The sequence below is a fragment of the Chelon labrosus genome (assembly GCF_963514085.1).
Source record: "Chelon labrosus genome assembly, chromosome: 5".
NCBI classification, from domain to species: Eukaryota; Metazoa; Chordata; class Actinopteri; order Mugiliformes; family Mugilidae; genus Chelon; species Chelon labrosus.
In genome coordinates this window covers 3655300-3798587 of record NC_140341.1, presented here as the reverse complement: position 1 = coordinate 3798587, position 143288 = coordinate 3655300, and the positions used below count along the sequence as shown (strand labels likewise).

Here is a 143288-nt window from a genome sequence, read left to right as displayed (position 1 = left end):
ACCCTTTTCCTGTTTCTGTCAGACTGTTCCAACATAGATCATCCTGCAGCAGGCCCGTCCCGTGACTGTGTGTTTCTACGTTTTATATATTTCATATTTTATATATTGCCCAGAGGAAGTCGGCTACAGAGGCTTCGTGGGCAAGTCTTCCATCAGGCTTCTTAAAGAATTCGAGGCCAAGCCCAACGCCAGACCATCAAAGGCCTCTCAGGTGCAGCAGCAGAAGAAGAAGAAGAAGCAAGTTGTGGTGGCTCTGGGTGAAGAGGAGAGACCTCTGCTGGGCCCCAGAGTAACACCAGTGGCATAGAAAGGTTGAAAGCAGAGGGGGGGCACACCTGGGACGACATGCTTTGACTACTCCAGCACTTGTACAACAACAACAACAACATATACAGCTCATAGTATATGGAAGATTTCAAACATTTCTTTTGGTTTTGGATCTTTCTTTATTGTTTCAGTTTCTGTCTTTGCTCAGATAAAGATGCACTAAAAACCTAATGTCTGTGTCGTCTAATGTTAGTGGATTTTCTTCTCTGAATTGGTAAACACACCGATCAGCCACAACATTAGGACCACTGACAGGAGAAGTGAATAACATTTAAACCATCTTGTGACAGTTCAATGTTCTGCTGGGAAACTTCTGGACCTGGCATTCATTGGTGTGGATGTTACTTAGACATGTAGCACCCACCTAGACCAGACCAGGCACCCCCACCCCATAGCAATGACACTCCTTGATGGCAGCAAGGACCTGGCCTCCAAATTCACTAGATCCCAAACTGATCAAGTATCTGTGGGATACCCCCACTAACAACACTGTTACCAGACACCACAGGACACCCTCAGAAGGCCCATGTCCATTCTTTGATGAGTCACCACAAGGGAGACCTGCACAATATTAGGAAGGTGGTCATAATGTTATGCCTGATCGGTGTAATCTATCTATTTAAAATAAGGCTGGGCAGAAACATAAATGTACAGAGAAAAGAGGTCAAAAGAGAGAAACTGCAGAGAAATAACTAACAAACACGTCTTCCCCGTGGCTCGTGAGCTCAGTTAAGGGTCCGTCGATGGCTCTGTGCAGTCAAGTCTGTGTTTAAATACAGAAATACATACCTTAACCTCACAATAATTTAACCTACAATATCTTTTGGAAAGTGGAAACAGACAGAATGATACACCAGAGCAGTTTAAGACGAGTAAAAGATTTATTTCACATTGTTTTCTTTTAAATATCACCAGCTTTGTTTGAGGAATCAGAGACATCAACGATCACAGGAATAGTTAAGGAGGCTCGTATGCACAGAGGGACAGGAGAGACAGGAGGGACAGGAGGGACGGGAGGGAGGGTCTCCAGAAAAACTTAAAATAATGAACCAGCTGCTCGTCTAGTCTGCTGATGTTAGAGCTGCAGTGTTTGGACGGGATGGACGGACGGGAAGGAGGGAGCCGTAAACGAGAACAGTTCTTAGAGGCGGGGGTGAAACTTGGGAGACATCGCTGTCCAAATCCTTTCTTCTAGAGACGGGCTAGAAGAGACCCGGAGCTGGAGCTGGAGCCGGGACGGAGGGGTCAAATGTCACAGAGCAGACAGGGCGGAGTCAAGCAGACACGAGGACACCACAACACCAGGGAGACGGATAGTGAAGCACCGCAATCACAACACAAAGCACACACAGACTCGGCTTCACTGGAGATAAGCAGTTTGATCACCCCAACAGTCTGAGCACTATTATTTATTATTATTATTAGAATAAACCCGGCTTTACCTGAGCGTACAGCGACGATCTAACTCAGGTAACACTGGGGGAGGGGGGATTTAAAAACCTTTTAGACACATTTAAAGGGACAAGCTGCTGGATGCTATGGTTACCGATGACGCCTTAAACCAACGACCTCTCACCTCCAGTGCAGGCGGGACGGAGGGAGGTAAAGAAGGAGGGAGGGAGGGAGGGAAAGCAAAGGGCAGAGAGTGTCAGAGTCACACAGGCACTTGAGAGAAAAGACAAATAAAACACCACGACTTCCATTAAGGCACGACAGATAAACTACACTCACAAAAACCGGTCTTCGGGACGGGAACGCCACGCCATTCATTCCCACTCGGCGCAGCGTTCGCCCCCCCCTCAAAGCAGATGCATGAACAGAAGTTCTCTTCCCGTGGATCAAAAAGTCTCGGACAAACGAGAGGTACCGCCAAGGGCAACATGGCCTGGCCGCGAGGAGCCTGCATGACTGAACCCTAAATGTGTCTAGAGCTTCATGATTTTAAGAGGATGGCGTTTTCAATTTGAAGTCTAGCTACAGCCGCCTACGTAGAGCATCTGATAGGTGCTTTAGAATTTAACTCTCTGGCCTCGTCTGGATCACAAAGTGGCTTCCGTTTTTAAAAATCTGAATCACGGCCGAGGGAAGGTAGAAATACGTTAATACGGCAACAAATCGCGTGTTAGTCTCGTCTGAAGAAAAATACATTCGAACGCTTCCTTTACTTTAACCAGAGCAGCTTAAATTACCCCTCTATGTCACCTCTAGATAACAGGATTCAGTTTAAAGGTTGAGGCTGGAGTTCTCCTTCTCAATCTATTCATGCATTTTTATTTTTTATTTTTATTTTGCAGCACATCCCACGGAAAAAAACAACAGTGAACTGATCTTTTTTTAGCAAACTTTTCTCAAACAGATGAAAGTAATGCATTTATATTGTCAGGTGAGGATTGAAATAAAACAGACTCTGATTCTTGAATGTTTGGTGGCGGGTTTGGATCCAAATCAGGATCAAATGAAGCTCAAAACTGCAAATAACCGCACAAATACAGCAGCTCTGCACATGCACACACACGGGGCTAGCCAGCTATAGCTAGCATATATGTTTGCACATGAACAATGCATCGTGCTTTGTTCCCCGTTAACCAAACACTAAGCCGGTTTCGTTCAAATGCAGCTCTCTAAATTAAACTATACATGTAATTTATAGACGCCACTGTTTCGTAATTTGTGTTTTTATTATAACCAAGCTGACAGAAATGCCCAAAATAAAAACTAACTTGCACGAATAAAACCTTGCATCAACCCGATTTGAGTTCAACTCAGAGGAATAACTAATATTTGCCGCTGACAAACATCGTCCACGTCATCCAGGGTAAAGATATCATTTACTGATGCCGTTTTGAGCGACGGCGGCGCTCTAAAGAAAGAAACTACGTCAGGGTTTGGGTACACAGACGACGCCTGATGAAAAGATTCATTCACTGCGGTTTTGATCTTTCCGTGGGACGTGTTGACACTGAGCAAACGCCGGACTAAGCCCGTCCTCATCCCTGAACCTTCCTCTGTGATTTTTATGTTTGATTTTGTTTATTTTTTTTTCAGCAGTCGACGGCTCTGAGTCTCCTCTGACGTTACTGGGTCTCATCAAACAGCTACAGCTGCTCGGCCAGAATAGATCAGCACCTAAAATCAGCGGAGGTAATTAGACAGACTTCACACACACACACACACACACACACAATCATGCACACAGACAAAGCTCTCACACACACACACACACACAGTGAGCATGATGAGTCAGAAACCCACATGTAATCAAGAACGTGAATGTCATTGGCAATGTATGGATTAGTGATGTTTACATTAGGGCTGTCAACGTTAACGCTTTAATTAACGCAAATTCATTTTAATGCTGTTTTTTTTAAACGCACACAATTTTTGTTATTATAACCTCGTTATTACAAACCGGGAAACCAGGAAGTGATTAAAGCTACAGTACCGTTGTGGAAAGCAAGCAGAATCTGAAGTGCTTTAAGTGGTTGTAGTTAATTATGTCACCCTGCAGAGGGCGGTGTTACGCCCTGTATTGTTATAACTGCCTAACATCCAAAAATAAACCAAAGAGGAAAGCAAACGGAAACAAACAAACCAAAGATCAACACAGAAACTGAACTTTTAAATGTGAAATTTCATCTTCATAATCCTGACAGACGCTTCCATCGACACGTTATCTGCATTTACTGTCGATGTGATGTTTCTGAGCAGCTGAAATGTTTGACTAGAGTGAAAAATATCCCTTCAAGGTACATTTAAAACAGATATTTAAAAAAGATTAGGTGCGATTAATTTGCGTCAACTACAGAAATCAGGCGATTAATCGCGATTTTAATCGATTGACAGCCCTAATCTATCTTTATAAATGTATTTATTTTTTTCTTCTCTAAAAGAATTTGATTCAGTTTTTTCTTTCCTTCATTGGTTTCACAATCTGAGTCTCAAATTTACTGTCGGGTTAAACCGTTAAGTCTCCTTCACTCCTCTCTAACTGTCAAAGCATCTCTTTTATTAACTCTTTGTCTCGCTTTCTCTTGCGCACAAAAGTGACAGTGTGTTAGTGTTTTTGCATGAGCTGAAGAGTCGTCCTTACAGCACGGTGTTTCTCAGAAAAAAAAACAAAAGTAAAACATCCTATACCCTCGGCAGTTCACTACTTTGCAGCTTGGGACCATAAAGTAGTGCACTAGAGGTACAGTGTCTGTTGAGCTGTGTGCGTCCGCCCGTTGAGATGCAGAGGAGTGAGGCGACGGCGGTTTAACTCCGGGGCAGGAGGCCCTTCTTGTAGGCCACGAGGCCGGCGACGGTGGCGACGGACAGGAAGGTGGAGTAGCCCATGAACTTGAGGAGGCCGCCGACCGAAGGCAGGTTTCTCTCCCAGAAGGTGGTGACGAACGGAAGCGCTGGGACTTCCTGTAGAAGAAGAAGAGTTTGAGTTATGGAGGATTTAGACTGTGCAGAACTTTTGGCCTCCATCTTTTTGTTTTATGTGTTTTTCTTTTCCTATACTTGTTCGGAAACATAACTACAACATGCTCACTAGTCGTTCTTAGTCTTCGTCATTTCACATCGTATTCTGACGCCGTAGCCTGACGTGTAGAAATGTAACTACGCATCACGGCGACGCAGACCTCAAGAGCTGTGATTGGTCCGCTTGGAAGCAGCGTATTTCTGCTTTAGTATTTCTGGCTGCTTCTCCATCTCTGCAATGTTTGAATTGATTGTTTTGGATCAACAAAGATGGAACACATGGAGGAAAGGCTAACTGACGAGGTTCAGAGATACAAACATTCGTCTTCGGAGAAAGTTTCAGTTGCCAAAGTGAAGCAGGAAGTAGAAACAAAAATGAACCTGACTGGCTAAAAAGACACAGCGTGGACTAGCATTTGGGTGGAGTTTTTACAGACTGACAGGTGCACAAGTAAAGCCCCAGACAGTCCTTTGGTTGCCCAGTGTTTCACAGTTACTACAATTACATGGACACTAATATTCCACAAATAATGTTAGAGTAAAAACACCTCATGCAACAACACACTGATCTGATCAGAAGGAGTTTTCAATCAGATGTAGAGGTGCTGGTTTCTCCACCACCCTGACATCTGACTGAAAACTCTTGATGTTGCTGGTTTCTCTCTGGTTACTGGAATGAATCCATTCTCTCTGATCATGTCTGCTCCACATGGGGTAAACATCAGGTGAGGGACAGAAACATGGAGGTAGAAAAACAAGATGAACCAAGATGGAATCCATGTGGACAGAGAAACCCTAACCCTAACTCCTTGCTGCAGATGTGACGCCCCACTGCTGCAGGACCACTGCTGCATCAGTTAAGTTCTCTCTGATGCAATATGTAAATATTTTTTGTACATAACATGTTTGCCTGCCGTACTCTATTCTTATTATATTCTATTTTTTTATTTTTTTGTATCTTCTGCATCTTGCACTGTTGTTTCCTGCCGCTGTAACGCCCTAATTACCCCACGGGGATGAATAAAGTCTTATCTTATCTTATCTTATCTTATCTTATCTTATCTTCTACAGTGACTGACGTGCTGGAGGATGTGTTTAGCGTGCATGTGTCTGCAACATAAAGATTTTTACTGCATTCGTCTCCCAATTGTCAAAATGAATGAATACCTGCAGGATAAAAGAGCGTATTTAATCATGAAGTTCCTTCTTACCTGACTCTCAGGCTCCGTCTGAATGATCTGACTGTGGTGGATTTTACCCATGGCACACATGATCTGCAAAGAACACAGAGTTAACGTCAGCTGTACGCGCATTTATTTCAACATCAGTCTGATTAAGTGCTGAACAAATGAACTAAACTCCCCAGCTGAACCTGAGGGGAGGGGAGGGGGCGTAGAGGTGCATGATCACAGACAGAATAAAGCTGGAGGAGTCTGTCCGTGGTGGAGGCAGATACTCTGCACTCAGCGGGTGGTGCAGCAGCGTTTAGGGAGAGTTTAAGCGTTTAAGTCGGTAGACTGAACAAGATCTGCCTCCGTCAGCAGCTCGACAAGTTGGAGGTGAGCCCCCCACCCCCCCAAACCCACTTCCTCTGCTGCAGAGCAAGATGCACACAGCATTTAAAGAATCTGCTCTGCTGCTTTAAAGGCAATCACGTTTAAAAGATTCACTCCAACAGGATGACGCGCACAGAATGAATCCTTTAACGTGTGCAAATTAATTTGTCAGACGTTATGTTCAGTGGTTCAGATGTATGTGCTTTCAAATGAGGAGGGGGTGACAGAACTAAATACTCAGATAAATACTGAGATTGTTTCCTTAAAGTGCAAATACTCAATTACATGTTTAAGTTCTGCATTTAATGTCTAAACCACAGGTGTCAAACATACGGCCCGGGGTTGCAAAAGCGGGCCGGCCAGGGTCCAATCTGGGCCGCGGGATGAATTTGCAAAGTGAAAAAATTACATTGAAGACATTAACTGTTATTTTTCTGATGATAGTTACTGCTACTCCTAGGGTTGAGGCCACAGAACAAAACAGAGACACAGATCTAAAAAGAAATTGCACTTTTATAACATACTTGAACTTTTTTGCACTAAAATAAAGGGAAACATTTGGAGTTGTCATTATTTATAGGTTAATATGCTATTGTGTTACTAATCTAAGCTCTTCAAAGCTTAATTTGTACAAAAACTAGCAACCAAAGCTTTCAGATGAAGGTCGTGAAGTCATAAAGCAGTAGAGTGGTTGGTTATGTAGCGTGAGCCGTGCCCCATGATAAACATGTCCTCTCGTTCTAACTCCCAGCTGATGTTGGTGTGGGTGTGTGGGTGTGAATCATTGTTCTGAGGCTGAACGTGCTCTCACCTCTCTGGCCGCTCTCTCTCCGGCTTGCACCGCCCCCTCCATGTAGCCGCTCCATTCTGTGGCCGTCTCTGTGCCGGCGAAGAACAACCTCCCGACGGGTTCCCTCAGCACCCTGAGATGGGACACAGGAGATGTTACAGAGCGGATCTATGAAGGTTTAATATATCGTGCAGGTCTCCCTTGTGGTGACTCATCAGAGATGGGCCTTCTGAGGGTCTCCTGTGGTGTTAGTGGGGGAGCCTTTGAGGGGAGGTTCCTCTGTGGATCATCCCACAGATACTTGATCAGTTTGGGATCTAGTGAATTTGGAGGCCAGGTCAACACCTTGTGCTGTTCTTCATGTTTTGTTTTTGTTGTTCCTAAAGTGTTTTTGTGGCTGCATCCTGCTGGGGATGGCTGCTGCCATCAAGGAGTGTCATTGCTATGGGGTGGGGGTGCCTGGTCTGGTCTAGGTGGGTGCTACATGTCTAAGTAACATCCACATGAATGCCAGGTCTATTATTGTAAAAATGCTTGGGTTCTTTTTGCTCTTTGCACTCCTGGTTCGAAGCCAAGCTGCATCATTAAAGTCGAATCTAATCTTTACTTTACCTCCAGACTGAAATGTGGTACTATTAAAAGCAGGAAATGTAAAATATTTAGAGTTTTGTCATTTCTAATCAATATGCTAGAAGTTATCGAGGCTGTTTATTGTGATTTCTTGTCAAAAACGAGCAAACAAGAATAAAAATCTGACTTTGAACAAACGTGAAGACACTGAAGTTTATGTGTCATGAGCGACTTCACGCAAACAACCAAACCAGTTCTTTTAAAACATTAAATTCCTGACAACCAGCCACGGAGCACGGAGCACGGAGCAGGACAGCGAGCGTTGAGACTTACTTGCCGTACTGGGTGAGGATTCCTGGAGGGAAATAGGCCGTGTAGCAGCCCCCAGAGTACTCCTCCTCGCACCAGTTCTTCTCCTCGTAGTGCACCGGCTGCAAAAGCAACACTTTTAACGTCAAGCGGCTCTGCTGCGGTTGTGCGACTCTGTGTGTGTTTGTTTGTGTGTGTCGCTGAACTCACATGCAGCGCCTCCTCCGAGCCCAGCACTCTGGAGTAAATCTCACAGATCCTCTTCAACCTAAACGAGAAAAACCGAGAAGTGTTTGGATTAAAGCGATCCTGCAGCCTGTGAAACGGGTTTTTAAATAATCCGCCGCGACGTAGCTCCTACCTCTCCTCTTTGGACAGGCCGCAGAGCTTCCTGCACTTGCGGGCCAGGATGAAGCTGTAGGGGGGAGGAGGAAAAGAAATGCAGCACCATGAGCAGCATGACAACATATTAGCATGCTTCCCACTGGGTGGAACTAATGTGAAGGAGGCGTTCATGCAACTAGTCCTCAAAGTCATCAATGCACACTGCAGCTGAGGCAGTTGATACTTCTACAGTATTTTTACATGCTGCTGTTTATATTTAAACTTTTATACTAGGATAATCTGAAAGAGACAGACTCATTGCTGCTTTTGGTCTCAGGAACCATTGCCAATTACAAAAATATAGACTAATGCATCATTCGCATGTTTTCTGTTTATTTTTTAGAATGATTCGATCACATAGTTGCAGGTCCTAAGCAGAGGTCCTGCAGAGAACTGTCCGGAGTTCCATATTCACCCCATAATAGCAGGTACAGTCCCGTCAGGCTTCGTGTCATCCAGCGTCAGGCCGATGGGAGCGCCCTCCTCCTCGATCACCATGCTGCCGCAGTAACCTGGAGACGAGACGCCAGACGTTTAAAAAAAAAACCCATCGCATCCTGCAGCCTTCCTTCTCTCCCATGTCTCTAGTTCTGTCTAACTCCCCCCTAACCCCCACCCTGACCCTCCTACCCTTTTTCCTCCAGAAGTTCTCCTTGTAGTAGACCATGCACTTGATGACGGAGCCCATGGGGACGCGGTGGATCAGCTGGTTCCTCAGCGGCGGCAGCTCGGGGTTAAAGTGCATCTTCAGGTTCAGACCGGGCGGAGTGGCCACGATCACGTACTTGGCCTGGGATAAATAAATAAATAAATAAAAGAGGTTAGACAGTAGAGCTGCATCCCGTTGCCATGGCGGTAGGTTGCCGAGCAACCAGTAGATGGCGGCAAAGAACTGACTGGTGGTTCAGAGCTTCCATGTTTTTTCCTCTGGTCTTTAAAGAAACCTGACATCCAGAGCACGAATGTTGTTTTCCTAATATGCAAAGAAGAGATTTAATAAGATAAACAATGATAAGGAATAATAAAGTATGACAGTTGAAGAATAGACACTAATTTACATGTAAGAGGTGGAAAATCCTCCCTGTGTTTCTTAGCGGAGGTCGGTGTGAAGCCCCCGAGGGTGACAAACTTTAAACTACAGCAGAGGCAACGTGCCAAGATTATAATAATAGTAAGAGACCCCCCCAACCCCCCACCCTCCCCCTAGAGGGCTTCCTTCCACCTGACGCAGTGCTGCACACTCCATCCTGTTACATGTCGTCTGCATGACGCCTTAAAGTGGTTCAATAAGACAGCGGTGCCCAATTCAAGTTGAAAAGACGTTATCATCCACTAGCATCACATTATTTCTTTATTATTTCTTTGTCTTTATTTTATGGCAGAATTAACCGATGCATCCAGGATTACGAGGTAGCAATTCAGTTTTGATTATTTTATATATACTTGGTGCAATCGAGTCTTTTCAAAGGGACAAATTTGAATCACCGTGAAATGATTAACAGAAAAGAAGAAACAAACGTTTGCTTCTCCATTTTTGGCTGGTCTTAACTTTTGACCTCTGCAGAGCAATGTTCCCCTAATCGGCCACGCCTGAGGCTGGACGTGGCTGCAGGAGACGCCGCTCTTCAGCTGCAGGAATATAACATAACTCTCTGCTCTGTTGCTTAGTTCTGCTTTATTTTATTTCGTAAATCTGTGACGATCTCTTGTACTTGGTTTCATACTTTTTCTTCACAGACGAATAAAAACCTTGAAACCCTTTGACCTCTGACGTCTCGTCTCCACTTCACGTTGCCGTCCTCAAAATAGACAAATTCTATTTGTGTTTATACTGTCATCATGTGTATATATATATACGTACCATGTAGGTCTGTTTGTCGACTGTCTCCACCACCACCATGTCTCCAGTCTGGTCGATCCTGTAAACCGGAGACTGCAGCTTGACTTGGTCGCCCAGCTCTCTGGCCATGAACTCGCTGATCTGACTGGAGCCGCCGACGAACTTCCTCTCCTTCAGGGGTGGATGGAGAGAGGAGGCGTCAGTCACCAGCACCCAAACTGTGCAGATCTCATCCAGCTTGTGCAAGTTTATGTTTAGATTGATTTTATCCTGGAGCTTCGCACCACTTATCCCCAAACCCGCCCTCGTTTATTCACTACAAAATAAAAGCGTCTTAAATCAAAGGAGAAGTGTGTTTGTGAAGCGGAGGCCAGGGATTGATCATCCTTTTTCCATAAGGTTGCATTCAACACCCTGATCAGAAACAGATTGCGTGAATTCCACGGTGGCGTTTGGATAAGTTCTCCTGCCAGTCGCTGCAAAGATTTAACCAAAACTGGGCTTTGGTTACGGCGCCGAATGCCAAATGTGCAGCGTGTACTGTAAATCTGAATGAGTGCAGTAAACAGGAAATGGCCACAGAGCCGGCTGCAATGTTGTCATCTGGTTACCGAAACACAACCCCGGCCCGCAGTGGCTATGGCAACAAGGGCCACTCGGCTGCACAAAGTATGGCAGCAGAATGCGCCGCTCCCCCAGCTCCCCCAGCTCCCCCAGCTCTCCCCCTCTCTCTCTCCAAGAAAACATCTTTTGTCGGGCTCGTAATTAAGCTGCAGCAGGGTAAGGTATAAATACGCCGGGCTGATTCGGGGAGCTCTCACTGGCGCTCCTGCATGAATGCGTCTCTGCGGGACACGGCCAGCTTAACTTCCTGGCATGCCTACGTCCCTCTGTTTACTTTTCTGCAGAAGAGAGGTTTTCTCAGGAAGCCATCCTCCTGTTTGCACTCGCAGGTTTGGTGGGCGTTTAAGAAGTTTACACTGACATGGATTATTCTTCCTTTGCCACTTTTTAAAACAGAACGCTGCAAAGGCAAACAGCCTGGGTGCAGCAGACCCACCTGTCCTCCGTTGGTGGTGGAGAAGATCCTATTGGTTCCTCCGCACTGCTTCACGTACCAGAGGAACCACAGGGCCGACACCTCGTGGGGTTCGGAGGTCACGTTCACGTTGACAAACAGCGTGGCGAAGCGACGGACAGTGCTGAGAGAGAGAGAGAGAGAGAGAGAGGTTAAAGGTGAATCACTGGCAGCTGCTGAGTGTTTATTTCTCTTTGATGACTAACCTTGTCCAGCAGATCTTTTCAAACAGTTCCAGCATGGTCATCTTGTCCCACTCCTCAGCATGGGGAGCTCTCCAAGGAGCCTCTCTGGGAATCTGAAAAACAGGACGAGGTTTCAACACGGGACAGCACATCCAGAGAGAGAAGGGAGGGTAAAGGCGAAGGAGTCTTGTTTTACCTCCTTGCCCATCTCGTCCATTGTCCTCCAGAGGTTGTTGAAGTCCAACAAGACGATGGGGTTCCACATGGGAGGGAAGGAGCCTTTGAACGGGTGAGACTTTCCCTGTAGGACATCACCATCATCAGAAATATTACTGTAAGTTCATTTTACACCAGGGCAATATATTTTGCTTGTTTCTTTTTGTCTATATATGTTTGTGCACACCACCCAAATCATCCATTACCTACATGTATACATATATTTGCACAATCATCATATTTATTGGACGTTTATGTTTATATATGCCATATATTATAATATTACTACTATACTGTTACCACCATATCATAACAAATTATCAGTGTTCTTTATTTCTTTTCGTCTCTTTCTTTTTTCCCTCCTTGACAAACATGCCTCTTTCCAGACTCAATGAGCTCTTCCTATTTTTTTAAAGATGAATAAAATAAAATAAAATAAAAAATAAAGTTAAGATGTCTCACGCACATAAAATAAAATAAAATAAAATAAAAAGTTAAGATGTCTCACACAAATAAAATAAAATAAAATAAAATAAAATAAAATAAAAAGTTAAGACGTCTCACACAAATAAAATAAAATAAAATAAAATAAAATAAAAAGTTAAGATGTCTCGCGCACATAAAATTAAATTAAATAAAATTAAAAAAATAAAGTTAAGACATCTCACACAAATAAAATAAAATAAAATAGTAATAATAAAATAATAAGAATAAGACTAAATATAAAATAAAATTGTAAAAAAAGATGTCACAAACAATAAATGAATAAATAAAATAAAACTAACCAAACTGTTTTTTATTTGATTTTGGATTTAAGACAGCCAGTTGCTGGTTTAAAAATTAGACGCACATCCGACAGGTCAGTTAAAACACATATCATATCAATTAAATGTTTTTTAGGGCAGCAGTTGAGTCAAAGCTCAAGGTTTTCACGTTTAAAATCACTGTGTCATCATTCATGAGATCAGCAGCTAACCCTGAAGCTGACCTGATTTTAGAAAGTGTTTTAACAGCGCCATATTTAAAACGAAATGTCAGCATTTGCTTTCTGAGATCTGCTTAGTCAGGATGACTGTGGACAGTATCCAGAGCGCAGACGGCACGTAAAGAGCTTGTGCAAGATTTTATGACTGATTCAGAGATTCAGTCAAACAAGTTTGATAAGAGCGTCCACAGTCCACGGTCTTTCTCAACCGCTCAACTGATTTACGAGCGCAGAAGTGAAAGTTGCGAGAGGTGGCTTCAAGGTGGTTCACACCAGTTCTCGTGAACCTGCAGAGTGCGCGTTAAACTCTGACATTTCTGCTGCTTTCTAGCATCTCATTCGTGCGCGTACACTGACGCATCCTCAGATTATTTCTCCAGCATAACATCATTTAGCTCGAGTACATCTGAACGTTATGTTCCCTGCTGATGGATCGGGGTGGTCCTGTAGCTGCAGGCCTTCTCGGTTCACTCTCACGCTGCTGTACTGACCTGCTCTAAAGTAGCATCAGACCATGAACGACCTCTCATTAAATACAATAGAATTATAGAACATTTTACTGGAGCTTCTTCCTTGACCACGCTCACTCACTTCCCGCTTTTACCCTGACCCCATATGTCGTTTTTCAATGTAATGATTAAACTGATTCAGCTACAAACTCAAGAGGTAACTTCCAAGGTTGTCCAATATGTTGCCTTGAATTCTCAGGAAATGTCCATGTAAACATAACTAAACAAAAAAAAGAATATTTCCATTTTAAGATCCAGCTTAGTCGTAGCCTGCACACTAGTCGGAAATTTGAATGTTTTGAGAAGATTTGCAATTTGTCATCGGCATAAAAACGTTCATATGGGGTCTGCCTCACCCGGCGACCTGTCCAGGGTGTACCCCACCTCTCGCCCAATGACATCTGGTTACAGAAAATGAATGAATGAATATGGTGGAAGATTTGACCTTGAGGCAGCGTATAAAAAGAGATTAGTAAGAGGCCGAGTACTGAGCCTTGAGGGACTCCATAAGTAAACCAGGAGCAATCACAGTTACACATGTCCACCCAGATTACCTCCTAAAGATGTTAAGATGCTAAGTGACAGCGACTTGGTCATACACGTCATTTGGGCCGCCACTGAGTTGAATTTCTTTTCAACAAAAATGTCTCTGATTGGTTGAAGGGCTACGCAGAAGATCGTATTATCAGACGAGCAAAGTTCCTTTTAATTTCAGCAAACCCAGACTCCCTGGACGCTTCGTCTATTAGTTTTATTCCCATTAAAAGTCAAGACACTTCATCTTCATGTATTAATCCGCTGTGCTGCTGCACGGCGCCGCGTTTGCTCGGAACTGACCGTTGCCGTGGAGCAACAGGTCTGTCACCGTGGCGACGGTGGCCAAGGGGAAAACAGAAGGAGTAGAGCAGAGGAGGGGAGGAGGCACGGCGCGGCATCTGTTTCAACGTCAACCAGGAAGAGACGAGACGAGATAAACAGTCTGTAAGATAAACAGCTGACGATTCAACGTCTGTAACTGTACACTTCCTGTCCCGTACCAGTCACCAGTCAGGTGTTTAACCTCAGGAGAGAGCTACAACAAACAGTAATATTGTACATTTGGCAAAAACTAAAAGAGAGAATAACTGTGAGAGCTGCTAGAAATCTGAATTAGAAGTAGTTACTCCAACTTTAATAGGTCATCACGTCACGTCACATGTTTCCTGCAGTTAAACAAATAGTCCTCTGGCTATTTTTTATTTTCCTTTCTATATAACATTCCCAGATTCAGTGACAGCTAACTCAACAGCCACGGATCAGATGACACTGCAGGCATCGGCATGCAGAGATCTCAAAAAACCTTTTACTTGCATAGATTAGACCGTCCGTAACGCTGATGTTACTAAAAACCTGCCGTAAATGCTGTCATCCGCAACTCTAAATCGAAATCTGATGCAGCTGAAACAAAGCGAATCCGTTTTTATCCACGCTGTCTGCAGCCTTCTGAAATAGGCCACAAAAAAACAAAAAACAGATGCAGCCTGGTTTGTAGAGGAAGCTACGAGAGTGGAAAGGGTTACTACTGTGAGCAAATATACAAATATATATAATAAACTGAACCTTTCTACTTTAAATTACCAATAATCCAAAAATAATTGCAGGGATACGAGTGCACTCAAGTTGAGCCGGATCAAACCACTCTACGGCTCCATGTTCCATACACCACTGCACATTCTCTCCTTATCAGAGAACATCAATGAAACGTGTTAATAATTCTAGTAGCCGACATACTTCAGCCACAATGTGCAAGCGGTCGGAGCTGCAGGAGCGAAAGGACAACCCCGCTCTCTTTCTCAATCTCTGATAAGCGGGCGCAGCATTTCACCAAAGCCTGTTTCCCCCCTATCTCTGATAGCGATACCTCGTTAATAAACCCAGTGCTGAGAGCTGCAGCTGCCCCGTTAGCCAGCAGTCTGCTGATAAGGGAAACCAGCGCTGGCCTTTTGGATTACAACCTGCCTTGGCAAAGCTGATTAGCTACGCGGCTTGCTTTAAAGCTAGTCCTAATTACACAACGGCTTGGACGCACGCTGGTTTACTACGACTCCTCCGGCTCCTGTCCTGTGAGGAAATGTGGACGCCGGCATAGGTTAGATCAGTGTAAATGTCTTCCCCCGGGTGCTTTTGCACTCTTGCGAAGTTCAGAACCGTCGATAGGTAACTTCTTCACGCCGCGTGTGTTCAGAGTAATTGCTCCTTCGCTAATCCAAAGCTACTTACAGTCAAAACAGAGCAGTAATACTCACAACAGCAACGTTTGAAATACCACGCTGTGAAATATAGGTTAATATATTCTGAAACGCTGGAGGAGGAAGAGTGCACGAATCAGAAGGGATGCAACCGATGCAGAAAAGTCAGATAACATCCATGAATGAATCAGTGTATTGAATCCAGAACAGTTGAGAGAATGGACATGGGCCTTCTGAGGGTGTCCTGTGGTGTCTGGTAACAGGATGTTGTTAGTGGGGGGGGCCTTTGAGGGGAGGGGCCTCTGTGGATCATCCCACAGATACTTGATCAGTTTGGGATCTAGTGAATTTGGAGGCCAGGTCAACGGTACAACTACTACCTACTTAACAGTATCAGACTGTCGTAATGGAGAGGGAAACCTTTGGATCTACCAGTTGATCCATGTTCTAACGCCCACCTATGTTCTTTAACTTTCTTTGGGGAGTGACTTGTATCAAACGTCTGAAGTGAGGTTTCTTAGCTTTGGAGATAAGGTGAGGAGCTCACCTTTGCACCAAAATGGGCCAGTTGATGCGGTTCGGCCCTCTGCTGAGGATGCTTCCTACCTTTTGGAGATTTACCAGGTACAGGCAGCTGGGGAAAAGACCCTGGGGTAGGCCCAGCATTTCCTGGAAGGATTATAGACCTCATCTGGCTTGGGAGCCCCTAAGGGATCCCCCAAGGAGAGCTGGGACATCTGTAATTCCTTGCTCAGCCTGTTGCTACCACGACCCCACCTCAGATAAGCGAAGGAAAATGGATGGGTGGGTGGATGGACTAATGGATTTAATGACGACAGTATTATAAGGACTGATTAGCACGTTCAGATAAGAAAGTCAAACGTGTACTCGTCCCAGATCCTCAATATGAGGGCTGCATGCATGCAAAGGGAAAATCTTTGGGATGCTTTTGAAATTTGAAGACATTACGTTGGGCTCTTGGACATCTCTGAAACCAACCAATGCATGGAGAACGGACGTAAAAAGTATATTTATCGGTTGAATATTCATTTATTCACCTAGATTATCCTTTTAGTGAACTCTACTTCGGTGGATGTTGTTTCACATATGTGGTTTTTGCAGAGTCAGCTGTGGAGCAGAGCTGCCTCCTCACACCGTCTGACACTGATGGAGGAGAGCAGCTTTTGACGAGGCACCGCTGCCATGGAAACCAGCCAGGAAGCCCCACCGGCTGGTGCACGAGTGTCGGCCTTCGTCTGGATCCCCGCAGAGATAGTAGCTACGGAGACACGGGAGCTCCCGCGGATCCACCCAGAGCTTGCATAACATTTCACAGCAGTGAGTCATTCGGTCGTTTACTAAACCACTGACTGTCTATAGCTCGACGTCATGCCGGTGACATTTCACAGCACTGCTGAAGTAGGTCAAGTCAATAGAGCATCGCTGCTGAGGACACGGTGGTGAGAAAGACAAATAAGAAAACACGAAGCCCAAGGTACACTGCAGATTAGCTGTTAAATAAATGGACCAAAATCAGGCAGAGAGAGGATACGATGTTACCGAGCAACAAGGCTTCCATAAACTGATCAGAGCACAGAGGTCTGTTTGTTCTAACATCCAGTACGGCTGATTCTTCCGATGAATCCCACAGGAGGACGGTATCAGCTGAGTGTTTGAGGATGAGGTTAAATTAAATGGATTTCACATTAACAAAGTGTTTCCTATTGGACATTACGGGCAGGACAATGCAATTAAAAAAAAACCTGCCTGTCCAGAGTTCACAACATCATCCAAGTGCAATAAGGATATATTTTTATTCACAGATATGAGTAAATAATTATTTTATAAGATTACTGTGGGTTTCTTTTTAGCTCCTGTTGTGAGTCAGAGTAATCAAATTTCATTCTAATGTGCACTGATGGTGTAAAGCTTGGATGACAATGAAAAGGTCTAAGTACGAGGCTTATTTCTGGTCTGTGCTGGTCGTTCAATGTATTTATCTTCAGTGATTACTTTCGTGTACAAGAGCCAAAGACCAAAATGATGTTTCGTGTCATCTCACCATAACTGAATTTATACTTTTAAGATATTGCGCGAAACCCCTGCTTGCACAGGTCACCGATGACTATCTACGAATATCGTAGCCGTGTTAAGCTATTGCAATGATGCCAGCGTTTCCTACCGACGCTGCTCAACTTTAAAAGAGTTCAGCTGATTAAACATGGGATGGCTTTTACTTTAAAGTAGCTGTAAGTTTTTTATTTTCGTCAAGCAGCAACCCTCCAGGGCTGAAAAATTAAGTCAGTCAGGAAACGATTCAGCGGTCCACCTACACCTGAAGGACAAAGGACACTCCTTTGAAGATAACAGCGTCCAAATCTTAGCCAGAGAAGACCCAATGGTTTGAAAGAGGAGTAAAGGAAGCCATCTACTGGAAAAATCTTCTCCAAACAGAGGAGGTGGACTGAGATTTAATCTGGCATCTATTTACAAAACAGTTTTAACTTCTGTCCCCAAGAAGTTTCAACCTCATTCACACCTTGACACTGGAGACTCTGACGGACAAGAGTCATTAGAGCACCATTCATACCCAACCGTTAATGGAAATTAGCTGCACCGGTTTCTGGTTGTTTCCCACCAGTCCTCCAGAACTGAAGAAGCTACTCGGATGAAACGTCTTCTCAAAAAAACTCTACAAGTCCAGTTGCCTTTTTGAATCTTTTTTTGGATATACCATGACCTGGATGACTGAGAACCTTCACAGACACAAAGCAGGAAGCGCCACAACTTGCAGTTCCTCTAATGACCACTAGCGGCTGGTTCCGAAAGCAAGTCAATCTCCATAGACGCCCACGTACAAAAAAATGTCCAACTACAGCAGAAATAAACATGATTACAGCCTTTGGTTCCTGACAACTGCACAATTGAGATTTTTTTTATATAACTCAACTGTTTAAATTATATCATTGGATAAAGTTGTGTAAAAATTTAAGAGCGGGGCTGCTTTGAGTGACAAGCTCCACCTCTTTGACCATTACTTGGAGTCAGGCACTGCCAAGATGGCGGCTGCCGGTGCCACCACATTGAGCTTCAAAACTGCTCTTCAGCAAACTTACTACGAGTCAGGTTAATCTGAAGAGCTGCAGGCAATAACTCAGTCTGAGCATGCTCACTTCTGCTAGGGTAAATATTTACTGTGTTCCCATAATAATCAGTTTGTGGCCTCTGATTTTAGATAAATATCCGTCTGTAGTCCTGAATATGTTCCCCTTCATCTCAGTGTTTGGCATGTAGTAGAACAAGACTTTATTATCACATTCGTAATATTTTGTCCCACTCGTGTAAGAGTATAGATGGTGGACATGAGAAACAACTTTCCATTTAACGCAGTGAAAGTGTGTTTGCATCCGTGCGGAAGCTCAAAGTCCATACGAAGTTATGATTCAATGACCGGACCGCGGCCCACGTCGAGATAAGCGCTCTGCATCCACACTACGCACACAGACAACAGCTGCCAGCCCCACTGGGCAGGCCACTGATTTACAATAGGGGCAGTTTCACCATTGTCAAATTAAATCAGGTAGAGGAACACAACTGCGTTAAGGACAGTGGTGCGGCCACGCTAATGAGATATGGAGCAAAGAATAACAAGAACAAAGAAAGATAACCTCAGTGCCTCCTCCTTCCCGCTTTGTTTGCCTTTTAACCAATCCGAGAAACAAGAAACTGCATTACTTAAACCCCTCAGGCGAAGATTAGCATCTCCAGTCACTAATGCTGGGCAGGAGAAGGGGTGGCTGGCTGCTCAGCAGACATGCAGGAAGTCACGGGAAAGGACGGGAATTACCCTGGCCTTCTCTGAGCAAAGACACACTGCACTGCATCTATAGCACGAGTTCAGATCAAAAGTTGTAAAAGAACTCTCTAACGAGCAATGTTTTTGGTGTTAGACCTTCATCAGCGAAATGGTGGGTGACAAATAGATGCCAATTTAAACAGGGAGTGATTACATCTTAAATTACACACATACCCCAAACAGGAAGGTGTGAAGGCTTTGTCAGAAATGAGGGGTTCCTCTGAGTTGTCTTTAGTGGACTGTTTCTCTGCCCTCCTGTCAGGTGGTTGGTTGCTAGGCGGAGCTAAGCTCTTACTAGAGATGCACCACACCTGGGCAGGTTTGAGAGGATCTACACTGATCAGCCACAACATTATGACCACTGACAGGAGAAATGAATACCATTTAAACCATCTTGTGACAATTCAATGTTCTGCTGGGAAACTTCTGGACCTGGCATTCATTGGTGTGGATGTTACTTAGACATGTAGCACCCACCTAGACCAGACCAGGCACCCCCACCCCATAGCAATGACACTCCTTGATGGCAGCAGACATCCCCAGCAGGATGCAGCCACAAGAACGGTTTAGGAACAACTCAAAAAAAGCATGAAGAACAGCACAAGGTGTTGACCTGGCCTCCAAATTCACTAGATCCCAAACTGATCAAGTATCTGTGGGATGATCCACAGAGGCCCCTCCCCTTAAACCCCCCCCCCCACTAACAGCATTATGTTACCAGACGCCACAGGACACCCTCAGAAGGCCCATGTCCATTCTCTGATGAGTCACCACAACGGAGGGACCTACACAATATTAGGAAGGTGGTCATAATGTTATGCCTGATCTGGTTTAGTAACCTTAATCTGTGGGATAATCCACAGAGTCCCCTCCCCTCAACCCATAGGACCCAAAGGCCCCCTCCCACTAACAACATTGTGTTGTTGCCAGACACCACAGGACACCCTTCAGTGGCGAGTTTTGTTGGGTCTTCATCCGAGGAGCGTTGCGAGCTAACATGAAGCCGTTGATACGGGTGGAAACGGCAATCAAAAAAAAAGATATAAAGGCATTGTGACCACTGACAGGAGAAGGCATAGAGGCATTGAGGACTGCTTTGATGCATTTACCTGATATGTAAGTTCTAGAAATAAATCGCACCAATTTAAAAGGTAAACAGTGTGCTTTTTGTTTGGAGCGACGTTAATGTAGTGCTTCTTCAGAAGATGTGTGTGATGTAACTTCCAAAGCAAAGTGTCGACAGCTCATCTGTCTTCTGTAATTAAACTCAAGCTGATATTTGTAATTACTATCAATCAGTTTCAGTGGCAGCTTTGAGACTAAAAGATCAAATAGGCAAAATCCCTTTCAGGTAGAGTCTAAAGGAAAAGCCTTAAACTGGATTCAAGTCTCAGCATAACTGCAGAGGCTACACCCTAAGGCCGTACCTACTACAAGTCAGGTCTATTTGCAACAAATATCAGGAGGGGTGCAGGATGAAGTTTGTTGAGATCGAAGACAGCAAAGCAACTAGAGATCTACAGCAGGCTCTTCCCAATAAGTAAACAGCACAAGGGTTCACTGAGGGTGAAAAACCAGATGTTGTAAGTCATGAACTCTCTCATGGCAGATTAAGTGCTGTTGATAAATGTACACATCAGTGGTTTCTTGCCCTTCTGAAAGACGCCAGAACATTAAAACAGACATGGATTTCCTGTCCCCTGGATAATGGGTCGAGATGTTTGAGTTATCTTCTGGAAATTGTCAACATTTTACTGCAAGACTTCAAATGAAGGACACGTCTGAAACACGAGTGTAGGGCCTGCACAGAAGAGAGACGCTTAAAGAGGCGGTGATACTCACATTGACGTAATGCACCAGACTCTCCTGCTCGTTGACTTTGTAGGTCTTCACACCGTACTCTTTGGCCAGTCGGAGGATGCGGTTCTGAGTCGGCCCGATGTAGGCCCCGCCCAAATCCACCCATTTTGTCTCCTTGTTCTGGAAACAAAAACACATCAGTGAATATAACAAAAAATCAGAGGACACTCGTAATGATGAATCGGAGACACAAATCCTGCAACGATCCATTTAAAGATGTGGCATACCACAAGGCTCTGCCCTGGCTCCACTACTTTTCAGTATTTACATGTCAACTCTTGGGGTCTCATCCTTTATGACAGCACAGATTTTCACCACTACGCAGACGACACTCAACTACACATAACTCTGAGGTCCTGATTGGTGACCCAAAATAATAACAACTCCAGTTTACTACACTATTCAAGTAAATGAAAGCAAAGAAACAAAATTTGGACGCGTTCACTGACTCTGTTTCAATGCTCTATTTAACAAACATAAATGGAGCATTGAAAGAGAGTCAGTGAACACTGGTTCCCGGTACATTTTAGGATTTATTTTTAGATTCGGCTGTTTGCAAACAAATCGTCTGGCTCCGACATTTCTCTCTGATCTCCCACAACCACTCATCCCATTTAGGTCACTCAGGTTCGCCGACCACTCGCCCAAGGGAGATTGAGCTTTTGGAGCTGCAGCCGTTAAACTCTGCAGCTGTTGGACTGTGCAATTATTGCTGGCTAAGACACTGCCAGTTTATAAATCCCATCTTTGTTCTAATTTCTTCCTCTTCCTTGTCTTGTATGCTATTTTTGTAGGTTTTTGCAACTTTGACTGTCTTTTATAAGTAAAAACTGGCACTGACGACTATATTGTTTGCTCTTTTTTTTATTATTTGTAAAGTTGAGCTGCGTTTTAGTAGCCTGGAAGCTGGACAAATATCCCCACCCACTATTTTTATGTGGCGGAAAGCTGGACTGGAGTCTCTCTGTTGGGGACGTGTCATCTGGGTGCTGTGTAAATTTATTTGTTTACAACAGAATGGCTTTGATCGGTGGGTGGAATCTCCAGTTGCATGCAGGAGTATTTTTCCCTCTGTAGTGCTAGTGCAGGCTAGTATTTTGGGTCTGACATCACTCTTACATGCTATTTTTTCAAATTTAACTGTGACGATAAATGTAACTTAAAATTTAAAAGGTTTAATAATGCTGCCATCACTACAAGTGAAGTGAAAAAAACATCTTGGAGAGAACAAATACATTATCAGTCTAGATTTTAGTTTATTAACTGATATTTTTATGATCTGAGCTGCATTGCCTTTATCTTCAGTGCAAATATGGTTGCAAATAAGCAGTACTTGCAATGAGACGCGGTCGTAAAGATATAAAATTATTAACAAATTACTACTGCATATGAGTTGGTGCTCCTGGTCTTACCTGGACAGTGAAGGTGCGACCGCCAACTCGATCCCTGGCCTCCAAGACTACAGGGTTCAGCCCGCTGGCCTTCAACAGCTTCGCTGCACTCAAACCTGCAGACGTACACAGACACAGACATGTAAGTAAAGACGCATGAAAGGAGGAGGAGGTTTATGAAACTTTGAAGGATTTAATCATGTCTGTGAAGCGTCCTTTTTAGGGAACTCGGAAAAGCTGACAACAAAGATGAAGCTTTATTTTCACAGTTCTGCCTATTTTAATTGGTTTCGGTTGTTTTATGGTTATATACAGTAGAGTTTGGGTTGTTTTAAATGACATCTGCTTCTCACAAGACCAGAACAAGCTGCGGTAAAGATGAAAAGAGCAGGGGGAGCTGGAAATCTTTGCAGGCAGAGAGAAACTTTTCCACAACAAACCAGGAACCAGCTGACCTGCTGATCATGTGAGGACAGAAACGACAGACCCTTTAACCAAGCCGACCTCGGCCAATCTGTGACATAACCTTAATGCAATGAGACATAAATGAGCTCTGCCACACACATATGCAGAGGATTAGCATGCAGCGCTGGGAAAATATCAGCAGAGGGTCGCACACACACACAGAAGATACACAAGGGAGCATTATTTATATAGAGAACTAACTGCTGACGTGATGAACTACATGAGCTACATGCCCAAAAGAATGTGAACACTTAAACTTCTCATCCATAACAGATGTTAACAAGCACCTAGCAGATTACAATCTAAAGTCTACAGGAATTTGTTCCAGTTCAACCACAAGAGCTGATTTAGGAACTGATGTCAGATGATAAATCATCACGGATTTAAGAGGCAGAAGCTGCAGGGAGCAAAGATATGTCGGGGATTAAGGGATATTTCAGTAATCTTACATGTTAATTTAATGGAAACCATATTGAATACACTGATTAGCCATAACATTATGACCACTGACAGGAGAAGTGAATAACATTGACCGTCTTGTGACAGTTCAATGTTCTGCTGGGAAACTTCTGGACCTGTCATTCATTGATGTGGATGTTACTTAGACATGTAGCACCCACCTAGACCAGACCAGGCACCCCCACCCCATAGCAATGACACTCCTTGATGGCAGCAGCCATCCCCAGCAGGATGCAGCCACAAAAACGCTTTAGGAACAACTCAAAAAAACATGAAGAACATCTCAAGGTGTTGACCTGGCCTCCAAATTCACTAGATCCCAAACTGATCAAGTATCTGCGGGATGATCCACAGAGGCCCCTCCCCTCAAAGACCCCCCGACTAACAGCATTGTGTTGCCAGACACCACAGGACACCCTCAGAAGGCCCATGTCCATTCTCTGATGAGTCACAACTGTTTTGGAGGCACAGTTGAGACCAAAGCTCTTCAAACTCAGCAAGCAACTGAAGCAGTCAGTCTTTTTCTCTGTTCTTTCTGCCTCACCACTATGTTTACGAGATTCCAAACAATATTTCTAAAGTTTCAAACACTCTCGTCATTAAATCACAATCAGAAAAGTCTGTATTTGCACTGACAAGAATTAGTTCCCGTGAGGAAAGGGTTAGGGTTAAGCTTAGAATAAAAACGACATTCAGGTAACTGGAGACCGTTGCAGCATTCTAACTTTGTTTTCTGACAAATGACATTTTGCCTGTCACTTAGGAATTATTGGGAGTGGCTCTAAGAGCTTTAACACCCATGAACCTCAGCGGCCGTTGCCGTGGAGACGAAGCCAAGCTGACACCCCGAACCTGGACCAAATTCAGACCTTATAAAAGTGGTGCCAGTGGAAATCGCTCCTAGCTCCGTCCGAGCTCTTTTCACCTGAAAGGCTGCACGAGCGGTTCTGTTCTTAGTATTTCCTTTAGATGAAGCTCGAGACAAAAGGCTCACCAAGAAAAAAAAATAAAACACGTTATATTTTTTTAAACTGAGCCAAAACCAACAAATCGCAAAAGCAGGAGGTGACTTGTTACGGAGGAGCAGCAGCAGAAATATCTCATGGCTACAACTCTCTCTGCAGGCGCCGACATCTGTGCAAATGTTTTCCTGGCCTCGTGCCTAAATTCCCGTCCTTCCTCGCCACCTTCGCCCTCTCGCACTCCTTCCTTCCAAAAACCCGCTAAGCTCTAACTGAAGCGAGCGGGGTTTACATTAGTTTAAGCGCTGTTTGTTCTGCATTACCCAACTTCAGCCTCCTCTCCCTGTCCAAACACGCCCAGCCTGCAGGCCTTTGGAGAAAGCGTCGACTCGGACCAGAGGAGGCTCACAAATCTTCCTCCCTCCTCCTCCTCCTCCTCCTCCTCCTGTTAAATTGATGCTATTACCTGCGCTCCGGCTCAAAAGGTCAGCGTCTGTCTTTGAAAACAAAGAGCATCTGTCTGCATCTCTTGTTTATGCCCACAGCAATCACTGCGAGAAGGAGCTTCCTGTCGGCTAAGGCTTTGATCAGAGAGCTTGTTTGTCCTAATTGAGGCTTTTTTTTTGTTTCATAAAAAAAAAAAAAAAAGCTTTTGTATAAATCGTCACTTCTGAGGTTTCAGAACAAGCTTTCCCTTGTTGTTTGGCTTCATTCAGAGAGAGGAATAGCAGACAGAGATTGAAAATCTACTCAGGCAGCAGGAAGACAAAATAACAACAACGTGTGAGTGGGAATATTAAAATGACTGTGAAAACAAAGCTAAATAAAAGGCAACTGGACTTGAAGACGTTTCATTCAAGCAGCTTCTCCAGGTCTGAATGACTTTTTTGTTTTATTAGGAACATCTGTGGGTGGTGCACATGGCTAGGGTCTGGATAAACGTGCACATTTTTAGCCAGAAAAGACAGATGGTTGAAAAGATTCGCCCACATTCACATCCTGAGTCTGGATATCGCTGGCCTTTACTCATTCACAGGTGTTGAGGATGCGTTCACACCTATATCTGCTTCAGATCCAGGTGATAATTGGAAAAATTGCATGTTTGGTTCGTTTCATTACTACATTCTTGCACCACCTTCCTAATATTGTGCAGGTCTCCCTTGTGGTGACTGATCAGAGAATGGACATGGGCCTTCTGAGGGTGTCCTGTGGTGTCTGGTAACAGGATGTTGTTAGTGGGGGCCTTTGAGGGGAGGGGCCTCTGTGGATCATCCCACAGATACTTGATCAGTTTGGGATCTAGTGAATTTGGAGGCCAGGTCAACACCTTGTGCTGTTCTTCATGAGGAGGGAGTAGCGGGGCTACAATGTTTGCATGTGAACCAGAAAATCCTATTCTTTAAATAACTTTTTTCTCCATGCATGGAAATATGCATGAAGGGGTTACAAACGGAGGAAAAAGGTCAGACAGTCTTTGGTGGAAACCCTGAAGAATCAAAGCGACAGAACACAGATCTCTCCTCCTCCTCCTCTTGGTCAGATTCTCTGTGCCGTTCGAGTCTTTCTGCACCCAAAGACGTGCGCGATATTTATCAAACAGATGCGAGCCGCCTTGAAGCGCAGTCTTCCTGTCATCTGAGGCGCAGCTGGCGTTCATTCAGCCTTCGGCTTTGTGCATATGCATTTAAGGAGGGATCAGACAAGAGATGTGATGGGCGAGGCTGATTGGATTCGTACGTTTACACTCTATCGGGCTCCCCACGGCGGGACGTCGAGTGGGATAAGTCTCCAGCTACGAACAACAAGTGCAAATATGTGCAGGTGTATTAAGGAGTAATAATTACTCTCCTTTTATACGATCGGTTTGTATCATTCCATCTTTTTCATTTCCGTTGAAGAGTGTTCATTCTACAAACCAGATTATTAAATACACCTACACTTCAGGTCGGATTTAAAACGACTGTGATTTTAATGTTCAGTTTTGTCTCTTCCTCTCGTCTCATTCGTCTCCTGCTTCTCTTCTCCTCTCTACTGCAGCACCTTCAGGCTCTGGTTGACCTAATTGTCTGGATGTCCGTCTCCAGAGACGCTCCAAAAGCTTTTTTATCTGCCATAGTTTCAAGAATGATTAAGACCTGAAGCTGTGCGACTGTCAGGAGAGAGTTTCTTTATTTTTGCACAAAGTCGCAGTCGATTTAGAGCGAACACACACACACAAACACACACACACTTGCTTCTTTTCGTCCTCTGCCCTCTGTGCTGGGGACGGACACTGTTTCCTTGACAACAGTAATTGTTAAGATGGAGCCACTTGGCAGGAACAAACTGTATTTGTATACCCCCACTACCCTCCACCCTCCGCCGGCCTCCCACTGCTCCCTGGACTAAATCTTCCCCTATGTAATTTCACATGAGCACACGGCTCCATTAAACACAACGCTTGGAGAGGATTTTTAAAAATCGGCATCGGGAGGCGGGAGCATGTGTGTGTGTGTCTAACTAATCACGTTAATGTCCTAACACTGCCGTCCTTGCTGCTCCCTGCTTTCCGTCGGCCGCCTCTCGCCTCATTTCGCCCCTGTTTTTTTACCACCTGTCATTTGTCTTTTCGCTTCCAAATTGCTCTTGCCATCTTTTGTCCCGCGGTGTTTCCCGGCTCTAATCGTCTAAATCACATCAGCGGCCTTAAGAGAGGAAAGAGAGAGGCAGCTGATGAAGGTCGACGTGCACCTTCGGCTCCGAATCTGCCACACGAGAAGATAGGAAGGCATGCTTTCGAAAACCATTTTAGTGTCTGTTTGTTAAATATTAAGCTACAGCTAGCAGGTTAGCTTAGCTTAGCATTGTGCTTTAGGATGCATGCTAACTGTTTCCCCTTGTTTCCGCTCTAAATGTTAAACTAAATCTCACTTTTAACAAGATAACCAATAACTAATAACCCGTCCAGGGACGTTCCAGGTTCTTGTTGCCAGGGTAACCCCCAAATGTTTTTGGGTTTTTTTTCAAACGATGCTAGCAAAACATTAAAGGTTGTAGCTAGGTCTTCTTGTCACCACCGCTCCCTATTTGAAAAGAAAACACCATTAAAGTGTCCCCTTTTCACCTAGACATGAAAGGAAGGGGGGGAGGGGCAAATTAAGACACACCTGAGACGAAGAAGAAACAACTCAACTAACAAAAGCTAAAGTTGAAGGAAAAAGGTAACCAAGATTATACCATGGTCTGGGTGAATACTCGATTCTGATTGGCTGGAGGGTGTGGGTTAAAAAGTGATAATGTACACCTAGGAAAGACGTTCCGTCAAATTGCCTGATGACAGTTCTAAATTATTGCGCTGGCTCAAACGCTAGATGGTAACCATGGCAACGGAGACTCAACGTTATTTCACAGTTTATTCATCGCAAAACAGACAAAACATGAGTGATTTTATCATTTCTTTTAACTTATTTGGTGAGTTTGACAACTTTGAAGACTGGAATGCAGCAGAAGGAAAAGACAGAAGAGAATATGAAAAGAAAAAGGGGAAGCGACACAAGGAGGTGACACCGGAGGAATTGAACGAATTAGAGGATGACAAGGACGAGATAAACACAAAGAAAACGATTTAGGAAACTATCTGTGAACTTTGATTCTTTGAAACAAAATTTCGCATCATTCTCTGGACACACACAAGTAGCACTGGCCTTCTGAAATGATACTTCGTATCACATAACGTAAGGTTAAGCCATCATCTCACTTCCCATCACTGATCAACTGCTGCGGTCGGGTCGCTATGGCCAACGCCTGCATACGGGAGATATTAAATAGTGCGCTCGACTTGTAAAAATAAAAAAACGCTCACGATTTTAACTCTAAAACACGTTAAAGTATTATTAATTGATTAAATATTTATTTATTTCGTAAGTGACCATGGTATAAGCGGGATAATGCCCTTCGAGGTGTCCATTAACAGAAATTAATGGACGACGCGGAGGCGTGAACCGTCGGGCATTATCCCTTACGTATATCTAGTAGCATAGCTAAGTTATCTTCCAAACTATCCAGGCTTCTTACACTCCTCACCCCTCACCTATGTTTACAACCATAACCACACTGAACTGAGAAGGACATAAAAATCCTTGAATTTTGTTTCGAAAGTTAAAATTTCACTAATTTTTTGGAGGAAAGTGTGGAGCTGGGGTTATTTTGACATTACAGCTCTGAATCGATGGGAATTAAGTATTGACTTCTGTGAAGGTCCGCCGCTTTATGAAGATTGTCCATCTCTTTGTACGTGAGAGTTGGTCTCCAGTGGACGTTCCAGGCCCTGGTTGCCAAGGTAACCCTCATGTAACCCTATAATAAAAATCATAGCTCGGTCTTCTTGCTGCCATTGCTCTTGTCAATGCCACCACCCAACGCTTCAAGCCCTGATACCGGCATGGGGAACCAAATTTGTGGACGGCGTTGCAGCAGCTGAATCAGTCAGTCCCATTTGTGTCGCCAAAGGTCATCGATCTGTCATCGATTCAACTCACTGAATTTCCTTTCCTGAAATTGTCTTGTCACATTCTGCAATATGTCTGTGAAGGTTCTCAGTAATCCAGGTCATGGTATATCCAAAAAAAGGGCAACAGGACTTGTAGAGTTTCTCGAAGTTGTTTCATCCACATCTTCAGTTCTTAAAAGACTGGTGGAGGCAGAGTTGGGGTTTAAATATGAACATCTGTGGGTGTTACTCGTCAGAAACTCAGCTTGTTTGTTAATGACCAAACACTCACCTGTAGTTGGACAAAGAGGACCGAAGACGCTACTTGGATGAAACGTCTTCAGAAAACTCTACAAGTCCAGTTTACCTAGCCTCAGCTACTGCAAGGGCTTTTCCCAAAATGTTAAACTATTCCTTTAAATTCTAAGCTATGTTTTTGGGTGTCATTTTAAAATCCAGAGTTTAAATTCTTTAAATATTCTTCACTGCCAAGTTGCCGTTTAACTTCACCACATGCTTTCTGCGAGGGGAGTCACATTGTCAGTCATGTTCTCCACCACAGGAGAATATTTACTAGTATATTACAAAGCTTCCACCTTCCGTCAAGAAACCTAAACCTGTTGGCGAGTGACATTTTATTTTCTTGATGTGTCTGTGAGCGTTCTTCTCACGGCAACACAAACACAAAATCCAATAGTGGCTGAGTGACAAGTGAGCCTCTTGAGCCGGGGCCCTAAATGGCTCCGTATTGATCGGCGGGAGGGAGACATTTACGAGACTCGCAGCAATCACATTTTCCCCGTCTCATGTTCTCAACGCGCAGACGCTGATTGGGTGTTTACTGGGAGCAATCTGAGAGGCAATATTGACAAGCAATTAGCTTGAGATCTGGACAGACAGATGTTGGGGAGAGACAGAAGAATACTATGAACTATTTTCCTCCTGTGAGTGTTGATTTGGCTTCTTTCTGAATATTTTATCAAATATCAATTGCTGGATAACATTCTTAATTAGTTTGGACGTGAAAGATTATTACATTTGAATATAGGTTAGGAGATCAGTCTGCCACTACTCTAGTCTTGGATTATTTAATTGCTGGTTTAAACATAAAAGCAACAACATTTATATAACATTTATCAAAAACGTCTAGCCTTTTCCTACTCACCATATATATTTAAATACCATTTTCTCCACTCTGTCTAATTGCAAAATTCCTCTCTACGCAGATGATACTGTTTAATACCGAGATGCTTGTTCTGTGCAATCTGCTGTTTTCCTGAACCAATGGACTGCAGTAACTTCCAAATCTCCACTTTTGACGACTTTTATTATTGAGAATAGAATACAGATACATACAGAATGCAAATACTTTGGCAAGTCATTGCATTCTGTATGACAAAGCTTTCTAACCTTGCTCGTCTGAGAAACTTGGTACTTATTCTGGAAACATTTATCCACTTCCTAAATCTCCAACTCAAAGAAATTCCTGGTCCCAGGCAAGAAATATCCTTCAATCACTGCATAAAGACAAGGTGTAATCTTTGCATGAAGAGAAGACCGCTAAATCTGAATTCCTCTCTATGCAGACGATAATGTTTTATACCGAGTTGCTTGTTCTGTGCAATCTGCCATTCAGAAACTGACCTTACACACAACAAAACTAAACAGTTGTCATTTTCCTGGACCACTCTTATTATTGACAATGATTCATTCTGTTTAAATGCCCTTTTCTCCACTATGTCTGATTGCAAAATTCCTCTCTATGCAGATGATACTGTTTTATAGCGAGTTGCTTGTTCTGTGCAACCTGCAGTTAGTTCTCAGTGGAAACAAAATGAAACTCATGTCATTTTCTTAAGATTACTAGTTAATAACTTCTAAATCTCCACTTTGATGACTTTTATTGTTGAGAATATCATATACTTTGTCAACTGGCTGGACTAGAACTTTTAACAGAAGATCTCGGAGGAGCAAGCTTTGCCTTTTGCACAACAAACAACTTTAATCTGGCCTCCTGAAAGAGGGTTATCGAAGCAGTCTTCCTCAGCTTCATTAGTCAAAGTAAAAGATATTATTGAGACAAGAAAGTTGTTGCTGCTTATTCTGGACACAGTTAACCATTTCCTAACTGTCCAACTCAAAGAAATGACTGCATTCATTGCATGAAGACAAGAAAGCCAATGATTCATTGATTCATAATGATTCGTTCTGAGCCTGGTCCTATTTACCATTTATATACTGTTTCTCCTCTATGGCTAATCATAGTTGCTGGTTGTTGCTAATGCACAGCAAGACACAACTGAACTGAATTCCATACGATAAAGCTGGCTGACCTTCCTCATCGGAGAGACAGATCACTTGGTATTTAATCATCTACAAAGCTACGACACGAGCTGACACCTTATATTTCATCCCTGCTCATGTTCACCACACTTCAGTGACTAGTTGAGGCTAAAGGAACTGAAAACACAACGTTTTTGTGTTTGTTATTAAGGCAGCAATCAAATGGACTACTTGTGCAACACCAAGAAAGTCAAAATGTGCAAACTTAGCACACGTAACTGTTACTGCAGAACATTGTTATTTTCCTTCAGTTCCGTGAAGTGCATGCTCAGCTCAACTCATCCTTTTACAAACAATAAAAGAATAAATCATAAGAAGGAGGGGAACAATGGTTCAGTTGAAGCAACTGCAGAACATAAACGTCAGAGAATGTCTAAACATCACATTAAACTAAATGCTGCTTCTTCATGTTTTGACTTGCACCATGGGAACAGTTATCTGCTTTTTCTACCTGACCAACTTGAATAAATTCCAGGTCCTAGACAAGAAACAGCACACAACCCACCGTAAAACAGCTAATTATCCTTTTTACTCGTGCGCCTTTGCTTGGACTAAACAAACGAGTGAGCTTAAGACGGACTCTTCATCTCTTTCCTCCAGTTTCTAGACTTTATCCTTAGCTAAAGTTTGCTGGCTGTAGCTTCATGTGTATGCACCATCTGAGCGCTGTGGAGTTGAATTTGTTTACAACAAAATGACCGACTGATTGGAGGACTGTGCAGCTGCATGAAGAGGTATCATAATCTAATAGGATGTTTGAGTCCGGCTGCTCCAGGCTAAATACGCCGTGTGTATCTCATCCTTTCCACCATAAACAGCTGCTGCGTGATTCTAGTGAATAATTTTAATGTTGTACTTTCCCTCCATGCAAACATTAAACACGACCACCACTGACAAGGATTGAAAAATCATTCTGGCAGGCAAACACTGAACAGAGACTGGAGAGTGGGAACATTTCCACCAGAGCACCTGCCTCAAATCACTTCATTTACGATATCATAGATGGAAACGGGGGCTTCTTCCAGTTGTGCAAACATCCATCAACACGGCCACATGTGCTTTTCACACAACCGTCGTCATAATTTAGAAGATTAACACGGCCCGAGATTACGGTCGCGTTTCTCACGGCTTTTGCACGGAGCGCTCAACGCAAACACGGAGGCGGCGGCGGCATGCAGAACGTCACATATGGAAACGTTAGCCGTCCAGCTAATGATTGTGTTTGGCAGCTCTCAGGCAACGTCTCCTCTTGTTTGCACAGCTGGACAGAGAAAGTGGTGATCTATGATTGCAGCCATGTCGATAGTAATTAGACAGCTTGTCAGACGTGGGACAAGGGTTCAAGCCGCTGCAGGAGCTTTCACATTTAATGACGGGACACGAGAATAGAGGAGGCTCAACAGGTGCAAATATGACTGCTACCAAAATAAACCTGAAGCCTTTCAGAGAAGAAGAAAACTGAAAAAGCAGAATCCTTACTAGTTACTAAACCAGATCAGGCATAACATTATGACCACCTTCCTAATATTGTGCAGGTCTCCCTTGTGGTGACTCATCAGAGAATGGACATGGGCCTTCTGAGGGTGTCCTGTTGTTAGTGGGGGGGTCTTTGAGGGGAGGGGCCTCTGTGGATCATCCCACAGATACTTGATCAGTTTGGGATCTAGTGAATTTGGAGGCCAGGTCAACATCTTGTGCTGTTCTTCATGTTTTTTTTTAGTTGTTCCTAAGTGTTTTTGTGTGTGTGTCTGTGTCAGGCTGCATCCTGCTGGGGATGGCTGCTGCTATCAAGGAGTGTCATTGCTATGGGGTGGGGGTGCCTGGTCTGGTCTAGGTGGGTGCTACATGTCTAAGTAACTGCCACACCAATGAATGCCAGTTCCTCTGTGTGCAGTGAGCTGTGTCCATAGGAGAGCTGTTGTCCTTGGTTGTTACTCAGAGCAGTGGAGCATGACTTATTCATCACCTACAGGTTTACTATTGTTACTCGAGGCACAGGTACCTTCACCTTCACCAAACCTGAACTCTAACCAGATCCTGAATCCTGCACCTGCAAGAAAGCGTATCATATTTGTGTTCTTGTTCAACTTAAGGTGTTAATTTAGTTAACAGCTTCTTATTTATAGCTCATCACTACAATTATCTGGAGTTGTGTTCTGGTTCATGCACTTTCTTTTAGCTTCTAACAGCTCCTGAGGGAAACATCTGCCTCTCTAACAGCGTAATCCTCCTCTGGGTTTTCTTTGTGGATGGAGCCGCAGAACGTCGAGCTGAAACTAAAGAGAGAGCTCCACGTTCACTGGTTTTACAAAACAATCCAACAATCCAATCCAAAGAGATCCAGCTCAGCCAGTTTCCACAGTCTCTTAAAAACGTATTCCCTGACGAGCGCTGATGCGACAGAACGTGCCACCGGCCTATTTCCCAGCGCGCAAGCTGCACGAAAGCAGCCCTGCCTGAATCTCAGCACCTTCCTCTGTCTGGTCTGGTGTGTGCTGCAGACGACGCTGCACACCTGACAGGTATCAGTCAATTAGACTCTGTATTTTGGATGTAAATATGAAATATGGTCATATTCTGGTAAAAGGTCAAAGGTCAGATCGGTTTTTACTGTCATTTCAACCATATGTAGCAGGTGCAGCACGTAGCGGGGTGAGAGGACGTTCCTCCAGGACCACGGAGCTACATGAAGACACGGGACTAAGTACGATACAAGGGACTGAACATGAAGTGTGCAGACGGAATAAAGAGCATTAAGAGCAAACGCCCATGTCTCTATCAAAGACACTGATTTATTGATTAACAGTAAATTAAAACCACCTTCTCAAATCCAGAATAGGAATGTAATCTTGTTTCCACAAAGCAGAGACCCAACGCGTCCTCAAGAGACCTGACCTGTGCCCTCTATTGCACAAGTTGTAATTTTAAAGTCATTTAACTTTACTGCTGACAAGGAATCCAGCAGACTTTATGGGCCTTCAATCCTGCAAGTGCAGCCAAGTTCTCTAAATCATCCGCTGCACAGTTTATTGAGGGATAACTTCTCCTCTCTGCTCAGCTCTGCTCCGCTCTGCTCTGCAGTCTGAAGTCAGCTCAAGAGAAACAATCCTCGTGCACCACTTAACTGTTGCTCTCACGTGTCTTCCCCACTTCCCTCCTCCTTCCACTTTCACAGTTCTCTTGTTCCCCATTCACCTCCCCCCCCAAATACCTCATTTCTCCCTTTCCGAGTTCTCAGACACCCGTATCTCTGCCTCCTTCCTCCTTCTCTCGGCTCGCCCGTTCGCATTTCCCACCCTCACAGCTGCAGAGACAAAACAAGAAGAGGATGTGGCTCCCTCCTTCGCCTCACAATTATGTCTGTCTTCTGCTCCTCTGACTTTCCTCCCCCCACCTCTCATCCTCTGCATCCTCTCTGCCGCTGGTTTGATAACGGGCTGTCACAGGCGTTTAGCGTTTTCCTCAGAAGGTGCTGGCTACCCCCGCTGGTCGGCGGCTGTCAGGATGGAGGATGACAACCGCGAGGTGCAAAGGGTTTTGTGTGTCCCTAGATTGGACAGTGATTGTTATATGTGGGCCTCATTGTGGTAAACAGGGTAAATAAATGCAGAAATTACAAGGGCCTAATGTGACACACACTGGAGGAGGAGGAGGAGGAGGAAGCCAGCAGGGTCTCCAAGTGTTATTAAATAAACTTTTTCTTTTTTTTAACCGTAGCATTTGTTTGACTGGAATCTGAACTGACAGTGACCTAAATTCTCCACCGTCTGACGGACAGTCAGCCGTGCAGCCAGGCAAAAATCCTCTGCCTCCACTTTGCACCTGAGAGCCTGACCTCTCGTCGTTATGTGTCATGATGGTTCGTGTGGCTGCAGGAGCACACAGCCAAGCACCACGGGGATCCAGATTAGTCGCTCTGACACCTCGATCGGCAACTCGACTTTTGCACAAACGAGAGGAGGTCATGCACTATTACACCGCATTAAGTTGGCAGCCAAAAATAAAACAGAGGCTGCAAAATGAAATCTCCATTTGGGAGTCTTGGCTTCCACGGAGACTCTGCACTTGGAATTAAAACATTATCTTTGTGCTTTCAAAGGAAGCTGCACACACAATTCACATTTCCCTGCAGGGGCCTTCCTCCTTTTTTCAGACTATTACTGATTCAAAGTGGATACGTGCCAGAAATCAGCCTCCATGCCTCCATGAGCTGTGCTGCTGTTGCACAAGCATCAAGAGTGTGCCACCCCTTACATCATGCATCAGTGCAACTAATGCTGAGGCAGATGTAATTCTCCGTGGCCGCTGGATTCATCCTCAGCATCACAGGGGAAAGAAAAAAAAACATGCAGATTCAAATGACATGTCAGCCCCTGTATATGTGCATCCAACAAACATTCACCAGACCCCGCACTTCCTCTTATGTAATACTAGGTATGCTCCGGCTGATTAGCTGTTACTCAACATGCACTCCTGCTCCTGCTGCTGCTGCTGCTGCTGCGGTGGTGATACAGAGGAAGAGGCAGCCTCACGGAAGAGACGCGAATGCGGAGGAACCGGGAGAAGGGAAAGAAAAGCGGCGCGACCTATCTGCCAAATAGAAGTCTCTGTAATTCTCACCCCGCTGCACAACCCGCTCCACGCAGAGGCTGCAACACTTCCCCGCCACGACACACGGGCCGTTCATGCGCAACAGTTGTCTTTAGTCACCTTACACAATGCGCATCAGCAGCCTCCTCTACGGGCGCTGCTTGGATTCAATCCGCACGCTCGCGTCTGTAGCTGCACACAGCGCGGACCACCGCGGCGTGGGTAAACTTTTCCATCCCTACCTGATATGCCCGCTCCGACCACGATCACGTCGTAGGTGTTGCTGGGTGCAGTCATGGTGCCGTCCGGTGTGTCTGCTGTGCCCCTCTCTGCCGTGTCCGCTCGCCGCTGAACGCAGGGCGCACGGAGGAGCGCATCTGTATTAAAAGCGCCGGCCAGGCCCACTCCCTCCAGACTCCGCCCACCGATAGTAAAGCGCACCGCACGGCCCCCGTGGACATGGAGGATTTTAATAGGAAGTGTCGTGGGCCCGCGGACGCGTTACCGAATGCAGGCAACCTCAGGACGCGGACTTCGCTCCGGGGCTCCAAGACCTCCTGGCGCAACTCTTATCAGCTGGAACAAAGGACTTAACTTTTTATCAGTGGCACAGCTTTTAATCAAGACTAATTAAATTAAATGCAAAGACAACAATAGTAGATAATCTAATCTAATTGTTATCTATGACTGGATGACTGGGGGAAAAAACGCTGTCTCCAAGCTCTGGATCTAAGTAAGACAAAAAAAAAAAAAAATGGAAAAGCATCATAAATATCTGATGCCAAAACTATAAAAAATAAAATAGTTGCATATTTACAGACACACCTCACACACCTCCAGCATTTGAGACTAACCGCTCTATCGTGCTCTTGCAAACCTCGTGCAGATGTGGTTTAAAGTCCAGAGTCTGTGCAAACTGTCTCAAACATCTCAAATGCGTTTAGTGTCAAATCCCACAGGACGCAGAGTCTCCACATTTTCTTTATTCTTTAGTTTCTGTTGCCCTCTTGTGGCTGGTGAGGATCAGCCAAGTGCTGATCTTTTGCACATGCTGCAGGTCTGTTGCAGCCTCTCTGGAGCGTCTACAGGTTTTTATTTAAAGTTTTTACAATTTGAACATTTACAAATATGTTAAATAAACCCAAACTGGGAGAAAAAAAAATGAAAGAACAGCCTCACTTCCAGACTGAAACGCTCAATCGACGTATTTTCTGTCTCATTTAATCGATTATTTGATCCGTTCACTCTAGAAGGAGTCCCTGTATGACTGTGATTTACAAACGTGTTTCCAGAGACACATTTTTATTTATTTTTTCCTGCGGAGCTCATTTAAATTAAAGAGCCCCCTAGTGGGTTAATCTGGCCGTGATCGTGGTTAATCCTAATCCTCATTTATGGAATAAGCTACTAAAGTCCCACGCTAGCACATCCCTGTCCTTTCAGCAACTACAGGGCAGCGTGGAAGAGATAATGGTGAGCGACCCACCTGAAAACATTTTGTCCTTCTGCTCAAATCTGGCCTGGGTAAAAATCATCTTTAAACATAATCCAACCAAACACCAAGAGCTGCTACAGCCTTGATTTGAAGTATTATGGAGTGAAGAAGAGTGAAGAGGGCCTGCATTCATAAAAACACTGTGCTAACTCCCAAATATAAGTAGATCCAAAAAAGGCAACTGGACTCGTAGAGTTTTTCTGAGAAGAAGTTTCATCCGTGTAGCTTCTTCATTTCTAAGGGACTGGTGGGAGGTTTAAATAGGAAACTCTGTGGGTATAACCCGTCAGAAACGTGCTTGACTTGTTTCTGTTAACCACCAGAAACTGGTGCAGCTAATTTCCATTAACAGTTAGATACTTACCTGTTGTTGAGGGGGGGACTGGAGCTTCTGACCCTTTATCAGTCAGAGTCTCCAGTCAGAGTCTCCAGTCTCAAGGTGTGAATGGGGTTTAAATTTCTTGGGGACAGAAGTTAAAACTCCTTTGAAGATATAAACATCCAAATCTTAAGCAAAGGAAGCCATCTATGTCAGATTGGAAAAACCTTGTCTGAACAGAGGAGGTCGACTGAGTTTAATCTGCCATCAATTTACAATACAGTTCCAACCCAGTTCACACCTTGAAAATGGAGACTCTGACTGATAATGGGTTGTTAGAGGAGCATCATTGGACATTTTTGCATATAGCTGTTTCCGACTTCCAAATTGCCGTTCAACAAATCAGATGATGAGATGCAGCTGTCTGCAGGAGGGAGAATATAAGATGCACAATGACTGGAGACTGGAGGCAGGAAGAAGAGGATGCACGTAGCTTTGGCACTGAAGGGTCACAGGGTCGCTCCCCAACCCGCATCCATGGCTGAGGTGCCTTGAGGAGGCGCCTGTGGTGGAAATTTATGTTTCTGTTGTCTGCGTGGGTTCTCTCCAGGTACTCCAGCTTCCTCCCACCGTCCAAAGACATGCTGGTTAGGTTCATTGGTGATTCTAAATTGGCCGTAGGTGTGAGTGTCTCTCTGTGTTAGCACTGTGATAGACTGGAGACCTGTCCAGGGTGGACCCCGCCTCTCGCCCCAATGACAGCTGCGACCCTTCACAAGACAAGCGTTTACAGAGAATAAATGAATTAACTAAACCCACAGATTGCTCCCGGGGTGCTGCACAGGTGGCAGCCCACCGCTCCAGGTGTGTGAATGAAGGGGTGCATCAAAACCACAGGTGGAAATTATTATCTTATATTTTATTTTCACATTTTACCGTTTACTGTGTGGTGCTGCAGACCTGAACACAGCAGCAGGACTCGCAGTAAACTCAGCTGCAGGTTTGTCAGCAGAGGGCAGCAGCGACCTGACAGGAGTTCATGCACGACCATCGGCCTGGACCAGGGGACTCTTCTTCTGATGAGCTGGAAATTAAACCTTTTTAATGAACTAAAACTAACTTGGACTAGTTTAATCTTTCATGCATTTACTTCACAGAAAAGATAACAGACAAAATGACTGTGAAGGTTCTCAGTCACTGTTATGTCCCTCTGCACCTTTGTTGAGGTAATTAAGGTAATTAAGCACAAGCCAAACACCTGCACTGACACTTAATGACCTCAACCAACCGCACCTGAGACCATGTGAATAAGAGGCCTTGTTTAAATCGACCACTTTTAATCTGCAGAGTCTCAGAATATTGTACTATTCATGTTAATGGACACTATTGCACCTTACTATCCTTCCTATGTATATATTCTTGCGTCCCTGTTTCTTGTTCTGTTTCTTTATCTTTCTTTCTACTTGTGGTTCTACTAGTGTGTTTTTTATGTGCAACTGAGCTACTGTGACCAAGCAATTTTCCTTGTGGATGATTAAAGTCTAACTCTGTCACATGTCTCCACTTTATGTTGCTGCCCCCGAGCCCAGACTGAACGCTGGAGTTCTTTTTTTCTTCGGGGTAGACTGGGGGTACAGTCATTGGACTGATCTCTGGGGGAGTTGGGACAAACAAACATTTATCAGAAGTTTCTGACTCATTAAAGTTTTAGAAACTTAAAACCTCATATTTTTCCAGCCCAATTTCGGAGCCTTTTAAGTGGATTGATCTTCCATTTAATAAATCTGATTTGGTTGATCTAATCATCTTTGTGGGCAGACGACAAGTTCATGCATCAAAGCAGAGACTCTAATTGAAGCCGACGGATAATTAAGTGGAAATCTTCCAAAGTTTCGGCTGTTTTAGTCTGAAATCACCTCCGGTTTGATTGATACGGACTCATTAACTTCACATAAATTCTGGTAAATACTTTAGCGCAGAATTAAAAGCAAGTAGTCTTTCTATGCCGAGTGGAGAGAACAAGTTGCATTTTAAAGATGCAAACAAGCCCACGCTCATAACTCTGTCACAGTTTCCCGATTATTGTTTGACACGTTTGGAGTTTCTGCCCCGAAATATTCATATTTTCCTCGTTAAGTACGTGCTGACAGAGTGAACACAAACCTCTGCTCCGCCACAAATGCGAAAGCGGTTAATAGTCACACAGTGAGCCCTGCGGCACATGGCCGCCGTCCATGTTTCACGTCTGGCGTTCCGAAGGAATGCTAAACACACACACGGAGGTGAATTTCTCTTTTCCTAATGACGAGGCACCTGCAGCTCGGTCCAATAAAACGCCACTCCTGTGTGATTTTTATTTAGCGCTCGCACGGTTATGATTAGGATCAAGAATGAATAAATAAATGTGGGATGTCTGCTTAGAGCACATGTGCCCGCCAGGCCGCCTCACACCTGGAAGCTGGCTGAGATGAAAAACCTGCATTTGACGAATGATACTTTAATTAGAAAGTCTGCAAGTTGCCAACTGCCTCCTTCACGCCTCCACGCGAGTACGGGCCGAACAGAGGGGAGCCGGCGGCCACGGAGAGCCGACGGCCACGGAGAGCCGACGGCCTTTATCTTGGCCCTCTGTCACTAAGTCGCACTGGTTCCCCGGTTAATTATACCTCCCGCCTCGTGCAGCCAAATGCCTCCTCTTCTCATGTGTGCGTTTGTGCGCTGATAAAGCAGAGACACAGTGAGAGGAGACAGAACAGAAATGTGGATTCGCCTCCGCGGTCAAATGGGGAAAAAAAATAACGACTTTATTAGGTTCACGTGTGAAGCGGCCGGCCCCGCTGTCGGTTGCAGTCGAGACTGAAACGAAACAAACGTCTGAGCTCTGAACACAACAAAGACATCTGTACAGAAAGTTTGCATGAAGTAAATAAAGAGTCACACTTTCAGTTAATCCACACCGTCTCCGGGAAAAAGCTCTGACATGAAGCTACAAGGTGGCCTTGAGGTTTAGAGTTTCTCCTCCAAACCAGAAGTCCATTGACTTTTTTATATCCACGTTTCTGGCAGGAATTATGATGTAAAACCCCATGGAAGCAAAGAAATGCCACAATAAGTCAATTTTACATCATGTTTAGTGTTATTTACGACTCGCCATTGAATGCAATTACATCGTACGTCTTCATAATTGAGGTTGTTAAAGTTCCTGGGACGGATTCAAGTGTTGTTCACATGCACAACGAATACACGGGAAATGATGCGTGAGTGTAATCCGGCATCGCTGTTTTTCATTTCCCTTTGATTTCAGCCTCGATGCTCGCTCCGCTAACAGCTGTCTCGGAGCTGGATGGAGTTCATGCCTCGGCTACGGTGCAGCTGAAAGATTTCGCTTTAAAATGTCTGAAATTTTCCAGTGACTGATGGTTTTTCCTGTCTTTTCTAGAAGAGATGACCGGCAGCGATGTGGCTACAAGAGAACAAGAAATCCAAAGAGTTGTAGCGACGATTGGTGATGTCAAACTGAATTTATCTCAGCTTTTAGACGACAACCAAAGTGAGTTTACTATGTTGATAGTGAGCTCAAAGCGTTGGGCTAACCCAGATGGAGGCTAGTAGAGCTAGCTTCATCCATGCACTAGCAGTATTTGTATTTCATTTCAAACATATACAAGAGGCTTACCTAGCAAAGCACAGCCTGGAACGACGGCTACCATAGATTGGAACACAAATGTCTGACCAGTTCCCGATCCTAAATTCTTCATCTTCCCCTCCTCTGGTGGCTGGTTGAAGTATTTCTGCAAACCATAAGCTCCGCCCCCTCCTCTTTTAGCAATCGGTCGTCGCCTCAGGTTTTAAATTAGCTCAACTTGAAAGACTGAAATACATCTCAAAGAACATGATCTTAGTTCACTCGGGTCACCTGCAGTCTTCTAATCAGTTCTTATGCAGTAGAATTAAAAGTACTAAAAGTATTAAAAGTAGTAGTTTCATCCTCAGTACTTTTTCTAATGTTTGTTCAGGTGCGTCACCTCTAGACCGTCGTTCCTTACCTGTGAATTTTCATCTGTTCAAAGCCTCAAAATTTAGTTTTACTTGTGGAAACTGTGGTAGTAGTTATGCAGCTAGCTAGCTAGACGGTTAGCATAGGCGCTGCCGAGCTAGCAGCGCAGTGAGCAGCCACGTACACTAGATCCTTAAGAGATATATCTCTGATCGACTAGGGCGAGCTGTTCAGGATACAACCACAGACTGTATGAAGAGGGACGACGGAGCAGCTCCTCAAAAGTGAAGCCAAAGCAAGTAGAGCTCCCCCTGGTGGCTGGCTGCGATATAGGTCATAAGCTCCACCCACTCCATGAAACTAAAACACTAAAATACATGTCAAATACATGTTTTTCAAGGATGGTTTCTGTGATTTTAGGTAATTAATATGATGTTGATGCATGTTCAAGTGTGTAGGACCGTACTGATCAGACTCCAAACTTGCAAGATGGCGCCGTCTGTACCCCTGGGAAAATAGCGTCAGTTTGACCAATGCAAGGAAGTGGGGAATGCATTGTCCATATTTATATACAGTCTATGGATTCACCACACAATCTGGGGCAGATACTGGACAACAACTGACCTTTGTCTTGATGTGTCATGACCTTTAAACACTTTCTTTGCTCCCATTAAACTCTTCATTTATTTCTTCAAATTCCAAACATATTCTCTGAATTCCGAGTTTTATTCGAAGGAAAACCACAATTTGAACAACGAGACATTTTTTCAGATTCAGAAAGACAGACCACAAGGGACACACACAGACACATATATACGAGGCTGCAGCTCAACAACTATGAAGAGAGAGTACACACACATCGCTGTTTTGATGAGTCACTACACAAGAGACGTTAGCAGCAGTTTATCAGTCCGGCATGATAGTAACTGCAGTTTCAATAAAGTCGACAGGAACATCACAAATACAATAGATTACATTTCACTGAACACTGAACACTGATACCCTTGACAGTCTATTGACAGACCCGACCAGCGCCTCATCCACTCCTGCCAAACCGCCGTCTTCTCTCCTCCTCGGAGCTCCTTTTTTATTTTTTTTATTTTATTTTATCGTTCATTTGACGAGCTGTCCCGTCAGCATCAGTCAAGGTCCTATACAGCTAGATGAAAGTCAGCAGGGAGTGTGTAAAATGTTAATCATAGGGTGAGTAAGCACGGCGCAGGTGCTCCTCCGTGGTTCCGCCGCCGCTGCCACGCGCCTCCTGCAGATGGAGCCTCGCTCTTTCCTCGATGTTTTTTTAACGAGGCGTGTTGTTTTGTTGTCGAATGGATGGTGGCGCTTGTCTTTACGGTGAGCCGGGAGAGGGCTGAGCTGGGAGAGGGCTGTTACAGATACTAGTAATGAGCTCTCAAACTGCGTTTTATTTATTTATTTTTTTGGAGCGTGTGTGGTTTGAATTACGGAGGCCTTTTAATGAGTGCGGTGCGTCTCCAGCTGGCCCTCGGGAGCTGCAGTTTGTGGTGTCTGGCCTCGCAAGCTGGAAAAAATAAAGAAAAGACTCATATGGTTTGCGCTGCAACATAAGGGAGAGAGGGTATGGTGCGTTTTAGTGTTCCAAGGGCTGCGGGTCAATTTTTTAAGGCCCGAGTGGAGGCGATACGATTGCTCCAAACCATCACTCCCAAGATAACAACAGCAACAACCCTCTCCGGGGCAATTTTCTGATCCAATAATCAACCAAAGCGCTCTGGACAGCTTTAGAGTGAGGTCCGGGGCCAAGGAAAATGCTGGATCTTGAGAGTCTTGAGGGTCTGGGAGGGTGCCGCCGCCTGCTCAGCTGCACTCCTCGCAGTTGCAGGCTAGGATGTATCTGTAAGTGGCCGTAATGCGAGTCCCGCCGGCGCAGCGCAGCCTCACCGCCTTCAGCTTGGAGGTGTGTGGCCGGCAGCAGGAGCAGGTGCTCTTGAAGGGCTGCTTGAGCACCGAGCTGAAGGAGATGAGGGGGTCGGAGCGGGTGGTGTGGCTGCAGTGGCCCTCGCAGCGCGCCAGCAACACCATCTGGAAAAACAGCATGCGGGAGAGTTAAGAAAACACAGATAAGTCGCTCGCGCGGGGGTTTCTGTGACCTTCGGGCTCGGCCGGGGATGAGGAAGGGAGTCTCCCGGCACAATGAGGCAGTGTTTGAGCTGTTTGGGCTGCGGGAGGCTCGGCCTTGCACCTGCAGAACGAGAGATAGGAACAAGACCCAGACACACATTCCTACACCTGATGCAGAGCTCTAGGTTGCACAGACGCTCACAAGAGAGGCTATGAAGTAAAACCTCTGTGAAGATTCTCATGGTGTACCCAGAAACACTAAAGAAAGGCAACTGGACTTGAGTTGAGTCATACACCTACACCTTGAACACAACTACACTGATCGGGCATAACATTATGACCACCTTCCTAATATTGTGTAGGTCTCCCTTGTGGTGACTCATCAGAGAATGGACATGGGCCTTCAGAGGGTGTCCTGTGGTGTCTGGTAACAGGATGGTGTTAGTGGGGGGGGGGGGGGCTTTGAGGGGAGGGGCCTCTGTGGATCATCCCACAGATACTTGATCAGTTTGGGATCTAGTGAATTTGGAGGCCAGGTCAACACCTTGTGCTGTTCTTCATGTTTTTTTTAGTTGTTTTAGTTGTTTTTGTGTGTGTGCCTGTGTCAGGCTGCATCCTGCTTGGGATGGGTCATTGCTATGGGGTGGGGGTGCCTGGTCTGGTCTAGGTGGGTGCTACATGTCTAAGTAACATCCACACCAATGAATGCCAGGTCCAGAAGTTTCCCAGCAGAACACTGAACTGTCGCAAGATGGTCGATGTAATTATTAACTTCTCCTGTCAGTGGTTTTAATGTTATGGCTGATCAGTGTATGTCAAATAAAAACAAAAATTAAAAAATCCTTCTCTGACTGAGATATAACCTGCCATCAACCTACAACACAGTCTGAACATCTGTCCCCAAGATGATTCACCCCCATTCACACCTTGAGTCTGGAGCCTGTGACTTACAGTGGGTCCTCAGAGAACCGTTCCTTGGAGAAAGAGGACCGAGTCGAGAACAGACCCTAACCATGTGAGTGTCTGATGGGTAACACCCACACATATTTAAACCCCAGCTCCACCACCAGTCTTTTAGAACTGAAGAAGCTACATGGATGAAACGTCTTTAAGAAACTCTACAAGTCAATTTTCCTTTCTTAAACCTTTTTGGATCAAACCTCTGTATCAAAGAGTCAGATCAGAGAGCTCAAACCTACACACACACACACACACACACACAAAGCGCCGGCCTGATTAGTGTCAGGACCGTCCGACCAAGCATTCCTCTGTGGGTCACTGCATTCCTGTCGCCTCCCTAAACAGACTCCTGTGTCATGTCCTTCTGTCAGCTGCTGCGTGTCACCACCCGTGTACCCGCTTTGACAAAAGCCTGTCTGGGGCCGTGACAGGGTGACGCACACACACACACACACACACACAACACACACAACACACAGCAGGAGCGTTGTCGCCACTTTAAGACCATTTGTCTTTGTCCTGGCTGGGGATCAGGCTTTATCAAACCGAGCCTCCTCTCTGTCTGCACCTCTCCTGCACCTCCTTTCATTCATGACCAGCTGAAACACAGATACAGTGGACTCTCATTCATCTGTTCATGTTTTTACCAAGGCAGCGATTCATAAAAAATAAGTTCACAATCAAAAGAAGTGACGCAGCATCACCGTAATAAAATAAAAACTGGGCTATAATCAGGAATATTTCCCGTCTTAATTATATTTATTGACGTATTCATGTAAAATCAAGATTTATTTTTAGTAGTTTTGTTGTGCAGAAACTGTGCAGAGTTAAATCTCTTCCATTTCAGATTGGTGTTCAGCTGATTCAGTGCACTGTGTCTGGACATGATTAAATTGTTAGTTTATTGTGAGAGTCCGTTATAAAGCTGATACATGAGTTTCATAAATGTGAGAATTTGCTTTGTTCTAAAGACTTTTTAATCGTATTTATTCTTGGTTTTGGACAGTTGGCTGGACAGAATAAGAAATTCATCACTTTGACTTCTACTGACAAATAAAGTGTTTGGGAACAGTTCTAATCCTGAAAGTTCATTCTTAAGAAGAAGGTGCAGATTTCATAAGAAAACTCCATCTGCTGATTAAAGAAACCCGTTGACCTTTTATGCATTCCTTCACAATTGTCAAATTTTCTGCATAATTTCTGCAAAACTCACTCAAGAAATCAACAAGTTTTCACCTGAAAGTTCTGAAAGTAGACAAAGAAAACCCAATCAAACAAATGACGGTTTGCTGGGTCACTGATGGACCAATGAATTTGTAATTCTACCAGTGAACTCTAAAAGAAAATGTCAGGACATCTGTCCATGAGCTGAATGTGAAGAAAAACTGGGTCATGCAGCAAGATGTCAGTATCCAAGTCTACCATGAACAAAAGACGCCTCACAGACAGCAACCCAGTGACAAACCTTAAGAACAATAAGACTCTGGAACAGCATCTTCTGACATTTCACACATGGCTTGTTGGTCTAGGGGTATGATTCTCGCTTAGGGTGCGAGAGGTCCCGGGTTCAAATCCCGGACGAGCCCACATATTGGGACCTTGGCTTTGTTTAGATGTGCTTTAGTTTGTCTCTGAAGAGAAACTGGGTCATGCAGCAAGACAACAAGCCCAAGAACACAAGTGTTTCTACAAAGGAACGGTTAAAGAAGAACAAGACGAATGTTTAGGAAACGTCCAAGTCAAAGTCCTGACCTTAATCCAACAGAAATGTTGTGGAAGGACCTGAAGCAAGCAGTTGATGTGAGGAAACCCACCAACATCTCAGAACTGAAGTGGTTCTGTTCTGAGGAATGGGCTAAAATTCCTCCAAGCTGCTGTAGACCACTGATCAGCAGTTACCAGAAACATTTAGTCGATGTTATCGAGGCACAAGGAGGTCAAAGAATTTATAATATTTCTGTGTCATTTGTTTGATTGGGTTCTCTTCATTTACTTTTAGGACATCCGCTGATGATTTGAATCATTTTTTATGGAGACAAAATGCTGGATGCTGTTCATGAGGTCTGTATGAGGGTTAGGCACATCAGTATCCAAGACTACCATGAACAAAAGACGCCCCAAGAGCAAATACAGAGGGTTTATCACAGGCTGCAACCCATTGACAAACCTCAAGAATAGAAAGACCAGAATCTGGAACAGCATCTTCTGACCACTGATACGTGGCTCGTTGGTCTAGGGGTATGATTCTCGCTTAGGGTGCGAGAGGTCCCGGGTTCAAATCCCGGACGAGCCCACATATTGAGACCTTGAAGTTCGTCTCTGAAGAGAAACTGGGTCATGCAGCAAGACAACGAGAACCAAGAACACAAGTGGTTCTACAAAAGAATGGTTAAGAAGAACAAGATCATGTCTCATGTTCTGAGGAATGGGCTAAAATTCAGCAGGAAACAGTCAGTTGCTGTTATTGCTGAAAACAAGGGTCCACTTACTTTTGCAACTCATAAATATGAACAAATGATTAAATAAATGCTCAAGTATGATATTTCTGTTTCAGTAATTTGACTGAGTTCTCTTTGTCTACTTCCAGGACATCTTTAATTCGACTTCTCTTATATTTATCCTGCTTAGCGACAGCTGCGTCTTTTGTTCTGTAGGTTCCATTAAACTGTCTTGTAGTATTTCATCCAGTCTCTTTCCTGTGTGTGTCGTTTATTTGGGTCCTTCCTGTAGTTCTACCTCAGATTTGACAGAACGTGATCAATAAAATGACGGTCTCCAAGAAGATATCGCTGCATCGGTTTCCAGCGGATCTCAATAGGAAACCCCAAGAACATAAATTTGTCAACTCTGCAAAAAGAGGTAAAGGTCTGGAGGCTCCTTGAACTGGTGCATGGATCAGAAATATGTAATGACGTTTGTCAGGGGAGAGAATAAGATATGTATTTAAAAAGTAAATGGGGAAAAATGAGGAAATCTGGAAAATATTTAATCAGTTTATTAAAAAGACAAATACAGGGGAGATGCTATTAGGTTACCTCAAATAAAAAAAGAGTCAGAGGGATGAATCTTAACAGTGGAAAGAAGTTTGTGAAGAATCAGCTGGAAAAAGTCAAGAACAGTATCAGATCTTTTTTTAGCTGATAACATTGAAAGCTAAACATCCTTATTATTTCCAGGTGTTATTAAGAAGGAGCGTCCTGACTTTTCCAGCTGATTCTTCACAAACCTGATCACCATTATTCACAACTCCAAGCTTTAATGAACTCCAAATGTTGATTCCGTGCAGAAAAAGTCGCACTGGGACAGAGTCTGTGAATCTTCATCCAGAAAAAATAAACGCAGACTAGGAATAAACATAAAATGACCTTAAAGTCAAACGGGTTGAATCCCAAGAGTGAAAGGATGCGAGAGCAGAAGGGAAACTCTCAATTATGTATGATTTTTTTTTTTTTTTAGTTTTGTATTTGTTTATTTTCCAAGGTTACCTGTAAACTTTATTTAATATTGATGTATGTGTTTTATTTATTTTTCTTAATTTCTGTATTGATTTCACTTCTTGGAACAGAGAAGAGAATGAATGTAGAGGTCGGGAAGGATATTGTATTTGTTAATGGAATGAAAATCAATAAAGACACTGGAAATTAAAAAAAAAGTAGAAAGTAATAAATCTATATTGTTGACCTGAATACATACGATGGGAACAGACAGCTCATGTGCTACATACTGTGAGCTGCAGATATGTATAGCCTGTATAAAAACATGCAGCACCTCAGCACCATCAGTAGCATTTAATAGTACTTCAGCCGGGTTACTGCAGCTAAAGGTCTAATAACTTTATCCAATAGTTGATGTGCAGCCTCCTTCTCTCTGTTACCACAGGACGTTTGGTGAAGTTGTTAACTGACTGCTGTCCAGAGGATTTGAACCGTTCCTCTGCTAGCGTTAGCCTTTTCAGATGCATTGCAGTGGTAGTTTAGTTGTATTTCAGGACTGACATGTCACGGTAGTATGAGCTTCATCTTTAGTGAAGTATTTCACTTCTTGCAGCCATGTTGTTATCGTCATGTGATCAGTGACTAGTCGACATGATGCTTAAAGGCTGTCACATACTCACACGAGAAGCAAGAACTGACTGATTAGTCAGAAATGGAAAGTGGGCGTGGTTAATGTGGAAAAGCAGAAATGCTAGCAGCCACTCTGTGATTGTCATACCGTGTGTGGGTGCATGCTGAACGAACGTCAAAACGACTGGCTGACATCCAAAAACAATAAGAAAAGTGCCTCTCCTCGTCGTCCATCTCCCACAATGCTTAGCACGCGTACTGCAGTGGGAGGGGCCTATGAGGACTTCCCTGGAGTTCCGCACTTGAGTTTCTTTAGAACAAACTTTTTTCTTGTTCTTGCAGCACTAGGAGCGAGAAGAAATTTCTCACTTCTCATGGAGTATGTAACAATCTTAAAGCATCTGAAGACGATAGACTGACTAGTCGACTAGTTTGCACAACCCTGTCATGCTTTCAGCCGTTTCTCTGTGTGCTGTCGTCTGAGCTGAGTCTTTGGACACCTGCTCCGTGCACTCAGGAGTCAGAATATTTAAAAAAAAAAAAGACCAAAGAACAGATCACTCACACTATACGGAGCAACTGCAAAGAGAGAAAACCGACGGCTCGTTTACAGGTCAGAGTCGGCGGGTCACCGTCGTCCTCACAAGAACTCACTCTCCATGTCTTTCTTCAACTCTTCTCTCCCTTCAAGCAGCTGGCAGAGGCAGGAGAGAGGGGGGAGACGGCCCCACCTCGGGCCAAAAAACCTGAGTCCCAGCTGAGGTGCAGAATATGTCTGCAGCGTGGCCCATGTCCAGCACCACACACACACGTATCCACAAACACACACACACAAGCTCTCTGAGAAACTAAACTCATCTAAATGATGGAGATAAAGACGGAGGAGGAAAGACACTGGGCTGAGCAAATGTAGGAGGAGGCCTTCTGGGGGCAACAAGGTTAATAGTAGACGGAGAGAACTGTGAGATTAATGACTGGAGAGTTTGTTTATTTTTTTATTGACGGACTCCGCTTTGGGGACTTTGGGGCTTTCACTTGAAATTTTGTCACAAATGAGGTCATTTGTCAGCGGCTCTGTTGCTTTACACAACGTCCTAACAAGAGGGAGACAGGTCGGATAACACTGCGGATTTGTCTGTACACTCAGATGGACGCTGTTAAAACCTACAGCACAGTATACCAGACTTTGCAATGTATTCTGGGTAATTTTATACAAAGTAGGAACGTTTTACAGTGTATTTCGGCCCTGGTAATAATTAGGGACGTCCCGATCGGTACTGGGGCCGATTCAGGCATTTCTAAAAGGATCAGATCAGTATCGGGCTTCAGCCAAGCCTGATCTTTTGTAGTTATTTATTTTAGGTCTGCCATAAACCAAAACCACGTCCCTGTGGTGTCAAAACATCTCATTCCCCTTCATTGACGAGCGTCAACGCTGCCAAAAACTGAAGATGAGGAAGCAAAATCACTCTGGAAAATAAAAATGAGTCAGACAACGCTTGGAGTAAATAGCTGAATGTGGATGTTTGGTGAGGTGGTAGTAGTTGATCGTCTTCCAGAGAGGGTTAGGGAGTTTATGGCAGCGTTGGATGACCAGAGAACACAAGGTACCAGCTACCCTCTCCACACTACATTAACTTTGACAGAAAGATTTATTGGACTGAATCCAGTCGACTCTAGGAGAAGACAAGGAAGACAAGGACAGACTTTAGGAAGCTACAGGAGACCAACTCTAGGAGAAGACAAGGAAGACAAGGACAGACTTTAGGAAGCTACAGGAGACCAACTCTAGGACGTTTAAGATCTGATATCAGCCGATAATTAATATTAAAAGATCTGTATTGGATCAGGGGGCAAAAAAACTTGATCGGGACATCCCAGGTTATAATATAGGATTGCTATAAACAGCTAGAAGTCACCAGGTAACATTACTGGAGGTGACCTGATGATACACCTTGGATTTCATGCTCTCCTGTACCACAGAGTAGATTTTTAGCAAACTAACACGTCGATTTCTGAGCTAACTTTGTGCAAATGTTGACTTTTTTCATTAGAAAACTTGCTTTTGGTCAAATACAAACCATAATTTACAGAGGTTGTAGATGTCAGAAGTTATATTTTAGGAGTGTATGAAATATGTATGTGGTTTTAGGCTATACAGGCTCAGTGAGTATCAGATTTAAAGTATGAGTATGGTCCAGTTGTCTTTGCACCCTGAGGAGAGCATCTCAGTTCTGATGTGGTTCATAAAGTTTTTAAAATAAATAAATTGCATTTCCAGCAGGTCATAATTTTTCTTTTACCTTGGAGTTGCATTTATAAATCGGGTGCGTGATGGTCTCCACAAAGTGGTGCCTCATGCATCGCTCCGGGTCGGTGTCTACCAGGTGCTGGTGTCCGTTGTCGCTGGCCTTGTTGCTGCTGGCGGACTGGACCAAGCCCAGCAGGGGGCAGCACATCAGGACCAGCAGGAGGCCGGACGGGGGGCCCCCGGTGGCGGCGGCGGCGGCTGAAGGTTTCATGACTGGGGCCACCCCGAGGCTCTGGATCCTCACGGGACGTCTGACGCGTCACCTTGTTGTTGTTATCTTCTTTTTTACAGGTTCACCACGAAGAAGAGACGCGTCCTTACTTCCTGTTTGCGCGGTGGACGTTAAAAGTGAGCGACCTGCTGTGAGAAGCTGCCTCGTTGGGTCGCTCCATCCCTCGCTGTCGTAATCCGACACAAGTCTGGAAGACAAAACATTTAGCCGTTAGTGGAAACAAGAACAGATGGGTAGAAGAAGAGCGATAACATGTTTTGTCTGTTGCAGCGGAGGATAAGATGCGTGAAGGATGGAGCTGTACCTCCAGACATCTTCTCACAGAGTTCAGTTTTGATTGACTGCTCTAGTGAGTCTGGGCCTCCAGACCTGGCTGCCTACTTAGTGTTCCTTTGCTCCACGGTCGACACAATGCACACACACATGCAGACACAAACTCTGAGTCCTGGTGCTTTTATTACGCAGAAGAAACTTAAGCCATGCACAAACAGCCTGCAGCCGGGAGCTTTCCTCTCCCCAGGAATGACTTTTTCATTAAAACAAATCGCTCTCCCAACAAGCCCTCTCATGACTGCGAACGCTCTGCCAGTCCCGCAGCATATTTTCACGTGTATTTATGGTTTGTTTTTCTTCATACTTTTACAGTCCTCCCCGACAATGGGGTTTGTGTTTGGAGGCTGGTTTTTACCAAGAGGCAATGTGTTGTGAATTAGGGAGAGGTGTGGGTACATGTGGGGTCACGGAGAGAGAGCGGAGCGGAGCGACGAGGGGTGGAGGTTTAAGGACATTATTTTGTTTTTTTTAATGTTAACCTGGCCCATGTAGAAACGTGTCAATTACTGGATAGGTTTGCACCAGCTGCTCGTAAACTCGTACCTATTTCACAAAAATAGTCGTTCCAAAATTAAAGTGGATTTACACTGTACCTGTGTGTTAAAGGTCCACAGTAAACCTGCAGAGGTTATACAATAAAATGGAGTGATTGTTTATAAGATTAAAACCTAAAAGAAATGGCAAAAAACTGCAAACCTAGGTGCAATCTTATTTTGTTTATACGCAGAAATGTGTTTTTCCACAGTTATTATTCAGGCGTTTCAGTGTAAAGAGGAAATATCAAATTATTAAATTCAAGATATTCGTCTTGTTTCTCTGAATATTTCCAGACAGAGTATTAGTCCCAGGGTTGCCAGATACAGTTGATGGTTTCCAGCCTGAAAGCTGTTCAAAGACTGCCAAAAATATTAGACCGATGGTTTGTTTAGTACTTTAACCACCCAGACTGCTTACACTAGTGTAGCCTCGCATTAAAAATGATCCAGTCGACGCACAGGAACCATCGAGCGACAAACTGCAGCATCCACCACAACAACTATTCACGTCTAGCAACTATGGAGCAACGTAATGATGTCATGTAATCCACTGACAGGCAGATGGAGCTTCGCTATTCTTTGGAAAGAGGCACAATTTATTAAAACACAACATTCAAAAATAATTAGTAAATAAAAAAGCCCAAATTATCCCACACAGTTTATTTTTTGCATGCTCAATCAAATGGATCATACATTAGCAAGCTAACTTTGGTTTCGTGGCTTGCATCATGGACTGTATATAAAAGATGGACGCCATAACAGCTCTTCTAAGGTGAAGCCAAAGCAAGCAGACCTCCCCCTGGTGGCTGGCTGCAGTATGGGTTATAAGTTCCACCTCCTCCATGTTTGTGGGCGGGACTTGCGTCAAACTAAAACACTAAAATACACATTTAATATTTTTTTTCAAGGATGGTTTCTGTCATTTCAGGTAGCTAATATAATGTTGACGTATGTTCAAGTGTTCATTTGTGGGATAAGTTTCGTTTCAGTTATCTGACGCTAAAGAAACAGGATGTGACATAATGGCGGCTATCAGTTGGCATGCCAACTGCTCTGTAAAGCGCCCCGTGGGACCATGAGTTGTTTAAAAATAAGTGCAGTGTATAATCCAACATTTCCTTGTAACTGGTGGAGGTAGAGCAGAGCGTAGTATTAGTTAAACAAAAACACGAGTGAGTCTGGAGGAAGTGTGGGCGGGGCATCGATATCGCGGCTCCACGTGGCTCCACTTTTGGATCGTACTGATGAGAATCTGGCTCCAAAGTCGCAAGATGGCACCGCCCGTATCATCGGGAAAATAGCATCAGTTTGGCCAGTGCAAGGAAGTGGGGATGTGTTGTCCATATTTATATACAGTCTATGCTCTAAACAAAAACACTAAAGTAACTATACAGTAAAGTAAAAAAACAAATGAGTTGTGCTGTAAACTGTGCTAACCAACCTGAAGGATCTGAGGGACCTTTGGTGTTTTATTTAATGAGATTTTAAGTGAATTAATGCAATTAACTAGCTAGCGTCCCGCGTCCCTGGAGCTCTAGCCTCAGTTTGACCAATGGGAGGAAGAGGAGCTGCGTCGTCCATTTTTTCTACAGTCTATATTGGTGCATGTGACCATGAACAACATAGGCGCCCAATAGGTCAGTCATGATCGACCAGACTGACGGGCAGCCAATCTGAGATCTGACCTGTCACTCAAAGCAGACACGCACTTAATTCTTCAAAACTTTAGCGAGCTAAGAAGTTAGCCTTCTAATATACATTGACTCAAGAAAGGGAATAAAAATGATTGCAAGTCATCAATGACTCTAAAAGTATTGAATGTAGTCACGACAAGTCATTTTGACTTGGACAAAGTAGCTCGCCACCCAGCATGAAGTAGCTGATGAGGTACAAGTTGTGTTAAAAGTATTAAAGCTGGAGTAAGAGAAGCTGTGTGTGTATTTGGAGCAGTCAGTTAAACTCTGGAGCAGAGGCTTCACACCTGTGCATCGATTTCCTTATTTGAATTAAAATCAAGCATCAAGTTCAGACAAAACCTTCACACACATCCCCTCCGTCCCTCCGTCTTCAGCGCCCTCCCGTCCCTCCCACGGTGTTCTTTTCTATCTGAGGGGAATCATTTAACCTTAACATTCCTCCTGAGAGAAGTAGAAGTATCATTTGGCTTGTTAAAATAAATACTCCCCGAGATGTTTCGCTGGCCCGTCGCACTCGCGCTGCAGGGTTTACATAGTGGGACGGCCCCGTCCTCTCGGAGCTGCCTCGAGCAGCCAGCACCCATCAGCACCTCCGGCCCTGCCAGCCGGGCCCCGACCGAGCATTGCGATCCCCGCCTCTGCTGCTGGTATCGCCATCAGCGTCATTAGCGCGCTTGTCTCAGCGCTACGGTCGTTTAAGATCGAGCGAGAGCAGAAGACGAAATCGACACTCGGTCACAAAACACAGGACGGGCTCAGAGACATGTTGGATGTAGTTTTTACAAGCTATGTCTACATGTTTGCCTCCACCTCTCCAGAACTCCACATGGCCTGATTAACCTGTAGGAGAGCCCCCGGGGGAAAAGTCTGCTGCTCACAAACCTCCCACCCACCCACCCAAGGCAACTCTCACCTACCACCCTCTATGCATTTTGTGTGCGCCCTGTGGCCTCCAACTTCCCATAAAGAGCAGTGTACATTGCAAAACACACGACAGCTTCATTATATACCACGATAGAATAACTAATAGCTAACCAGCACCAGGTTTCCTGCATGTCAGCTGAGCCCGTGGTCCACAGCTTTATTTATATACATTTATTTATACAAAGTTTTCTATTAAACACGTTCTCAAGATCAGCTAATACCACAAAGCCTACCTTAAAGCTGCAGTGTTCTTATAATAACACTTGAAATAACAAATGACTTTGAGGCGGAAAGGAAAGGTTCTGCTCATGGTGCTGAAAACTACTGGACTCTCCAACTCCCTTTTGAGTTGTAGCTTCTTTTAGCGTATTGTTTTGGGTTTCCCGTCTAATTACATTACGACTCACAGCGCCGTTCCAGCTTTGGCACCAAAGTTAGACAGATTTTGAGATCATCTGGCAAACAGCGTGGTGCATAACAAACAAAGTTGGGGGAAATAAAGACGAATATACAATTGAGCAACGGCGCTGCAGATCTGTTGGATATGTAAATATGTAAATGTTTCCCCTGCCCCAAAGCGAACAAAGAGTCAGTCACTGCAGGAGTCTCTGCAGAATTTCGTTCGTTACGTTCTCACAATGACAATAAAGACTCTTGATTCTTGATTCTTCTTGATTCTAGCTGTCTTTAGCTCCCCTCCCACTCCAGATTAGCTGCTACAGGTCGCTAGCTATAAGTCGCTAGATATAGATTTTCAAGATGGCGGCGCGGGTGTACGCAGCGGCTCGGGGCAATAAATACTATTGATTCTTGATTCTTCTTGATTCTAGCCGTCTTTAGCTCTTTAGTGGGAGTTCCAGATTAGCTGCTACGGGTCGCTAGCTGTATTTAGCTCCACTCCCGCTCCAGATTAGCTGCTACAGGTCGCTAGCTGTCTTTAGCTCCACTCCCGCTCCAGATTAGCTGCTACAGGTGGCTAGCTGTCTTTAGCTCCACTCCCGCTCCAGATTAGCTGCTACGGGTCGCGAGCTGTCTTTAGCCACACTCCCGCTCCAGATTAGCTTCTACAGGTCGCTAGCTGTCTTTAGCTCCACTCCCGCTCCAGGTTAGCTGCTACGGGTCACGAGCTGTCTTTAGCGCCACTCCCACTCCAGATTAGCTTCTACGCCCTTAATTCTGCATAATTTTAAACCTCGATATAATTTAACCAGATGAGTTCTATTCTGTACCAGGCTGTAAACATGTTTATTTCTACATTTTTACATGGAAGTCTATGGGGGTGACTCGTTTTTTGGGCGCCAGCCTCTAGTGGACATTTGGGAAACTGCAGTTTTTACCAGTTCTCGTAGTTTTGGTGCCCAGTGACAGTTTTCAGCTGCAGCTCAGAAAACAAACGTGGTCGCAATACCCTATAATGCCAGAAAATTAATTTGAGATTTCCTCATAGATCGTGATTCTACCTGGTTGCAGTCTCACTGTGAAGCAAAGCAAACAAAAGTATTAATGGCACTTGTCCATCTGTCAAATACAAGGACAAGGACCAGTCAAACTTTATTTTACCCAGAAAGTTGTAATTTTGATCTACAGCCAGCTCCATCCTCTCTGATTAACAATTAGCGGAGCCAGACAGACTTCACCACCTTTTAATGTGCAGCACAAGTATTGATTGTCATCTGCCTGTCACGCGGCCAGCTGAGCAAGTCATTGCTATGCAAGCAGGGACATCCCATCACTACAAGGTGACTACACATCATAATTACTGTCTCTTTTGGCCGGCCATGCCTAAGCTCTGAAAGCCGGTGATATTGATACGTAGCTCAGATAATAGGGGCTTTTAGGATAATACGTGGAGATTGAATCCAAGTGAGTTCATCACTGCACCGTGAGAGTGCAAACTGAGAAGTTATTAATGCCCCCGGATGTCTGCCCTGCAGGTTTTTAGCAGAAGTAAACAGAAGGTTTGGAGCAGCATGCGGTTCAGCGTGGCCTCCTCACCTTTACCTGGTTTGCTTAAAGGCTTGACAGTTTACAAAAAGCAGCTGCATCCTCCGACCCACTCTCGTCCAAGTATAATGACCCTGAAACCCAAAAACGTTACGGTCTATATCTTTCCTGGATCTAGCGTTTGGAATCAAACCCATCGTCCATTCAAACTTTCTGATATGATTACTAAAACAAATCCCCATTGTGTTGCAGCATCTCATTCGTTTTCCATCCGGACCAGCTCCAAGCCCTCGTACCCCTCTGTTGTCCTGATTATGTTCGGGAGCTGTGTTGGATCCAGACTCCCAGTGTCACCTTGGGCCTTCGCTGTTTTCATCACGATGTTGGCAGCGGAGCCCCGCAAACTGCAGCGAGTCATTCATTCCGAATTACCCATGAAATTTCAGCTCGATTAAAGTAAACAGCTCCACTTGACGAGTGTTGTAGAAAAGCTGCGGCGAGGCCAGGCTCCGTCCAGTAAACCTCCACCGAGGCAAGTCAAATTTTCCATTTGACGAGGCAAGGCTTTTGTTTTATTGGAACTGCAAAGCCACCTTATCTTTATTAAAACACAATCAGATTAAAATTTACTTTGGAGAACAGTCCGTGGTGTTGGGTCATGGTTTTTTAGGTATGCCCAGTAATTCCAGGTTCAGAGCTCAGTCGAGCGGGAGTACTTTGCATGCACGGTAACACGGTAGACAACGGTGGCTAGACTCTTGCTGCGTCAAAAGGGTAGAGGAGGAAGGAGAGAGTGTGTTCTGTTCTGCAGAACTAATGAGACGTCCTGAATTATATCCCAACCTCGCCAAGTTCGAAGCAAGCCTAAAACAAGTGGTGGCTTAATTCTTAGAGGTGATGGATGCTGTAGCTTTCCCAGATTTATTTCTTTTACACAGATGCCATTAAGGACCAAGATCAAGCTCAACTAACAGGGGAAAAACTCAGTTAAATACAAACAAAAAATCTTTCATTATGAGACTAATGATGGTAAATGACTTCTCTTTCAGTGGAAAGGATTATGTCTCTTTAATCGTTCTTTTTTCTTATTGGTTTTTTAATTATATTTTTGAATTGCAACCATTGCTTACCCGTACATTCAAGTGTTTGAGTTTGCCTCATGTGTGCTGTCAGCATGTGAGGTGGTTAGGGAACATTAGTGAATTGTGGTTGCGCAAAATGACCTTGGGTTACACTCTAGCTTTCCAAATCTAAATAGAACGTACCGTTGCATGCACATCCTTCCTATGCCACCCGACACCTCAAGTACAGACTCAATTTGTGTTGAAACACCGCAGTTAAATTTGAGTGCAAAACAACACGAGCTCCACGAGATGGTTGGAAAAAAACGCTGTCTCTGGCAGATTTTTTTAACAAGTCCAGTTGAGTCTGAGATGCATAATATAAGTATAATGTCTGGCCAAAAAACAAAAGTCTCCACCTGGATTTAACTAAGCAAATAACCAACTAAACCCCAACTGATGCAATGAGTAGCTTCTCATTTCTTAAACAACCATGTCTAAAGACACATCCTGTGGTCGTGGAAAAGATGTTAGTCTGTTTGAGAAGGGTCAAATCACTGGCATGCATCAAGCAGAGAAAACATGTAAGGAGATTGTAGAAACTACTAAAACTGGGTTAAGAACTGTCCAACACATTATTAAAAACTGGAAGGATAGTGAAGAACCATCATCTTTGAGGAAGAAATGTGGCCGGAAAAAAATTCTGATTGATCAAGATCGACGATCACTTAAACGTTTGGTGAAAACAAATCAAAGAAAAACAAGGGGCTATGTTTAATAGTCGGGATGTGCTGGAGAAGGCTTTGTGCAGTGGTCAGACTCTCCCATCGTCAATACAAGATCTTGGTGAAAAATGGAAAACACTGGATGGAAATAAATCTGGTGACATTGGAGAAGCTTATCGAAACAATGCCACAGAGAATGTGTGCTGTAATCAAAGCTGAAGGAGGACCAACTACAAAATGTAGTTCCTCGTCCCAAGGAATTGTCCTACTCCCTTCTACGCACCATCTACTAAGACGTCTTCTCTCGTTTTTGCGTTGCAGTCATGCCAGTAAAAGTAACCGTTCAAAATGTTCAGCGTAGTTACACCAATGCTAGCCTCGTATGGCCGAACTTTTTTTAGAATTTGAGTGTGTTTGGATTTCATTACGTATTTCAACCGATACAGAGAGAACAAAAATACCTCTGAATGCAAATAGTCCTACAAACAATCACAGCCAGTCGTTCAGACAATTTGACTGGCCGTTCTGATCTTTGCCAGAGCATAATCAGTTCCCAACGGAGAGACGATAGGACCAACTTTCCACCACTGGACTGGCATTCAGGCTACAAGCAGACAAGTATAAATGTTTATAATATAAACTAAGCTTTATTCTTACTGCAGACCCATGCACATTGCCTCAACACGCTTTCCAGACCTAACATTGGTCAATCTTTTAGCAAACAGTCAATTGATTGAGCTGTAGGTCCTGAGCATGGACCCTCTCAGGCCTCCCAGGTAAGTTGTATTGCTACATCAGTCTGTCCACTGGCTCTGTTTTTCCTTAAACAAACCTCAATAATTTGGCACAAAAAAAAATAACAAAATTCAAAGCTTTTCTTCTTTACGGTACTTGGAAACTAATTAGAAAGCTGGAGGCCCAGAGGCAGATGAAACTATTACACGGCGTGCGCTGTATGTAACTTCAGACCTGTCTCTAGATCTGCATTTGCTGCTTATTAAAAGACATATCGTCTGTCATGGAGCAAATCAAATTAAGCAAATTCCACTTTGTTTTTTTTTTCGTAGATACAACTTGAGCAATGTTGCCAAGGGGCAAGATCATTTAAGAAAGGCCCAGAATCTGCAGAAATATCCAGCCTGGGTTGAGGATATCTGGGGAGCCAAAACCACATAACCACAGTACAACCCCTCCTTACGTACCCACAATCCCTCTGGTTTGAAGCTTTTGGATTTGGGGAGTTATGAGACGGTGATTCCAGGCTTAAGGACCGAAGATATTGTGAGGTCTCTCTTAGAGGCAACGGTGGGAAAGAAGTAAGTGCGTATAGATGAAGGTATATTACATATTTTTCTTGCAGTATAGGAGTATTTATATGTTTTATTGCTGCTTTTATTTAAGAAATGTGTTTTTAAAAGGAAGGATATGTCTGTGTAAATGGAAAGTCTTCTGTTATGGGAGTGCTGTTTGCATATTTCAGACATTTCGCGTTTAATTGTTGTAATTTCCTGTCAATTTATGAACAGCAATAATAAAATAATAACCTGGCTTTAAAGGCTTAGAAGACACGAGGTGCAAAAACAAACAAAAAAAAGTCACAATGAAGACTTTTGTTGAAGTGAAACGGTGATCTGAAAATCCTGTGAAAAGTGACACCACGGAGCCTCCAAACTGTGGCAGCCATATGCAGTGTCGAACAGAATTTCTCGGCCCTCGTCGTCACCGTGTTTTGTTCTTACCAGTGGGGTGCATGTATAAATAGCCCCTGCCCACCTTACTTATGGGCGTTTGTTCACTCTCTCTCTGTCGAGCACACACACATATGCACACGGAGCACACACACGGGCATGTGGTATTCTAGGGGCCATTATATATTGCCGCCGCGGGGCTCTAAACATTGCTGGGATGCTGGTGTTTGATGCTGAGGAGCCAGATCTTCAGAGGGATCCACTGCTTTATCGCCCGGGCCGGCCGGGCAGCTGAGTACACAGTTGTTCGCCCAGGGACCGCGGTGGCGGTGGGCCGTTCGGTTATAAAGCTGCCACGCTGAGAAAACAGGTGCATTGAAGTTGGAATTTGGGATGTCCCAAGTTTTTTTTGCCTCTCAATCCAATTCTGAGTCGTGATGTTAAATGTCCTAAAGTCACTCAGACTCAAGGGTTGCCTGGTTAGAGTTTGGAAGTCACCATGATCTCACGAAACATGAGTTAAGGTCAACAGATCATACAACAGTACCTCTAGATTTGAAGGCTGTCTGTGCAGAGTCCCATGAGGAAGCAGGAGCCCTAGATGTCTAGACAAGACAACTAGGGATGTCTAGGGAGTCCCTCTCTGATCCTAAATGTCCTAGAGTTGGTCTCCTGCAGCTTCCTACAGGCTCTCCTTGTCTTCCTTGTCTTCTCCTAGACTTGGTCTCCTGTAGCTTCCTAAAGTCTTTACTTGTCTTCCTTGTCTTCTCCTAGAGTTGGTCTCCTGTAGCTTCCTAAAGTCTCTCCTTGTCTTCTCCTAGAGTTGGTCTCCTGTAGCTTCCTAAAGTCTGTCCTTGTCTTCCTTGTCTTCTCCTAGAGTTGGTCTCCTGTAGCTTCCTAAAGTCTCTCCTTGTCTTCCTTGTCTTCTCCTAGAGTTGGTCTCCTGTAGCTTCCTAAAGTCTGTCCTTGTCTTCCTTGTCTTCTCCTAGAGTTGACTGGAGTCAGTCCAATAAATCTATCTGTCAAAGTTAATGTAGTGTGGAGAGGGTAGCTGGTACCTTGTGTTCTCTACTCCAGAAATGATCCGGTCGAACTCCCTAACCCTCTCTAGAAGATTTTTCTCCTTGACGCTGTCTCCAGGAAACTTTCCTCATCTTTTAAATGCAGCTTGACATATTCCTTTTTTGTTTGTTTGTTTGTTTTACTGTTGAGTCATTGAATCAAGTTGGTACGACTGAACGATGATCTCCTACTACCACCTCACCAGACATCCACATTGAACAATTTGCAAATTTCTGTCTGCCAGACTTTATCTTCCACTTCCGCTCTTCCTTTATTCAGATTTTTGGCAGCTTTGACGCTAGCCAACAAAGAGGAATAAGATGTTTTGACTCTACGGGGATTTAGAGGTTTATGGCAGAGATAAAATAAATAACAACAAAAGATCAGGCTTGGTTGAAGCCCAATACCAATCCAATCATTTTAAAAACGCCTGGACCGGCCCCAATACGGATCAGGACATCCCTAGTGGGAACTTAGGGTGAATTGACAGGTAAAGAAGGGGAAGTGTCGTTTTTTTTTTGTTTTTTTTTGGACTGCCTCTCCCTCTCTTCTTCTGCTTTCCAACTACATCACCACACTCCTCTCTGATTTGCTGCACCGTGCCCAGAGTTTACGTCATGATTTTCTGTATTCATCTCCCCACCTGCCCCCATCCCCAACCTCACCCCCTCCATTGTTTCACCAGCTTTTAATAAACTAAAGGGCAGATTCCTGACTGCAGCGAGGGAGGGAAGGAGGGAGGGAGGGAGGGAGGGGACCACAGACCTGTCCTCTAGCCACACATATACACTCCGAGCGCACACATACGTACACACAGTGTGGCATGCAGAGTGCCAAGCTCCTCCACCATCTACTGACGCCAGCTCCCGAAAGCGAGCACACACAAACTTCCTCTCTCCCTCTCGTTACCCTCCCCACGCGCCAACCTCCTAAAAGCTAAGCTCCTCACTAAATATATCCCCCCACAGTAAAGATAAGACAAACAGTGTGGATTTGAGAGCAGCGTGCAGCCAATGACAGGCAGCCACGCGAGCCGGAGATAAGCTTGTGTTAGCTTTTGCAATTTGGGCTTCTCGGAAACGGCGCGGAGACGGAGGGAGGCCGAAAGAGACGACGCAGAGGGCACATCTTTGCAAATATTGTCTGGTTTAGTGTGGTTTTGGTGAAGAGCAGAACCCCTAATCTCTCGACGGGTCGACGCACCTCAAATCCTAAACCCCTAGCACCTCAGCCTGCTCTCTCCATCCTCATCAGAAAGAAAGAAAGATTGAAAGAATGCGGCGAGCTGCGGGGTAGAAGCCGCGCAATGAAACTAGATCGATTCTCCATTCAGCGCCGAGCCCAGGGCGTTTTCGGGAAGGGTGGGCGAAAGGAGTCGTGGGCGTGTTTGTTTTATCCCACTGGACTGGGTTTCTTCGGGGCAGCCGATATCTGTCACGCACTCGTCTGACGGGCTGGCGTTAAGGATCCTCTCGGTGGCCCTGCGGTTCGTGCAGAGCATCCATTTGTCAGGAGCACATTCCTGCGGCGGTGACACATTGTGAACTGCCTATCGGAGCGTCAGCGCTGTCCAAATAAATACGCTCACAATGGGCCCCAGTGTGCGTGCGTTTGCATCCATGTGTGAGAATATGAAACATGAGAGCGCAGAGACAAAAAGCCAGCGCTCTGCCAGAGCATTGCTGTCTTTCTGCACCTGGCTGAATGTGCAACGTTTCAAACGCACCTCCTACACCTCGTCTCCCCGACTCTCTCTTCTCCAAACACTTTAAAGGTGACTTTTAGTTTGAGACGAGGTTTGACGTTTGAAATAGTTGAAATATTAAATAATAAAATGTCTTACTGTCCAAACTGTTTCTCATCTGGCGTCACCGGAAGTGGAGAGGGATGTCTGGAGGGATGTTTGCATCATACAGTCTCTTGTCTTTTCTTTTCTTTTTTCTCCTCCTGGGTCAGTCAGACACTCTCACCTCCTCCAGCTCTCTCTTTTTTCTCCACCTCTCTCACACATCTCAGTTTCATTCTGTTTCTCCTATTTATTGTGTCCTTCCCGTCCCGAGAAGAGTCTTCTCTTTCTCAGATGTTTTTCCTACCCGAGCTGTTCCTCTCGCCCCTCTCATTATCGCCGACTCTTCCCTCGCCACTTCATTTTTCATTTAAACACCTTCTCTCTCTTTCTCTCTCTATCACAAGCACGCCTCTCCCTCTTAGTCAAATGGAAGTGGTAGCTCATCTCCTCCTCCTACCTACCTACCACAGAGCCTGTTACATCTGTCATCATCTCCTCATACCATGAGCCAGCAGCCCTCAGGCTCTAAAAGAACGGGCCAAGTCAATCATACAGTCACGGATATAAACTCAAGCACCTGTAAAACACATATTCCTACATATCCAAAGTTATTCGCGCCGCTATTTAACCCCGTGCACCCGTGCACTCCTCACGAGCTCCACGGGTTCCGCTGTCCTTCCCAGTCAGTCCCTGATTAGCAAACTCCACCGGCGCCAGCACAAACAACGTTTCCCTCAGATTACACATCAGGTCACGCCGCGTCCTAATCACAACCACTTGCAGTTTTCTGGACTCGCGCGGCGCAGAAAGGACCTGCAGTAAAAGAGGAATGTGCACCTGAGCTCAGGGATGTTCAGAGTAGGAGGGGGGGAAAAAAATAAGAAGAAGTGAGAGCAGAAGTTTCACCCGGACTCGGAGCTACAGCTACAGCATACATTACAGGGTCTCCTTGATAAAAGAGGACGTGGTGCTGGTGTAGGTGATCCAGAGGTGTGACGCTCAGGTCGGAGGTCTTACCTTCAGCGGCCGGCCGCAGACAACACAGCAGAGGTATCCAGAGAGAACGAGATCCTACAAGGAACACTGGATCTGTTCAACTATTGTTCCCCAGCCAGCTTCTTCTCTCTCCTCTAGTTTCTACCTCTATCTCTCTCTCACACTGATTGTCTGAGCGCTACTCTCTCCTCCCTCTGTCTGTCTCTCTCACCTCCTCTCTCTCTCTCTCTCTCTCTCTCTCCCTCTCTCTCTCTCTTTCCGTCCCACTCCCTCACTTTTCTCTGACTGGGGGGGAAATCACCAGAACCAGGCAGCAGCAGCAGCAGCAGCGGCAGCAGCAGCAGCAGCCTGGATGCTCAGCCCGAGAGCAAGGACGCTCGTCGTCACACGTGCATCGTGACACAGCAGTCATATATCATACGCCTTTCGCTCCTCGCTCTCTCCTTCACAAACACACCAGCTGACGCACCGACACCACACTCCACAGCGGCAAATGGGAATTCCAGGCCTGGACGCTCTGCTCGCCCCATCAGGAGAGAGCTGACCAAAAGCTGCAGCCTCTTTTTTTTTTTTTTTTTACGAGGTCAGGGTTATAAAACTGTTAGCAGATTTAGTTTATTTAAAAACAACTGGCCTTTGTGGCCTTCTTCCTCTTCTTCTTCTTCACACGCTTTCTCCTTCCATGCCACAAAGGGGAGGACGGGGGGGAGAAGAAGAGGAGTTAGTTAATTAACTCTGCTCGTAAGAGGAGAAACTTTGCTGTAGGAACAGCAGCTGTGATGCTGATATATCATTCACCTGCAATAAAATTTAAGTTATATATATATACCCTTACCTGCCAGTTCATTAGGTACACTAGTGAATGCAATCTAATCTAACAGCTTTGCATTAAATCCCAGTAACGTTAGTTTAAGTTTCCATTTCAGAGGCTTTTACATCGAGTTGTACCAACACATGTTCCTATTATTTGGACATTTTAGTCGGCGTGCCAGGCTAAATAAGAGGAACTACCTCCTCCACAATGATCATCCAGCTGAATTACTTCCTTTCTGACTCTGTCAACGATCATGGAAGAGGATTTAGAGCAGGGCTGTTAAACTGAACTGTTTTCATTAGTGTACCTAATGAACTGGCAAGTGAGTGTATGTTGGATGTGTCGCCGTGAGACTAAAGAACACTTATTAGTATTAATAAGCAAAAAGTCTCTTGATTTCGTCTTGAAAGAAAGAAAACAGACACTTAAAAAATGTTTTTAAAAACATGTTTTTCCTGGGTTACGTCTGCTGCTGCCAAATTATTGCACGACATTACATTAGTAGTTTTTTTTTTTTCTTTCCTTCTTGGCTGCACTCTTGGCCGGCGTGTTAAAAAGTCACCAAAAGCTACGGCGGCGGAGAGAGCTCAAGAAAACACACGCAAAGCAAATGAAATCATCAGTTTGACAACATGTGTGCAGCAAATACTCGCAACACCAGTAAATACAAAGACGTAAACGCTTCCAGGGGACCTCAAAAAGTCCCGTTTTATGACTTTTGGAGCTGTTGACGTTCGCTGCACGTCAGCGGTGTTGGAAATAGGTTTTCAGATTTATTTTAACATCCCGATCCTTTGCTTTTTACAAGCCTGTCGATTCAAATAATCTGACGACACACACAGCTCCTTTGCAGATCGACGGCGTTGATAATATTTAACTATTTGTCTATTCCGAGCCTTTTCCATCACTTTTTTTGGAAATATTTCCCCCTGATGTTCGCAGTTCTTTGCTGCATGTTACAGTCATTTGCTTCGGTTTTGTCTATTTGCGTGTGTGTTCTCAGTTGAACTCTGTCGGCCGCTGTAAAACGACTGCCGAAAGCAAGATTTATAGCGAAGATATAATCCTCCAACTGAGGTGTGAAAGAAAGAAATTCGGAGGAAAAGAAAGATAAGTCATATCATCTACTGCAGAGCAGAATGGGGAGCAGACAAACGAGGCAAAGTCAAGTATTTTCGGATTAAATAAGGGAGAGAGAGGTCAAATGACTGCCAAGAAAACTTAAAAAAGAAAAACATGGGCTGTGTAACGCTGAGAGGAAAATGCTCAGATGCTCATTGTATCACACACACAAGTCCTGGTATGCAGAAACAAAATTCTCCAGGGAAATAAGGGGAGCGAGCTGCACCGCACTAAGTAGGACTTAGAGGGTCAAAAGTTTAAGAAGCGCAATTACCTGAAAGACCTCAGCTGACCCCCAAATTTCTCACCTTCTGTTCCCTCACACATGCACACACACACCTTCGACAGAGGCGATTTACAGCCGGCAGCAGGAGAGGGACGGGGCGGGGGGTGGTGGTTGTGGTGGTGGTGGTGGCTATACAGCACCAACAGGCTCCAAAAGAGAGAAAGAGAGCAAACAGACCCACGTAAGCTCAGTTTGTATTTTGATTACACTTTCAGGCGCTGTAAACGATCACCGCTGTGAACGGTGTCAAATTAAACGGCCATAACTCACCTGGACGGAGTCCGAGCGCCCCTCCTTGGCTCGCTCAGCCCGCCGGACCGCATGAGAGGTGGTGACAGGGAGTAAATGGCTTCAGATAATGTATCATAATATCACATTAAGAGGCCGTTCTGTGAAGCCAAATGTGAATCCCATATGCGGGGAGACGAGGGTGGGGCGGGAGGCCAGAAGATATATGGAGGGAAAGCGAGGGGCTACGAGCACCTTTCTGACAACTTGTAAAAACACTTTCACTTTCTGTAGCTGTAGCTGGTAAATGAACGGCAATAAAACGTAATGTGACAGCTGTTGAGAGGCAACTCACTTTTTAAGATTATGATTAACTCTCTCCACTGTTCATTTTAGCGACATGTCATTGCATTGTTAACATTTTGGACCCTTTAGGCCGCAGGTCGGGTTGCTCACTTCTTGCATCAGTGTAGAAGCCGGTGACTACCATGAGTGTGATGTGACAGTTGTCCCCCGGTCTTAATAAAGTCCCGCCTTGGCTGCAGGCGGTCTGATCACGCTGTCCCCATGAGCAGCGAGTTAGGACTGGAGCCGACGTGACATGACTCATCACAGCGGGATTAGCTGGGCAGGTCACATCGCAGCTCAATCGCACCTGAGTCACACATTCGCCGGCCTGTGATCCCCCGACAGATAAAAGATTAGTTAAATATCTATCTCTGTCAGGTTTCGGCTCTTTGTTCTTTTTTCCTTCAGTGCTCGTTTCAACGCGGTTTGTATTATCTGTGAGAGACACAAAGTAACCCTGGGCCGCCTGATTTGAGTATGAGTGATTTTCAGCCTTATTTTAAGCTACATGAGGAACGAAAAAAGGGCTGTAATCTTTGGAGATTTATGTGCGCCGGTGAGCAATAGAAAAACAGGCAGGTTCGCTTCAAGAATGGCCTCCACCGGGAGCCAAACGTCTGACAAAAATAGTCCCACAGTTGTAATTTACAGCCGGTGTAGAATAACTTTCTCTGTTCTCGACCAGGTAAAGTAATGTCACAGCGGCTGCCAAAGACAACCGACGTTTGATGAGCGTAGCAGGTCTGGTTATGGAGTTCAGGGGGAAGCGCAGTTAGCCAGGACAAGTGCTCAGAATCAATGGGTAATGTCTAGCACAGGGATAAAACATTGGTATCAAAGAGAAACTGCACTTCTCAGATGGCGATGAGGATGCAGTGGGTGCGGACCACAGTGTAGCTAATGAGCTTAACACTCATTTTCAACCAGAAACAGTCATGTGCACTGTATTGCATGAGAACAACGCCCATGGGTTGACGGGGATAAAAAAGAGAAAGTGAAAGAGACTGGGACACAGGGAACAAAAGGAGAGCAGCTAAGTGTTTCCCCATGTGCACCTGGGGCAGCGGCTGACCCTGGAAAGCGAGGTCTAAGCCTTAGCCTTTCTGTCCCTCCACCCCGCTCACTGTGCCAATGCCCATAGGCACTGAGGAATCACTGGAATGAGGGAGAGCAGCCAGAAACAGTCTACTAAACTCCCTTCATCTTCATAGAAGTGCCATTACAGAGGGGGTCCTGTCTGGTCCAGACAGAGACCACTTAACTGGGACGGTGACATGCTGAAAGTCTCACGGCTTCTTCCTGAGGATGAGCCAACAGGTGGTCTGACGTCAGTGACTGTCTACGCTGAATACGCCGTTTTGAAGTCGGTTTTCATGGCATAATTAAATAAACGATCCAAGAACCCACTTTTAAACCAAAATGTCTCCCATCCTGTAAAAATCACCAGATGGATCCAGGTCTCATTCTCAAACAGACTGAAAGTGTTTCATCACACTGGAGAGAAATCTGTTTGTTCAGCGTGGCCAGATCTCATCTGTTTCCCGCCCAGTTAGTTTTTTCAAATTTTATTTTTGCCCGTGAAAATACAGTGGGATGGGCGAACATTATTTGGGGCATTTTTCTAATAACTTTTTAATCCTGGTAAGAAACAAAACCTTAAAGCATTTACTTTTTACAAGTGTTAATAAGTTGTACTTGAAAACCCACTGACCAGCTGGTAAATTATGTTCTGTGCCTGTAGAAAAGACTGGGAAGTTAGAAGAGCTACTTTTAGCTGGGAGGCTGGGAAGAGTTACTATTAGCTGGGAAGCTATGAAGAGCTACTATTAGCTGGGAAGCTAGGAAGATGGAAGAGCTACTATTAGCTAGGAAGCTATGAAGAGCTACTATTAGCTGGGAAGCTAGGAAGATGGAAGAGCTACTATTAGCTGGGAGGCTAGGAAGAGTTACTATTAGCTGGGAAGCTAGGAAGATGGAAGAGTTACAATTAGCTAGGAAGCTATGAAGAGCTACTATTAGCTGGGAAGCTAGGAAGATGGAAGAGCTACTATTAGCTGGGAGGCTAGTAAGAGTTACTATTAGCTGGGAAGCTAGGAAGATGGAAGAGTTACAATTAGCTAGGAAGCTATGAAGAGCTACTATTAGCTGGGAAGCTAGGAAGATGGAAGAGCTACTATTAGCTGGGAGGCTAGGAAGAGTTACTATTAGCTGGGAAGCTAGGAAGATGGAAGAGCTACTATTAGCTAGGAAGCTAGGAAGCTTTCAAGAGCTACTATTAGCTAGGAGGCTAGGAGCAGCTACTATTAGCTGGGAGTCTATTAAGCTAGGAAGAGCTACTTTTAGCTGGGAGGCTAGGAAGCTAGGAAGGGCTATTATTAGCTGAGAGGGTAGGAATGTAGGAAGAGCTACTATTAGCTGGGAAGCTAGGAAGATGGAAGAGCTACTACTAGTTAGGAAGCTATGAAGAGCTACTATTAGCTAGGAAGCTAGGAAGATGGAAGAGCTACTCTTAGCTGGGAGGCTAGGAAGCTAGGAAGGGCTACTATTAGCTGAGAGGCTAGGAAGCTAGGAAGAGTTGCTATTAGCTGGGAAGCTAGGAAGACAGAAGCGCTACTATTAGCTATTAAGCTATGAAGAGCTACATCATGCAGAGCTGTCTTTCCCTGAATCATGCTGATCAGCTTGTCTACGGTTTATTCGTTCTAGATCTTCATGACGTTGTGGAAATATTTGTGCTTAAAGTTACAGCAGACTCTAAACAGCTTGCTTCTCAGACAACAGACATTTTGTTGTTGTTACATGTCGACCAAAAAATTTGATTGGCCCTGGCAGATATTTGCAGGAGCGTGATTAGTTCCCAATAGAGAGACTCCAGAACAACTTGTGGGCGGGGGAAGTTGATCTGGCTTCCAGGCTACGTTCAGATGAGAAAAGACCGACTCGATAAGCTGGTAATTCAGATGTTGCAGCTAGTGGCTCACGTTTTGCCTGACACCAGAAAACGGCCGAACGTCAACTTGGTCTGGTTTACTAGACATGTAGATGTTCCTAAATTAGAGTTTCAAACTGCGTAGAAAAGTAAATAAATATATAAAATAAAACAAGTGAAGCAGCCAAATTAAAACATGATGCCGACGGAGTGAACTGGAGGACTGCTTTGGGGGAACAGTTCTGAGAAAAACAACATCTGAACGCAGGTGCGCCGTGTCTGTGTGCTTCCAGGTTTAAGATTTGTTGTCATGAGAAAAGAGAAGGCACGCAGCCAGTAAACAAAAAAAAAACCTTTTCCCTCTTGTTCCTCGGATATCTGTTTAGACTTCATAGATTAGCCATGACTCCATCAGACTTGCATTAAGCCCACCACGCACATTAGCATCCATGAGCGCACACACAGCAACAGCGCGCTCGGATCCTCCTCACCCCGGAGACGTTCATGAATTTCCTGCGTATCGGTTTTTACAGTGCGGCGGTCCCGAGCAGGACGGCAGTAAAGCTGGACGAGGACAGAACAAGAGGACCAGAGCCTCTCTCTGCTGTTTCTGCTGAAACAGAAACAATCAAACTGCATCAGCTAAACTTTGCACGCTCCATAAGGGAGAGGGGAGTCGTGACAGATTCATTCTGTCATCGTATCGTCTTCTGAGTATTTTCTGTGACCCCTGGTTTTCCTTGTGTTTCCTGTTTTTATTTTCTAAAGTTCTTCCTTGGTGTTTCTTGTCTTTCTTTACTTCCTGTGTTTCCCCCCCCCCTTTGATTGTTTGATTGGTTTCTCCTTGTGGCTCCGCCCTCATTAGCTTCACCTGTGTCTCATTAACCCCTCTGCCCATGTGTTCCTTTCCATCTGTGACATTACCCCGTTTGTCTCATCATTCAGTCCTCCGTGCTTCATCGTGGTCTCGTCTTGGCCGTTACCTATTTTTTGGAGTTATGTTTTCTGATACCCTGCCTTCCCTGCGGCGCTTTAATTTCTGGGTTTTGAGTTAAGCAGTGGCACCTAAATGAGGACAAAACAGAAAGTATTGTGTTTGGGGAGTTTGTGTCAACATGATTTGGTGCCTTGCCTTCAACACCCGGTCGAACTGTGGGAAATTTAGGAGTGATTTTTGACAGTTCAATGAAATTTGATGAACAAATTGACAGCGTTGTCAAGACGAGCTTTTTTTCAGCTACGTCTTCTGGCCAAAGTCAGAACTTTTTTGAGCCGTCACGACCTTGAGAAAGCTATCCGTGCTCTAATTAGTTTGAGACTGGATTACTGCAGTGCTCTGTATGCTGGTGTCTCCCAGTCGTCTCTTAGCTACCTTCAGCTCGTCTTTTAACCAGCACTAAGAGAAGAGAGCTCATCACTTCTATCCTTTATTCCCTCCATTGACTTCCAGTCCATTTTAGAGTTGATTTTAAACTTTTAATGTTTGTTTTTGAAGCTCCTAACGGCTTTTATCTGAGATGCTAATCATTCGTGAGTGTGGCAGGACTTTGAGGTCGTATTACCAACAACCAACTCTTGTTGGAAGTGCCCAGGTCAAAATTTAAACACTGGGGGTGACCAAGCCTTTTCAGTTGCTGCATCCAGGCTCTGGAATAAGATCCACACTGACCTAGGCCTCTTCAAATCTAAGCTTAAAAAGTATTTGTTCAGAATGGCTTTTAATACCCGGTAGTGTGGTGACACTTATTTTACTTTTTTTATCCTCTTATTTATTTTTATATTTTATCTTTCTTTTACTCGTGTACTTGTTTTCCTGCCTCCCCTTAATGTCTTGCATCTGGGTCTGACTTCACCAGAAACCTGACACATTCTGGTGTTTGCTGCAAAGTTTGAGTCAAATGAAATGAAATGAAATAAATAATGTGGTGGTTTAATCTTGATTTTTTTTTTTTTTATAATTAATTAGTGGCTTCTTATATAGAATAAAATCTAATCAAAGCAAGGAAACTATTGCTTCCCTCACATCTATTTCACTTTTTTAGGTTTTAGGATGTGGACAATAATTAAAGCAGAATAAAAACAAATATCAGGCCTATATATTTTCTATTTAATAAATTAATATAGAATATACAGACTACGGAAGTGCTTTTAAGTACTATTCTAATGTTGAAACTTGAGTATGTTTTATTTGATCATCTACAAAATAATAAACAGATGTCGAAGATGCGGAAGTTCATGCTTTTGAATATTAATTTACTATTATAACTATATATAATGCACGAACATCACAATGAGTACTTTAATTTTATTGTTAGATGTATTTTTTCTGGATTGTAATGACATATTTTTACATTTTCAGCGCAGGACCTTTATTATAATCACTCGGTTTTCATCAGACCTTCAGTCTGAAAAGGTTATTGACAGATGTACCTAATAAAATCCTAAACCAGTTATTTAAATCCTAAGAAGATACTTGGATGAAACATCTTCCAAGTCCTTCGTTTAAGCTTTTTGTTCCATATATTTCACAGACTTGTTGAGAATCAGAAAACTTAAAACTACATTTGAAATTCACCAAACTACTCGTCTGACTCTGAAGGACGTCCTGCGTGCGTCATAATTCGCAACCAGATTTGAAAAGACCCGACGACGTGGCTCGTTCAGTCCGCTGTTGCTGTGCCGCAGAGAATGACGGGGCAGAAAACGGGATGTGTGGGAGCAAGGAGACAGCGAGTGACAGGAGGAAAAGGAGTGCTGGAGGAGGAGGAGGAGGAGGAGGTGTGGAAACTCCCCCTACCCTCACAGTGCTGCCCCTCTCCTGGCATGCTTCAGAAGGCAAAATAAGGTATGTGCTCCGGAAGCTCGCTGCCACGGCCGACCGCTTCGACGTCAGCCTTTGTGTTTCGGCGGTGGGTGACCGGGGAGGCTAATATTTTAGTATGTGTGAAAGCAGACGATAATGCCCCGAGTGATGTAAGGCACTGTTTCTGTGCTCGGTGGGGAGACGAGGGGGGTGGTTGCATAGTGTGGAGGGGATAGGGTGGTTGATTACCTAATGTTTGACTTATCCCCTTACTATAATTTGCAGCGCAGGCTCTGATTACAGTGGCGCCTCAACCTGAACAACCTGTGCCTTTTCATCTATTTGAAAACAGACAAATGCATAATTAGAGTGTAGCTCCTAGTAAATTAAACCTCTGAAGAGCTCACTCCTCCTCTGTGTAGTTTCATCCCTTTACTAAAAGAGAACAACAATAATCCGCTGATAAAGCTGAAGACAGATAAAAGAAATCAACCTAATTTTCCATCTCAGTGTGAGAGTTTGCCCTGATGATAAACATACCACGTCTTCACGGCCTTCTGGACTCATCCTTGCTCGTTATAACTGGTTGATAAATTGCCGTCTACATTCATGATTCAACCCAGGAGGTCGTTTTTCGCGCTTATCAACGTATCGCACACTCTGGAGGAGACACTGTAACACCCCTGTAATCATAACGTGTGTGAGCGCACGCTGGCCGGAGCTGAAATGTGGTTCTGCTTTAACGCCCCGTGTCCTGTACCGCGTCTCGGGCCGGCTTCACACTAACTCATGTAAACACACACACAAGCACATCAAAAAAAGCATCTGTGGTCCCTGAACTTTTCTCCCCTAAAGCGCAGATTTTCCTCTTAACTGGATCGGGTTACGCTTGAGGAATAGAGACCGCTGAAATTATTCTTATACAAAAAAAAAGCAAACCGGCAAATTGCTCTCACGCGTCGCCTGCGGCTTCACACATCCTCAACACGACACGCGAGGAAAACACAGACGCTGATCGGCTGATGTATCGTGCTCTTTAATGAAGGACACCACTGTTAGTGATTCAGAATCGTTTTCACCTCCGGCTCCGCGTCTATGTCGAGGCGGTGGTTGTCGGGTCAGCGTCGTTGGAGGGGAAGCTGAAGACGTCCTGCAGGACAGCAGAGTAGTTGACGCTTTTCACTGCAGCTCCACCGACGTCAAACCTCGCGTTGACATTAAACTGGAGAAAAGAGGAACGCACAAGTTACTGCACGACTCAAATGTTCACTTTCTCCCTTTTATTCTTTTATTTAAATTACTCTGCTTTATATACTCGTTAATAATAAATAATGACCGTCTCACAAAAGTGGAATTTAGTTGCTCTTTTAAAGCAGGCTCTGTTGAATTGAACTTAATAAAATTATCAGAACGAAAGCCTGATAGCAGCGTGTGGACTGCAGCAAACACCAACCAGGCCCCCTAAGAGGGAGTCAGTGGGTCTGGATCCGTTTTCAGACTTCTTCAGGGTTTACCGTGGAGCTTTTCTAGGAGGGCAGAGTAGCTGAGCGGAGACTGAGCGACTAGTTTGGGCTTAGAACGCGGCGAGGAAAAGAGCAGCTGGAAAACGGAGAAATTCAGTAAGCGCTGCGTACACAAGAGAAATAAAACACACACACACATTCAGATCCACTCCTCTGCCTTTGCTGTCATGCCGCGGCGGTATATCTCTCCTGCTCACCTGTTTCTGCTTAGATTTGGCTGCAGCGAAGCATGCCAAATCAGCGTTACGTAGGAAAGATACAAATGCAAGAAAGAAGAACAAAGGAGCTACTTCTGACCACCTCTGTTCTATCCTTCACTCTCAAGTGATTTTCTGCAACTCAAGTCCATTAACTCACTCGTGCACTGATTGATCTTCAATTAAACTTATTTAAAAATCTGTGCGTACACTGTTTAACCTCTCCCTCTTCTGTTTTGTTTTGCTCATATACCTTTAAGATGTCTTCGGGCATCGCTGGTGGAGCAGGACGTTCTTGCCAGTTTATGCCAGCGAGGAAGGCGTGGTAGTCGATCTCGTCTCCGTCTGCAAACCTACATCAGACACGCGTCCAGAAAACAAACGGTAACAGACTGCACACACATATCTGCAAGTAGGGATTTAAATGCAGCTACTGTCCACTAGTTTAAATGATATCCTTTCTAAATGTTGGGTTCACAGATTTTCAACAAATCCCAAAAAAAATCTGGGCAAGAAAAACTTGCATGTCGTGGGACCCTGAAGTCCTCTAGCTTTAACAGTGAGGTGAGTAGCGGGGCTCTTACTTGCTGAGCAGGCCTCCAAGCAGGTTCTCTGGCAGGGGAAGGTGGAAGGCTTTACAGATGGTCCTCGTCTCTTTGGTGGAGAGGCGGCCAGTTCTAGGGACAAGAAAAAACCAGAAACTGAGCCGAAATGCTGCAAGTCTGCGAACGGAAGTTAAGATAAACATTAGCAACGTGTCTGTTTGGAGCAAGATTTTTGAGTGAGGCTAAAAAAGACTGCTTAGAGACCAACAGAGGACGTCAGAGCAACATGTCTGTGAAGGTTCTTGGTCATGTAGGTAATCGTATATCCTACAAAACAGGGTGAAGCAAGAGCAACTGGACTTGAAGGGTTTCTTGAGGATGTTTCTCCCCTCATCAGTCCAGTTGCCCTATTTCCAGCTTGTTTTTTGAAAAGCAAATGTGCCATCAGCAGCAACATAAGTCGACCTGACATTAGAAAAACATTCCTAAACATAGAGTCTGTATTTACGGAAAAGATGTCTGAAAATGTGTGTGTAAAACAGAGGATGCTTGTCCTCTGGGGCCACAGTTGTTTTCCACAGTGATGCCACACGGTCCACAGGCCCATTCTTGTCATGCCTTCTTCATTACGGGGGCGCTGATGAACAATCTGACGCTAACTGAGGGTGTCAACAGACTGATTTAAACAGACAGGTCAGCTTAACGTCGTGACACTGCTAGCGCTCAGCTAATAACAACCAACAGTTACGGATGGATTAAAGGTCCCGTCATTTGTTTATTCACAAACGGAAAGGGAAGGTGACAGACATATATAAAAGAGGGAGACTGGGTGTGTGTGCATGTTCTCTGGCCTGTACGGCTGCATGCCATACAACTCTTTAGGGTCCATCTGGTTCCAATGCTCCACTCTACACCGCTGGAACTAATCGCTGCTCTGAGATGTGGGGCCACTGGCTGAACGATTGATGTCTTGTTGTGACGCTATCTGCGTGTTTGTGTGTTTCTGTTGCAACAGTATTTTGTAGTTTAAGCTAGCGCCTGTGCTTGTGTGTGGACTGCCTACTTGTGTCGGTCGTGGTGTGTGAAAGCTCTGGCCATTTTGGGCAGGTCCACAAAGTGCTTCTTCCTGAGGAAGTCCTGGGCCACGGCCAGCATCAGGCCCACGTCCACCTCGGGCTGCACGCGCTCTGAGAAGCGTCGGCCGAGCACCAGCACCTCGTGCTCGGACAGGCCGCAGTCCAGACCCATCAGCAGGCCCCTGTGGGACATAATCACACACATAAGGACGACACAAAACCTAAAATAATCCCATAATCCTAACTCTGTACGTATTTCTCTTTGCTTCCTTTTGTCATTAACTCAAGTAATATTTACATCGTCCAAAAAACTACCCTGCCTCAGTTGTATTCTGACAAACAGTACATTACCTATTTGAGTTTAAACATGAGCTGTTGCTCTACTCTAACCATTCTTTTACCTGAAGGACTCATAGGGGATGAGGCCAGTGTTCCTTGGATCGCTCAAACTCAGAAACTTCCTGATCTCACTCTGCTTCTCCTCCGGAATGGAGCGCAGTTTGCTGAGGATGTTGCCCACGTTGGCTTTGGGGAACTTAACCACAATAACACACAAACAAACGGTGAGTGCTTCACGAAGCTCCTGATCCGAAAAACCACAACAAGTTTAGTGACAGAAAATAAACATTCTCCCTCCAGACCTCCTCGGCTCGCTGCTCCATGTAGTTGAAGGTGTATTCATCCGCATCCAGAAGCTGGAAGTTTGCACTGTTGAGGCAGACGGCAGCTCCGACATACAGATCCTGAGCTGTAAAGTACTCAGACGGTTTGCTCTTATACCGCTCCTGGCCCGGTTTCTTCACACGGCCGCGCTCCAGAAACTTACCACCGAGCACACCTGGCACAGGATGTGAGAGGAGGGGAGAGAGAAAGCCATGTGGGATTTTAATTCGGTTAAAAAATAAAACTTATGTCGTTTTGTTTTACATCATTTTAGGGTTTGGTTTCTCGGTTGTGTTTTTGGACACGAATGCAGAATCCGTGGCACAGTGTTCATCTTGTACTGCCAAAAAAAAAATACCAATCAAGCATGGATACGCCTCAGTGGAAACGCAGGTCTAAGAACTGAATAACATCAGTTTGAACCGCTCTCAAAAGATTCTGCAAATGGAAATTGAATCTGACGAAAAGTTTACCATGAGAGTTGTAGGAGTTGTTCTGGTGTGGCTACGGTTCAGATGTTTGTTTTGTTTTTTTACCTGAGTTCCTCTGTGGTCGTTCAAACACGCTAATGGAGTCATCAGAGAGGTAGAAGGAGATGATGAACACCCGCTCTCTGTCAGTTGGATCGCTGGTCATCATCTTGGCTCGGAAATTCAGCACATTACTCTCCAGGCCACATCTAAAGGGACATATGCACACTGGAGCTGGGGGCTGCAGCTAACACACACACACACACAGAAATATTTCAGCATGTAACTTGATTGTGACTGAAACTCGTCTGACCTGTCTTTCTCCATAAATTTGCGGAAATCTTTCTGCGGAGGCTTGGACAGGAGGCCCTTGCAGGAGCTTAACGAGTCCTCCTCTGAGCCAAAGCCGTTGTAGGGGGGCACAAGCCTGGGGGGCCTGGGAGCCGGGGGAGCTTTGTACTGCACTGGGGTAAAGTCCTCTGAGCGGCAGGAGGAGAAAGAAAAGACAAAACACTTAAAAGAAGAAAGGAACCGAGGAGGGTGATCAGAGGCGAGCAGGTAATCCATCCCTGAGCTGACCTATGACTGATCAGAGTCAGGCGGGACCCTCCATCACAGTGGCCTGTCAGTAAGGCCTCTGCCTGTTTTACTACTGTGACTAATGCAGCGAGCCCCAAGACCTGCCCAGGGTGGCAGACACATCCAGGACAAGCTTGGGTCTCTGTGGCTGGGGGGTGGCATGCCGTTAACTGTGAAGGCTTGGGGACAAACCAGTGCCGGAGGCCAGAGCGTCTGATGTCAGGAGGACAGCAATGTCCATCAAGGAGGACGTAAATGAGAGAACATGAAATATTCTATTGGATTAACTATTTAGATACAGAGCAAAGGTTTCCTATGCTGTCGTTCTCAGTAATCAGTTTCATCTTGCTGCCCCCAAGTGGCCAGATTGATGCAGTGCAGGAATAAACAACAGATAAATGTTAAACTCATTTGAAAAGAAATTCCTTTTGCTGCATAAGATCCTTTTCTTGCACAGATGAAACTGATTTATAATCTGTGAGAGCGCCTGAGGAATGTTGAAAGAGGTGCCGGCAGCAGTTTTTGGATTTCATATTAGTCCACACCTGTGCTGTTTTGTGTTGAAACACCTACAGCAATGTTGAAACAAACCGGTTTGCTACCTATGCCGTATTTGGAGCGGTAGTAGTTTTTGGTGAAGTCGTCACAGTCTGTGATGATCACCCTCCTGCCCCACACATTCACTTCTCCGCCTACGGTCAGATCAGAGTCCTTATAGAATTCGTCGTGGACGGCTCCGGTCTGCAAACAAGTCAGAGAAGAAAAGAGATGAGTGAGATGAGTAAAAAACATTACTTCTGCACCTTGATGACCTTAACTAAATGTTCAACCAACCACGTGTTTGTGCATATTTGGATTGCACTGCTTTGAGTGGGGTCAAACTTGACTTGAAAGTGAGAATACATCAGCTTTCTGAGAAGCCTTTTCTCCAGATTGTGGTCATTTGGTTGCAGCTATTTATTCTCTTCCAGGAACACGACCATTGGTACGAGGCTGCAGCACAGGCATTGTTCTAATTCACCTCAACAGCATGAGGTCATGGTGACGGGCAGGGAATTTCTTAAACACCAAAGTCAGAGAAACATTACTTGATGAATGTAAGCTTTAATTCAACAGTTGCACAAATATTAATGCACGTTGCAGCAATAAGACAAACCCCAAATAACTGCAGTTCATGTTGACTGAGTGCAACCTCTGGTCATCCTCACTGCCAGCTCACTTTAGTGACTCTCTAGCTGTTATCATGTTGTCACGTCAGCGTGACTGAAGTGTGAGTGTGACTGAGACGTTGCATACTTTGAGGTTGTCCAGTATGAAGCGTTCTCCTTGACTCTTGGAGGCAAACACATTGAGGACTGTGCGGTCTGTGATCTGTCCAGGCTGCCTGGCCGGGGGCGTAGCGTGCTACGGAGAAACGACAACCAAACATAGACATGGCACTGGTGCACAAATGAAGATATTATAACTTAGGTTGAGGAAAAACACCACACCCCATCTTTTTGTTTCCCACGCTCTCCTATACAGATGTGTCTGACCCCTCTCTTTCTCCGTTTGTCTCCTTATTCCCCTCTTGTCTTTGCTTCTTCTTCCCTCTTTCATTACAGGAGCCAGCTGAAGCTTCTTCGGCTTCTCATCCCTTCCCTTCGACCCCTTTCACCCATCCCCTCCACCCCTCTCATCCCTCCATCTATTTCCCTCAGGTCCCGTCTACCAGAGATCTCCTTTGCATTGAATAAGGTGTGGTCTTTGTTCGTAAAAACCCGTGTTATATATATAAGTGACCAACATACTGCGTGCAAACATGGATGCAGACACCTGGCGAGAGAGCAATAAAGAGATACGGAGACCGAAAGACAGAGAGAACGAGAGAGAGAGAGAGAGAGCCTAACAGAATAAGACAGACAAAGTAAAGAAGCGAGCCGTCATTAAGGATGTGGTGATTTCCCATTGGATGGTGGAGTCTGGTTAACCTTTAAGGCTGACATTTACTAAAAGGCATCAGAGCAAATGAAATTACTGGACTGAAAACAACCACACACACACACACACACGCACGATTGAGGACTGGCTGTCTTTCAGCATGAATTAGGCGTCAGTCAGGAACTGGAGGAGAATGCCAAAATGCTTGAGGGAGACTGAATACTAGCAGTCCTGTCAGAGTGGATGAGTCTTGGGGAAAGGGAGGAATGGTGGGAGAAAGAGGAAAATAACTCATCCAGCCAGAAAGAGAGGCAGTGCGCGCCTTTAGGTTTGCAATAACCGTCTGTAAATGTGAAACATAACAAAACTGAACGCACTGAATGTTCCTCGTCACCCTTTTCTTTTCTAGAATGTTTCTTTCCACGCTCAGGAGTTTCTACCACCTGTATTTGTCCTTTATTTTTTCAGTCCTCCTCTCTCCACTCAAGATACATTTTTCAGTATTTCTCACCTTAGGCAGTTTGCTGCGGCGTAAGAATTTGGGCACGGAATCTCTCCCCGAATTTGGGGTTACCACCTCGTAGATCTCGATGGTGTCATCCGCCAGGAAGTAGTGCATTACGAGCTCCCTGGAAAGGCTCTCGGTGTCATCCCAGAAGCAGTAGAAGCGCAAGACTTGGCGGTCGTGGTCCAGGAACTGCTTGAGCGTGTCACGTCTCTCGTAAGGTCGAAGCGGCTTCATACTTTTCTCAATCTGAAATAATAAGATGAATCATGTCGCGGCATCAGTATGAAGAGCAAGCAGAGGTAGGTATTAGTGTTTTACGATACATCAGGGAAGCTTCTCTTGGTTTTCTTCTGTTTTTTTTTATTTTTATTCCACTTCTTGATTCTGTCTTGATTCAGGAATTAAAAATTCTCGGACCCTGCCGCCTACCTCTTCTCTGAGGTTGCTGTAGGGGTCCTTGGGTACAGTGGCGGGGTCGTTCAGGACCACCCCGAGTTTTGTGAGAAAGTTCCTTGTGAACGAGTCACAGTCGGTCACGGTGAACGTGCGAGAGTACAGCACCATCTGTTGGTTGACGTTGAAATGGAAAATGTTGTAGAACTGGTCATCGTCTGGGGCAGGCAGTGGGACACGGTGGCGACGGATAACCGTTCCTGAGCACGGAGATCGCAAACATTAAATACATTATAGTTATGTCAATGTATAATAGTTATGTTATGGTGCATATAGAGGTGCATTTCTTGTGATATGACAGATCACCTTGAGGGATTCCACTGTTCTTGTACTCTGGCTCCACCACCTGAATGGTGTCATCCTCCAGGTAGAAGTAGATCTTGCACTTTCTGATTCGGTACGTCTCAGTCTGCGCTTCAGGCACATCCTCCTGAAAGTATGCTTCGAAACACAGAGCCTGCAGGGGCATGTGTTAATCAGATTTATAAAATTCTGATTTGGGTGCCTAGTTAGAGCTATAGTTGCTTTAAACTTTACAGACCAGCAACATAATCTGTTACAATCTGGACTGTATCACAATAATATTTATAATGTGTGTGTGTGTATAGTATTTTACCTGTTTGTCAAAGGCCACCCATGATGGTAAATCGCTGCCTTCTCCTTTGGGATAGATAGAATAATTTGGTTTAATCTTCTGGCCAGGTAACAGCTGTCCTCCGATACCTGGCTTCTCAGAGCTGATGAGCATCGGGACTCCGTTGGAATAGTCAAAATGTTGGGATTTATGGAACCTCTCCTTCCCCAACTGCGGTACAGAAAGCAGAAATGGACCGTGTAATCTAAGAATCTAAAAATTTAAGACATGCTGCAATTGATATGCTGCAGAATGCAATATTTTGCATTTTTATTTGCAACATTTTTGGCTTAGTTTTGGCTTTTACAGTCATTTTTGCACAAATAAATCTGCTTTTTGCACTGACTTATTTTGCACAAACCACTAAGAATATTTTTTTAAGTTTTAGCAATTATTTCTTTCTCGTTATTGTCTTTTGTATATATTTTTGCCAAATTCCGCGCTACTGTGACATGGTAATTTCCCATATGTGGGATAAATAAAGCTTCTTTTCTTGGACATACAAAGAGCATAATACATGTGTATATTACCAACTCATCCCTGTCATTACCTCATGTCTTTCTGGTGCAACACCTACTGGAGTTTTTCAAGATATTCATTATATTCAGCCTCCTTACCACCTCAACCCTCAATTTATACTGGTTGTTGTTTTTGTTCAACTTTTGGTTAGCTACTTAAACCTGATGCAATATGTAAATATTTATTGTACCATAACGTATTTACATTTACATATGGCTTCTCTTGTCTACCTTATTCTATATTTTTTGTATCTCGCACTGTTGTTCCCCACAGGGATAAATAAAGTCCTGTCTTATCTTATTTTCCATTTAACTACACACACCTTCTTGGTAAAAATACATACAAATTAAGCAAACACGGTGTAATTAAGTTAATTAATTATTCAGTATTACTAACTTTTAAAAAAAATAAAAAAAAATACAAAAAGGCGTATCTTATCTCCACATAACTGCTTATCTTTAGCTAACGGCTATCTGCCAACTTTTAGCTAACATGCTACATTAACATTTAGCTCAGGAGCTAGCCTGCTGCACTTTTTCTGAAAAAATATACCTAATGTATTAAACTTACTTGTGCGTTTGGAGAATTCCCTGGCAGAAATGGTAAAGCCATGATAAGTGTTTAAAACTTCTTTATTATGTTTCTTCACAAAACTCAGCGGCCGTGGACTCCCCCCCTGAGGTCTGTTACCGGTTACCATGGAGGCGATTCACTTAGCGTCGTCTCCTAGCAACGATCCGTGAGAGAGAGAACCAGGAGCGCGTGTGTGCGCGCAAAGGATTCTGGGACTCGTTGAGGGAAAAAATACACGTCAAGTGATGGAAGAAGTGTTAAAAATGTATTATTTAAGAATATTTACGATATAACAAGGTGAAAATATTCCGTAAAAGTCCTGCAAGTAAACTTTTACTTAAGTAAAAGCTTATAAGGATTGGCAGCAAATGTTAGAACCAGCTTTATTTGACAATGTATGCAAATACAGGAAATTTGACTTTGTTTACATGTCTCTCAGTGTACTTAAATAGAGAATAGATGCAATAAGATTAAAAATAACATGTGATCAGGTTTGCATGCAAGCGTGAGCAAGATAAATCGGTATCTACTACATTTACATTTGCTAGAGAAGTATTTTTGCATTTGCAGGAAATACACACTCTATAATGGACGTTTGCAAGAAGCATGTGTGCACTCGCAGTAGGTGCTTGTGCATTTGTACTAAGTTAAGCGAGCATGGCATTCCAATTTAACTGTAATGCAAATGTGAGAGTCTATTGCAGAGGTAGGGGGGTTGTGTCTTTATAAATGATAAAGCATTTATCACAATGATGCTCTGAGGGAAGATGCTGTTCTTGTGTCTGGTTGTGTCTGGAGCACCTACGCCTACAGAAGGAGTCTGCAATGACCTCTTCTGTGTTAATTTAAGTATTGAATTCTATAACTGACTTCCATAATATATAGGGTCATTAGATTAACAATACTAATACTTTATATTCATCCTTTCATTCATCTTCTGTAACCACTTGTCCTGTGAAGGGTCACTGGGGGGCTGGACCCTATCCCAGGTGGTGGGGTACACCCTGGACAGGTCTCCAGTCTATCTCAGGGCTAACACAGAGGGACAGACAACCATTCACACTCACACCTACGGCCAATTTAGAATCACCAGTGAACCTAACCAGCATGTCTTTGGAGGGTGGGAGGAGAGAAAATGCAAACTCCACACAGAAAGACCCCAGTCGGCCTGGATTCTGACCCAGTTTTATATATTATTCATAAATAAATCCTAGTATTTAGTGGGGTTTTGTATAATTTGCATGTTGAAATTAAACCATGTGAAAAGTTTAGGAGGAAAACTTCCTGTTTTTGTGGAGCTGTTAACAAATCATCCTCTAAAACATCACAAGCCAAAAAAGGGTGGAAACCACAGCATCAATCTTTAACACTGTGTTGAATTTTAAAAGCTTTTTATTCATCGTGTACAATATTTATCTTAGAAAGCAACTAAATCAGCCAAACAAGTGGAGATCATTTCCATTTTATATTAGCCTTAAATGGAAATACTCAAATAAAATTCCTGCAAAGATTGTTCTTGAGTAAAACAACTTTAAAATATAAACTGGATACCTGAAGCTTACATAACATGTGATATTCTATATTTGTAAGCATAGCTGACAACTAAATAAGTGTATTCTTCATGGGTGCAAAGGTTTGTGGTGCCTTTTAAGTGAAAGCAAAATCTGACAATAAATGCACAACATGGATTTTTTTTTTTACATTTTTATTTACTTACATTGTAGACAAACCACATCTTTCAGAACCTAAATCATCAATTAACTGCTAAACAAAATACATTTAAAAAAAAAAAGAGATAGAGATGCAGGGGAGGCTGATATAACCCATGAAACATGTAGCACCTCTAATAAAAGGCATAACAATCCCTAATCCATCAGCAATTGATAATAAAGTTCAAGTTCTCACTTTGAAGACGGCTGATTGTGATTAAAAATTAAAAACTGTAACACTGGCACGGAGGCAGCGGAGTTGTGAATGTCAATTAAAATCTTCTTTCTCTCAGTGCATTTCTGGATTTTTCCACCATAGCAGTGCATCAATTTAATTCGGTAACAAAATAAATAAATCTCATCATTCTAATCACCTTTGTGGTTTTGAATTGATTTTGCATGATATGTGCTGTTTCATTATTTGGCGTAGAGAGCGGAGTGTATTAAGAGGGCCACTCTGGTCTGACGGATAAATATCACAGTCATGCTGACAGTCACGAGGAAGTACAGTATTAAAAACAAGAGCATGTGCAGCTTATGTAGAAACGTATACTGAGGTTACAAGCTAAACTTAAATACTTAAATACCCTCCAGCAATGATTTATCGTGTTTCTCTATACTTTTCCACAGACGTCCAGAGAAGCACAGGACTCCTCGTCTCCTTTGGCAAGACCCTAAGACGCAAGGCCGAGCAGGAATCCTCCGATGAAGCCACTGGTGACGACAATGTTCTTCTTCACAAACGCTGTGGACTGAAATAGAACATTTGTTTCAGTAAAGACAGTAGCTGCAGGTCATTCTAGGCTGACGCTGATCCACATTATGGCCGATGAAGTTATTGGCACTGATTCCTTAAACGCTGGAGGAAACAAAGGATGGACTGCACTTTGTTTTAAATTCAAAAGAGACATTTTACAATCTAAAATAGGGCTGAGATTCAAATTAATCTTCATCTGAAATATTGAATATCTGTTCAGAAAAATCCTCTGATCCGTTACATGCGATTTCCTGTGGTCTCACTGTGGTCTCGCTTGACTAGCCTTGCAACACCACCCACAGACATTAGTCCACGTGTGACGGCGGAGATTCACAACACGACAGAAGCTACAACTCCGAGAGCAACGTCAGGTCGGAAAGCTGCATTTTGGATTTTAAAGTATGAAGACCGGAGAAGAGACGGACAAAAGCGAAGCCGAATGCCAGGTGTGAAACTAGAGGGGAAAATATTGGGAAAACACCTCAAATCTCTGAAACCATTTGTTCCGAAACTGAAATATGTCTGAATGAATCAAACGGGGGACCTTTGGAATCAGAATAGTTTCAGAAAGAAAGAAGCGATACCCGGCCCTAGTTTAAAGTGTGGTTTAGGAATGCATGTCACATCTATGGCGTGCCACTGTCGCCTGAGCTGCACCTCAACAGAGATGTAATCGCAGGTCGCAGTGATGATGACAACTGTGAACGGTCCAAAATGCACTTCCTTGTTTACGCTGATTAGTGGCCGGACAGGCACAGAAAATCCTCCGTCCTTCTGCCTCCTACTAAACATCTACTCAGACGTCTTAGATAGATAGATAGATGCCAAACTGGGAAATTTCACAGTTGCAGCACCAATGTGCAGGTACTTGCCAAAACAAAACAACAAGTCTATATACACAATATTCACAAGAATGATAAAATAAGTGAATATTAAAATAGTCTTCTCTCCTTACTGGTGGAGTGACTTCAGTAAAAGTTACCATCGTTTGAAGACAGTACCCAGAGAAACACACAAGCCAAAGCTGACACCTCAGTGCACAAGTATAAATGCCTTAAAGACCTCATTGTACCATTTCATCCCAACAGATCACTTCAATCTGAAAGTGCAGGCCTACTTGTGGTGCCTAGAATTTCAAAAAGTAGAATAGGAGGTAGCGCCTTCAGCTATCAGGCTCCTCTCCTGTGGAACCAGCTCCCAGTTTGGCTTCGGGAGGCAGACACCCTCTCTATTTTTATAAGGTCAGGCTTAAGACTTTCCTTTTTGATCAAGTTTATAATTAGGTCTGGACTGAACCATCCCTTAGTCATGCTGCTATAGGCCTAGGCTGCTGGTGGACGATGGGGACACTGAGCACATGTCTTCTACTCTCTTCTCTCTCGCACCAAGCTCCTATCCTCCACTTTCTTTTCTCTAACACCGAGCTCTTGTCCTCTAATGTCTTACCTATTACTATTATCATGTAATTCTGTGCTATTACTCTATAGCATGTTAACTGGTTATAGATTAAGTCCATTACTAATATCTTAATAAACAGGGACAATGCAGAGAAAGACAGAAAACATAAACCCTGATTGTAGGCGGTTTAAAACAAACCCACAAAACTCTTACCTTCTCGACAAATGTGTTCAGCTCCGGGGCTGCTTGATTTGTCCCCTTCTTTAACTGCTTCTTAGCTTTGTTGACATCCTTCTCTACTCTCTTCCAGTCCACTTGGATATAGCCGGTGTTGTTAGCTATCTGGAGAGAGAGATTCACAGCAACATTTTGAATCCGCTTAAAAGTCTGCGATGTGCACACCCACGACACCCAACATTAAAAGTGCCTGCCTAATATTGTCTCCCTAATTGAGTAATTGGGGCATCCTGCAGATCTGTCATCAGGTCAACACCACAGGCTATTTTCATGTTATTTAACTTTTTCTAATCAGTTTTTATTGGTGTGGCGACGACAGGGGAAAGTTGCTCCTATGGATGGGGCATGCGTGGCGCGCAACAAGACGGCTGCTGGTTTTAATGTTGTGGCTGACCGCAGTATGTTCACAAACAGAGAGGCAAGAATACCTGCAGCAGTAGAAGACCTCCCCCGACGGAGGTAGCAGCAACTTTACCAACCTTCTGGAAAAGATAACCTACACACCTGACAAGAAACAGAAGCACGGTGGTTAATCAAACTGTGGCTCCAGCTGCTGGTATCCTAATCGCCAATAAAAGTTTTGCATCATCAGTTAAAGTCCAAGAAAGCTGTTTGATATGAGAATAAAATCTCAGATCACCTCCTAATTTAGAAGTTGAGCATGGTACCATTCAAATAGCTTTATCAATAGCTCATGGAGGACTCAGTGGCAGAGCTAACAAAGGGCCCCTGAAGGCACCATAATGCATTTCTAAGGAGCATACTTACCATCCACTCACGCCTCCTATGGCGATCTGTGTGGCCACCGAGTATTTCTCTGCTACCGGGCCTGAGTTGTTTCCGAATAGGCGGTTCCACCATCTCTGACGTTTGGCATACTCTGTCAGATCTACGACCTTGTCGTAAATCTCCTCTTCCAGGTCTTTTACAAACAAGAAGAGGGCGAACAGAACAGTTAGCATACAAATAAAGGGGCGAAACAGAAACATTAGCATGGCAGCAAATAGTAGCACAGTTGTTATAAACTCAACGCAAAACAAATGTTTAAAGTGTTTATTTACACGGGGTTCGGTGTGTTAGTAACAGCTTAATTAGTGGCTACACACAGTGTTTGGGCCTGACAAAGTTAGCATGAGACAACTAAAGCTAGCAGTTAGTTGTTAAGCTAAGTTAAAGTTAAGCTAGCTCTGAAGCTAATGGAGACATCGGTGTGTCTGCGGGAGCGGAAACTAAGTTTGAAGGATTCACGACTGTAAAACGAAAGTTCACAAAGCTTTCTAGCGAGTGGTTAGAGAATGCGCCCCGTGTCTCGCTTCAGATAAACGTGTGGTTGTCTTAAATGCCTTCTTACCCTTGTCGCGGTTCGCCATTTTGGAGCACGCAGGTCTGTCCTCAGCTGCCTCCACGTCTGGCGTCATCTACACTCAGACGGTCAAAGTAAAAGAGAAAGTGAGCCTCTCCGTCTGCACAGAAGTATATTACTTTATTACTTTACACAATAATAATAACAAATAGTAATGCAAACGGTTTCAGTGCTATTCAAATAGGAGCACACTTTATTTACAAAACACTTAAATTGAGATCAAGAAACTATCCATCTATCCAAGTAGTGCAATAAAATAAAGTAAAATAAAAATGTGTAGGTAATTAAAACATGATTTGTACAGCCACAAGTTCAGCTTTTAACTAAATACGTTTAATTAAGGAATAGTTATTAAACCGGAAATAAATATATATTGTTCAATGAATGTGTTTATTCGTTTGACTTATACAATAATAATAATTTCAGGACACACAAGGACACTGTACAAAGATAAAACAAAGCAATAAGACACAAAAAGACAAAAACAAGACATGTGCAATTACAGTGAATACGCTTTCTGGAACAGGTGTGTTTTGAATAAACATTTAGGATTTGTTTTATATATGAGCACAAAAGTGAAACTAATTCCAAGCAATTTATAATGACTGAATCCTGAATCCTACCTGACAGTGAGACCTATTTTTTTTATTTATGCAGTGAATAATTGTCCTACTGTATGTCAGTTTAGAATAAATATGAAGGGAGCGACTGAATGAACCACATTTATTGGCCCTGTATACGGTATAAGTACATATACACGGAATTAATGAGAGCGAATCTAATTCTTGATATAAAAGCATGTCATAAGCATTTAGTAGTCAGTTTACAACATAATGTATTGTGGTAATGTACTGTGGATGTACGAGGACGTTGTATTGACATAAAGTGGCAGCTATAGTGGAGTTTGATAAACAAGCTGTGGAGAATAATAACATAAATCAAAACTGTATGCATATGAAAGTAACAGAAAATACATTAATACATTAATATGGGCAGCTGGTTTACAACCAAGAAGCCATGATATAATAATACAGAACCATAGCTAAACAAAACAGGCAAATGAGCTAAAGTTTTTATATTGTAATGCTGTATTTTTGTTTTTTATTTTATTATATTTTAATGACTGTAATGGTTGTCTGCCTTGACCAGGACAATGTGCATCTATCTATCTATCTATCTATCTATCTATCTATCTATCTATCAATCTATGTGCAACGTTGCAAATATCCTCGACATACTTGACAGGTATATCGACCAATAGGAAGCCTTAGAATACGGTTACGTAATCATAATATACCCGAAGGACCAATCGCAGACCAGGAGGCGGGCCTTAATTTGATGTGTGCGTGCGCGCGTTCGTTCGCGTGCTCGCAACACATCAACCGGAGCCCGTCACGTGGTCGGAGACGCCGGCCGCTGATTGGCCGACGCGGGCGGAGGGCGTGTCGGCGGTGGCGGCGTGCGTTTGCCTATGTGACACAATTACAACAACTTTGAGCCGATGGTTGGGGAAGTTTGCGATATTATAATACAACACTCACTCCCGAAACCCAACATTACACGAACTTCATGCACAAATTGGCACTGGAATACACGCTGTGTTTTGATGTACAATGCGGAGTGTGGAAGGTAACTTGAAGGGATCATTTCCTTGAGGATTTGGCAAGAATTACGCTACGCCCCGCTAATCCTGGATCGGTGTGCAACAGTTTCGCTGCGACTGAATTTCGCCGGAGTTGCTCGGTCCCGTTGATCTTCCCATCGCTTTTCCATGAAATCGTGCGGAGTGTCGCTCACCGCCGCTGCCTCTGCTGCTGCCCGGAGTCTCGGCGTTGCTGGTAATGACGAGGAGAAAATGGCGTCGGGAAAAGCGACCGAAATCGAAGAGGACTTTCCGAAGCTAACAGCGCAAGAGAAAGAGAGCTTGGCCGGAATTGACAGGTCAGACTATTGCATTGTGTGAGCGGTCTCGCCCGCTCCCTCTTTTCCTCCCTTGCATTTTACATTTTTTTTTTTTCCCTCCGCGCAGTTTTGAAACAACAAAACACGAATGCCCCCAAGTAATACGGAACCGCCTGTGTGTGTTGTCTGTCCTCTACTTGCAGTTCACTGTTTGGATTTCATAGGCTTCAAGAAGATGGCGCCAGAACGAAGGCCTTGCTGTTAAAGGTATGCCACAGCACAGGCTCACAGCCGCTTCTCTCCGTTATCTCCTGCTATTAGGCGCTGCTGTCCCACCTGAAATAAGTGGTACAGACCTGCCAGCGCCACGCTAGCTCCACGGCTAGCCGCGACACACTCTCACAAGCCTCATATTTCCCCCCCCCCCAACTTTGAAGCGGCGTCTGACTGTAAAAAAGCAAGCGTTCATTTGTGCACACAGCAACACAACATGTACACCACCGAGCACCACATTAAAACGACTCCGCTGCATTTATTACGCCGCTTTTACCGTTATTAAAACATGCACAAACTGGCGTCGTGCTACATTAAAAAAATTGCACGGCGATATGAATCTCCACCCTGCTAAATAAAAAATAAAAAAAAATCGGTGGTGTCATCGGTTGTTGAGAGAATAGATGCCATGCTACCCAAGATAGCATTATATCGACTGTTTAAAAACACACTTGCCACAGCTTGTGTATCATTTTTAACACAAATTGTCACACGAATATGGATGCGTGTGCAAATAAATCACACGAATATTAAAAGTGTTGTTATTTTCCCTTTTATTATTAGCTGTAGTAAAACTGGTTCTCTCTAGAAGTGAGGGGTTAACAAACGGTTACATCTTTGCTAACTTACAGTTAGCTTTACAAAAGTGTGTGGCTCCGAGTCGCATAACACGGCAAATGTCCACTTATTCGACGCGAGTGAGACAAGATCATTCAAGTTGTAATAAATATTTGTGTCACACTAAACCACCGTTAATAACGGCTGCTGGAGTTTGGGTTGTGCGTCAGCTCACTCTGTTAGCATGTAGCGGCTAACCGTCCGTTGGTTTTCTCCCCACTTCACTCGCTCATACAAACATCACGGCATCGCTTATTTTATTTTATAAGACAGACGTGTGTATAATTTTAATTCAGTGTTGCAAAAAAAAATATTAAAAAAAATAGCGGTTGTTTGAATTGAGCCAAGATGGCGGGGATGGGGAATCAAACACCTAGCAAAGCTTCGCTAGCTAACTAGCTTTGGAAGCTAGGCTAACAGCCGTTTGCGTAAAACTATATCACGACGGCGGCGTTGAGGGTTTAAAATAAAGGTGGCAAAGAAAGCGGAAGCCAGCGCAGACCCACGCTAAAGCTAACGTGCAAGTGTTCGAGGGCACACATGCCCCCACCCGTGTTCATGCGGTCCAGGTTGCTACCTGCGCTCGGTGTGTGTCTTCAACATGTGGGTTTCATGTTAAAAGGATGGCTGGGAACATTGTTGTGTTGGGTTCTACTTCCAGTTTAGGCCCAGTCATACAATCAGTGTTCATATTTTTTTTATGTAGCTTAAGTTAATACTCTGCCAGACGCCCTGGTCCACATCATAACAACTGAGCCAAAAAGATCTGATTGTGTGTTTTGTCTCTTCTTGATAACATCACATATTGTAAGGCTGAATCACAACCTGCACTGTTAACTGAGTCCCCTTTACATCCTCCCTGGACTCTACCATTTTGAAACTAGCAGGAAGAGGGGGAGTAGTGTTTAAACAGAGGGAACACAGGTAAACATTAGAGGAAAGAGAAAAAAAAAACGGCTCATTTTTTGTGGACTGTCCTCATTTACAGTAATTTGCACAATTGCAGGATGTGTGTGAGTGATTCTTGTGTTTGCTGAATCACACTGTCGCCGTGGTGTGTGCTGCTGGGTCTCAACTTAATTCTGTGGCATGTATTTATGTGTTTAAATGGCAGTTTAGGACTCTTTTAAGTGTTACACTGAGCATTAGTTATTACAGAGACCTAGAATGCATTCATTTAAACAGATCCTGACGGGTCACGTATGAATGTATTGCCACATATCACTCAATTTTCCATTTTCTGCATGTTGCATGGCGAGAATCTATAAAAAAAAATGTGCCGTTATCTGTGTACGAACCAACATTACCAGGTAAATTCTGTAAACGTGCACTATTGAAAACAAATGCATGTTAACACAACAGTGCTGCACGAAATCCTGTCTTCATGAATGTTGCGGTGTTCAGCATTTGTTTAAAACGACCGAGAGAGCGTTTGATTCATCTGTGTTTTCGTTTTGAAAGGCTGTGGTTTGTAGTACTGTTAAGTTGTACCACACACGTGCTCCTATAATTTTGACATTTTAGTCTAGAGGTTAAATAACAAAAACACTTTAAGTTCAGTCCAGTTCAACAGCAACACAAACTCCATCCTTCCACAACGATCATCCAGTTGAATCGCCGCCTTTCTGACGCCGTTTTAACGTCGGCTGAACATCAGAGCGGCTGTGAAGGGGGATTTAGTGCAGGACTGTAATATTAGAGTGCATTTGTTTTCTCTAGCGTGCCTAATGAAGTGGCAAGAGTCTTTCACAGAGCCGTAGTGTTGAATATTAGACTTACGCTGGTAGTGTAATTGCAGCTTTGTGCTGTGCATGAACCAGTAACAGAATGCTAACCTGGTGTTATTTTAATAGCACAGGATTAAGAAGGTTAAGATGTTATCTCTTGGCTACTCAATTCATTTAGAGGTAATTTGAGTTTATTAACAGTTTAACTTAAAGCTAAAGCTAGCGTCGTCATTGGAGATTTGTGTTTTTTTGCTTTTGTTCAGCTCTTCTCCGTTGTCGTACTTTGTCAATTAAACCAGTTTGCTGCTCTCAGAGTTGTAGCTTCTGTCATGTGGATCTCCTTCACACGTGGTCTTAGCTCGTTGCACAAGACTTGTCGTACCAAACCAGGGCGAGAGGATGCAGGTGTATTTAAAAATAAAAAAATAAATAAAATTTGCATCGATTAAAAACCCGAATTGATACTGGATACTATTGATGCCTTAAAACTAGACGTATCCTACGTCTCGTGCTGTAACGAGCCAGATTTCCGATTCTTGCACGTATTACCCCTTTTAGAAAGTTGTTGAGTTTTACGACAGAGTGGCGTACGTTAAAGAGGATTTTCTGTTTATTTTTTATTGTGACATACAGCTTCTAACATGACTTGTTTTGCTCATTCAGTTTCATGCAGATATGCGCACACATAGTCAGTAGTTCGGGAATCATTTCTCCTTTTATGGGCTATCGAGTAATTTGTTTATCCATTTAAATACTGACTTCCAGAGTCCATGTTTGGACATACAGCTGGTACTATGCAAAACGGCTCTGAGACGGTTGGAGAGTATAGAAGCCAGCTGTGTCAGGTCATCGCCTTCAATAAACCTAAACTACTGGCCCAAGCTTTGGGGACCAGTTGTAATCAGCATTTGTAATGTACATGAGATTCAGCACATATTCGTCTTGGCATTCCTTTTAACAGCTGTTGTGTCATTTCATTCAGGCTGTCAGCTGCTATGACGCCCTCATCCTGAAAGCAGAGGGGAAAGTGGAACCCGACATTTTCTGCCAGCTCGGCCACTTCAACCTCCTCCTGGAGGACTATACGAAAGGTGAGAGTTGGGATTAACTGATGCAGCAGCTAGATTTTCATAACGAGAAAGGAAGTTGATGATTCTGGTTGCACAGTTTATACTAGTCTTGAAAATACTCTAGAAGGGAAGTGTTCACTTGTAGCTAAATTGAATTTCTTGAGCTCTTAACTTTGCCACTAATTGTTTATCATCTGTTTTTTGTCTCTTTCTTTTGCTCCTCTCCCCGTTTTCTCAGCATTATCTGCATACCAGAGGTACTTTAGTTTACAGTCGGACTACTGGAAGGTGAGTTTGCATGACTCTAACACATCTAACGGCGGGGGGGGGGGGTAAAAAATCTCCTCTTGTAGAACTCACTAATGAAATATCGTTGCCACACAGCTCCACACATTTTGCATAAAAGCTGCACTTGATCGAACTGCGCCGAAAACACAGATGGCACCCACTTCTGCTAGGTGTGTGTCAAACGGAGAGCAAGTTAAACAGTGCTAGTACAGAGCAGCCAGTGTGGAGCAGAGGGATGGACTCACATTCACTAAATGTGAATAACGGATATCACTAATTTCTGCAAGTGTATCGTGACTAAACGTACAGCAGAACAACATCATGTCACATAACGTGGGATGTTTTTGTTGCCATCTTAAAATGGAATTGATTTCCATGCAGGCCTTTTTATTTTCTCCGCATGATTTCCAGATTTTCCCGCAGCGTTAGATTGGGTTTCTGATATCTGTGGAGAGAAGGGGGAAGTTTAAATTTGGAAATAGTGTGGCATGAACGTTGTTGTGACATCCCCTTCACACCCAGAGTGTGAATTCCAAAATATGTTTTGGCAGATTTGCAAAAGTGGAATTGATCTGCAAAATGCTGCCAAAAGAAACGCAGCTTTGTGGCAACAAAAGCAAGTAAACGAGATCATACACTCACTGGCCACTTCATTAGGTACACTAGTAAGCGAATGCATTCTAATAAAACAGGCCTGCATTAAACCTTAGCTTCATGAAGGTTATGGTTGTCAGGATTGTTGCTTCAACTGTGTTGGCTGTATTTAATTGTTTTGTGTTGTACCGACACATGTTTGTATTGTTTCAACAACCCTATTTTAGTCAATGGGCTAATAAATAAAAACTTCACTTTAACAGCGCCACCGACTACTCCAAATTGATCATCCAGTTGATTTACCGCCGGTCTGACGCTGTTTCAACATCAGCTGATGATTAAAACCGTGCAGGACTGCATGCACTTCCTAATGAAATGACATGTACATTCAACTGTTGTTGTGTCTGTACACATGCTAACATACACAAATAACTCTTACTTTGGATGAGGTGGGTGCTGAATAGACATTATCTAGAGATTAAATTATTAATGCTTAGGTCTTGGGATGGTTTTGATAAACAAGGGTTGAAAGTCAGTGTCAGTATGTCATTCATTTCTGTAGCTGCCTGTCCTCTGAAGGGTTAACGAGGGGGTGTCAGTGGGCGAGTAGTGGGGGTCCACCCTGGACAGGTCTCCAGTCTATCACAGAGACGGACAACAATTCACACTCACACCTACGGCCAATTTAGAATCACCAATCACCTCATTCAGTATGATCCAATTCACTCGTTCCTAATAGAGTCTATCGGTGTAACTGCATGTTGCTCCGTGTTATATCCATTTTTGGTATTTCATGCATTAACGCTCTCTTCAGTTTAGATCGTCTGAGTTGAGTTAAATAGTCCCGTCGTCTGAGACATGACGGCTCCCAGCCTGTCGTCTTTATGTGGATCAACAGGCCCGTTTGGTTTGATGTTACACTGTTTGGAGTGGCCATTAAACAGAGGTGCTGAGAGTCCGATTGGGATCAGACCTGACAGCTCTGGGCTCCTCGGGATTACACATCTGCTCCGTGAAGTGATGGTGTGAGCTAGATAATGACCTCGGGGCGATCCTGGTAGCAGCTGTGATGTAAACGTCCTGCTCCAAGTTGCTTAGGCCAAGGATAAACTAGTGGGAAAGGGAAGCAGAAAAATAAGTCCACATTATGCAGAGTGTGACGGTGCAACGCTGAAACTTTACCTGCACACACACATTCACACACCTGCGCCATGCACTGCAAGCAAACTTGGGATTCGGTGTCTTGCACAAAGACACCGTGGCATGATTTGTGGACAACCAGCTCTGCCGACTGAGATTCCCTGAATCGATTTAGTTCTGACTCACGAGGTTTCGATTCGATTCATTTAGAGATGGTTTCACAAAGCTAATTCAATTGGTTTCACAGATACGTGGTCCACTATATTTCACCTCTGGTTTCACATTTTCCACTTGCCCTCGGTTTCGTCCGACTCTTTTCTGTCGTCGTGCTTTTTGAAATCCAGTCAGCTTTCACGTCTGACGGTTCTGTAGTTTTTTTTGGATCTCTTTTAAACGTGGACTGATCTCTTCGCCCAGTCCCATGAGACTCGTCGTGCGAAACCAGTCTTGTGAGACCACAGCGAAATTTCTAACGAGAGGATGTGGGCATTTAAAAATAAATCGACATCGACGAAAATTTAAATTGGTATCAGATCTGTTGCCATTATCTTTGTGAAAACTTATTTCATAACTAAGTAAAACTGAAGTATTTCTAAATAAATTACCTTATAAACCGAATCGTCTCAGTCATCATACTTTTTTAAATCCAATCAAAGCTTTCAGGCCTGACGGTGCTCTCAGAGTTGGAGCTTCTGTCTCGTTTTTGATCGACCTACCTGACGACAGGAGGCAGAAAATGGCGCAGAATTTAAATATTTTTCTAAAGAGTTGAATGAATCAATATCAAATCTTTCAAATGAAGTTGATTTGAGTGGATTCTTTTAAAAAAAAATACAGCCCCAGACGACGGTGTAACTCCACTTACTACTGACTTATCTGGTTGTGCAGTAGAGTTAATGACAAGAAACGCAGACACTTAAAAGAAAACTAAAGTCGGTCTACACATTATAGCATGGGACATCACTTGATAATAAATCCTAACCAAAGCCTTTCTTGACCAAGATGATGCCTGTTTGATTGATCACGTTATTAAGTGATGATTGTATATGTTGATCATACAACCCAGTGTTAAAACGTGATTAATTTTACTCTGTTTCCAACAAAGGTTCAAAAAAGGCAACTGGACTTGTAGAGTTTTGTGAGAAGACGTTTCACCACTCATCCTAGAACTGAAGACGCTACTCGGATGAGTGGTGAAACGTCTTCTCAAATAAACTCTACAAGTCCAGTTACCTTTTTTTGAACCTTTGTTGGATATACCATGACCTGGATGACTGAGAACCTTCACAGACATAAGTTTACTTTGTGCTTTCTTGCACAAGGTTTAAACTTGCCCTTGATTTGTCCTCCATATGTAAACAACGCTTACATTTCCAAATTCAGTAACTACCACGGTTAAAGCAGGGCCCGTCATTTGAATGTCTTCTTCGACTAGAAAATAATTTGTGCTTTGACACCTCCAAGGTTAAAACATTCAGATCCTAGCTTCTTATCAAGTTGTTTACCGTCGTCATTTAAATGAGCTGAAGGAAACCGTGTTGCTGTTCATAACAACTCTCCAACCTTTTCATTTCCTCCAGAATGCTGCCTTTTTATACGGCCTTGGGATGGTTTACTTCCATTACAACGCATTTCAATGGTAAGTGCTTCTTCAATACAAAACCTTTTTGCTTTAGTAGGAATGTTATCATTTCATCTTTATGTGGCAGTGTTATCAGGCCAATGTTAAGACCTAGCTTAGCACAAATGCTGTAAAAAGGGAGCTGCAGCTAGCCTTGCTTTCTGAGGGATGTTGAAACACCACGCCGACGGTTGGTTGTTTTCCAGCTTATCACCGTTGATCAGGTTCTGTGGCTCTAATTTTCTGCACCATTGGCGCTTTTCAGCCCATTCAGCAGCATTAATATGACATTTGGAGCTCTTTCTAGCTTCGAAGCTAATTCTCGTTCTTCTGTTTTTGCCAATCTTTTCATGCACGGGCAGAACGTATATGCCAGCATGCCGTCGGCTGTCGTCTTTGTGGGGCACTCAAGTGCAACGTTTGGGTCCAAACTTGGCAATATCACATTGGACTGTAGTTGTTGTTGTGTGTCCTTACCTATTAAAAGTAGGGATGTCTCAATTGGTATGGGGAGATTGGTATCGAGGCCGATCCAGGCATTCATAGAAGGATCTGATCGGTATCGGGCTTCAGCCAGGCTTCTCCTTAAAACGTTGTCTTCCTCTTCGTTGCCTAGCATCAAACCTGACAAAAACTGAAGACGAAGAAGAACCAAAACCCTGTGACTAAACATGTCAGCTGTGTAGAAGAACTTTCTCTGCAAAGTGAAGTCAGTCAGACAGAAATGTATAAATTGTTGGTAGTAGGTGATCTTCATTCTATACTATCAACTTGATTCACCACCTTAAAAAAAATATATACGTCGAGTCCACTCTTGCAAAGGCTGCACTGAAACGGCAACAACAAACCCTAAACGCTGCGTTTAAAAGAAGAGAAACAAACAGCATCAAGAGAAGAATTCAGAATGGGGTTACAGAGTTGGACCGGTGCATTTCTGGAGCAGAGAACATATGTTTTCTGGATCCCAAAGCAATGACAGCAGAGAGGAGCTGTACAAAATGTTAAACTAGAGGTAAAACAACATTGTGGAAATTCCACAAATCTCCGATAACACTGGAAACATTATTTTTTGTGAAAACCACTTTCATAACTAAGTAAGAAACAGAAGTATCTCTAAATGAATTGAATCATATCTGGACAGAATCTAATTAATTCAGGAAATCAGTAGCGATACCCAGCTCTGGGCGTCATACTTTTTCAAATTCAATCAGTCTTCAGGTCTGACGGTGCTCTCAGAGTTCGAGTTTCTGTCTCATTTTTGATCTACCTCACGCGTGGGACTCATCTCGTTCTTATTTCTAAGAAGAGGATGGCGAATGTTTAGAAGATCGATCTGTGGAGTTTATGAATCAGTGTCAGATCTTTCAATTTAAAACCCAGCCTTAGAGATGAGATTTGTTTGATTCCCATGATCATATTTAGTTTTAAATGTCCTCAAATGAACTGTGTTGCATTATCCACCATTGGTCCACTGGTTTTACTGATTTCATCGGCTACTTTCATCTGTTTTCTTTGTTGAAGCTTTAAAACCGTGGATGTGGATTTCTGCTTTCCGCGTCCAAAAGAATCAATGTGATGTAAATAGTGTTATCTGCGAGCGTCTGTGCCGACACCTCTGTTGATCCCTTGTTTGGATGATGTTGTTCAGACTCCACCAGCCTCCTCCCAGATGTACCAGCATGCCGACTGTGGCTCAGTTTCTCAGGGGGAATCGTATAAATTTAGAAGCAGTTTTGGGATTTCTTCTTGTTCGTGCCAGCAGTGTGTATTTTTGTGCACTGTCACTAGTCAGAACCGGCCTCATAGTCTTCCCCAGTCCCTCTAAATTGTCCAGATGTTTTTTATGCATGTTGGAACCGAGGCACAAGTGTTTAAGTCACAGACTTTTTATGTGTTTGATTGTTTACTATCAGCCATTTGACAGGGACAGTCATTTATCATTTTCATAGCATATCATTTTTTGCTGTCTTAAATGTGAACTTATGAGCTTGGTGGTTACTGAATGTTTGCCGTTCAAGCCGTAACTTCAGCCGGCTATAATTCGTGAGAAAACTGGGTGTCTAGAAGCCACAGAGGCAGACGGTTTGGCAAGCGTATGAGTGACTTCATGCAGGAAACGCTAAGGATTTCCCTCAGACACCAAAAACCAAATTACAATATATTAAAATACCATTCACTTGCGCCATTTCTGAAAATTATAGCCAACACGTCAACATTCGTGAACTCAGATCAATTAAAAAAAAAAATCGTAAAAACTACAACATCCTTAAGTAGAAGAAGAGGAATCCAAATTGCCTGACTAAACGTGGAAGTACTTTAGTCTGGAATATGAAGTCAGTCAAAAAGAAATTTGTAAAGAATGCAATGTGGATGTTTGGTGAGGGCGGGTAGTAGGGGATCGTATAAATACTACCAACGTGATTCAACGCCGATATTAAGACAAAGGCTGCACCAAAACTGAAACGCTAAGTTTAAAAGAAAAGAAAAGTTTTCTCGAGATAATGTCATGTCAAGAGATGGTTAGACCAGAACATTTCTGGAGTAGAGAACTACCCTCTCCACACTACATCAACTTTGACAGAAAGATTTATTGGACTGAATCCAGTCCACTCTAGGAGAAGACAAGGAAGACAAGGAAAGACTTTAGGAAGACACAGGAGACCAACTCTAGGAGAAGACAAGGAAGACAAGGAAAGACTTTAGGAAGCTACAGGGGAGGAAGTTTAGTTTATTTAGGATCGGGTCGGGATTCAGATCGGTCGATATGATTATTAAAAGATTGGTATGGGATCAGGGGGCAAAAAACTTGACCGAGGCGTCCCAACTTCCATATTTCAAGGTTCCTAGTATCCTAGATGCAGACACAAAAAAGGTTTGCACCTTTCTATTAACAATATTTAGCAACGTTGGCTGCAGCAACTATCAGTGAGACTTGTGTTAGACTTAGACACTCACTGCCAACAACATGACTAGACTTTCAGATCAATTTGTCGATTCCTGCTTATGTCCTTTTTGCTGGTGCTGCTCCCCCAACAACCCACAGGAAAGTACAGACTGGTAGAAACTCTCCAGCAACTTGCTGCATACGTTAAAAGACCTGAGCTTCCTCAGGAACCAGAGTCTATTCGGGTCCTTCTAGTCCAGAGCATCGCTGTTGTCCGTCCAGTCCAGTCTGCTGTTCATGATGTGGACTCCCAGGTCCTTATATGGCTCCACTCCTTCCACCTCAAGCCCCTGACGTCAATGACCAGCTCCTTGGTCTTGTCCACATACAAAGTCTCTGATCAATGTCCTGTACTCCACCTCCTGTCCAACTCTAATTCACCCAAGTGGGAGATGGGAGGATGTCCTGTTGGACCCTCGAGGACATATTATGTCAACTTGAGGTCAAGACGCAAAAGAATTCTGGGCCGTCAAATGTTACCTCACGTCATCCAAATTATCTAGCAGCCCCAAATAAGCTTGTGATTGTTTGAAAGACTAATTTGTTCCATGACAGGAAATCTAATCCAGAAGTAGCATTAAGAGTGGGACATCATGTGAAAAAATATACTAAGTCAAAGTACGTTATTTGCCTTCTGGTCAGAAAGTGTGCATCTCTTTGGTGTCGGGTGCCCTTTTCTAAAGGAGGGAGTCGTCCCCTGGTCATCTTCTGCCTTACGCTCTGTGTCACAGCCTATTTTGCAGAAGAGCCTCACATCGGATAGTGCCAGCGAGGGAGGAGTGGGTGAACTCAGAACCCCGAGGGGAGGGGGAGAGAGAGTGGGAGGGTCTGGGTAAACGAGGAGGGAGTGGGGGCAATGAGTTCAGTGTGTGTTTGTGTGTTATATGTGTGTCGCACACCGTCAGCAGGGAGCTCAGTGCTCAGTTGGGCCGTTTCATGCAGGAGAAGGGTCATGCTGACATGCAGTTGCCGTCGTTGCCATGGCTACACAGAGAGTTTGTTTTATTTTAACTAGTTTATTTAAATCCGTTGTTACGCCGGGAACGGAAAGACGTAGGGCTGCAACAAATTTAGTCAACAAATCTATCAATTATTTTGCTTTAATTTATCGACTATTTTCTGAGTTGTTGCTCAATCTTTTTATTACCTACTAAAATATAGCAGAACTTTTCCTAGTAAATCATATTCAAACGTAATGATGACGTATTTGAACATGATATTCAACAAAAGTTCAGATTTATTGAGTGTTATTGGGAAAGTTAGTCATTAATTAGCAAACACTGCGTGGGATTTAACTTCAATGACTTGTGTTGACTGTAACTGGAAATGCACCTGAAACTTCACACGAAGATTAGAACCCACAACCTTTACACTCTGATGCTAAACACCGCTAACGGTGGCTAACACCCACTTAGAGCAGAACCTTAATAGAAACATACTTGGTTTAGTTTTATAGGTCTACATCTGCTCACAACTTGTGAAGGGACTGGAAAGTAGCCCTGCCATGCTAGTCATTAGCATCTGCTAGCGATTAGCGTGCGCTCTTGAGTCTCGTCTTTACTCTAAAACACCTGACGACTCCCAGGCTCTGACCACCACCCAACCAACCATCGTTTGGTTTCAGTTTTAGAAAGTGTGCAACCACTTCGTCTTCATCTTTTTAGGTTTGGGGGAGGTTTGAGTCATCGGTCGTAATCCTGCTCTTCTGCAGGACAAAAGTATTTACCGTGACAAATCTCTCTCAAGCGTCTGGATCTCTGTTAAATGAATTTTCCCCCTTGATATATTGGGAAACACTGCAGCACCTCTTGCTTTGTATTCTAAGCAAATTGGAGTTGATGAGTCGGTTCAGCCCCACTAAGAAGTTTAACGTGATTGCAGCCTTTTAGCCGTACAGTACACTCATGGTCACAAACGTATGGGTGACAGATTGATTATAGCTAAAGCAGAACACTTTTCTTCACCAGATAGGCTATATTTCCTAACGAGCTATGAGAGGCGATTAACTGTAACCCCCACATTCAGCCAGCTAATCGATATTAATTCCTGTAATGGCTTTTGTTGGGTTAATGTGCTCTCAGTTTGCTGGTAGATTTGTCAAAGATGGTTCTGCTTGAAGAAGAAGAAGAAACGGCACTCTGGGTAGTTTTGATATTCGAAATGAGCGACTGATGCTGGAGTTTGAGTTCATGGATGTGAATCAACAGTTACTTTTGCTGAAGTTGCTGCAGCACAGAACAAAGAGAAGACGTCTGGGTAGATGGTTTGTAGGAGGCTGAACAACGGAGAGTTTTCCATGCATGTCCGGCCGCTGAGACATGAACAAGGAAATACATTTTGCACCAATCATAGGTGCTGTAGTTAAGGTTTGGTTACGACATAGGGTTTGGAGCTAAGAAGTAAAGGTGCAGCTATAAACCAAGCCTTCTCACTGCAGTGGTGCAGATTTGATTCTGCATGTTGCACCCTCTCTCAGCCACTATATTCCATCTTTCTGTGCTTACAACTGTCCAATAAAGACACAAAAGGCCCAAAAAAATATGGGACAACTTGTTAGCATCATGTGTTTCAGGGGTATAGTGTAAAATGCATGTTTTTTTGATAACAGACGGTGTGTTTCATGTGATTTCGTGAGATTGTGGCGGCTGGAGCTCGCGTTTGTCTCCACCACTGGTTGGATAAATGGATTAAACCTCTGTTAACTTGCCACAGCACTTTGTGGAGTTGCCCACGGTGCCAAATCGTAACGGTTCCTACTATACTACAAATTCTACACGACGGTACTACCATGGATTACTATACTACCAGTGCCAGTTTCCGCTACATAGCAGCCGACTCTGCTCTCCTCCCTTGTAAACAAGCCCTCATGGCAACTACTGCAACCGAACTACACAGCTGCTGAATGATTGGCTGTTTGCCTGTTACTGGTGACGTCCGGGGATATGATAGGCTGTTTCCGCACGCTGGGTCCGCCCGTCTGTTGGCTGATTGGCTGTTTGTGTGTTTCTGCCGGCACGAACGAACTCCATGAAGACAGCTCCGCTTCGATAGAAATTCGCTTCAAAACAAACGACAAGCTAAAGTTCTGTCTCGCCCAGATGCGCGCACGGCTTACCGTCACAAACACGAGACAGCTCACTCACCACGGCAGAAGCATCGGGTCTGAGCGACGAGTCTGCCGCGGCTAGCACTTTGGGGAGGGGAGTTTTACGGAGAGGAGTTATAAATGGTGGCGAGAGATGCCCCAGAAAACTACACCAAAAACATTTAGAGCCATTTCTGGGCTGTTATGAAACTGCCGCAGCGTTCAGAGACTTCACAATCTGAGTAGAAACATCTGAGATTGAGGGCTTGATTAAATATCCATGTGGACTGAACATATTACCTTAGATGTATAAAGGCAGAGTTGGCCGTGGATCTGTTAATCAAACACGTTCATATGTCATCCTGTCACTTTGAGACAAGGTGTCAACCGTGACGTTACTGTCCTCAGCAGATATGTTTGTTAAATGTTCTGTCCAGCAACATTTGCTTCAGTTTTTTAAAGGTTTAACATTTATCTATCATTGAACACTGCAGGAAACTAAATGGCATGCTGTTGCTATAAAGGACTTGAGTAAATATGACAAACTTCTCTCATAGCTGCTTTTTTTTTTTTTTTTTTTTTTTTTTGCAGCATCTGGCTAGAATTGATGTCAAACCACTTCCTTTGGAGGTTTTAAAAAAATCTCCCACAGAGTCCTGTTTACGCTTCTCTGACTAGCTGCTATACATGCCCAAGTTATCAATGAAGTACTGAGTCATGTTTTAATATTTGAGTTTGTCGATGTCGCCCCAGCTCTGGTAAATATTTGTGAAACTACCACTGATTGCCGCTGATTGAAAGTCGGCTAATCTAGCGATAGTGAGCTGATATTACTGCAGCAACGTGGTTTAGGATCCTGGTTTTACAGTAAATGTTTGTAAAAATATGAATCAACCTTATTTGTTGTCTTTTTTTTTTTTACCCCCCTCAGGGCAATCAAGGCATTCCAGGAGGTGCTTTACATCAACCCCAGCTTCTCAAGAGCTAAAGAGATTCACCTGAGACTGGGGCTCATGTTGAAAGTCAACACAGACTACGAGTCAAGCTTAAAGGTAAATCTGAACTAGATGGTTTTTCTGTGCTTGAACGTCGTTTTAGAAATCATAGACAAAGGTGCACCGATCAGCCACAACATTATGACCACTGACAAGAGAAGTGGACAACATTGAGCATCTTGTGACGGTTCAGTTCTGCTGGGAAACTTCTGGACCTGGCATTCATTCATTGGTGTGGATGTTATTTAGACATGTAGCACCCACCTAGACCAGACCAGACACCCCCACCCCATAGCAATGGCTGCTGCCATCAAGGAGTGTCCAAAAACCAAAAACACTTTAGGAACAACTCAAAAAAACATGAAGAACAGCACAAGGTGTTGACCTGGCCTCCAAATTCACTAGATCCCAAACTGATCAAGTATCTGTGGGATGATCCACAGAGGCCCCTCCCCTCAAAGCCCCCGCCCCGCTAACAACATCCTGTTGCCGGACACCACAGGACACCCTCAGAAGGCCCACGTCCATTCTCTGATGAGTCACCACAAGGGAGACCTACACAATATTAGGAAGGTGGTCATAATGTTGTGCCTGATTGTTGTCATAGCAATGTCTGAGCTGAGATTGGAAGCCTACTGATACCATTTGGTAGCGTGGGCAGTTATGAAGCATACATCTTTATTTCTCCATGTACATCTAAAACAGAACACCAGAAATATGTGTTTGGACCTGAGTGGTTGGCAGCTTCCTTCATTCCGATAAGAACATCAACCCATGGTGTCATTTTCCATTCATTCCCAAACCGTATTCTAATCCCGATGTGCAGTCATGGAAGGGAAGGCTCCTCACTGCCTAAATGGACGGGACCTCACTCGTCCTCTAGAATAACAAAGGCCGGTGGATCGTCTGTCTCGGCTGTCTGCCGTCTTCTGACACCTCGGAGCCACGGACGCCCAGACGGCAGCTTTCTGACTAGAACCTATGGACCTATTATTGTCTGAGAACGCTGCATCTATTCAAGGGATAAGCTGCTACCTGATCCTGAGCTTTGTTCCGCTCCAGACGTTCTGTCATAGCAGCGTTTTATCATATATCTTGACACGGCGCCGGAGCTGTGAGGTTAATAGAGGAAACCTGGGTGTTGTGTCATTCTCACGTTTCTTTACAAGAGTGTGTTATTAACTTTAAACACTTATGGTTGAATCAGCAGCTCTGGCTCACACCAATCAGCCGTTATATTATGACCATTAACAGGTGAAGTTAACATGTCTAATTATATTATTACATCTGTCATATCATCACAGTAGGTGGGATGTGAGCACCAGCAAGTGACTATTTTCTCCTGGAAGTTGAGGTTAGAGGCTGGAAAAATGTTCGAGTGGAAGGAGTTCAGCTCTTGTGGGGTGTTCCTGGTCTGCAGTGGTCAGTACCGGAACGTGGGGTTGAGAAGTCCGACCTGATCCAACAGACGAGCTGCTGTAGCTCCAATTAGAGTTATAGTAACTGCTGGTTCTGATAGAAAGGAGTCAGAACATTCAGTGGAACACAGTTTGTTTCATATGGGCCTGAGTAGCTGCAGATCGATGAGGAGAAGAATAGTATTATATCATGTTTATGGGCTGGGGAACACATTGCACCTGATTGCACCATGCTCTTTGTGTCCCGTCGTTCATGTGGATGTTGCTTTGAGACGTAGCACCTACCTAAGCATTGCTGCAGGCCATGTCCACCCTTCAGTGGAAACTTGGGATGTCCTGATCAAGGTTTTCTATGCCCATGATCCGAGTCCTGATCTGATCTGAAAATATCCTCTCCAGTAGCTTCCTAAAGTCGACTGAGAGTTGCCTCCTAGAGTGGACTGGATTCAGTCCAATAAATCTTTCTGTCAAAGTTAATGTAGTGTGGAGAGGGTAGCTGGTACCTTGTGTTCTCTACTCCAGAAATGTTCTGGTCATCCAACGCTGCCATAAACTCCCTAACCCTCTCTGGAAGTTTCCAGAGTCTCCAGGAAACTCTGGAAACTCTCTCTTCTTGGGTGCAGCCTTTACCTGAGTGGACTCCATGGATTCTGTATAGTGGTTTTGTTTGTAGCTGTAAAATCAGATCTCGATCTGATCCAGCATCTAGTTCTGGACTCCATGGAGGCCTCCGCTTGTCAACTATTGGGATTTAAATGATCTGCTGCTTCTTTCAGAGGTCTAGAGGAGTCTGTGTCCTGATCCGTCACTATCAGGTGCTCATAATGTGACGGCTGATTGGTTGTAGTTAAAATTATTCACAGTATTTTGACTTCTACAACTAGACCTGAGACCGTATGGCGCGTGGTGTGCTTCACATCCGGTGTGCCTGCCCGTGTGTTGATGCTACAGTATTGAACTCGGTGGGCTGCACGTGCTGCACGTCCTCACTCCTGTCTTGGATGCACCCCTCCCTCTCAGCCCTGGATCGCTGCCAGCTCCACACACAACCCCACCGACCAAATCACACACACACACAGAGGATTGCCCCAGTTATCTACCGGGGAGGGTTGGGCGCTCATTCAGAGGAGCAGAGATTAAATAAAGGTAGACGAGGGAGAAAGGAGAACAGGAAATTGATAGAAAAGGGCCGTTTAGCGCGGTCAATGAGCGCAGCGGGGAGGAAGGGAATGCAGAGTTTTTACGAGATGTTCATATTTCATCTGAGCGTTTCCTTTAGTGGGTGGAAGTTGAGAGGCATAAAGTGATCAAGGGAAGCCTGCAGTTTCTGAGAATCTGATTTGGAGCCAGTCGCTGCTCATAACTGCACGTAACTCATATTCCACTGTAAACACGGACAGACAGACTTTCATTCCATTAGTGGCTGCTAATTCGCCCAATGAGAGGAGAGGAAAGGAGATTGCGACGGTGCGCTCGTGCAAATTGAGGCGACGAGTCGGCTGTCTCCGTGGAGCCGCAGAGAAGAGCTTTGAACCGAGGGAGGAGGAGGAGGAGGAGGAGGAGGAGGAGGGGGAAGACGACGGGTAGAGGCTGGTGTGCCTGTAACCAGCTTTGAGGTATTGTGTGTCATCTTTCTGCACCCTCCACTGCAGCCGTCTGCTGAATAGTAATCAGTGACACCAGGATAGAGGGAAGGGAAGGAGGGGGAGAGCGACAGAGAGGAGGAGGAGGAGGAGGTGAAGAAGAAAGATAGCACAGAAAGAAAGAGAGAGAGAGAGAGAGTGAGGAAAGCGAGACATGGGAAGGGAGGTGGAATGCCAAGCTGCCAATCCTGCTGCATTATCTCCCCGGTGGTAGAGCAAGTGTGAAAGGAGAAGAGTAGGAGAGGCTGAGGGCTGCAGGAGGATGCTGAGGGGTCTCAGGAGGAGAGGAAGCCATCCAGGTAAAACGCTTTGTGTTTCTGTGACGTCCAGGCATGTGGCCGCGATGCTTTGTGCCTCTCAGCTCTGCTTGTGCACACGTGGAAGTGTGCGAAGCTCCCACCGGCCCTGGGAGGAGGAAAAAATAAATAAAAAAATCCAGCTGGACGCCTCTTGATTTTTATCTGTCTGACACGGAGCGCCTTGTGCAGCTGCTGCGAGGCTACGGGCTCCTCCTCACAGCCGGTTCTTTCTTTTTTTTTTTTTTTTTAGTTTATATTTGCCTTTTAAGATCTTGTTTCTTCTAAGAAATCCATCACGTCCAGAGCGCTCCGGCGGTACAGCCTGTTCCGTAACTGTGTGCTAAATTGTCGCGAGCAGGAGGTTTGTTCTCGGTGAGTTTTTTTACTGACCCAGATAAATAATGCCGCCGCTGCATCGGGTCACGGTGCAGCCCTGTGACTGCGATGCCCCCGTCACCTTGAAGCCACCTATGCATGCACGTGAGTTGGAGCTCTGCAGGACCAGGCACCCTGCTGGGATTGCACATTTACGACTTTAATAAAGTATAAGGTCAAAGTAGTGGCGGCTTACCAACATTTTAACATCTCAAGGGTGCATTTGAGTTGCAGTGGAGCCCTTGGGGTGTTAAGAGGAGCCAGAAGAGAAACCCTCTGTGTGACACGGGTTAATCTGTTCAGTGACCCTGGACGGAGACATTTGGAAGTAACGTGCCACGCCTCGACAACCCCAGCGTAAGCCTCCACAGACATCTGCTTTATCCTGCAACCGTGAGTTGAGATGATGGATTGGGACGCCGCTAACACCGCTGGATATCGGTGTCTTTTTCGTTTTCCGGTCCGGTCGGGGCAGGGGGCAGAGAGGGGAAGGTTAGAGAGAGAGAGAGAGAGAGAGAGAGATAAGTGATCCAGACATAAGAGTCTCTGTGGTTCAGCCCCCCTCCAGCTATCAGTGTCCTCTCATGTTACGGTCAGCCGGGTTCAGTCCTGGGTTGCTGTGAATCTGCTGTGGCTTTCAGCACGGCAGATTGGACGGAGGAGGAGGAGGAGGAGGAAGAAAAGACTTCCTTAAAGGCCCACAAGCAATCCAGTACTTTGGTTTTCTGGAGAACTACCGCAGGAACTAGTTAGATATCTATTATTTAAATGTTTTGTATTCCTAATAATAAACCGCCTTCTCTATTCTTTTTTTCTCTGCAGCATTTTCAGCTGGCTTTGATCGACTCCAATCTCTGCACTTTGTCCAAAGCTGAAAGTAAGTAGTGTTGCTAAAAATGATCAGAGCCTTTATGTTAGCAGCGGCCGCATGCTGCTGCTCCTGTGTAACATAGTATTGGATTTGATATATATCACCTTGTCAGCGGTATATAGCACACGCTGAAAGGCCAACAGGAATATTTCTAGATCTGGGAGAGGAAATTATTATTTCTTTCCTCTCTCTGCTGCCGTTTCCCTGCTGACTCTGCCTAAGACTGGCGTTGCCTAGGAGACAGCACAAGGAGAAAGAGGCAGAGAGAGAGAGAGCTGGAAGAGCTTGGAAGCACATTGCACATACAGACTGTGATTTCAGATTACATGTACACTCGGGGAACGCGTCCTGCTCCCCCCCTCCCCTCCCATCTGTGCCCCATACTGCTGGCAGTCTGTACCCACTGAGGTCCATAAGGGTGATGATGTGTTGTCCCAGATTCCTTGAACGTTAAACCCACTAATTTTTTTTTGTTCTTCTGCTTTTTTCTTTTTCCCACAGTTCAGTTCCACATCGCTCATTTGTATGAGATCCAGGTAAGAAATAACTCCTCATTTAGGATCGTTTGTTGTTGTTTCCATTCAATGTTCCGTCGTGTAAAGTTTCCCAAACGTCCTGGGTTCGCTTTGAATGCCGCCGAGCAAACAGGCGTCAGCTTTCTCAAGGTTCATATCTTTAAAATATCCAAAGGTGCTGCGGTTTGCGAGTTAGAGGAAGCTAAGTAAATAAGCGTAGAGCGCTAATTTATCTTTGCACACACGCACATGGGCTGTTCCCTCTTAGTGTTGACCTAGCAACAAGTAGTCGGGCACTCTTGATTGTAGTTAGGACACCGCTTTTATTATATTTGAAGAAGTGTAGACGCAAAATCAGGCGTAATATTGTGCAGGTCTCATCAGAGAATAGACATGGGCCTTCTGAGGATGTCCCGTGGTGTCTGGCAACAGGATGTTGTTAGTGGGGGGAGGTTCCTCTGTGGATCATCCCACAGATACTTGATCAGTTTGGGATCTAGTGAATTTGGAGGCCAGGTCAACACCTTGTGCTGTTCTTCATGTTTTTTTTTAGTTCTTAAAGTGTTTTTGTGGCTGCATCCTGCTGGGGATGGCTGCTGCCATCAAGGAGTGTCATTGCTATGGGGTGGGGGTGTCTGGTCTGGTCTAGGTGGGGTGGGGGTGCCTGGTCTGGTCTAGGTGGGTGCTACATGTCTAAGTAACATCCACACCAATGAATGAATGCCAGGTCCAGAAGTTTCCCAGCAGAACACTGGATTGTCACAAGATGCTCAATGTTATTCACTTCTCCTGTTGGTGGTCATAATGTTATGCCTGATTGTGTGTACGTTTTCACCGTGCATGATCGTGCTAATAATTAAAGCGCCATGGCACACCGGTAAAAGAAAATCTGAACGTAAAGAAGCTGAAATGACAGATCTGTTCCAGCAGAGTTTCGGTGAATCCTAACGGTGCTTCCAACTGAACATGGGAGTCAAACAGCTGTTCAGATATTCTGCCATATCTGTGTTTGTCGCCTGGCCGGGTCGTAGCTTGATCATTAGTCCGAGGGAACAGGAAGGAACCTCTAAGAGCGTCTCTCATTTACGTTCCCACAGTGTCATTGTTTACCCTGAGGTGTCTTTATTGCGTGCAGACAGGAAGAGTCCAGCACCAGACCGCGTGTGTGTGTGTAGGTGTACGTGCAGACTCGTGGGCGGTGGAGATCGGAGGGGGGTCGGGGGGTGCGTCTAGGAACACAGTGTTTGAGCTGATAAGCCGCCATTCAGCATTCAGCCCATGTGCACCTCTACGTATCGGGCCAGGTCCCGGGGTCAGCAGGGTCGCCGAGTTAAAACAAACTGCGGGTTCTGCTCAAACCTTAAAGCTCGGGTTTCTTTAAAACACAAAGCATGCGCCGCAGTTAAGTGCAGACGCACACTTAGAGCTGCCAGACGTGTTGAGTCTGGCCTGTCCTCTTCCACTGACCCTCCCCCGTATGTGTGTGTCTGTCTCTGTTTGTGTGTGTGTGTGTGTGTGCGTCTGGCTGGTCATTACAAGTGTGAGGAGGTCTTTAGACTCTTTGTGTCCGTCCAGATAGAACCATAAAACTCCGGCCGTCCTGTCTGGCTTAAACAACCTCCCCGTCTCTTCTCCCCTCTGTCTCTCTGTCTCTCTCTGTCTTCCTCTCCCGTAGAAGAAATACAAGGCAGCGAAAGAGGCGTATGAAAGTCTGCTGCAGACGGAAAATCTTCCTGCACAGGTGAAGGCAACAACTCTGCAACAACTTGGTGAGTGTCTCCTGCTTGTGTATGTTCTCGTCTATAAACTGTAACCGAGTGCGTTCTGACTCAACTGTGCTGTTTGTGCCAAGCCAATCGTGCTTTGTTTCATTTTAAGTGGTTCCCATGCCATATAAACTAGGTTTCTGCTGCGTTCTACTTATTTTATTTAAATTGGAGCGTGTGTCCTGCAGCAGAGCATTGTTTCCTCTTGCTCCCTTCCCCCCAACGAAAGGTTTAAATGTGCACCGTCTAACGTTCAGTTGCAAAACGATGTTGTTTGTGAGCTCTCTGCAGTCACAGCGGCGGCGTGTGTCTGTCAGTTCGGCGCGGTGCCGTTAGACGTATTTCAAGTTGAGTAGGTTTCGCGCCGATGTTGATTCAAGAGAAAAAAAAAAAAAGAAGCTCGACTCGTTCGCTAGGAATCCGATCGATGTGGCTCAGAGGCAGCGAGGAGGAAATAAATGAAATCACGGTGTCTGTTTTTGCTCCTATTATCCGTCTGTAACCGGATACTTTGGTAAAGTTGAGACCCGGGTCAGACAGACAGCCAGCCTGGTTCTGGTCTGGCTTGGTCACATCTTGGTACCAGCTAGCTTCACATCTGCGCCGGTTGGTTTGACGTTTTCAGATCATTTTAGCTCATAAGACAAGACGACGCTGTTTGCGTTGATTCACAAGCGACAGGTGGAGCCGCAGAACGGCTTGAAGAAAGAGATGAGAAAATGCTTCTCGCGGAAATTTAATAACGAAAGCCTTTGCCGCACATTAAGTTCGCGGCCCTGAAAGCGCGGTGGCAGCTGTAGGATTAACACTTCTTCTTCTTTGTGCACGTCTCGCTGCAAACGCGGAGATTTCTGTTTTCTTCTCCTCCACTGTGCAGACAGCTCGCACCCCTCCCTCCCTCCCCGTCTCTCTCCCTCCCCGTCTCCCTCCCTCCCTTCTCCACTCATTCACCCGGTTGTAAAAGCTATTCCCAGTCTTTTCCTACTGGGGTTGTCATGGCGACCCGTGCAGCTTGCCACAGGTGTATAAGAACCAGGGGTGGTCCGTGATTGCTCGCCAGAGACACTGCATTTGTTGGAAATTGCCCGTCACCGCTCGGCGCGAGTGTGTGTGAACCGGTCGGAAAGCAGGGAGGAGATGTTTGTGAAAGCCGGTTCATGTGAGACATTTTGAAACGCGTGAAGAATTACCACCTCCTGCTCTTTGGCTAGAGGTCTTTTAGGAGAAAAAGCATTTAGTTTAAATCTGATCCGTTTGCATTTTCCCGCAGGTATTGCCGTTCTTATTCTGCAGCTGCATGCAAGAACAGATGTTTGCTTTGCATGTTAAAGGACTAACTCTGGTTATTGCTGCTGCGCTCCTTCCGCAGGCTGGATGCATCACACGGTGGAGCAGCTCGGGGACAAAGGCACCAAGGACAGCTATGCCATCCAGTGTCTGCAGAAGTCTTTAGAAGCAGACCCAAACTCTGGCCAGTCCTGGTACTTTCTCGGCAGGTAAGACAAACAGGAGGCTGTGATCGCTGGGCGTACGTTGCAGGGCTTTGCCTCTAACCTGTCAGAGTCTGACACGTTATCCCGTTTCAAGATTAGACTGTTGGTTTGGCAGAGAAGCTATCTGCCTGTGTACACTGACAATCCTGGCTGCATGTGCTTTTGTGATGGTCGGATAGGCTTCAACAAATGTGACTGCAAAGTTTTGCTTGAATACACCGCAAAGACTACAGCCAACAACCAGCTGCTACGTGCGTTCTATACCTTAGAGGAAATAATTCATCATATTAGCAGGTGGCGGTAGTCTGTATCTGTCATTAAAAGTGGAAACAGGAAGAGCTACTATTAGCTGGGAGGCTAATAAGCTAGGATGAGCTACTGTTAGCTGAGATGCTAGGGAGCTGGGAAGAGCTACTATTAGCTGGGAGGCATGGAAGCTAGTAAGGGCTACTATTAGCAGAGAGGCTAACAAGTTAGGAAGAGCTACTATTAGCTGGGAGGCTAGGAAGAGCTACTATTGGCTAGAAGGCTTGGAAGCTAGGAAGAGCCACTACAAGATGGGAGGCTAATAAGCTAGGATGAGCTACTATTAGCAGAGAGGCTAACAAGTTAGGAAGAGCTACTATTAGCTGGGAGGCTAGGAAGAGCTCCTATTAGCTGGGAGGCTAATAGGCTAGTATGAGCTACAGTTAGCTGGAAGGCCATTAAGTTAGGAAGAGCTACTATTGGCTGGAAGGCTTGGAAGCTAGAAAGAGCTACTATTAGCTGGAAAGCTAGCAAGCTAGAAAGAGCTACTATTAGCTGGTAGGCTAGCAAACTAGGAAGAGCTACTGTTAGCTAGGAGGCTAGGAAGCTAAACATAGTGTGTGTCACATTTTTACATTGAACTTCTGTATTATAGTGCTATTTGAGATGTATGCTATTAGCTTAGCCTGCACAACAGTAATGTTATTAGCTTGTCAGAGTATAACAAGCCTATATGCCACTGCTTAGGCTGCAGTATGTGGATATGTGGAAGCACTTATAGGGCAAAATTGTTGTTTGTGTGATCAGGGATATAAAAAACATGTACAGTACCGTCACATTATTTTATTTTAATCATGTCTCTGTTCTTGTGTCCTCCAGGTGCTACTCCAGTATTGGGAAGGTGCAGGATGCCTTCATCTCTTACCGTCAGTCCATTGATAAGTCGGAGGCCAGCGCTGACACCTGGTGCTCCATAGGGTGAGAATAAAGAGTTATTATGTAAAATATTACAGAGAGGTTGCCATGTTTAAGTTAGTAGGGGGAGGAATAACATTTATTTAAGGATGCTTTGTGCTCTAATGGAGATACAGCCGCTGCACTGCGACAGAGGGCATAGAATAAAGACTCATATAGGACAGTGAGATGAGATCTATAGTTAGACGTATGAAGATTGGGTTACGTCCTCTGAGAATGAGTGACACGAGGACAGCTCGGGAAGACGAGGACCAGAAAATCCTTGAAGTCGGCTGAACGATGAACCGCGTCCTTCTCTTTGCCTCGTCCTCCAGGGTTCTCTACCAGCAGCAGAACCAGCCTATGGATGCGCTGCAGGCCTACATCTGCGCCGTTCAGCTGGACCACAGCCACGCCGCCGCCTGGATGGACCTGGGGACGCTCTACGAGTCCTGCGGCCAGCCGCACGACGCCATCAAGTGCTACATCAACGCTACGCGCAGCAAGGCCTGCCTCAACACCGCCGCACTCACGCAACGCATCAAACTTCTGCAGGTGAGGCTGCCGTTTACACGTCTACAACCCCCCAAGCCCCCTTTTTTTTTTGGTTAGATGTTGTGGAGTATTTTTGGTGTGTGTGCATTAAAGTGCTGTGTTTATTGCCAAGCATTGCCAAAGCAATCGGCTTTTTAAAGAAAAAATGCAGATTGTGCTTTTGTCATTTTTAATTTCTGACCACAGAGATATGAATAATAATTCATATTGGTGTGTTGTTTTATTTCTCCCCCTCAGTTACTCGTAAAGCATACCTTCATGGCATTGAACATTTGTTTTTATTCTCTTATTTATGGTCGCACCACCACCTACAGTATAAGTAAGCAGTAGTCTTTGTAGTGCCTTTCTTGTTAAATCCAAGTTCAGCACTAAAGTTTGTGTCTTACACAATTTCTCCTAGGCTCAGTTGTGTAACCTACAGCCAGGTAGTCTGCAGAATAAGAGTAAAATGCTTCCTAGTATTGAGGAGGCATGGAGCCTGCCCATTCCTGCTGAGCTCACGTCCAGGCAGGGGGCCTTGAACACTGCACAGGCACAGCAGGTGAGATCCAGCTCTTACAAGAGACTCCAGCCTCTTGGAAACTACTTAAACGTCACATTCACGAGGGCTGTTTAAGCTGTAGCCTCACTCCCATTCTTTTAGCTGCTTCTCTCCACATTATAACGTATTGATGTTTACGAGATTTGCATTCCCGGCCAGCGTGGACTTCTGTAGCTACAGATAAACGGGCATACAGTCTGAAGGAATTGGAGTGAGGCCCATTTGCAGTAATCTAATTCTCCAGTGTAGTCGCCCCTCATAGAGCCTCTCTTGTTAAATGACGAGTGTAAGTGAGTTTACTGTAGCAATGCTTAATAATCCTATGTCCCACTGCTCTGAATGTCTTTGCAACGATGCACAAATCCCGTCGTGCAGTCGTTGCTATGTACTTGGCAAACCGAGAAAAATGCATGTTTAACGGATGCAGTATAATCAAGAATGAATGCATGTCTGCAAGTTTCCTTTTTACTTGTCACGTCCTCTTTTAAAAAAAATTAAACCAGTCTTAACTATAAACATTAGATTTAATAATAAGTGGATTATTAAAATCAAACAACTTCTATTTTCCTCCCCCTTCATCTCCGCCGTCAACAAACACAGACACATGTTTCTAAGTTTGATGCGTGATTGATTTATCATTGATGCTGCGACTTATCTAATTAATTTTGTGGACGCTTCAGCAGCAGTTTAAACTGATTGTTCTTAAATTTAATCTTATTTTTCAGACCAAAATGAAAGATAAAAACGTCTCAAAAATTTGCGTCAGTCAACGAAAAGTTGTCGCATTTCTGTCAACTTTTAATTATTGTATTGAGTCAAACTGCAACTAACAGCAGTAACGTTGGCAGCTATTTCATATTCCGACAAAATCTAACATTTATTTTGTGAAACTTCAAATTAAAGTGCAATAAATAAGCCAGTACGACATCTGAACACATGTGTCCTGAGATAACCAATAAGGGTGAACACGTTTAGAAGCTAAATAACATTTAAAACCTTAAACTTTAAATACGTTTCAGGCTTGCAGCTTGGATGGTTTAATATATTACTTTATATTTGGACAGAGTCATTCCAGGAAACTACATTTATGGACAGTTTTTGCTAAATGCTAATCCATTAGCTACTCGACTGTCCATTGTTTAAACATGTGTCAGTAAAACGTCAGCAGGCAATAACTTCATGTAACTAGTAAAGCTCTGCCTCAAATGTCGGATTCTTCCTCCTCATTGACGGTCGCGTGGCTTGGAACAGCTAGCTAGTTAAGCTAGGCTAATGCTAACTGAGATCAGATAGGCTAACGCTCCTTATCCAATTGCATTGTTATTCAGATAACATCTTATCAAATCAAACAAATGCTCGTCTCGTCTCATTAACATTTCATCCTAGTTTTTATTGTCAGATATTAGTTGTAGCTCGTCAACGTCTCGTCTTAGCCCCGGAAAAAATGTTCGTCACCGTTTTCGTTAACAAAATGAACCCTGGTCTTTAGTCCAAACAATCCTCTGTTAATGCAGCCTTATTTTTTTAATCCCAGTGTGAATGCTCAGACCTTAATCAGCCTCTCACAATATATTTTCATATCCAGATCATTCCATCGTTTTAATGCTCAACCCGTTGTGCATGTAGATGTGTGATACTCAGCATGACCTTCAGTGTTGTTGTGGATTTACGGCTGTGATTTTAAAACACTGTTTACTCTAAAGAGGCGGCGCGGTTGGCGCTGCCGTTGTTAGTGCAGCGTGTGGTCATAAGTTGTGTCTCTGTGCCGATCTTCTAGGCCTGTAAGGGGGAAGGCAGCCAGTCTGCCAGCAATCACTCAGACCCACAGGCCAGTCCTGCCAAGAGGAAACGCACTGCCAGCCCAGCTAAGGTACAGCAGGGAGGACAATACCGTTTCTATTTCTGGTGGACAAAAAAGCTAAAACGTCACTCATGAAACACCTTTTATTTATTTATTCATTTATTTTTGTCGCATTTGCAGGGTGCTGCAGACTCATGCCCCAATCAGCAGCAAATCCCCAGCTGGTACCTAACACCACAGAAGCTTCAGGTAGGAAAATATGTATACACTGCCACACACTCTAATATTTGGTTGGACCTCCTTTAGCTTTGATTACAGCACACATTCTCCGTCTATTATCTTCTCCAATGTCACCAGATTTATTTCCATCCAGTGTTGCATTCATTTTTCACCAAGATCTTGTATTGATGATGGGAGAGTCTGACCGCTGCTCAAAGCCTTCTCCAGCACATCCCAAAGATTCTCAATGGGGTTAAGGTCTGGACTCTGTGGTGGCCAATCCATGTGTGAACATGATGTCTCATGCTCCCTGAACCACTCTTTCACAATCTGAGCCCCATGAATCCTGACATTGTCATCTTGGAATATGATCCATTGATGGAATACCCTGGTCATTCAGTATATTCAGGTAGTCAGCTGACCTCATTCTTTGGACACATAATGTTGCTGAACCTAGACCTGAGCAACTGCAGCAACCCCAGATCATAGCACTGCCCCCACAGGCTTGTACAGTAGACACTAGGCATGATGGCTGCATCACTTCATCTGCCTCTCTTCTTACCCTGATGCCCCCATCACTCTGGAACAGGGTAAATCTGGACTCATCAGACCACATGACCTTCTTCCATTGCTCCAGAGTCCAATCTTTATGATCCCTAGCAAATTGAAGCCTTTTTTTCCAGTTAGTCTCACTGATTAGTGGTTTTCTTAAGGCTACACAGCTGTTCAGTCCCAATCCCTTGACTTCCCTTCACATTGTACATGTGGAAATGCTCTTAATTTCATTATTAAACATAGCCCTGAGTTCTACTGGTGTTTTCCGACCACATTTCTACCTCTAAGACGATGGTTCTCCACTATCCTTCCAGTTTTTAATAATGCGTTGGACAGTTCTTAACCCAGTTTTAGTAGTTTCTACAGTCTCCTTAGATGTTTTCTCTGCTTGATGCATGCCAATGATTTGACCCTTCTCAAACAGACTAACATCTTTTCCACGACCACAGGATGTGTCTTTAGACATGGTTGTTGAAGAAATGAGAAGCTACTCATTGCATCAGTTGGGCTTAAATAACTTGTTGCCAGCTGAAAGATAATCACCCATGCAGTAATTATACAATAGGAGGCTTGTACCTGTTTGCTTAGTTAAATCCAGGTGTTGACTTTTTTATGCTTTTCAAGTCAATCTTTTTAGATGAACATGACTGGCTCCTTGTATAAATCCTCTTTTCTAATGTAATATTTATGTTTTTCTTCTGAAACGTACAGCAACTGGATTCCCTGCGGACCAACCGAGCCAACCTCAAGCCCCCTCAGCTGCAGATGTTGGAGCAGCTGGAGAACCAGTTCTCTCTCATGCAGCAGCATCAGCAGCAGGTACACATGGAGTTATTCAGACATGGAGGGGTTTGTGGTGTAAACAGCTTCGGTCAGTGTTTGGTTTGAACCTTGTTCCTCTTTCTCATTGGTCAGATGAGGCAGAAGGCGGCCGCTGGTGGCCAGCCGCGGCCTAGCCTTCACAACGGTCCTTTGGCTGAGCCCCCCCACCATCACCACGCAGGCCTCTCCCGCAACTCCCCCCTCAATCACACAGCCATCCGGCCCCCGTGTGTCCCCCAGCCCACGGCCAACGGATCCTGTTCCTCGAGTCCCTCAGCGGGGCCGCTGGGACACCTGGACAAAAATCACACCCTGGGACTCGGAGGTGGTGGCGCGAGCAACGGAAACGTGCCTTACCCGCAGCAGAACTCTCTACCTCACAACTGCACCGCCGCCAGTCACCCCAGCACCAGCAGCACTACCAGTAGTCCCAGTCATGCAGACGAGACATGGAGGAGCCAACAACGCAACACTACCACTCAGGTATGCCAGGGCCTTCTTTGATGTTTCACAGGCCAGGGTTCAGTAATCCAACCACAAGTGGGCAGCTCAGGTGGTCTGGGACACATTTGACCTCCTTCCTTTGGTAGTGTGAACACACAATGAGTCCTGGGTCACATTGAAGACCACCTACTCAACTCAAGAGTGCTCTTGAGGAGGTAGCCTCATTCAGTCAGAAGGAAACCATATATAGATATGATATATCTTTTTATTCTGTATTTGTTAATGCCATTTATTAGGATTTAATTCTTTGTGCCTCTCTCTCCATCCAGGGGCTTCAAAAAGGTCCAGGTTCACATTCGGCAGGTCCTAATGGAGAACCCCCTTTCTCTTCCTCCCCTCAGACCTCGTTCTCATCCTCTGGCATTCTGAATCAGGTCGGACATTCCTCCGGGCCCTGCACTGCCTCTTCCTCAGCCTCCTCTTTGTCCCCCACCTCCCCCCAGACCACGCCCAACCACTTGTCCTCGCCTCCCCACTCCACTACTACCTCAGGGGTGCACACCAAAGACACCACGCCTTCAGGGGGCAAGAACGGCAGCGGCAGTGCGGCTGCCGCGTTGCCATCAGGTCCGGAGGCCGCCGTCAGGCATTCCGGAGGGACGCCGCTCAGTCCCGGCACCAACCCCGCGCAGGGATTGACTAATCACGTCCAGCCGCGGGTGACGGACGGCTCCGGCGGCCTGTCTCAGCCAGGCTCTCCTACCCCCGGCGTGCTCAGTTCAGACAATCCTCAGCTCTCAGCCTTGCTAAAGGGAAAAGCCAATGCTACCAGTAATGACGATAACAATAATTACAGTAACCACGGAGGGTCTTCCTCAGAGAAAATCAACAACGTCCACCCGGGTCTACACGGTGCTGCTAAGCCAGTCTCCGAGCACTCGGTGGCGGCATCGTCGCCGCTTTCAGCCACTGCTACGCCCTCGCCGCGCTCGGCAGACCCTCACACCACCAACAGCCTCTCCTGCCTTAACAGCCCGTCCAACACCAACAGTCAGGGGCCCACGCTCAACGGGAAGGGGCCGGAGGACTCCCAGAGCCCACTGAAGGTGGAGCCTTTTCATAAACGCACTGCTCCTGCTGGTCTGGCGCCCTGGTCCTCGGTTTCCATCTACCCCAGCTCCAGTGAAGTGCTCAAAGCTTGCAGGTAAGAATCTTTAAAATGGATTTTTTGTTTTTGTGTCAAAGAGTTAGAGGCAGTAAAAGGTGTAATAGACGGGAATCTATATCCCCCCACATCTTTTAATATTCAGTATCAGCTGATCTGATCCTAAATGTCCTAGAGTTGGTCTCCTGTAGCTTCCTAAAGTCTTTCCTTGTCTTCCTTGTCTTCTCCTAGAGTTGGTCTCCTGTAGCTTCCTAAAGTCTGTCCTTGTCTTCCTTGTCTTCTCCTAGAGTTGGTCTCCTGTAGCTTCCTAAAGTCTTTCCTTGTCTTCCTTGTCTTCTCCTAGAGTTGGTCTCCTGTAGCTTCCTGAAGTCTGTCCTTGTCTTCTCCTAGAGTTGGTCTCCTGTAGCTTCCTAAAGTCTTTCCTTGTCTTCCTTGTCTTCTCCTAGAGTTGGTCTCCTGTGTCTTCCTAAAGTCTGTCCTTGTCTTCCTTGTCTTCTCCTAGAGTGGACTGGATTCAGTCCAATAAATCTTTCAGTCAAAGTTAATGTAGTGTGGAGAGGGTAGCTGGTACCTTGTGTTCTCTACTCCAGAAATGTTCTGGTCATCCAACGCTGCCATAAACTCCCTAACCCTCTCTGGAAGATGTTTCTCCTTGACTCTTGTATTTTTGACACTAGCCAGTGAAGAGGAAGAAGACGTTTTGAAGCTACAGGGACGTGGTTTTGGTTTATTCCAAACCTAAAATAATTAACTACAAAAGATCATGCTTGGCTGAAGCCTGATACCGATCCAATCATTTTAGAAATGCGTGGGTCGAGCCCCAATACCGGTCAGGACGTCCCTAATTATTATTATTATTAAAGTAGCTATTCCACTGACCAATGAATCATGTTTTCTGCTCTGCAGCGTTTCTCACAAAAACAAGTTTAGATGTAATGTTTCATAAGCTCTGGTTGCCGTGGGACGTGATAAGACCGTAAGGAACTACAAGCAGATAATTTAATTAAATCATTAGCCGTCAGAAGCTTTGTTTATAGGGATCACAGAGGACGGTGTGAAACAGTGTGACATGTGGATTCTTCTAAAGAACGTCAGGACGCAAGGCTTTTTGAGAACAACTGAGATGTGTGTTTGTCTTTGCTGCAAAGTCGGAGTAAAGGGAGTCTCTTTCTGCTCGTTCTTTGTCCAGTTGTGTGCCTGCTCTCTGACGAGCTCCAGACATAGTCCAGGCTGGTTTGATGCTTTTTTTGTGTGTGACATGTTGAACCGAGTCCATTGGCTCTTGGTCTCAAACGCCTGAATGGGATTCTTCCTTCGTCAGTGGCCTTCAGTGGCCGTGCCGTACGTCTGTAGAGCTGAATGGAGACCGCCACCGCCTCAAAACAGCTCGGACTCGGTTTGGAAGCTGACGTTACTTTTCCACACTCAGTGCTGTGGTGGTTCTGATGCCAGCGTCTGTTCTGCAAGCGCCAACTTCCTCCAGCTTTAACTTCCCAGTAGCTGAAGCCGTCCTAATGGTGCAGGACGTCTTCTTCTCGGGACATGGGCCTTCTGAGGGTGTCCTGTGGTGTTAGGTCTTTGAGGGGAGGGGCCTCTGTGGATCATCCCACAGATACTTGATCAGTTTGGGATCTAGTGAATTTGGAGGCCAGGTCAAGACCTTGTGTTGTTCTTCATGTTTATTTTCAGTTGTTCCTAAAGTGTTTTTGTGGTTGCATCCTGCTGGGGATGGCTGCTGCCATCAAGGAGTGTCATTGCTATGGGGTGGGGGTGTCTGGTCTGGTCTAGGTGGGGTGGGGGTGCCTGGTCTGGTCTAGGTGGGTGCTACATGTCTAAGTAACATCCACATGAATGAATGACAGGTCCAGAAGTTTCCCAGCAGAACGCCGAACTGTCACAAGATGGTTTAAATGTTGTTTACGTCTCCTGTCAGTGGTCGTAATGTTGTGGCTGGTCGGTGTACACGGTAATACATTTATGTTACGGCGTAAAAATGTTGAACAGATGTGAAAATGTTACTAAAGACACGTTTCAGCTCTGACTGTGTTCTCTAAAAGGGTAAAAAACAGAAGTGTGGCTGTTTGTTTTGTTGTTAGGTGTGTTTGTTTGAATCCAGTATTTTAAGGAAGGAGTGAGGTGATACGAGGCAAAATAAGAGCTGCACTTCTTTTCTGCGTTATATTGTGGATGTATAATTAACCTGAGCTGATGAACTGACGCCTCCCCCTCTCTCTCCCTCTCTGCTGCAGGAACCTGGGGAAGAACGGCCTGTCGACGAGCAGCATCCTCCTGGACAGGTGTCCCCCGCCGCGGCCGCCTCACCCGCCCACTCCTCCGCTGCCAAAGGACAAACTCAACCCACCGACGCCCAGTATTTATGTGCGTACAGCCTTCGCCGTAGAAGGAGAAGCGTTCACCGTGTCTTACTGTGTCTTGGCTGCAAATCAAACCCTCCTCCTTAGTTGTGTTGATTCTCCCCATAAATCTCCAGCTGGTCCACATCCTCACTTGTCCCCCCCGTGTCTCGTCTCTCTGACTTACAGCTAGAAAACAAGAGGGACGCTTTCTTCCCTCCCCTCCACCAGTTCTGCACCAACCCCTCCAACCCGGTCACCGTCATCAGAGGCCTGGCCGGAGCGCTCAAACTAGGTAACTTTCCCTCCAGATTCTTTCTTCTTGTGGTTTTAGGTGATGATCACACTGACGTGCAGCTGTCCTGCATGTGCAGCTGGATGTTTGCCTTTTGCAGCCTCACATGGCTCGGTGGGTGTGTCTCTTGAAATCATGAGTGAAGTGTGTGTTTTGTGGATGAAAGCGACACGTATGACAACAGCACCACCTGCAAGTGGAAGACGTTACTGCACGTGTTTCCTTCAGAGGCGTCCAGCAGCAAACATCTGCTCTGTTCCAGTGACTTGCTGCCCTGTTATGTAACGCAGCTGCTTATTTGTGAACAAGTTATGTTAAAAGAGACTTTAACCCTCTGAGGTCTATTGTATAATTGTCCGTTTTTGGTTTTACCTTTATATTTCATCTTAAAAACAGTTCACCTCGTCTTGTTTGGTGTCGTTCTTTTCAGCACAACCTCACATGTGTGACTTTACAGTTAATTAAGCATCTTGACCTACTGTATGAACTCATCGGACCTTAAACAAGACTAAAAACAGAGAACGAGAAGGAAAAACTTCACTGTGAAAACCACAAACACGTTTAACGAACCAGTTTTATAACTTAGAATGCGAATCCTAACTGTAGATTTCACTTATGTATAAATTTAGCAAAGTTATTTCCAACCATTTACATTAAAATGCAGGAAATGCATCGGCCATTTTTTGTACAACTATTTACAACTGTTTGCTAAACTATCAGGCGTCACAAACCTCTCAAATCTAAAAACTGGCTTCTCTCTTTCATCGCCGTCTTTCCCACAACTTTCCCCATGACGACAATATTCAGGAAAAGGCATGGCGTGAATTATTTATAATAACTCTAGTTTTATTTGGCCTATCAACACAATTTAAAAGCTGGTATATAGTTTGAAGGACACACTTTCTACACAAGTTGAAACGGAGACTCGGTGAGACTGCGTCGACTTGAGAGGGTTAAGATTGCAAACAAAGTCTCCAGTTAACCTAACAAGCATTTCTTTGGACTGAGGGAGGAAGCGAGAACATGGAAACTCTAATATTTTGTTGTTCTTTCTTATTAGTGAACAAGTTACTGTATGTTGGAAGCCAGAACCTTCTTACTGGTGTAGCACCACTAAAATAAAATACTCTAATCGATATTTTTGGGTGGTCAGCACTGATGCCACACGGCAAGAGGGTTCTAGGTTCTAATCCATGGTCCGACTGGTTCCTTTCTGTGTGGAGTTTGCATGTTCTCTCTGTGTCTGCGTGGGTTCTCTCCAGGTTCTCCAGCTTCCTCCCACCGTCCAAAAACATGCTGGTTAGGTTCATTGGTGATTCTAAAATGGCCGTAGGTGTGAGTGTCTCTCTGTGTTAGCCCTGTGATAGACTGGAGACCTGTCCAGGGTGGAGCCCAACTCTCGCCCCAGTGACAGCTGGGATAGGCTCCAGTCCCGACTGTGACCCTCCAGAGAAGGGTTACAGAAGATAAAAGAATAATCTGACATTTTGCTAAAGCTTTGCGCTGCTCCTTTCTCTAATACTGACTGTTGTTCTGATTCTCAAACTCCTCTGACATAAGATCAGACTGAAGTTTCAATAAAACACTTTTTTTTTTAATGTGTAAATACATAGAAGAAGTAAAGAGGTGCTGGGGGCTGGAGAATATACCAAATGTCATCAGGGGAAATTTAGAATCACCAGTTAACCTAACACGAATGTCTTTGGACCCTGGGAGGACATGTTGTTAAATATACCTGACCTTCTACAACCTGCCCTGCTCCTTTTAAACTTCATCTGGTATTCACTGACATCAGATCAGACTTAAGCCTCCATAAAGACGTCTCTCTTCATGTAAACATGATGCCAAACTCATCTGTCTTTCCATCGTCCTCACTCAGACTTGGGCCTGTTCTCCACCAAGACGCTGGTGGAGGCCAACCCGGACCACCTGGTGGAGGTGCGGACCCAGCTGGCTCAGCCCACCGACGAGAACTGGGACCCCAGCGGCAGCAGGAAGATGTGGCGCTGCGAGAGCAGCCGCTCCCACACCACCATCATCAGATACGCCCAGTACCAGGCCTCGTCCTTCCAGGAGTCTCTGCGGGTCAGTGACCGGCAATCTGAGAACATGAGCTCAGATACAGCTGCTCGCCAAAATAAAAAAAGAGAGAGATTGAAACCCCCTGATCTAAAGTGTAAAACACATCCTGGTTTCTTTAACACTTTCTTGTTCAGAACATAATTCCATACGTGTTCCTTCGTAGTTTTGATCTCTTCAGTAACATACGATGTAGAAAGTAATTAAATTGAGAAGGTCTTTTTATCTTTTCATCTTTTTATCCGACGCTTAACACACATCTTTTGTAACAGGAGGAGAATGAGAAGAAGAAGGAGGTGGACGCTGACGCCGGCTCCTCAGACAGGTGAGAGTTCTTCTTCTCTCCTTTTACAGTTTTAATGTGTTTTCTTTTTCCCCTTGTTTAAAAACGTTCCTCTCTCGTTCTCAGTGTCCTGCGGCGAAGGAAAGGTCCTTTCAAACACATCAAGTTCGGCACCAACATCGACCTCTCGGATGAAAAGAAGTGAGTGAGCCCTCAGTTTATTATTTAAACTTTTAGTCGGGAGTATTTCCTTTAAGGCTAACCGTTAACCCCCTACCCAGGTGGAAACAGCAGCTCCAGGAGCTGGCCAAGCTGCCCGCCTTTGCGAGGGTGGTGTCGGCCGGTAACCTGCTCAGCCACGTGGGACACACCATCCTGGGCATGAACACCGTCCAGCTGTACATGAAGGTACCAGGGAGCAGGACACCAGGTCAGGACGGAAACATCAGTCTTCTTATTTCCTCTTTGTTTGCCTCAGTTTTTAATCATGACATCTGTTTTTTTATTTTAATTCTCTGCAGGTCACCAAGAAAACAACAACTTCTGTTCAGTCAACATCAACATCGGCCCCGGGGACTGTGAGTGGTTCGCCGTGCCTGAGCCGTACTGGGGCGTCATCAACGACTTCTGTGAAAAGTACGACAACGCAGACGAGTTTAATAGCTAATCCTCAAGAGTTCAAACCTTTAAATCATTTATTTATTTATTTATATATCTTTATTTGTTCAGGAACAACATCAACTTCCTGATGGGCTCCTGGTGGCCCAACCTGGAGGACCTGTTCGAGACCAACGTGCCTGTTTACCGCTTCATCCAGCGTCCCGGAGACTTGGTGTGGCTCAACACGGGCACCATTCACTGGGTCCAGGCCATCGGCTGGTGCAACAACATCGCCTGGAACGTGGGACCCCTCACAGGTGAGAATTAAAAAAAAAAAAAGTCAGCCCAGGTGTACATGTGAACGTGTCCGACGGCTTTTTAAATCTAAAACCCTTTTCATTCTGGTTCCTCTCCTCAGCCCATCAGTACAAGCTGGCAGTGGAGCGCTACGAGTGGAACAAACTGCAGAGCGTCAAGTCCATCGTTCCCATGATCCACCTCTCGTGGAACATGGCCAGGAACATCAAAGTGTCCGACCACAAGCTCTTTGAGATGATCAAGTAAGAACTTTAGATTATGTGAGTTAGTTGTTTTAGGTCTGCCATAAACCAAAACCACGTCAAAACTAGGGGTGCACCGAAAAAACTTTGGCCCATTTTCGGCCAAAAATTGCTGCGGTTGTTGCTTGCACGTGTTGTTTCGGCAATAAAAGTCCAAAATTTTTCGGCCGAAAAAACGAAAATGCAATTTCAGCCCATTTTTAGCTGAAGCTTTATCGCTGAAACAACACAGCCGAAACAGGATGTTGTGATGATGCAAGCATCAACCGCAGCAATTTTCGGCTGAATATGGCCCGAAGTTGCATTTTTGGCCCAAAATTTTCAGACTTTTATCGCCGAAACAACACGTGCAAGCAATTTTTGGCCGAAAATGGGCCGAAAGTGCATTTTTGTTTTTTCAAAAATTGCTGTGGTTGCTTGCACGTGTTGTTTTGGCGATAAAAGTCCCAAATTTTTCGCCCGAAAAACCGAAAATGCAATTTCGGCCCATTTTCAGTAGAAAATGTATCGCCGAAACAGGATGTTGTGATGATGCAAGCATCAACCGCGGCAATTTTTCGGCTGAATATGGGCCAAAAGTGCATTTTTGTTTTTTCAAAAATTGCTGCGGTTGTTGCTTGCACGTGTTGTTTCGGCAATAAAAGTCCGAAAATTTTTGGCCAAAACACCATAAATCCAATTTCGGGCCGTTTTCAGTCGAAAATTTATCGCAGAAACAACACGGCCGAAACAGGATGTTGTGACGATGCAAGCATCAACCGCCACAATTTTCTGCTGAATATGGCCCGGAGTTGCATTTTCGTTTTTTTGGACAAACATTTTCGGACTTTTATTGCCAAAACAACACGTGGAAGCAACAACCGCAGCAATTTTTGGACGAAAATGGCCCGAAAGTGCATTTTCGTTTTTTCAAAAAATTGCTGCGGTTGTTGCTTCCACGTGTTGTTTTGGCAATAAAAGTCCAAACATTTTTGGCCGAAAAAACGAAAAAGCAATTTCGGTTTTCGGCCGAAAATTTTCAGTGCATCCTTAGTCAAAACTAAACGGCCAAGCTTCTTCTTCTTGTGTTTCAATGCCAGTTGGCTAGCGACAAAGCTGCCAAAAAAACAAAGAAGAAGAACTAAACATGTCAGCTGTGTGGAAGTAGCTTCCTCTGGGTGTTTAGTAAATAGTTGAATATGGAAGTTTGGTGAGGTGGTAATAAAAAGAGATCATTGGACGACCAGAACAAGACAAGGACAGACTTTAGGAAGCTACAGGAGACCAACTCTGGGACATTTAGCTTCAGACGTTTAGGCTCTGATTGGGGGGTCAAATAGCACTGACCAGGATTTGTGTTTGTCCCGTTAAGGTATTGTTTGCTGCGGACTCTGAAGCAGTGTCAGATGCAGCGGGAACTGCTGCTGGCTGCAGGGAAGGAGCTGGTGTGGCACGGGAGGTCCCAGAACGAGCCGGCCCACTACTGCAGCATCTGTGAAGTGAGCTCACCGTCCTCCAGAACACGCCTGCCACCCCTTTCTCTCTCCCGTCTCTCTCACGCCGCCCCTAACACCCTCTCCTCTCCTCTGTCGTCAGGTGGAAGTGTTCGACCTGCTGTTCGTCACCAGCGAGAGCAACAGCAGGAAGACGTACGTGGTGCACTGCCAGGACTGCGCCCGTAGGGGGAGCACCGACCTGGACAACTTCGTGGTGCTGGAGCAGTACAAGATAGAGGACCTCATGCAGGTTTACGACCAGTTCACACTCGTAAGTATCCGAGACAAAGCGTCACAGAGGATCAGGTTTAAAGCAAAAATACTTTTATATCAACGTCGTGTTTGTGTTCTCTCCTCAGGCGACCCCCCTGCCCTCCTCTTGATGCAGACATTCTCCTGAGAACCACAACGGACTTCACCCCAAACTCTCCGGAAAACCTTTTTAATTCTTCTTATTTTTAATATTCAGGAAGTAAGCCGGCAGTCCTCTTAACTGCGCTCTGTAGCTATCCCCCACAAGGCAGCTGCTAGAAAAGCTGTGTGTCTATGCAACCCGCCCCCCTCTTCCCTCCTCCCCCTACCCACCCTAGAGCGGCGTGCCTCCCCCCTCCCCCCCCGGTGGACTGTAGAGGGGGACGGCCGCCCCTCCCGTCGTCACAACCAGACTGTTCTACTGCTGGCTCAGCTCGGACTTCAACGGAAAACACACATTTAAAAGAAAACTCATGAATTTTGTACATATTACGTTTGAACTGGCGACACCAAGACTACTGACTCGGATCCTTTTCTGTTTTCGTTTCCACTTTTGTATTCGGTTTGGTGCGTCCCCCCCAGCCCAACCCTTTCCCTCCCCGCGCGAGACGAGTAACTAGCCTAGCAGGTCTTTTTGTATTGATAGACGCCCCCCCTTCCTCCTCCTCCTCCCCCCTTTGGTCAGGTAAAACCAGATAAAAACTGTTTTGTAATGTGAAAAGTGGAGTGACGCAACATTTCCCCTGTTTTCTGTTCTGGAATCGGTTTCTATTTTTTATTTTTTTGCTTTGAGGGAGAGGAAACGGTTTGTCGACGAAACGGCCAAGTCCCAGAGAAAAAGGGTTGCACATAGACAAAAAGAGTGAACTTTAATTTGTGTTGTTTCTTTTTTTTTTATTATTTGGATGTAAATTTACACTATTTATAAATGCATATTTATTGCTTGAAGATATTTGTTGATGGAATGCTGTAATTTTTATTTTTTGGTTGTTTTTCCTCCAGAGTACCTGCCATTAAATCTGAAGGCGCCGTGTGATTTTTTTTTTTTTTTTTTTTTTTTTTTTTTAAAGCTCGGCCCCTTTGAACGTTTTCTATATAAATATAAATAAAAAAAAATCTGCTTAGTAAGAAGCGTTGTACAGAGACCGTACCTTGAAATGGGTTTATTGTCTGAAGGATGTTTTATGCATCAATAAACAGAAACTGTCTTTATTTACATCTGCGCTGGTTGCAAGTGAAACTCGCGGTTTCATCGTTCAGTCACTGGAAAAGACGGGAATCCTAAAGATATCTGTGATACAAATGGAATAAAGATTAAACTATCCGTACAAATACAAAATAAAACGATAGAAAGTTAAATAAATTCAATATAAAGAGTAAAAAGTACCAACAGGTGATTCTCTCTCTTTATCAGGACGATGCATTTAGCTTCACACATTTAAACGACCACTGACCAGATCATCGGCTCCTTCATAAGATGATTAAACTTTGTGTTGGTTCTTTACAAACAGCTGCTGCAGTTTCTCACAGATTTGAAGTGTTCGCTTAAAGAGTGAAAAACATAAACTGCATCTAAGAAGGAAGAGTTTAATGAGCCTTCTTGACCTGAGTGTGTGCTGGAGTCTAGATGCCACCACCAGTCATCAACTTGTTAGCTTAGCTTGGAGCCCAACGTTTCATTTCACAGCTGTAGGATCATCTTCCTGAGGAAATCGGCTCAGCTGACTCCAGGGTGGACCTCCGCCTCATGGCCAGTAACAGCTGGGATAGGCTCCAGCCCCCACCCCCCTCCCGCTACCCTTCACAGGAACAAGTGGTTACAGAAGATGAATGAAAGAATGAAAGAAAAAAAAAAGGAAGAACAGCAAAATATTATAGTTTCCATGCTCTCACTTCCTCCCTCGGTCCAAAGAAATGCTTGTTAGGTTAACTGGGGTCACCCTCTGACATGATCGATTTAAGACGGCGTAGCAGCAAGACCCAGTCTCACCGAGTCTCCGTTTCAACTTGTGTAGAAAGTGCTAACTTCAAACTATAAACCAGTTTTTAAACTGTGTTGATAGGCCAAGTAAAACTAGAGTTATTATAAATAATCCACGCCATGCCTTTGGGCGCTGTATGCAGTCTATGGAGTGATGGTGATGAAAGAGAGAAGTGAGTTTCGTAGACATTACTTATTGTGACGCCTGATAGTTTTGTAAATGGTTGTGATTAGAACCCAGAACCTTCTTGCTGTGAGGCCTTAGTGCTAACCACCACGCCACTGTGGCGCCCTCCATCATAACATGACAGGATTCATTCATTCATTCATTCATTCATTCATTCATCGTCTGTAACTGCTTGAAGGGTGAAGGGTCATTGAACGAGAGGCGGGGTCCACCCTGGACCGGTCTCCAGTCTCTCACAGGGCTATGACGGGAATCAATTAGCTCCTGAACTGATCACGTGGCTGTTGGATCAACCTCTTCTACAACCAGGAACATTTCAGCTTTGATTCCTCCTTAAATTACTACAAATCCTGCAGCTTAAACTATTCACTCAACATCCAGAAACACTGAAATTTGTGCACAAATGTTTGATCTGAAATAAAAGAGCCGTTACAGACGACAGAGCAAAGATCAGGATTTGCTGGACCCTGTTTTCCAGTCTGAGTTCATTAAAAGCTTCTTATTCTCTAACTCTGTTTCGAACCGGATGTTAAAAATATGAGAAACATATCCTCCGTGTGAAATGCATCAACCTTGCATCTGTCTTGTTTTTTCACGGATGCATCGTGTTTGTCGACACAGCTGAAGTCTGTTTTTGTGCACAGAGACCATCGGGGGTGGGGTGGGGTAGTGTAGGGGGGCCGGTCAGATCCCTGCGCCCTAACAAAGACACGAGCCTCATTAAATGTCCACATGGTGCTGTGGAGCTGACCGTCCTCGGTGGGGAACTGTTTCTATCTGAATGAAGTCTGTGAAAAAAGAAAGGAACAGAGAGGGAGGAGGTGAAATAATGAATCAGAACAAAGTGAGAAATCAAACGCGCGTCTCATGTTCCTGTCCGTAATCAGAACGAGGTCGGATCCAGTTTCTAGCTCCGTTTAGTTATTTATTTTTAGAACCTGCTGCATAAAAATCTACTTCACAGCTTCCTTAAAAAAAAAAAAAGAAAGCCATGATTTACGGGTGAAGAAAAGAGGAAGTCTGATAATTGTCGGTTTGTAAAAGAGGAACAGAAAGGGTCTTTCTTCCTCCAGGCCGACTAACAAAGGGATTAAAACGACGCGTGAAAGACTGGTCTGGTCTGGTCTGGTCTGATCCGAGTCATCGCGTCGTTTGTACGTTTGTGGTCGGCGTAGGAGTCCGGGTTCGGTCCAACTCTGTGCTCGGGATGGAAACTCATAATGAGCGCGTTTAGCTGCCGCTAATGGGAACAGCTGGAACGGTCCAGACTTTTGACAGCTACTGAAAAGATCTGGAGCCGCGTTCCTAAAGATTCGTAGCGTAAAGAGTCGCTCCTAGTGGACAGACTCTAAGAGAATCCTTAGATGACGTTTTCTAAGAACACTCACTGATGAAAGCTGAGCTGAGACAGTAAATTAATGGAAGAAAATATGGGAGGAAGCTGGAGAACCCGGAGAGAACCCATGCAGACACAGGGAGAACATGCAAACTCCACACAGAAAGGAACGAGTCTTCTGTAAAAGCTCGTCCTCTGGAGGGTCGGAGGGGGACTGGAGCCTATCCCAGCTGTCTCTGGGCGAGAGACGGGGTTAGAATCACCAATGAACCTAACCAGCATGTCTTTGGATGGTGGGAGGAAGCTGGAGAACCTGGAGAGAACCCACGCAGACACAGGGAGAACATGCAAACTCCACACAGAAAGGAACCAGACAGCCATGGATTAGAACCTAGAACCTTCTCCCTCTGAGGCGTCAGTGCTAACCACCATCTATCATGTTGATGTTAAAGCTCAGTCTTGATGGTTTCAGTAGGAGCCCCTCTAGCTCTTCTCTCCACTCACCTTGTCACTAATTCTCAGCTTATAAATGAATTAGTCTGATTTAATATCCACTTTCTCTTCTAAAGCTCTTTGTAACTTTACTTCATGTATTATTTTTTTTATTTTTTTCATAAGATGCCTGACTTAGAGAAATGATTATTATTTATCTCCACATGTGTGAAAAGTGCTTTCCATTAAAGCTATTAAGGCATCCCGCCCATCACTCAGACCCAGCGGGAGGAGAGCGCTCAGACCCAACACGCCGCCTCACATCAGACTCTTTACTGAACGGCTGACGTCGGGCTCCTGTTTGTTTCCAGACAGGTTATATATTTAAACTGATATGAAGTTTAATGTTTTAATTTAACGTCTTATTTCATTCAGCCTTGTTTCTTTAAACCAGACATTGCCACAAATTCTCAACAGAACAAGAGACGTGTATTCATCCGCAGCTGAAAGTAGTCCCCAACAAATTTTTTGAAAAACTACAGACGGCTGTTTTAGGAAGTAATTCGTTCTTATCCCTAAGCATCAAGGATCATGCTGCATGTAGGTTTTTATCAGACATACACCGATCAGGCATAACATTATGACCACTTTCCTGATATTGTGTAGGTCTCCCTTGTGGTGACTCATCAGAGAATGGACATGGGCCTTCTGAGGGTGTCCTGTGGTGTTGGTGGGGGGTCCTTTGAGGGGAGGGGCCTCTGTGGATCATCCCACAGATACTTGATCAGTTTGGGATCTAGTGAATTTGGAGGCCAGGTCAACACCTTGTGCTGTTCTTCATGTTTTTTTTAGTTGTTCCTAAAGTGTTTTGTGGCTGCATCCTGCTGGGGATGGCTGCTGCCATCAAGGAGTGTCATTGCTATGGGGTGGGGGGGCCTGGTCTGGTCTAGGTGGGTGCTACATGTCTAAGTAACATCCACACCAAAGAATGCCAGGTCCAGAAGTTTCCCAGCAGAACGTTGAATTGTCACAAGATGGTTTAAATGTTATTTACTTCTCCTGTCAGTGGTCGTAATGTTGTGGCTCATCTTATTCCTGCTGCCCTCTCTTCTCTCTTTTTCCGTCCCTTCACGGCCGGCCTCAAGCAGATGGGTCCCTCCATATGAGCTCAAGGTTTCTTTCTGTTTTCTTTCTCTGCACCATCACATTAGAGTTGGCTCCTTGGGTTTCAGGCTCTAGGTTAGAGGTACAGAGGTTCTATAAAAGCGTCTTGAGACATATTGTTATTGATGTTTTTGAATTCAGCAGGAGACGCTTAAGAGACGTGGATGAGGTAAATGCACTTCGGCAATATCCGAGGAACGTGTTCTCTGCATTTAACCCGAGAAAGGAAGCACAGTTGGAGACATGTGTAGCCATGCAAGGTGTCCGAGGAGTAGTTTTCTCAAGGCTGTGACACGTCCATGGGCATAGAGGGCATCAACCCAGTGTCCTCATGGTCCGAAAGCTTTTTTAGTTTCGTGCACAAAGCTAAAAAAAATCAATGCCACAAGGAGAGGATTGCAAACTTTGCCAACTTTGTACTTAAAATACAAAATCTTCCTAGATGTAAAACAGCTTCTCCTGGAACTATCCACCAATCAAACCAACCAGAATGAAACCAGGTTGATGATTCTGTCGTTGTCTGTCATCACAGATTGAACTCTTTTCATCTGTGCTTCAGGTTTTGTCCTCCCGTCTTGTCGAAGTACCTTTGGGTACCAAACAACTACGACCTTTTCACGTGAGCGTTCGGTCACAGGGTGAAAAATGAGACAAATTATTGAACAATAGACGTCTCCTCAGAACCTCAGAAAAGCGCGTGACGGTGGGACGTCGGTTCCGCTCGCTCTTGCTGACATTCATTGTGCCGCTGTAATAAAATGAGTCACGAGTGCGGGACCGTCGGTCGGTAACCGGGGGCCTGACAGTTATTTCATTATCACAGACGCAGGTGGCTGCATTGAACCGACGGACGGACTGACAACCACTTCAACCGACCTTTAATTTATTCACAATCCCATAAAAATAAAACACAGCCCTGACAGACTGTGTGTTTTTTTTCCACTTACCTTCAGATGTGAGGCGGGGGAGGAGGCTGACATTTTTGAAAATATCAAAGCCGGTCGCTGAAGCGTGCTCTCGTGCAGATTCATGGGTTTTACATGGATTCACATTTAGTAATAGTGAGACACAGCTGGATTCACCTGCTCTCACAAGTTCATGTTTGCATCTAGATGTATTTATGAGATTCTAACAAACTCTATTAACATATTCGTTTCAGGTTTCTTTTAGCAGTATGGGTGAGCAACAAAACTGAGCTAAAAATTCCTCATTGCTACGCTCAGATCTTAATTCGTCGCCTTAGACGTGACGATCTCTCGGCTCTTCACCTTCAGGCTCAGACTACAGGTCACAGATGACGAACAGTCGGACGTCTCCTCATTCTGGTGTGAGGATAGTTTGCATTATTTAGGACGTACTCCAGCTGGTTGGAGGTATAGCCGGTGGTTCACCTCCAGGAGTGGGCGGTTATGAATAATGCAAATTATGTAAATCGATTTCAGAAACAAGCTGCCGGTGTCATTGTTCTGAATTTTGAATATTCTCCGTGACCCTGTTTGGGTTTTCTTTATGTTTCCTGTTTTTATTTTTGTAAAGTTCTTCTTCCTGGTGTTTCTTGTCCTGTTTTACTTCCTGCGTTTTCTCCCCTCTTTGATTGTTGGATTGGTTTCTTCTTGTGGCTCCGCCCTCATTAGTTTCACCTGTGTCTGTTAACTCCTCTGTCCATGTATGTATGTATATATACAGCCCTGCCTCTCCATTTGTTCTCTGTCAAGTTGTCTGCGATGTTAGCCCTGTTTATTCTACACTTGTTCTTCCTCGTGTTCCTGAGTTCTCGTCTGTTTTTGCAAACCCTGCCTTTCCTGCAGAGCATTTTGTTTCCTAGTTTGCAAGTTTATGTTTCAAACTCCTGCCTTCCCTTTGTGTCCTTCTTCACCAAAAACTGACTGGAGGACAGCCAGAGGACACAGAGGGATCTGAGGTGTGTAGAGATATCTAATAAAAACTCAAAGATATGTTTAAAATATTCTCATAAAGTGAGTCAAACAGGACCGTCACTGCCTGCCCTCCTGTTAGCTCACTACTATTCCTCAAATAACGAGCTGACGTTGTCCTCCCTGAACAATCAGTGGACCAAGCAGATACACCAACCCTTATCTTCAGCATCCTGAACTGGTGGCGCAGACCAGAGTATGAGAAGAGAAACTACAAGTAAAAACAGAAGTTCAAAGGGCACAGAATTCTCTTGTTGTGTTTCATCTTCATTTCATCTGAACAAACAAATATCTGATCATCTAGAATAACTATCGTGGACCAACTGATCAGCATGGTTCAGGAGAGGCCAGCTCTGTACAACGTTCTGTAGCTTTTCCTAGCTTCATAGCCTCCTCTCTTCAACCAATTCAGCAATCATATCAACCAACCAACCAACCAACCGACCAATCAAACCAACCAATCAATTCAACCAACCAACCAACCAACCAACCAACCAACCAATCAATTCAACCAACCAACCAACCAACCAATCAAACCAACCAACTCAACCAATCAATTCAACCTACCAACCAACCAACCAACCAATCAAATCAACCAATCAATCAAACCAACCAACCAACAAATCAAATTAACCAAGCAACCAATCAACCAAGCAACCAATTAAACAAACCAACCAATCAATTCGACAACCAAATTAAACAACCAACCAACCGACCAACTAAACAACTTATAAACCAACCAAGCAACCATTCAATTCAACCAACCAATCGATTCAGCCAACCAAATTAACTAATCAATCAATCAAACCAACCAAATTAACCAATCAAACCAACCAATTTGACCAACCAATCAAATCAAACAACCCATTAACTAATCAATCTAATCAAGCAACCAACCTAAAATGTTTTTTGCGACACTTAAAAATTCTTCTTAAATTCACTCCTGTTCAGCCTCTATTTCTATGAACATGAAACTATTCTTCACTTCAGACGTCTCCCACTTCACTGAAAAATCCATTTCCAGCAAATCACTTCACCGCTGAAAAATACATCATTCTTCACAGCGAAGGTCGACCGAGCAGCAGAGTAGCACATATTTGAGCAGAGAGGATGTTAAAGTAGTCTGACTGAGCAGCATGCACGGTGTCTGTAGGAGGCTTTAAATGAGACTCTACACCAGCCAGTTAGACCTGATCAACCCACCTGACCTGACTATATAGAGGTTATAAATGGAAATACACAAACTTACACTATTCATCATGCAGATAGATTTCTAAAAGCAGTAGCCACCTGGAACCAGCAGATGTCACTGTAGTTCTGGAATAGAAAAGCCTTATCCTGACACACACATGAACTGCTGAAGAATCTGAAAGCTGCTCCTACATCCTGAAGGTGTATTACAGATGTCTTAGTCACTGTGAGTGAGCTTGTATTTGTTCCGTTCCTATTTGTTTTTACTCTTAAACCAAGTGAGTCACTCTGGCACCGGCAGAGAAAACACATGAGAGTATTTTAGAACAGGAAACGGCTGTACAGGAGGGCAGAAATGATATTTCTTGGACTGTGCGGATCAAGTGCTTTCAGCAGCCAAGAGGAGAGTGTGGGGTTTGAGAGGAATGTGTCTGAAAGGGAGCAGGAAGCAATGACTACAAGGATCAGATGGTTTCTATAAAAGAAGGCCACCAAAACACAGTCATTTTCATAATTTATCCTCCTCGTTAGGACGTTGATTTATTTGCCGGACACAGAGGCAGGACGGTTTGCATTTTTCTATTTAACTTATTTCCCTGAAATTCCAATGAGCTCCTTAGTAAATAAACCATGTCTCGACATTTAGCAATTTATCATTTTTTATTCAGTTCAGTTTGATTTTTATAACTTCAACGACAAATTGTTTCAAGGCTTTATAAAACAGAATCATGTTTTACACTTGGTCATGTTTTATATCTTCTACTGGTTTAATGCTTCATTGATTTTTTTGTTTTTTGTTTCTTTCTTCGCTGATGCCACTTAATGCTGAATGTCCTTCAGGATATAATGAATGAAGAAGGTATCAACCAACCAGTCATCCAACTAAGTAATTAAGCAATCAAATAAATCAATCAACCAACTAAATGAACCAACCATCCAACTAAGTAACTAAGCAATCTCAACCAACCAAATAAATCAATCAACCAACCAATCAAGCAACTAAGCAACCAAATAATTTAACCAACCATCCAAATAAATTAATTAAGCAACCAAATAAATCAACGAACCAAATAAACCAAACAACTGCACCTAACCAACCAACCAACTAAGCAACTGAACAAATCAACCAATCAACCACAACTAACCAAGCAACCAAATAAATAAATAAATCAACCAACTAACCAACCTAACAAAATTAACCAACCAACCAAGCAACTGAATAAATCAACCAACCAAGCAACTAAGCAACCAAATAAATCAATGAACCAAATAAACCAAACAACTGCACCTAACCAACCAACCAACCAACTAAGCAACCGAACAAATCAACTAACCAAGCAATCAACATGTAGAAAACATATAAGCTGAGCAATCTGTGAAATCTGTTACAGAAGCAAGAAAATAAAAGTTAGAGAATAAGAAAACGAAACGAAAAGAAAATGTACAGAATAAATTAAAGATATAAAGATATATATTTTAAAAAAACTAAAAGTCACTATTTGAGAAACAAGAAACAAGAATGACATAATGAATAACTAAAATATGTGAGATACACACTGAGAAAATCTAAATGTGACAAGATAATAAATGATGAAACTCAAGCTAAAGGAAACTGAAATAGAAGGGCAACAACAAATCACTTCCTGTGTTTCTATTCAGAGATATAATGTAGAAATATTGAAATATTTGTATTCTGCAGCTGAGGTTTGCATTAAATTCACAATAAAATGTTTGAACGGGCTCCTTAGTGGGATGATACTTAAACAGTTTGAATCATTGAACATCCAGGTGAAACATTTCAACATTAGACTACAGCCATGTGTGTGTGATGTGTCTGTATGATCTGTGCTCCATCTTTATATACCGACCAGAAATAGGAGGTGGCACGCGGTCCGGTGACTCACGCGCGAGTCAGCGTCGACCTCTGTGAGTCGCGTGCGTCTCAAACCGGAAGTTGTTGCGGCTGCTGCTGCTGTTGCTGCCGCCGCTGCTGTAAACTCCAAAAAACACTGAGCGAAAAGCCCCGAAAAGAAGACGAAGAGTGACACACGCATCATCAGAGGAGATATTCAAGTCAGTCATGGCTTTGTGTCGGGAGGAGAAAGTCCCTACTTGACTGGTAACCAAAATACTGACTAATATCCTGTGGAAATGATTCGTTATTTATGGAGTCCATCAGATAGATGCGTTAAATTAAACACAGAGAAAGCAGCTGTTTCCTGCCTTAATCATATAGAGCTTCAGTTAATGCAGTAAACAGAGAGAAGAGTGAAAAATAAACAACTTTATCCTTTGAAGTGCAGACATTACGTGCAGGTTTAAGCAGTATTTTACTCCTTACAGCTCAGGTAAAGTAACTATAAACTCTCTTTTCTTGTGCATTTTGCTTTTAAAACCTGCAAATACCAAATGCACAAAGAAAAGTAAAACATTCGCCTGCCAAATGAAGCAAAGGTAGGATATCTAAACGTTCATTCCACCTCTGTTGGTGATTAAAAACAACGTGACACATAAAGGGAAGGAGGACCGAACACATGCCGTGCAGACGCCCCCGACCTCCATCTTCGCTAACAGGTGGATGATCCCTGGAGGGGCGACGCTGGCAGGGAGGTCAACATTTGTCAGATAACTCACCATCCTGTTATTTTTATTTTGTTCTCCTTCAGAAAGCTTCCACTCCTCAGCCGTGCCAGGGCAACAACAAGGCCTCCATGTGGTTGAATTCCCCCCGATTCCTGCAGGATGAGTCCGACGGTGAGTCACAGGAAGGATTCGGGGTGACTCGGTGAGCATCTTGCGATTTTTGTTTTTGCATGCTGACACACACTCCGTGACATGTGGAGTAAAAGTACAAAGTGTTTCGATGTGAGAGCGGAGATAAAGGTCCAGGTGGAGACACGGCTGACTGCTTCGTCTTGTACCTTGTACTGTTTCTGTTCATCTAGATCTTCCTCATGTGTCCAAAGTTTGTTCTGAAAACTGTATTTTCATTTTAAAACTCTGCATTTATATGAAACTAAACATGCATTATGAAGACTAAGGCAAAGCTTCGCTCTTTTATGCCTCTAAGGTCTTTTTTATTTCATTACATTGTGCTCTCTGCAAGCGTTATGAAGCCGGGTACCTTCATGAGTTCCCTCCTAACTTTCTCTTTAAGAGTTGCATCTCAAGAAACATTCAGGTGAACCAAAGGTTAAAATAAAAGAAAACAAAATATGGAGAATTTACTTGCAAAGTGTTAATATTAAAGAGCAAGAACCTGAGGGGATGAAATGGAAGTTGATTATCTTTAATTTGTCTTCTTAAACTTGAGGAGGAATGATTGATGTAAAAAAACTTTGCAGCTGGTTAGTTTTTGTGCAAGAACGGAACAACAACTACCTGCTATCCTCACCAGCTACACTATATTGCCAAAAGTATTCACTCACCCATCCAAATACCTCAATTCAGGTGTTCCTATCCCTTCCATGGCCACAGTTGTATAAACTCAAGCACCTAGGCATGCAGACTGCGTGGTACTGTGACAGGATGCCACCTGTGCAACAAGTCCAATCGTGAAACTAAATATTTAAAAGATTAAAATGTTAAAAAGTTCATTAATTTATCAGTAACATTGTTAGATATCAATGTGTGATTTTTAGATCCAGACTAATCCTGCAGGGGTCGATATTTATTTACCAGTCCAGAGAAGAAACTCAGAGACACAAACATTCGATTTAGTCCAACTTTGTCTGAACAATGACAGAAATCTTTTTTGTTTTTTTGTTTTTTTGTTTTTTTTTATTCAAAAGGAAAGAATTCTGTTTGGAAAAAAATAAAACCAGCCAAAGGAAATGCTTGAAATGTTCGAAATGCATTATATTTTTGTAGTTCTAAAAAAATAAACTGTGGTCTGTAAATAAATGCCTGCTCTAATAATAATAATAATAATAATAATAATAATATGTGGAAATGTTCATCAGATATTTAGTTTATGGATTTTTTTTTTTTTTTTTTTTTTTGAAGCACTTCAGTTTAAATAATATATAATTTTCTGGTGATTATTTCATATGTCGGGCTTCAAATTGTTAAAACTGTACCTGAGTCGTTTCATTATATTTGCTTCTTACGTCAGGCGCCTCTACAGGTGACACCTTTTACATAAAAACTCACCTTTTATTTATTTAATTTGTTTTTTTTCATGTAGGTTTATGACTGATGATTCTTGAGGTTATGAATCACGACTGAGTCACTGTGTCTTAGTCTTTAATTTCTTTGTCATTGCTCTCTACAGTATGATACACAGCCTGGCCAAGAAACAAAACGTCTCCACCTGGATTTAACTAAGAAAATATGGATAATTACTGCATGGCTGATTATCTTCCAGCTGGCAGCAAGTTATTTAACCCCAACTGATGCAATGAGTAGCTTCTCATGTCTTAAACAACCATGTCTAAAGACACATCCTGTTTGAGAAGGGTCAAATCATTGGCATGCATCAAGCAGAGAAAACATCTAAGGAGATTGAAGAAACTACTAAAACTGGGTTAAGAACTGTCCAACACATTATTAAAAACTGGAAGGATAGTGGAGAACCATCAGGGTAAGAAGAGAGGCAGATGAAGTGATGCACCCATCATGCCTAGTGTCTACTGTACAAGCCTGTGGAGGCAGTGCTATGATCTGGGGTTGCTGCAGTTGCTCAGGTCTAGGTTCAGCAACATTATGTTGCCCAAAGAATGAGGTCAGCTGACTACCTGAATATACTGAATGACCAGGTTATTCCATCAATGGATCATATTCCAAGATGACAATGTCAGGATTCATGGGGCTCAGATTGTGAAAGAGTGATTCAGGGAGCATGAGACTTCATTTTCACACATGGATTGGCCACCACAGAGTCCAGACCTTAACCCCATTGAGAATCTTTGGGATGTGCTGGAGAAGGCTTTGAGCAGTGGTCAGACTCTCCATCATCAATACAAGATCTGGGTGGAGAATGAACGCAACACTGGATGGAAATAAATCTGGTGACATTGCAGAAGCTTTTGGAAACAATGCCACAGAGAATGTGTGCTGTAATCAAAGCTAAATGTGGTCCAATGAAATATTAGAGTGTGGGACCTTTTTTTGTTTTGGTGGCGACTTTTTTAGTTTAAGGAAGTCGCCAAAATGTTCTATTTAAGTCAGTTATTAAAATAGAGCTCTTCAGCTTCACGCGCAGAATAAAGTTTTGTGCACAGACTGCGTCTTTGCACTAAAATGTTTTTGTGCATACGTCTTATTTGTAAGACTTTTGCACCTTGATGTTTCTCCTCCAACCTCTGCAGGATCTGAAGGTTGTGCTGATTGCGTGAAATCGGTTCCAGTCGTAACATGCATTAATTCGGTCGTCTCTTCTACCTCCAGTGTAGTCAGACCGCACCAAGGAGCCCGCGGGCGTGAAGACGGTTTGACGGCGCCGACGTCTCTGCAGTTAACCCCGTCCTGTCTGTCTGCCTGCGCTCACCTCCACCAGCTCCTCACCCCCACCCCACCCAAAAAAAACCCAAAAAAACACCACAGCTCCTTGAGGCTTCCTGCGTGAGTAAGTCGTACTGTTTTATCTTCTCAACCTACTGGAAAACTACACTTTCTTTTTCTGTCTTTGCGGATGTTTCCTTTCCGTTATAAATTAATAACTTTAAGAACAGGAGGTTGAATCAGTGGGTGTGGACCTCGACGCTGAATCACACTTTAAAAAAAAAAAAGAAGGAGGAAAATATTTATCGTCTGCAGTCGTGTCTGGCCGTGTGTTTTTACAATAAATTATCATTCTAATGTGTGGTGTAATTAGAAGATGAATGACTTCTGTTATTCCTGAATAACAAGTTAGAGGTTTAAAGTTCTTCTCTGCAGTGCCAGTCCTAAATAAATGACTGGACGCGTAATAAAAAGCATCGTTAGGGTTTAAGTTTTTCACATTTCCTTGTTCTTTTTTTTTTTTTTATTTATCGTTCCATGAATTGCTGAATTTAATCCGAGTGCTTTATTAGTTTGAGGAGTAAACTGGAGGGAACCACACGGTGGCAGTGTCCACAAATACTGCCGCCTCCTCCGTCCACCTGAACCCAGCGTCCCGCTCGCCTCCTCCGCTTCCACCGTGACTTTTCACCTCCAGCTACCGAGGCTTCTCTCTACGTACGTACGTGCAGAGGATGAATCTGCAGCCCAGCTGGGCGCTCCGGGCACCCCTCCAGAATCTCTAAACCCCGTCCCGTGCGGCGTGCCACGAGTGAGTCACCGTGACTCCTCCGGCAAACCACCAGTCAGCAGGTGGGGTCAGTCCGGCAGCACACGCCCGCGGATGGACCCACGTTTCTGATTTGAAACGGCGGTCGCCTCATCTTTGAGTCACCTCTCGTCAGACTTGTGAATATTCTGGACGCGGAGGTGAACCGGGGGAAAGGTCAGCGGCCTGGATGTGAACGGTAATAACGAGTAAAGCAGATGCAACGGTAATAAAATTGTAAAACAAAACTGCTGGATGAAAAAAATAACCTAAAAATGTACCGGTGATGTGTTTGTTCAAGTCATAAAGCAAACGCTCTCTGTGGCAGGTGCTGCGCTACCTGGGCAGCGAGGGGAAACTCCGCTGCTCCAACGGATGTGAAGGAGAGAGGCCTTTTTATAGACTCTGTTGACATAACATAATCTCATCACATCATTTCACCTGTCTTACGTTTGGCTCTGGTGGGATAATAACCATCCAGGTTTCCTTTTTTTTTTCTTTCTTTATTTAAACCTGTGGGTCATTGTTGATTCATGGCCTCGTTCTAGAGCAGGGGGGTGCAAACTGTTTTTTACCGTGGCCCACATATGGCAATTAAATGTAGGTAAATGATGCTTGATCTCATCACGGTTTTTCATTGATTTAGTTGCAGCTCATTCACAAAGCAGCAGCTTCACATGCTAACGTTTGTTGAACGCCGCCAACGTGAATCCTGAGACTTTAGTGAGACACTCTTTAATGAAGTCACCATCTGAGAAAGGTTTATCGATGAGTTGAGGACCCCTGGACTGGCTGCTGTGACATTATTAGCGTGAAATAAACTAAATTTCACTGTTGTCGTATATTAAACTCTTTCATTTCCTCCGTTTTCTGTGGAGAAATATTCAGTTTTCCAATGCGTCTAAAGATTTCTGCACTCACTTGCCATCTCGCCATGTTGTTCCATCCTGCACCGATCAGCCACAACATTAAAACCACTGACAGGAGAAATTAATAGCATTGACCGTCTTGCAACAGTTCAGTGTTCTGCTGGACCAGACCAGACCAGCCCCCCCCCCCCCCCATAGCAATGACACTCCTTGATGGCAGCAGCCATCCCCAGCAGGATGCAGCCTGACACAGACACACACACAAAAACACTTTAGGAACAACTAAAAAAAAACGAACAGCACAAGGTGTTGACCTGGCCTCCAAATTCACTAGATCCCAAACTGATCAAGCATCTGTGGGATGATCCACAGAGCCCACAGAACT

General features: G+C 44.3%; 5 protein-coding genes across 6 annotated transcripts; 1 reads left to right on the top strand and 4 right to left on the bottom strand.

Annotated features, from left to right (window-relative positions):
* Positions 1 to 1203: 1203 nt before the first annotated feature.
* Positions 1204 to 36362, bottom strand: mao (monoamine oxidase). Its single transcript, XM_084545083.1, has 15 exons — positions 36081 to 36362; positions 22573 to 22667; positions 21143 to 21280; positions 11703 to 11807; positions 11528 to 11619; positions 11304 to 11445; positions 10265 to 10414; positions 9034 to 9193; positions 8819 to 8915; positions 8381 to 8434; positions 8230 to 8287; positions 8044 to 8141; positions 7162 to 7273; positions 6006 to 6068; positions 1204 to 4737 (listed from the first exon to the last, which is right to left on the bottom strand). Exons 1-15 carry the CDS (start codon positions 36133 to 36135, stop codon positions 4582 to 4584), a joined length of 1575 nt encoding a protein of 524 aa, XP_084401209.1. The 5' UTR covers positions 36136 to 36362; the 3' UTR covers positions 1204 to 4581.
* Positions 36363 to 41905: 5543 nt separating this feature from the next.
* On the bottom strand, positions 41906 to 64260 carry ndp (norrin cystine knot growth factor NDP). Of its 2 annotated transcripts, none has more exons than XM_084545086.1 (3): positions 64090 to 64260; positions 51074 to 51500; positions 41906 to 43707 (listed from the first exon to the last, which is right to left on the bottom strand). In XM_084545086.1, the coding sequence occupies exons 2-3, from the start codon at positions 51290 to 51292 to the stop codon at positions 43483 to 43485; spliced, it is 444 nt and encodes a 147-aa protein (XP_084401212.1). In that variant the 5' UTR covers positions 51293 to 51500; positions 64090 to 64260; the 3' UTR covers positions 41906 to 43482. The 2 variants fall into 2 exon arrangements, with proteins under 2 accessions (XP_084401212.1, XP_084401213.1); XM_084545087.1 differs by lacking the exon at positions 64090 to 64260 and adding an exon at positions 63127 to 63460.
* An 8920-nt stretch (positions 64261 to 73180) lies between these two features.
* Positions 73181 to 82337, bottom strand: efhc2 (EF-hand domain (C-terminal) containing 2). Its single transcript, XM_084545082.1, has 15 exons — positions 82256 to 82337; positions 81149 to 81337; positions 80839 to 80989; positions 80509 to 80732; positions 80083 to 80325; positions 78948 to 79055; positions 78254 to 78392; positions 77386 to 77551; positions 77139 to 77281; positions 76581 to 76777; positions 76341 to 76474; positions 75927 to 76121; positions 74903 to 74995; positions 74572 to 74671; positions 73181 to 73820 (listed from the first exon to the last, which is right to left on the bottom strand). Exons 1-15 carry the CDS (start codon positions 82295 to 82297, stop codon positions 73692 to 73694), a joined length of 2253 nt encoding a protein of 750 aa, XP_084401208.1. The 5' UTR covers positions 82298 to 82337; the 3' UTR covers positions 73181 to 73691.
* A 1393-nt stretch (positions 82338 to 83730) lies between these two features.
* fundc1 (FUN14 domain containing 1) lies at positions 83731 to 89380 on the bottom strand. The gene is made up of 6 exons (XM_084545085.1): positions 89357 to 89380; positions 87711 to 87777; positions 87128 to 87281; positions 86788 to 86863; positions 86336 to 86464; positions 83731 to 84719 (listed from the first exon to the last, which is right to left on the bottom strand). The coding sequence occupies exons 2-6, from the start codon at positions 87775 to 87777 to the stop codon at positions 84642 to 84644; spliced, it is 504 nt and encodes a 167-aa protein (XP_084401211.1). The 5' UTR covers positions 89357 to 89380; the 3' UTR covers positions 83731 to 84641.
* On the top strand, positions 88852 to 128702 carry kdm6a (lysine (K)-specific demethylase 6A). Its single transcript, XM_084545074.1, has 30 exons — positions 88852 to 89663; positions 89828 to 89891; positions 93225 to 93333; positions 93551 to 93600; positions 96915 to 96973; positions 103916 to 104036; positions 108537 to 108591; positions 109087 to 109121; positions 110776 to 110869; positions 112236 to 112362; positions 113485 to 113583; positions 113895 to 114114; positions 114515 to 114655; positions 116433 to 116525; positions 116637 to 116705; positions 117942 to 118049; positions 118146 to 118535; positions 118826 to 119700; positions 121911 to 122040; positions 122205 to 122310; positions 124190 to 124395; positions 124662 to 124714; positions 124799 to 124873; positions 124954 to 125102; positions 125194 to 125308; positions 125402 to 125589; positions 125691 to 125832; positions 127184 to 127310; positions 127408 to 127578; positions 127667 to 128702. Exons 1-30 carry the CDS (start codon positions 89494 to 89496, stop codon positions 127688 to 127690), a joined length of 4365 nt encoding a protein of 1454 aa, XP_084401200.1. The 5' UTR covers positions 88852 to 89493; the 3' UTR covers positions 127691 to 128702.
* The last annotated feature ends 14586 nt before the right edge of the window (positions 128703 to 143288 follow it).

Bases quoted from the DNA above. Each gene is read 5' to 3' on its own strand.
- fundc1 (XM_084545085.1), bottom strand. From the start codon at position 87,777: ATGACGCCAGACGTGGAGGCAGCTGAGGACAGACCTGCGTGCTCCAAA. The intron at 87,282-87,710 runs GTAAGAAGGCAT...TGTTTGTAAAAG, and splicing joins AATGGCGAACCGCGACAAGG to ACCTGGAAGAGGAGATTTAC. The intron at 86,864-87,127 runs GTAAGTATGCTC...GTTTCTTGTCAG, and splicing joins ATAGGAGGCGTGAGTGGATG to GTGTGTAGGTTATCTTTTCC.
- kdm6a (XM_084545074.1), top strand. From the start codon at position 89,494: ATGAAATCGTGCGGAGTGTCGCTCACCGCCGCTGCCTCTGCTGCTGCC. The intron at 110,870-112,235 runs GTGAGTGTCTCC...CTCCTTCCGCAG, and splicing joins AACAACTCTGCAACAACTTG to GCTGGATGCATCACACGGTG. The intron at 127,311-127,407 runs GTGAGCTCACCG...CTCTGTCGTCAG, and splicing joins ACTACTGCAGCATCTGTGAA to GTGGAAGTGTTCGACCTGCT.
- efhc2 (XM_084545082.1), bottom strand. From the start codon at position 82,297: ATGGCTTTACCATTTCTGCCAGGGAATTCTCCAAACGCACAA. The intron at 81,338-82,255 runs GTAAGTTTAATA...TCTGTACCGCAG, and splicing joins GGAATTCTCCAAACGCACAA to TTGGGGAAGGAGAGGTTCCA. The intron at 79,056-80,082 runs GTGAGAAATACT...GTTTCTCCGTAG, and splicing joins GCCGCAGCAAACTGCCTAAG to CACGCTACGCCCCCGGCCAG.
- mao (XM_084545083.1), bottom strand. From the start codon at position 36,135: ATGACTGCACCCAGCAACACCTACGACGTGATCGTGGTCGGAGCGGGC. The intron at 10,415-11,303 runs GTGGGTCTGCTG...CCACCCCTGAAG, and splicing joins CCACCACCAACGGAGGACAG to GAGAGGAAGTTCGTCGGCGG. The intron at 8,435-8,818 runs GTGAATATGGAA...TCCCCCCTACAG, and splicing joins ACTGTACCTGCTATTATGGG to CTTCATCCTGGCCCGCAAGT.
- ndp (XM_084545086.1), bottom strand. From the start codon at position 51,292: ATGAAACCTTCAGCCGCCGCCGCCGCCACCGGGGGCCCCCCGTCCGGC. The intron at 43,708-51,073 runs GTAAAAGAAAAA...CTGTTTTTCCAG, and splicing joins TTTATAAATGCAACTCCAAG to ATGGTGTTGCTGGCGCGCTG.